The sequence below is a fragment of the Lycorma delicatula genome, chromosome 3 (assembly GCF_047948215.1).
Source record: "Lycorma delicatula isolate Av1 chromosome 3, ASM4794821v1, whole genome shotgun sequence".
NCBI classification, from domain to species: Eukaryota; Metazoa; Arthropoda; class Insecta; order Hemiptera; family Fulgoridae; genus Lycorma; species Lycorma delicatula.
The window spans coordinates 174,084,584-174,200,790 of record NC_134457.1 but is presented as its reverse complement, the minus strand read 5'-3'; the positions used below and the strand labels follow the sequence as shown (position 1 = coordinate 174,200,790).

The following is a 116,207-nucleotide window of genomic DNA, read 5'->3' as shown; positions in this document are numbered from 1 at the left end:
TCACTTAATTTAAAAAAATGTTAGTAGCAGTAGAAAGGGAATTTTATGTAATATTGCAAATACCCCTGGCTTATTAGCTAACTAGGAATAGTTTATGAATAAAAAGACTGGCATTTGTTTATTGACTTGAACAAAAGTAGTCAGTCTAAAAGATATTCTTCTTCACAACGGAAACTGATTTATATAAGTACAAAAATCAATACTAAACAGTAGCAAAAAAGCTTTAATTACACAGATCTGTGTTTTGAAGATGACTGTAGAAAATTATTTCTCTTTTCCCTTGCATGTTTTGCTTCTACTAGCCTTCAACATAAGAAGAACATTCTGCAGGAGGTCAAATAATACTTTCATTTCCATTCTTTCTATCAAATCTTTTTTATACTAAGTGCAATAGTCACTCCACAATACTTTTTGTTTTAATTATGATTACAATATACAAAAAAGGTAATACAGTAGTCATCAAGACTCATAGTAAAAAAAAAATAAAGATTTCAATATTACTGCAAATGAGTAACATTATCTGATTAATATAGTAAATTTTCATTTACATTATCTTCTTCTCTACTTCAAAATTAAGATAATACAATTTATTAAAGTAAAAGATGTCGAAATAAATACTATGAAATTATCCTAATAATTTTTGTTATTGAATTTTAAGGTATTTATAATTTAATATAAAGCACACTACATAATGCATAACAAAAGTTTACTTATTTATAGATACTATATCCACAGTCATATTACAACGCATAGCACATTACATTAGTTTTAAAAAACAAACACAAATAAAAAAACAACCTTAGAGATTAAACTAACAGAATTAGTAATTATACAGTTTGTAATAATAGTTCACTATACAAAATACTTTGTCTTATTTTTTTATACATAAACTTTCCTTACATCCACAAACATATTCAACGTAATCTGAAAAATAGTTACACATCTTGGATACATAAATATCAGAACACGTTTTCACCCTATAAATGAACTGTCGGAACACCACCTTACATCTCCACATCTAAATTGAATAGACTGATTTTTATTTAACTTAAAAATTCTATTTCTTCAATGCTTTACTTTGTGAAAAAATCACTTTCTCCAAAATAAATGACATCTATTTCTACCTCATAAAAAACAAAAATTATTTTTATACAGCAGAAGATAACATTCAACCTCCAAGAAAGAGCCTTATGATTCTGTTGCTATTTTTTAATAAACTTCTGCATCATTTAAAGGATCTTTCCACCAATTTTTGTAAATGGTATTATTTTTTAAATGATACTGAAAGACTCTACTTTTAAAAAATATAATTACTCAAATCACTTAAGCACACGCTTTAAAATGGGATAAACTATTATAAAGATAAAATAGGATATTCCTGCTCGATTCAGAAGAAACAAAGAATTTATCTTTAATTTAGATTAAAGGATGCTATTACAAAACTAAATTACTCTTCTGAAGAGATTTTATATAATACTAATTAAATAGACCTGAATTTTTCACATCCTTGCTAACAAATATAACTGAAATGCCCTAAATAATTTTAATTAATGCCTTCAAAATCTTATTTTACTTTGTTTATTATCTTGCATCTCCATATTTCATTATACTTGCATCTTTGTATTATTTCTTATAGCGACTACTTCTATTTATTAAAATGGACTTCAAAATCACTTATCTTTTCTATTTATCAATTTTCTACATTGCTCTAATTAAGATTTTTCAATTGTTTTCTCTGTTCCTTCTAGGCAAATGTTGAAGGCAGTTCTTTCTTTATCCATAAAATAGAAACCTAAACATTCTGACAAAATCTACATAATGTTTCACTACGTATTTATCTGTTAATTACAATACACTTTCCCTGTGATTCTACTACTTTCCAGCATAACATATAAACTGACCAGTAATAAAAAGAGAAAAAACAATCATCAAAGTAAATGAACACAAGAATATATACAAGTATAGGTACAAAAAACTTAAACAAGACTAAAACCATTATATCCTAAATTGTCACTTTTACTTCAACCACTAACACATTTTATCAACCAACAATGTAAAATACCATTATCCGTTTGTATAATAATTTCTGTACTATATTGTCTATAATATTAAATTATTTACTGTTGCTTATTTTAATTGTACAAATACTTTACACTAATTCATATTGTCTACATACAAAACTAAAGTAACAGTTATTGATGAAAAAAATAATTCAAACCTGAATGAAAAACTATTTGTACCAATTAATTCAATGTATTTTATTTTTCTTTGATGAAACAAAAAATGGCATCGCTGAATAAAGTGACGGAAAATTCTAAAAAAAAAAAATATATATATAATAAGCTGTATGTTATATTCAGACAAAAAGTTATTATAACAATAGTAATTAAAATTAAATAAATTTATACTTATATAAATATTAAACATTTTACTAAAGCCAGCAAAGAAAGTAATAAGAATTGCCAATTCTGTACCATATTATTCAAGTTGTATGAAATTCATATACTTTAACTAAAATAGCAATTCACAACCTGACAAAAATCACTCCTGAAAGCAGTACAGCTATTCTTACGAGTGACAAGCATTCCATGACATGTTTATAAAGGAAATTGAGGAATTAACTGGTTTCTCATTGTCTTCTTCACAGAGTTTAATATATTGCTATACTTCAGTTAAAAATAGCCAACAAAGTAGAACTAATAATCAAGTTTTTGTAAACCTGATTATTAGTAAAGTGACACCTTTACTCTGATTAGCTATGAGCTGAATATCACAAATCTCAGGAAAATCAACGGTAACCAATGCCTATCGTACCTCAAGTGCTACGTATGTCTTACACATCACACTAAGAAAAAAGACAGTGAAAAATAGTATAAAGCAACAAACTGATACAAATGCTTGCTTTAAACAATATATTAAATAAAATGCCTCAGCAGTGAAGAAAACCATTGTATGAAATAGAATAATTTTTAAAACAAACTTGGTAATAAAGTTTTTATACTGAAACCAAATAAATTAATTTATATACAATACAACTAATAAATAGTTTCTAAAATAAAAAATAAATAAAAACTTCATAATAAATAAATGTATTAGAAATGGAATTCTATAGCAGTCTACAACATAAGAAAACTTCTATTCCTGCTGTCAATTTTCACAATTCATCTTCTTGAATGGAAATTCAACAATAAATATGGTATCTAATTGATGGAGTAATGATATGGATCTAATGATGGAGTTTTAAGAAAAAACCAGAGATATGAAGAGTTGTTGGGATTTTAATTAAAGAGATACGAAGCATATATCTTAAAATCAGATAAGAGAAAACAGGAACTATAATGTTGACAAGTAATAAAGAAATGCAAGGTGAGTCAGTAAAAAACAAGACTTAACATTGATAAAGGAGAGTTATTTAAAGTGAGTTCCTGGGAAGAATTGTTAATACGAAATAACAAAGAAAAAGAAATATTGGCACAAACAAAAACATTATGACATGCTTCTTAGACCTTAAGTGAAATATTATTACCAAAATTCTATTAAAAAAATAACATAAATGAACAAAACATTTATAACCAACTAAACAGTAAAGAAACATGGAGTTAAGTGATGATACAATGGGCAAAAGCTGAATGTTTTCAAAAATGTCTGAAGCTGAACATGAGAATAGATAGTTTAGAAAAAGAAGCAATGTGGAATTTCAACAACTTTCAAAGAAGCAGATAAAGTAGTAAAAACTAAGAACACAGGAAATAAGAAAATAATATATGTCCTAGTGGGAACATGTCATGGGAACATCTATGAGAACATGGTGGACGATAGGAAGATATAGAAGAGACTGAAGAGTGAAGCAGTAAGTAAGCCTTGGATTTGAATGACTCGCTGGAAATCAGACTTGTGTTTGGTAAAGAACTCATTTATACAGTAAATAATACATCAAAAATGACAGAGAAGAACCTTGTTTTTATTCTGATGCAAAAAGTCTTTTAGATTTCCTACATTTATATTATCCGTTTCTTTACTTATTCTTTCCTTGATCCAATGCATCCAAAAACAAACGCTACATGCAGCAAACATTTATCCATTACTTTCCCTGAATAAGTGAAATTCTTTTCATATTTTTTTATTTAAAGTCATTGGGTATTGCTTTCTTGTTATTTTCTGTGTTTCAATGAATTCATTTACTGAAGTCAAATTAGAAGATTAAATACTCAAAATAATATGATGAAACTACCTATGTTCAAACACAACATGTGTTGTGTTTGCATACTGAATGCAAAGACATTAAAATAACTGAAAAAAAGGATTAGAATAAAATGATTAATATTTATGCAATTATCTCATTAGGCTTTGGTATTTAATTATATAATAGGTTAACATCTACAAATTATAAACGTACAACTCTCTCCAAACTCATCAGATATTAAATATGCATACATCAGGTAAATAGTATGCATTCATACGTATCTACACACATTTTCATATGTACCTGTCATCAAGACATACTTTTATTGGTGAACCCCAATACGCTGTTTGAGTATACTCATACATCTACTTCATGGAAATGCTTGTCAGCATTGGAGAGTGAAGCAGGTCATTTGGTTGTAATTTACCTCTAACATAAAATATAGTTATAAATTATTAGATGTAAAATCAGATCAGGTATGACAAATCAGATTGGTATACATCTCTTCACAATCGGAACATTATTACTAATACAATACTAAAATATCAGTTAAAACTGAACATAAAAACTGTAAATTGATGTTAAATAAATGAAATAAATAACAGATGTTAAATTTATAATGCTACAATAAAAGTAATTTAAATATAATTAAGGTACTTTACCTGAACAAATAAGTATACAAGACCCAAATATAATGCAATGGCAAATGTTAAAAAGAGATCAAACACGGCTGGCTTCACACTAAAAAATTAAAAAAATTACTTAATTTTACACATTATAGAGAATCAAGACAATTGAAACATGTTGTGAAAAGTATACAAAATAAATGAATAAAAACACTTCACAAATTCTTCATATTAAATCCAGCCCACTAGTTCTAGCGGTTCTAGTTCACAGGTCTAGCGGTTAACTCATTGCAAATCAGTACTTTTAACAGCTGATTTTCAAAGTCGAAGGTTCTGAGATTCAAATTCTTGTAAAAGTTAGTTGTTTTTATACGGATTTGAATACTAAGCAGTGAATAACAGTGTACTTTGGTAGTTGGGGTTTAATTAACTACAGGTCACAGGGATGGTTTGACTAGACTCTGAACAAGACTATATCTCAATTACAGGTCATACATATCATCCTTACCTCATTGGGCATGGGGGGAGGGGATTGCTTACTGTTCACTAGTTGAACAGAGATTACAATGTACATATTAGGAAAAAAAAATGAAATCCTTAATGCATTCCCAAAGGCAATTTCTTGAAAATGAGGTGGAAAGTGGACAGGAGATGCATATCATACTACACTGACTGTTGGACTAACATGTAATAAGTTAGCTAAAAAAAATTTACTATTTTAATGTTCCCCACAACTTATTGAACTGCCTGTTTTTTTTTAACATCCAAAGTAATGTCCAACAAAATTTTCTTTAAAATTCTATTCAAAAATTTCCAATATATATTCTCTTTAACTGTGATCATATTTGACAGCTCTGAGAGCACAAATAAAAACCTAATCAATATTAAAAAAAAAAATAATTCATGTAAAAACATGTGATAACTTATTAAACTAGTATCAATGGAAGTTCAAAAAAATGAAGGAAGAAAGATGCAAAATGTAATTTCTCTGTATTAGAATACCTTCATTAAGGAAATTCTTAAATCAGCAGAAGCAAACTTAGGCGGAATAAAGAGAACTGGTAGAAAACCTTGGGTTTCAGACGATATATTGCAGCTGATGGATGAACGTAGAAAATATAAGAATTCTAGTGATGAAGAAAGTATGTAGTATGTAGTGATGAAGAACTATCGGCAATTAAGAAATGCTATAAACAGGAAGTGCAAACTGGCGAAAGAAGAGTGGATTAAAGAAAAGTGTTCAGAAGTGGAAAGAGAAATGAACATTGGTAAAATAGACGGAGCATACAGGAAAATTAAGGAAAATTTTAGGGTACATAAATTAAAATCTAATAAAGTGTTAAACAAAGATGGTACACCAATATATAATACGAAAGGTAAAGTCGATAGATGGGTGGAATATATTGAAGAGTTATACGGAGGAAATGAATTAGAAAATGGTGTTATAGAGGAAGTTGAGGAGGATGAAATGGGAGAAACAATAGTGAGATCTGAATTTAAGAGATCATAAATATTACACACCAGTTTGGTGTGTAATATTAGAAAAGGGGGAATTTCCGTCAGACTTCAAAAAAAGTGTTATAGTAATGATACCAAAGAAAGCAGGGGCAGATAAATGTGAAGAATACAGAACAATTAGTTTAACTAGTCATGCATCAAAAATCTTAACTAGAATTCTATACAGAAGAATTGGGAGGAGAGTGAAAGAAGTGTTAGGAGAAGACCAATTTGGTTTCAGGAAAGGTATAGGGACAAGGGAAGCAATTGCAGGCCTCAGATTAATAGTAGAAGGAAGATTAAAGAAAAACAAACCAACATACTTGGCGTTTACAGACCTAGAAAAGGCATTCGATAACGTAGACTGGAATAAAATGTTCAGCATTTAAAAAAAATTAGGGTTCAAATACAGAGATAGAAGAACAATTGCTAACATGTACAGGAACCAAACAGCAACAGTAACAATTGAAGAACATAAGAAAGAAGCCGTAATAAGAAAGGGAGTCCGACAAGGATGTTCCCTATCTCCGTTACTTTTTAATCTTTACATGGAACTAGCAGTTAATGATGTTAAAGAACAATTTAGATTCGGAGTAACAGTACAAGGTGAAAAGATAAAGATGCTACGATTTGCTGATGATATAGTAATTCTAGCCGAGAGTAAACAATTTATTATATAAATAGTATAATTAGTATATAAATTTAGAAGAAACAATGAACGGCATAGATGAAGTCCTATGCAAGAACTATCGCATGAAAATAAACAAGAACAAAACAAAAGTAATGAAATGTAGTAGAAATAACAATGATGGACCACTGAATGTGAAAATAGGAGCAGAAAAGATTATGGAGGTAGAAGAATTTTGTTATTTGGGAAGTAGAATTAATAAAGATGGACGAAGCAGGAGCGATATAAAATGCCGAATAGCACAAGCTAAACGAGCCTTCAGTAAGAAATATAATTTGTTTACATTAAAAATTAATTTAAATGTCAGGAAAAGATTTTTGAAAGTGTATGTTTGGAGTGTCGCTTTATATGGAACTGAAACTTGGACAATCGGAGTATCTGAGAAGAAAAGATTAGAAGCTTTTGAAATGTGGTGCTATAGGAGAATGTTAAAAATCAGATGGGTGGATAAAGTGACAAATGAAGAGGTATTGCGGCAAATAGATGAAGAAAGAAGCATTTGGAAAAATATAGTTAAAAGAAGAGACAGACTTATAGGCCACATAATTTAATTTTTAATTTTGAAATGTCACTTAATAAAAATATTGAACTGACATCTAAATATTTCTCATGTTGATAGGGTTTCTAGGCCTCTCTCTCAGATCACTTTTGTCCATATCGCACTACATACTACAAGTCCTTACACTTACAGAATCTTGTAAGGACTATAGAGTCCTTACACTTTGCCTATAACTGTGCATAATAAAACCACATCTAATAAAACAAATTCTTAAAATGTGTCATTAATGATACAACTGAGATAAAATACATATGGCAGTGGTTTAAATTACTTGCGACACAGAGTTTTGATATTTGTAGCTTTTAATGATGTTTAAAAATTTCAATTCACAAAATTTACTTTAAATTGTACTATACCTTCAAACAATATATCATATTTGTATATTAATTTATATATATTTAGTTCATAAATATTAGATTACATGTTAATGATTTTCAAACAACTGTTAATAAAAAATTTCACTACAAAAGAATATTTGGATTTTAATTTGTCCTAATTATTGCTCATTTTTAATAGAATTAGAAATATTCAGGATTATATTTAAACTCTCATTTATGGACCATTCATATAAAAGAATAATATATAACATTCAAATAAGGAAACAATAATAAGTAAAATAAAACATATCAGAGTACACGCACATTAACTGTGTTTACGCTGTATGTATGAGATCTACAAAGATGTATAAAAATCAATGAATTACTGAATGTATTTCTAGTAAGAAAAGGAAACTATTATAACTTATAAACTATTAATTTTTTTTTAATAGTTATACAATGACGTAACTAAAAAGTAAGAATGTTGGTTTCAAATTGGCAATAGCGTGTAGAAATTTATCACAAGATAAAATTTTATGATTAATGCAAAGAAAAAAGTTAAAAATCAAACAGAATCTCTTATCAGATTGATCAAATATTATACATTTTAAAACAAAATTAGGTATACACAGACAATCATACATGCACACACACACACACACACATATATATATATATATATATATATATATATATATATATACATATATATTATAAATGTTAATTTTTCAAAGTCTTAAATCTCCAAAAGATCTTCACCGATTGCTTTGAAATTTTGACACAACATTGCATTCGAATATGCGTGTTTTTTTATACCAACTATTTATATACCTAATATGTCACACCAATGACAGGTAAAACCATGATTTTTTAAAAACAGCGCTATCTGTTGGACGTAAAAGCAACACACGCTATACTAAATATTTTACGATTACATTTCAGTGTTTCTGATGTGTGTGTCGCAATAGACTAAAAAACTACTGGACTGATTTACACGCGGGGAAAAAGGGAGAAAGGAAAAGAGGGAAAAATCAAAAAAGGTAAAAGGGATAAAGGAAAGAAAGGAAAATGGAAAAAGAAAAAAGGAGAAAACAGGAAAAGGAAATGGAAAGGGAAAGGGATAACAGGAAGAGGAAAGGGAAATAAGAAAAAAGAAGTGGAAGAAGGAAAGGGAAAGGGAAAGGGGGATGGAAGATAAAGGGGAAGGAAAATGGGGAAATGACAAAGGAGGAAGGGAAAGGGGATGTAGGGGAAATGGGAACGGGGGAAAGGAAATAGAGAAAAGGGTGAAAGTAAATGGAGTAAGGGGAAAAGGAAATGGGGAAATTAAAGTGAAAAGGTTAAAATTTGTGAAGTTCCGTAATGTTCATTTTGTTAATGTTTTATCAAAATTTCAATTGTGTTCATTTAATCTATATACATACTCATATATAGCAATAGCGAAGCATTGCCGGGTCTGCTAGTGTATGTGTGTATATATATATTTCACTGAAAAATGGTGCATACAATGTAAGAAAATGCGTTAATGCATGCATTGAAAATCATGGTGGACATCCAGCACTTACTATTAACTTCTAAGTAATACTTTTGTAAATGTTAAAATTATTTTGTAAATTAATAAAAAGACTTTCTAAAACAATTTGTTGTCATTTGGATTGCACGACTTTACGATCACTCGTATATATAGGTGTTCCCCACATTGAAAAAAAATAAGGACATTATATTAACAAATGTCCAGAAATGCTTAGTTTACCGGCTATCTGCAATTTTGTATTTTTAACGTACAAATTCATTTCTCAGAAATGGTTAGTCGTATCGAGCTGAAATTTTGTATGCAGCTAGGGTACCTAGAGTTTTACTTATATGAAACTATATGTTTTACTTATACTGATCACTCAATCCATTTCAAAATGGCAGCCATGTAAACTGTTTAATTGTTAATATCTTTACAACCACTGATTTACTCATGTTATGTTATTACGAAAATGTTAAGCGTTTTATGACAAAGAAAAATAGATGACACCTTATTTATTTAAATCCGTCCATAAAGTACACAAAGTTATTTAAAAAATTCTTCAGCTGAGTTACTCAGATTAAAAAACCAGTTTTCATTTCCTTCCAAATAAAATTAAATAAATCAACACAATCTCAACTGTAATAGTATTAATGTTATCATGTAGTAAATCAAAATAATTTATTAATACTGAAAATATTACAATAAAATACTACTGAAATCATAAGAATATTATAATAATAAATAATATTAGTATTGAAAAATAATTTACATTACAAGTTTTTCATTTAATAAACAGACACTGATTAAACAAACCATTTTATTTATTTTTTTCAGATAAAATAAATTATCACTATCAGATAATAAAACATTAATAAAAGAAACTACAGTAGCAGTTAAGAATGGCAGCCCTCATTCAAAATACATGCATCCAGGCATTTTTTCATTGGCTGCCAGACTCTTTCAAAGATGCCAGGTGCCTGACGAATCCTCTCATTCCCAATTAGACATTCTGTTCACAATTCTTCTACTACACCCATCCATGGTGTATTGAATACAAATGTCTTTAAATGGTCCCGTAAAAACAAGTCAAGAGGACCGAGATCAGGAGACCTTGTAGGCCATGTTACTTGGCCTCCTTGGCCAATCCATCTGTTTGGATATGATTCATTTAGCTGTTCTCGAACTTGTAATCCGCAATGAGCCAAAGCCCCAACCAGCATGAACACCATTTTATTGTTGTGTTTAGTAAAAAGATGAAGATCTTCAAGTAAAACATGAAAATCAGCCATCAAGAAGTGTAAATATCTTTCACCATTGAGCGTTTCAGATAAAAAAATAGACAAGTGGTCACCCAGAATACAAACCTATACATATACAGAGAACTGATATGAGGGTTTATTTTTAACTGAACACATGTGCATGTTGGTGTTACGAATGGCTGATCCTGTAAATTTGGTTTCATCGGTAAAGAAAATATCATTCAGCATGAAGTTGCTGCTCATGCAAAATCTTCCAAACTGTTGCATTACTAATACTGAACTCAAAGGCCAGCTCTCTAGTACTTTTGTTTGAATAGTTACATATTTCATCTAACACACCCTCTTGAATGCAGATGTACACATTGAACGTGGTTGTCCAGATTTACCACTTTTTTCAGGTTTTAAGTTTCCTGTGTCTCTGAGCCATCTATGAATGGATGAAAATATTGTGTGAGGAGGTAACACTCAATTGGGAAAATGTTCCTGTTACAGCCGTCTCACCTAAACCAATTAATATGCATTTTCATACTAGAACAACTTGACACAGGGAGAAATATCTGGAATTTTTAAACAATGAATTTCTTACAGTGCTTGAAAATTTCTCATTGATGAAACAAATTGAAATGTACTATCAACTAGATGGAGCACCAACACACTTCACAAATGAAGTAAGACAATTGTTTAATGAAAACTTTACTGGTAAATGGATTGGGCACACAGGGCCAGTAAATTGGCCATCTAGATCATCAGAATCTTAACCCCTTAAATTACTATTAATTGGGATGGATGAAATGTAAGCTACACAAGCAAAAAGAAAACATACCAGATAAACTGATTGCTTGCATTCTTAATGCTGCTGACCTCATTATTAGGTTGGAGACAGAAAATTGAAGGAAACAAGTTAAGTGCATCAATGTCAATAATGAAATTTTTAAATATTTATTGTAAATTAATACAGTGTAAATCAGAGGGAGTATTTTTTGAAAGTAAATTAAAAGTATATTATTTTTTCAAAGGTTTAAATTTATTGTACTAAAAACAGCTGTTTTTAATTTTTATAAATTCATAACATTTCTCTGTTAAGATTTTTTCTGTTTGTTTTTTTTTAATAATAAAAGTTGATTTTTTTGTTTTTCTTAGCATTTATTACATCACTTTTCTCAGAATTAAATTCTCTGCAAGTTTTAAAAATAAAATTTATCAGTTATTGGTCATTTAACAAAGTTATTGTACTTTAAACCTAAAAAAATATGTTTTTCATCACCAAACTTTTGTTTTAAATTGGATATCATGAAAACTATAGAAGATACAGTTCTGGGAACTGTTTTATTTGATTTTTCAGCTCAAAAAAACATACGAAACCATCAATTTTACCCCTTATATAATGTTTTAAAAATTTCAGAATAACCTCATTTCACTGAAGGAACTGAATCCGGGCAAAAGTTTTCACTAGCCGTAACACGACAACAAAACATTTCTAACATATGCTTGTATGATATTTTTCCTTACTTCATGCTCTAGAATCAGTTTCCAAATTATTTTCCTTCCTCCTGAATCATCCAGAATATATACATGGTGTGTTTTTTAAGTAGGGTCCATTTTGAAGTACAAAAAAACTGAAAAATACTGTATGTACAAAATTTAGTATTTCTTAATTTAAAAACTATATTTAAAACTTCCATTTTTCAATTTGTTGTCATTGTTAAACCTTTGTGAAGCAAGCCACTGTTTAAGGTGAAGAAAAAGAGAATATTGCTGGGAGCTAAATTAGGGCTATAGAGTGGATGAGTGATGATTTTCCCACAAAATTTTTCCATTTGCCTCACTGACTGATTCCCAGTGTGTGGAAGGGCATTGTCATACAAAAACAAAATCCTGCAAGATACTATCCCATGCCATTTATTTTTTATAACTCTTCTAAGATTTTTAAACATCAGGATTACAATATTTCTCCAGTCACTAAGTTTTACAAGCAAGGCACACTTCGTCCCAAAAAAAAAACTTAACGTTCTTATATGAACATCTTTGGTCTACGAGATGATGAATGCCACTCTATTGCACTGACTGCTGATTTGTCTCAATGTTCGAATAAGAAATTCAGGTTTCACCTCCAGTAACACTATTTATCACCTTCATATTTGTAAAGCCACAAAAATTCATGCACTATAGCAAGACATTTTCCTTGTGTATTTCAGTCACAAACAATTTATTTTCAGTACCCATCTGGCATACATTTTTTTACATTGTAGAGCACCAGTTTTCTTGAATTTTTTCATCACTTTTTCAATCAAATCATTTGTATCACTGACTGCTGCTGACCACTAAATTATTATCATGAATGTTTGTTCATCCTTCTCAAAATAAACACCATCACCACATCTTAATTTAGTATCACACATAATATTCAGTCCAAAAATGTCACAGATTTTCCTGTGAATTTCAACTGCAAAACTGTTCTTTGCCATCAAAATCTTATTACTCGACTTCACACATGGTGAGATTACAAACTGTAATACTCATAAATGGATGAATATACAACTACTGCAACAAAATGACTTAACTATTGTTGCTTTGCTAACAGCTAAGTATTGATAGAAATAACTGAGCTACACAAGTGCAAGTTTACATCAAGCATATAGATGCAAATTCAAAATGGACCTTACTTTAAAAATACATCTAATTTATATATATGTATATATATATATATATCTACTACAAAAATAGTACTATCTAATCTTTTCTAGTAAGTTAACCCTTGTTTTATTTCATATCTAAATTATCTTGAATAGCACTTAAAAAAAATTTTTACTTTGTTGTTCATACACATTTAAAAAAAAGCAAAGCTTTTAATTGTAAAAACGTATTATTCCTAATCATCAGAGGGAAAATGCAAGAAGCAACAAAGGGTTGAAGAAAGAAAGTAGCTAATTAGCTGTTTTTTTTATTTTATCTCAGTATTTTATTTATTTTGTAACAAGCACACTTGAAAAGTTTGTTTTGAACAAATGTTGTTTTAATCATAATTTTAAAACCAAAAACAAGTGGAAATAAGGCAAGATAAACACATGTAAGTTATTGGGATCAATGCATAAACAACTACAACAAAAATTAACTACATCTACAACAATGGGTTATCCAAGCCAGTTCCCAATAAGTTATTAACTGAATAGCATTATTTTTATTTAAACATTATTACTTGTAATTTTAATAATTAAGTACCCACAAATTATTTTTTTCTTTTAAATGGCATTTATATAGTTACATACAACACATAATAAAAAATGTGTAATACAAGGGTTATTTTTTTTTCAAGGTCTGATAGGTCGCAAAATAAAAACCCGGGCAAAAATCAGATGAACCTTTGCGCATATGTGTTGCACAGCGTTTCTAGTATGACCTTCAATCACACCGCATCACTTTGTTTAGTTCTGAACACGCAGCTAGCACATAAACATGTCTACAACAATAGCATCTTCCGCCAAGTGTGAAGTGCGTGCAGTAATTCGATTTCTTCAGGCTGAGGGGTATATTGCAGCTGAAATTCATCAATGAATAAGTAATGTGTATGGTGAAACTTCAATGAGTGACAGCAAAATGCGACAATGGTGCAGGAACTTTAAAGCAGGACGTACAGATGTTCATGATGCAGGCGATCAGGGAAGGAAGTGAGTGTCAACCGATGATCTCGTTGAGCGAGTGGATGAGGCAATTCAAGAAAATCGTCGGTTCACAATTTCTGTATTGAGTGATTAGTTTCCTGAAATTTCAAGGTCATCTCTCTATACCATTGTGAGTGAGAGACTTCAGTACCACAAACTGTGTGCGAGATGGGTTCCCAAGATGCTGTCCGACCATCACAAAACAATGAGAATGGACACCTCCCTAACGTTTCTCCAGCGCTACCAAAATGAAGGAGAAGATTTTTTGAACAAAATTGTCACAGGGGAGGAGACATGGGTCCATTTCGAAACTGAAGAAACAAAAGAACAATCCAAACAGTGGATGCATTCTCATTCTCCCAGTAAACCAAAGAAGTTCAAGCAAACCTTCTCCAACAGAAAGTGTATGGCTACTGTGTTTTGGGACCAGAATGGAGTCCTCTTGGTGGAATTCATGGAACGTGGCACGACCATCATACTGCGTGACTCTTCAATATCTACGAAGGCCAATTCAGAATAAGCGGAGAGGAATGTTGTCATCAGGCACTGTCTTTCTCCATGACAATGCTCGGCCGCACACTGCAGCTTTAACATAGAAGCTCCTGCAGCGTTTTCGTTGGGAAGTGTTTGATCACCCACCATACAGCCCGGATTGGCTCCATCCGATTTTCACCTCTTTGCTCACATGAAACACTGGCTAGGAGGACAACATTTTGGCACAGACATCAAGCTGCAGACCAGCATAGAAACATGGCTGATAACACAGACGGTTCCGTTCTATGACGAGGGTATTGGAAAGTTGGTACCACGCTATGACAAATGTCTAAATCGGAGTGGCGACTATGTAGAGAAATAGCGTAACTATGTAGGTACTTGTTACAAATAAAAAAATATTTTATTTTCACTGTGGTTTTAATTTCATGACTGATCGGACCTTGAAAAAAATATAATCCTCGTAACTTTATTACATATTTTTTATTACAGGTACTCACCAGGTTTACTCACCTGTACACATTTACGGTCGCTTTGGTAACATCATAAAATACAAATTCAGGATCTCTTTTATCTGGAGACTGGTAAAGCACTTTAACATCCTTCAAATACCTGAAAAATTAATAAATTTATGAAATATATAACAGAAAATAACAATAACATAAAATATACTTAATAAATACTAAATACAATGGTTAACAATTTTGTTACGTGGTTAATATTGACTGAATCTTATATATTTTTGGACACTGATTCTGAATAAGAAACCAAGATTTCCATATTGGCCTCAGAGTTTTTGTAATTACCCTTCCTATCTTCCAGTAAGTACATGTGAATGAACAATACAAATACAATAATATTTATTATATTATTTATTATAATATTTATTATATTTACTGCAGCAGTTAAGTGGCTAAATTAACAATAATTTATTTGAGCTTATAATTAAATATTATTACTATTTACACAGCAATTAAAACATTACAAATGATACATAAATGATTCATGTCATATTTTTTTCTAAATGTAATTATATCATCCATTAGTTACACACTGCACAGCTTATATGACTATGGTAGTAGTGATTCAGTGCTGGATGTTAATACTGTAAACAATAATCATACCATTGGCTATAAAAAATCTCAAAACATCAGTCAAGTACGAGCTCTTGTGCACATAACATTAGTGGTAAAGCTACTTACTGTACCAACTGGTGATTTTATTTTATTTTTTAAGTTTTGTAATACATGTTTGTGAATACATTGCAGTGAAATTTTTACTAAAAATGCCATGCAATTGCGTTAACCATCCAGACAGTTTCCACAACATTTATGGTGATGTAACATTAAAATCTCAGAGGAGAAATACTGATACAAATATTACATGAATTATATTCTGGGGGTAAAGTAGGTAATCTGGATAGGTCCTGGGCTTCTCATATTTTCTGTAATTCAAGTGTAACATTGTTGACTGCTTGATTGAGCAGATCTCATCACATGAGATTTGCAATTCCAATGCTTTGTATAGAACTGAAACCACTGAAAAACCATGATTATTTTTTATAATGAAAATATTAGGGGTTACAGCTAAAATGTTAAATATCCTGAAATTCCTTCAACTGTAAGACTACTGCCTTCCAGCCTAAAGTTTCCAATTCCAGTAATACCACAGACATGGGAATTAAACGAAGATGAAGCTGTTGATATTGAAGGTTGTGCAGATTTATCAGATGATGAACAAAAGACCCAGATTTTTTTAGAAAATCAGCAAAATGAAATCAATCAATAAATCATCAGCAAAATGTTCAGCAGCAGTTTAAAGATCTGTGAATAGAAAGAGTAGAACCTCATTCCTGTTTATATCACATCCAAACAACTTCATCAATATCAGATGTTTTGACACCAGTATTTTTCTTTCATTTAATATCATTTTTAACAACATTCACAGTTTAAATATTTGATATTGGCAATTAGCCTTTTTATTATCGCAGTAGGTTGGTTTACTAATTCCAAATTCATTTAAAACATGCTAAAACTTATATCATCTGTACCATGGTAGGTCATCATGTACCATGGAGTTAGTAATGAATAAATTTTAATGTATTTCTAAATAAATGACCTACTTAATAGAGAAAAGTAATAAAAAAACATATACAAAATGTATATATATTTATTTATGAATACAAACCTTGATAAAATATCATTTAAAGTCTGAACTAAAGGATTATTTTTCTCAGCTAGAAGTTGAGCTGCACGGGGTTGACCTGCTAAGAAATCTAACCAGACTTTTAGTGAATCCTCTTCTACACCCTAAGGAAATCATTAAATAAAAAAATACATGGCATTAAACAGACGTTTCAAATAGTCACAACATTAAAGCATGATAAAATTTTTTGTGTTCAACTATTAACTCATCAGGATATGTAATAAGCAAAAATTATGAATTAACTTTTTTTTTTAGCAATCTCAGTTAAATTATTACTATCAAGGAAAAACCATGACAATTTTTCATAAGTTTTAGAAATCGCTGAACTTAAATAAGTTAATAACATTCAGTAGCAGTTTACAGTTACATGAATAAAAATAACAGCACCCCCATTGCTGTTTATATTACATCCAAACAATTTCATCAATTCAGATGCTTTGACACCAGAATTTTTCTTTTCTTACAAAGTTTACTGTTTAAATATTTGATATTAAGACAGAACTTGATATAAATACAATGTTTTCTCAGATCTGTCATTGCAAAATTGCAGTCACAAGCAAACATGACAATGGAAAATAAACTGCTCAACAACAAACAGATCCATTTAAATTGAAATTGCCAGGCATATTGACTCATGAAGGCTGCATGAGTCAATGTGACATAAGCCGAACATTAATAACTTATAAGATAAAGATTATTTATTATTAGTGTCAATTGAAATTCTTTTGCAGACTCATAGATTTTTATTTAAATTTTATGATTTTTTAGACATTTCATTACAAGAACAGAGAGGATTTTATACAATAATACCACCAATTTTAATTTCTAATGAATATAAACAAAGCAATTTTTAAAAACAATAATTCCCAAATACTCTATAAATAATATTTATAATATTTCAATTAAAGTGGCTTGCATTTTAAAGGTAAGTAATGTATAGAATAAAAACTTTATTCAAAATACAGCAGTATTACAAATTACATAGATCACATCAAAACTGTATGTTTGCTATTCGATAGGTAACAAAAAAGAATAGCCCAATCATTTACTTGGAAGGATCAAGGTAATCCATGACACAAAATTGGTCAGAGCAGCATTCATTAAAAAGTAAAAAATTATAGACAATATTTTGATTATAATCAATATTAAAAAAATAAATATCACTTAATAAGCTAATACTAATAATGAGATTCAACTACATGAAAATGGCTAATATTTGAGTACTTAAACACACATTAAGAAAAATATTAAAGTTTATCTAATTTATATTATTTAAAGATTCATAAATACAGCAATACTGCTTCGTATAATTATTATATATATATATAATGTATATGAGATGCTACTCAAAAGTTTAACATACGCAAATGACCACTAGTACAACCAAATGCTGTAACGCAGCATAACACACACACTGGCTCACGCAGCCTTCATGAGTCAATATGCATGATGGTTCAATCTAAATGGATCTGTCTGTTGGTGAGGAGTTTTCCATTGTCACGTTAACTTGCGACTGTAATTTTTCATTGACTAAGAAAACAGTGTATTTGTACCAAGTTTTGTTTTAAACGTGGTTGACAATCTCAGAAATGCACAAAATGAAAGATCAAGCATTTAATAACAACTCTTTTTAAAATATATGACTGGTTTACACATTTCAAAAATGGCTGAACAATTGCTGATGATGATGAAAGTTTGATTCAATCATTTACTGACTTGCATTATAAAATGTCATTGCTATTTCCATTATGATTGTGAAAAGTCATAGACAGACCATCAACAAAAGTTATAACATAATGAAATTAATGTATTACAATGCTAGTGGAATTTGTCACAAAAATTAAATATGAGGATTGCTGCAAAGTTGTGACACAATTTGTAAGTAATTAACAGAATCAGCACGCATAATCTAAATGTTTACAGTGAACTGAAAGAGATGCTATTGGAAGAACTAAAGAGCTATTGGAAAGGAAAATAGGGAAATGGAAAAGGATAAGGGGAACAAATAAAAAATTAAAAGGGAGAAATGTGGGAAAAACAGGGAAAAGGGAATAAGGGAAAAAATGAAAGGTTAAATTTTGTGAAGTTCCATAATGTTTTATTAAACTTTCAATTGTGTTCATTTAATCTATATATATATACTCAAATCTAGGTCTGCTAGTAAGTTATAAAAATGGATTGCACAATTTAAAAATTAATTAATATTGCATCTACTATTCTTATTTTATAGATGATTAAAGCTGACATCTTCTAAAAATTACTAAAAAAAAAAATCTTTTTACAAAGAAAAAAAATTATAATCACTACAATTGCCCACTACAGAACTGTAAAAAAACAACCATATAAATCAATCAATTAATAACAAGCTTGCCTGAGTTGAATATACATCATGGTGATGGGATAAGTAATAAATGAGTTACACTAATTCACACCACAATATTATATAATTTATCTAAAGATACAATAGTTCAATCTCCTACTCTCTCTTTCTAATTTTATAACATCACAAATAATAGAAATGTTTTAGCTCACAATTCATTTTAACATGAAAAAAATAAATTTTTCTGCGATTTACACTTGTACAAGGTAAGGCTGAAATGTAATGCAAAGTCGCTCGTAATTTACAAATGAAAAGAGATAATGAAATTAAACAAATAAGGCATAAATGTACATTTATTTGCTAGAAAACTTACGTTTATTTTTCCATGTAGTCAACATTTACAACTACTTATTTCTCCCAATGATGAAGCAGTTTTCTCATTCTGTTAATGAAGAATGTTAGCTGTCTTTTTTTGATCTTACAGCATTCTTTCAGCTCATGATCTTAGTGAAATGAAAAACGTTAATATTCCTTTTTAATCACAGAAAGAAGAGAAAATAATAGGACATTAAATCTGTTGAGTTAGAGGGTGTGGAATAGGTTCAAATTTCAACTTCACATGAGCAACTGTGAACAGATTTTATAGTAGCCCAGTTGGGCAATAATGTTTCCTACTTGTTCTTTCAATATGCCTATCTAGATGGCGACCTATTGTATGATGCGATGATTATTTTGAATCAATTCATTCATCTCTTTTCAGTGCTTCTCATCAGTCACAGAAACTGGTTGACTACTTCAAGATTCATCCTTAATATTCTCTTTACAGCTTCTAATGCACCAAATTTTATTGTACACTAACTTACAGTACTTCGATCAAACCAAAAATGCCTTTTTTGACAATGTTGAATATCATTAGCATTCAATTTTTCTGCTGTTAAAAATTCAATTGCTTCACAGACACATAACATAAAGGCATACTTGACTCCATAACAATGACAACCGACAGAAGATGAAAGGATGTGGGTCGACAAGTTTTGAAATGTTAGTAGTATGGGAATGAAACTAGAAGGCAATACCTGTCACTTTGTGTAACTTTCTGTTATCCTGCTACATTCCAATGTACATTATATTTCAGCTGCCCCTCATACTTTTCATATTTGTAAGGATAGTTTTGTGGATAAATAAGAGGAATTAATAAATAAATATAGGTAAAATAAATACGTATAATTTAAATATTTTGTATAAGGCTATAAGTGCAAACTTACCACATCATCTGAAAAAGGTGATGCAGGATAAGATATATTATAAATATGACTAGCAAGAGCTTGAGCAACAATTTCTGTGTTTCGTGTTAATTTATCCACTTGAACTGACTGACGGACATCAAGGATTGTTCCCCTTTTTGGGTCTTTGTGACTCTGTAATATATACAAAACATGAGGTAAAAGACATAAAAGCATGAAAAATTAAATATAAACATCATTTTTTAAATTCAATTTTATATGTGCAACTTAAAATATAACATAATTAATCGAAAAATTATTAATATAAACACAAAAATGTAAAAACACAAACAAAATTTAGTAGTATTTAAATATCTGATAACCAAATGACAAGTAAAAAAAAAATGAAAGAATTGGAATCGGTTTCAGTGACTGACCAAAAATGTTTATGTCAGCATAGTGAGAAAATAGCTGAACTCATCAAAAACGTTATAAGATTATTTTTTCAACAATAAAAAAGTATTAGCTAATAATTTCACCTCCACTGCATTGTAGAACATGGATGCTAGTAAAGTAACATTAACAACTTTTAAAAAGCTATCTAATTTTCAATCTTAGTATAAAACTGATTTTAGCAATAAATTTAATAATTTCAAATTTTTAAATAAAAGTATTTTTACTTGGTATTTAGCTAAATAACAAAATCAATTTCAATCCCTCCTAGTTCCAATTACCTTTTTTATTTTTTAATAACAAGAGAATCAAATTAAATACGTAATAGATATTTCATGACATTTCTTTCTGCAAAAAAAAAATGAATACAGTGTTTTCTTGAATTTTTATATTATTTTTGAAAAAAGTAATGTCTATGACTATACTATCTGTGATAATACCACAACACACATCACAACAATGCTATATATTTGAATATTCATAATTTTATTTTAATTTAAAATTTTCATTCTTGCTTGCCAAAAAATGTTTAAACATTATTCTATTCCAACAATTACTGTAAAAATTTGATTTGTATGAAAAAGTCTTTCAGTTCATATCAATTTTTGAGTATCTGATTAAATTGCATTCTTAAGACAGCTTGTACCTTTTTCAATAGCGCCGAATGAAAGAGCAAAAAATGTCATGTTGACATACTTGAATTTAGTCATGACATTTTATAATTGTTTTATTTTTTACAGCTTCTTGATCATGATTTGGAATTAATCACACACATACAGTATCTGATTAACACAATTTGATGAATTTTGAAGACAGTACCAGATAGCAATCATCTTCTCACAACTTACAAACCAGTGATTTAAATATCTGCAAAAAGAATCCAGCACCTGTATAACACTATTTATAATGATTAACTTTATGACCTCAAAAAAAAATTTTAAGGTCGTATTTGTGACCACATATTCTAATGTAACATTTTCAACTCTTTTCATTGGTGGGTCAAAAATAGGTCATTCCATTTTTTTAAAATCGTGTTAACTTTGAAATAATAGTACAGGTCAAATCCAAGGTCGCCACAAGGTGTCCTCCTTCAGTCCTAGTAACTTTTATTTAATCCATTTTTTTTTTTTTATTGTGTATAGTTTACGAGAAAATCATCTCGGAGGATTAAAATTAAACACCTGATATATATGCAGTCAAACTACTATTTATCAAAGTTGGAATTTCCTGGAAAAAAATTTATATATAGAAATATACACTGCAAATTTTTCATCATTTTCTTACTAGAAACAATACTGGCAATTAGTTTTTTAGGGTTAAAGAAGACTTAAAAAAAATGAAACTAGCAAAGAAATTTATTTTTAAAAATGTACAAATATGTATTTTAATTTGCAAATCTGCTTACAATGTACTAAAAAAATATATGTCGTAAACAAAAAACAAAACATTTAATTATTGATCTATTTTTTGACAAAGTGGTCCCTAATATCATTTTGAATATAATCTTATGCCGAAGCTGTTTAAAAATAATGTTCAGTTTTAATCACAATTAAAAATTTCTTCAGGAAGGTTAGAAATAAATCTCACTCCATGTCGAACAGTTTGGAATGCTTCCATTACTTGTTTTCTAGATGCTTTTTCAATTGATTCATCTTTAATGTCATAATCATCGTCTTTGGGTTCATCTTGATCAATGCAGTCATTCAATATGTCCTGATTTGTGGGGTCATCAGCCACAATTAGGTTGTCATCCACAGGTAAAAACTGCTCAAATTCAATACCTAATTGAATAATTGTCCTAATGAAATGAGCAGTTTTCATACTTCTTTTGTATTTTCAGTATCTGTTTGCACTTCTTCTTCTTTTTCTTGATTTTCTTCAGAAAGTTCTTATACAAAACCAGCTTCAGCAAACAGTTTTTTATCGACTGACAAAGACATCATTTTCCCATGCTTTAGCTAGTGTGCTTTTACGTAATCAAAGATTTACTAATTTTTCTATAGCTTCATCATTTTTAAATACTTCTTGGTCCATGGGTTGTAAGTTAATAGTTGTATTAGGCGTAAAGGAAATGAGCTACATGTTAGTCAATTTTCATTCAACTAAACTATGATGAGCTGGGCAACTGTCCACTAAAATAAGCACATTCCTTCTTGTTTGATTCTCTGTTTATAAAAATTAGTTAACCACTTCTCAAACATTTCTCAAGTCATCCATGACTTTATGTTAAAATTGTAGTCGACTTTAAGTAATTTCACACCTTTGAAACAAGAGGTGTGAAATTTACTTAACACAAAGAGTTTAACACTTTGCTTTTTCCTAACACAAAGCGTTTTAATTTCCATTATGGATAATGTTCGCACAAATAACAACCATGATTCGGTCCTTACAGTGCTTTCCTCCAAAAATTTAAATCGTCTTTGAAAGTAAGAGTTTTAATGGGAAAACATTTGAAAAAATACCAATTTCATCTATGTTAAAATATTATTGGGCTCATATTCTTTTAAACTGTATTTTTAAAAATGTGTTAATTAGCGAGTGGAAACTAAATTTATCAAGACCAGATGATTTTTTTTTAAGGTTTCATATATTTAATAACACTTTCAATTTCCTGAGAATTATTTTCGTTTCCAAAATAATTACTCCAAACATTGCATTCATGTATTTGATCATATAACTCAGCCTTATATCAAGACGTATTTGAACAAATAACTCAGGTACTTCATCAAGAGCTGATTTCAACTACTGTTGCAATGTCTAAAAAGTAATTATCAAATAATCATCTTTTTTTTATCACCACTAACTGGTGGGCGGGAATCAAAAAACTTATACTACTAATATCTAAAGTTTGTGCCCATCACATCACTTGATCAATTATCCCACACTGCTCTGAACACTACTATCATTAATCGTACAGATATTATTAAAATATGATTCCTTGTTTCCTAATGACATAAATGAGCCACTCTAAACCTATTTAATACTTCTTTAAGTCAAAATTACACAATTTTTTTATTTTACTCCTATTTAATAAATTATGTGCAATACACAATTCAAACTTAAAATTATTTTTCTTCTTTACTCTGAATTCATTTACTTTCAACACAAGAAATTAATAAATCATAAAAAGCATTAAATGTATACAACTACATCTTTTACATTACAAAATTAATTCCTATCTATATTTTTAATTTCCTTTTGGAACCAAACTAAATCAATGAAACTATGCTAAATTAATTTAATTTACAACTAATTTATGAACGTAACCAAATTAATTACTTTTTAGCTCTTTCCTCTTCTCTAAAAGTTACTATGATTCCAAACCAATATTAAAGAATGATAAAAGTTTTCCCAATATGAATTATCTCAGCATAAAAATTAAAACAAGAAACACGAGGTCTTTTTTTAAATCGTTCTGAATTTAACCAAAATAAATTATTGATTAAAGATCCACACCACATGACTGAAGCAAGAATTTATATTATTTACAATTGAACAAACTTTGAGTAAATTATAATTCATATCATTAACAAACAGCATTACAAATCTAAGATTTGAGCTTTCAAAGAAATTACATAATTCACTAATAAATATTTATCTTGGAAATCCATGTAGTCTATAAAACAAAAAAACACTAAATATATTTTTAACCACAATGTGATTTTTCTTAACCAGGAATGTGATTTTTTTTATACAATCACCTATTCCCTTGTCCCTAGAAGACTGATTGCAACATACAGAATTGTTTAACCTTCAATTTGCTAATTACCGAATTTCATTTCATAAATCTATGTACCCCAGAACAATAATATTTGGACTCAATTTTAAATTAGTAATATCATTTACAAACGAATCGTAATTTGATTCCTAATAGTTTAATGAGCTAAAGCAAAAACTTATCTTCCATACTAGAAATATATATATATATATATATATATATACACATATATATATGAAACAAAACAACACAAATAAGTTAACTAAATAAATACACTCATATAATTTACTTCATTCTTGAATTTCGTACAATTCAATTTTTTTAATATTTTCCATATTATTACGAACAATTACAGAAACGTAATCTATTTTACAAAGATCATTTTCTCCACCACTTTACAGCTATATTTGTTCTCAATTACTTTTACACTTATCTTGCCAAAGTATGTATTTTCTACCACTCAACTGAAAGATATTCATTAAGATGCTTCAATTAGCAGCCCCAATTTCATTTTGGAAAGATTTCTTTTAACATGTCTACTCTATGAATCAAGATTTAGCATCTTTGAATAAAATAAACTAGGATCACTGCAGACCACACAACTTATTTGATATTTGGTAACAAATATTTATTTCATTTTAAGTTGTTGGAAAGTTCAATGTGTTTTCCTGTTTTGAAGAATTAATACAAGGTCTTCATTACTTTATTCAGTTATTCCATCTATTTTTACATCGTTTAATCTCAAGTATTTGATCCATTTCACTCATTCTTCTCTTAAAATTCATGTTCTTTATTTTTTCAGCCTTTAACTCACTACTTACAACCTCTAACATTAAATAAATCTAGATGCGTTAAATAAAAATATAATGCAACTTACAATTACAAACCTCCGTTTTTTGCATTATTTCAATTTGACAATGACACATTTTTACTCAATTTCCCAGATTACTTTTCATTTCTTTATTCTTCCTTCTCATTTCATTTAATATTTCTATATATACTTGAAGGAAATCAGGCCTTCCTCCCAAATTCCAAGACAGTGCTTTTCCTTCAACATACTCACTACACCTTCATTCTTTATTTTTATCTTTTACAAAGATTACTGTTTGACTGTTTTATAGAAACTGATAATTTCAATATACTCTTAAAAGAGCTTAGCACATATATCATGAAAATTTTAATTACAAATATGGCAAGTAATACTTCCTATAGTTCTTCATACTATTTATAAACACATTATGCAAGACATATTATATATTAATTCATTATCTAAACAGAAAAACAAATTTAATTTAGAAGAAAAAATACACGATAATTTAAAATTAACTTTAAGTTATATATGTAATAAGCTACCACTGTCCAAATACAGAACTTGCATCCAAAAGCAGTAATCCACAGATGTAAGGTAAATAAAATATACCAGTCACCATTATGCTATCTATAATTTCTAACTAAACAAATTTCGTTACTCCAACACAGGGTTAGATACACAAAAATAGTCAATATAAGAGCTGTAAATGAATCTTTGACTAATAACTCTCATCATGCATAAATATTTCCATAACAACCTAAATACATTACTAATGAGTACCTACCCTCATTGATGAAAAAGTAAATGCAGGTAAACGCCTTATTGAAAAACGTTCATGTTCCCATGCTAATACCTCTTCAGCTAAATTAATTTTTTTATGAACGAGTTCAACCTGAACTTTTCCAGCACTTGCCGTTCTTAATTCCTAAGATAGAAATGACAAATCTATATGTTAATAAATGTAACATCCAAGCAAAATAATACATTTATGAATAAATAGGCATTTTAAATACAAAATTTAGTTCATTCTTTTTTCAGTGAATGAAAGAGTAAATTTTCTTCAAAGAGATAAGTTTAGCTATTACACAATGAAAATTCTTTTGCTTCAGTTGCTATTAGTTTTAATTCTACACCAATATATTAAAATTAACATAAACATTTATATTTATAGAAAATCAAGAAAATTATAAAAAGTAAAACAATCTGCAGTACTAGAATTACTAATTCTCAGTTGAACTGGTCAGCCAGCTTTAAAGCCCTTAAAAATTTAAAGGTCGCTAATTGTAGTACTAGTTACTTCATTCTACATAATATAATATATTCTAAAAAATGATAACATAAAAAAATTATTTATTTACTTTATGAAATTGAGCTAGAGCACTTCCTTCTCTTGGTGGTTTTGATACATGTAAATACAATGAATTACCAGAAGTTACAGTATCTAAACATATCACAAATGAAGCTTCCTGAAACAACAATAAAAATCTTTAAAAAATGTATTCCTACACTAGTTAATAAGATTTATACTATTTCTTTTTACTTCAGATAAGAATATTAATTTTAGATATCGAGATAAGAGTAAAACACATTTAAAAAACATCAAACTAAATATGTAGAACAGAGATAAATAAATAAATAATCTTTTTGTTGCATAAACAATACAAAGTTGCATCTCAATCATCAACAATCAATAACTAGGAAAATATAGTTAAAAGTCAACAGAAATGATTAAAATTTTAAAGTCCCTATCCATTCAGACGCTCCATTTAAACATACAAAACGTACCATTCATGCACAATTTACATCTTTATGACATCAGGCTCTGTCCTTATAAAATTTTGATTAATTATCCCAGCAGCCATCCATGAACTCAATAGAATAGCCTTAGACACCAAAAGGCAATTTAGTCGAGATTTAAATTGACTCAGAATGGAAATTTATTTGAAATCCTCTGGCAGCCTATTAATTAATCTGACATAATTAGCTCATAGTAGGCCTGTGTTTATCCCAGGTCAGCCCTCGATCAAGGTGCATACCCACGAATCTGGCAGTTCAGGTTCCCCCAAGAAATCATCATCAACCATCATGGAAAGTTTCCTGTCATGCTCATGCTTTCGGAAACATAATTTAATAATGTTCAACTTTGATTTATTGGTCCTTAAGTTTATTTCTGAACATTAGGTAAATTGGTGCGAGGCCAAGGCCCATTGAATGTCAAATCACCTGAAGTGACTGAGGCAAAATAATTGTTAATCTCGTTTGCAACTTCCTGTGGGTCTGCAATCATTTTATCTTCTCCTTAAATGGAAACTGGTTTCTGACTTTTTGATTTGTTTATCCCTTTTTGTTATGATGAATAATTTGAAATGCAGTTTTTGAAAAATCTTTTGCTGTTGTTAGCGATTTATTAATATCGTAGATTTAGCCGTGTGAATAACCATTTTTAAGATCTTCTGTAATTTCTGAAAAAATGTTTCAATCTTTCATTTTGGATGTTTATATAAATAGAATAATAAAACTTAAGCTTTTCTCTTGACACAAGAATACCTGGAATCATCCAGGAATTCTGCTCTACTTTAATTCATTTTTGAATTTTGTAAAAGGACAACTGATTTCTAAATAATAGTAAAAAACAACTGTAGAATTTATCAAATTTCTCATTTGGGCACTTATATTTTTATAAGAAATCCGAATTTCATTTTTGAGTTTGGAGTTCAGCTGTTTAATATTTTCTTTATTTATTAATATTTTTATTGTGAAGATTGCGCTTTCTATTTCTGGCTTTCTATTAAACTCAACCTCCTGGGCAAAATGGTCCAAAATGGCCATTTTCACCACTGAAACCGAGGAATTTGGAATGCTCATTATGGAATTGTTGAGAGCTGTTCTCAATGTGGGCGTCACTCTAATTGGCTCATTCACAGACCAACCTAAATCAAAAGAGTTCAGAATATCGTTTCTGCTTAAACAAAATTTATTTTGCTTGGTCTCGGAGTAGCTCTTCAGCGTAATATTAATTTAAGGTTTATTATGTTGGCTTTCTAAATGCGCAAGAAAGATGAGCAGTGATTATGGCATTTCAATTACATGAAGAAGAAGACTGAAAGAAAAAACAAAGCAGTCTAATCATGAGCTTTACGAGCTAAACTATGGTACAGAATGAACTTAAAATAAGTTTACAATCACCAGTCGCAGGGCAAGGGGGTCAGCATAGCTTAATACATCTACATTGAAATCACCTATTAAAATGAATTTATTTCTTTTCGAAGTGAGAAAATTAAGAAGAAATTTGAGTTTATCAAAAACAGAATTTGTATTTGATTTGGTTTAGAGATCTATACAAACCAACTATCATCACTTTTCAATGCACCTTCATTTGGATTTTAACTGCACAGAACTTGAAATAAAGGTCAACAGAATAGAAGATTTTCAATGGTTTGGATTTTAATGAGTGTTTTAGAAAATTTGCCACACCTCCCCCTTGGTGATTTTGTTGGCAAAAAAATTCTGTTACATTGTAATTTGGAATTTTAAAGAATTGAATGGTTTCTGAAGTAAAGCTGTGATCTGAAATTACAAATATATATGGCTGAAGCTCTTGGCACACTACTGTCAACTTAGCCTTCTTATTAATGGTCACTTGAGCATTCTGATGTAAAGTTTTGAATTTTGAAAAGAAAATAATTTTGAAGTATAATTTTAGGGAACAAATCCGATGTCGTGTGGCCTAACTTAGTTTTATACTGTTTAGTACATTTCCATTGTTTTGGTACACAGAATGATAACACCTCAGACAGCTATCCTTGATGCTGGCCGTTAAGTGGTCCTGAGGAGTTGAGCGTTGAAGAGGGAGATTATTTACTACAGCACTTGTGTAAGAATCAAAGAGTAGAGTATGGAGGTCTGGCACTAGCAGTCTTGTTTGAGTCCTGGAGGAAGCAGCCACAGAAACAGAGGTAGGCCAATCACTGGTGTGGGACAGATCAGAATCCGAGAATGACTAAGCCAGTTTCTCCAAAATTAGTTTTGAGAACAGTTTTTTCCCACTAGCTCGAAGATTTAGTCTGTGCGCTGTGTATAATGGTGTCCGATACTCCCAATATTGAGGAATTCCACATCTTTACAGTGCTGGCAGAGATCCTCAATGTAATTATTAACCAGAATGATGGTCTCACGGACGGGACTGTCAGGGACCAGGTCAAATCGTGTTGACAGAGATGAAATTAGGACTTTGGAGTTATTACTACACTTTTTCATAAGGTCTTCCATATGCCTAAAGATGACATTTTGCCTCCCAGCAGGGACATCATTGGTCCCAATCACTATTACACAACAATGGTCCATTGGAGGAGTGGATTTTGGTTTGATGTCCAGTAGACCATCACCAGGCTTGCACACATTCCACTAACTCCCACTTCTGGAGAGAGGAACTGTTTCATTATTGTTGGTATGTATCTCACATGACTGTCCCCCAACACAGTCACATTTTTGATAGAAATGCTGTTTTTTTTTTTGTTATTTTGTATGTTGCGAATGTCTTAATTTCACTAGTTTTCTGAATCTTTTTACATTAACCTTTTTTATTCACATTGCCTTTTTTAATTACATTGGTGGTTTTATTTTTCCTTTTTTTATTTACTAGTTGAGTAAATTCAATTTGGCCGCATGGGAGTTGTGGTAGACGAAGAATGGCTCAGGGCGGCTGGTGATGCAGGAGACAATAATTGACAACTGTAAGGTAATGCTGTATGCATATGTTTGATGTAGCAGGCGAAATAGCAGGTGACAGCAACTTGAGGGCGGCAGGATGAGAGCCTGTATTTTTTTACAATTATTTGCTAACACTGTTGTTGAATTTGCGTCTGTTTTGATTGAGGCATCACAGTTCCTTCCTAAACAGCGCCATGAGATGTCACCAGTTTTTAGTATTCTATAATGACTGTATTTGTGGTCACTAAATATAACACAAGACTTGCCTGTTTTAGTTTTCTCAACTTTAAAAATCATTTTTACAAAGTATAGAATATTAAATTTTATTGGACTAAAATTTAAAATAAATATGAACTGTGGGTTACGCAGCCAACTGATATAAGATAAATATTAGGCCTTATACGGTTCACGAACAAAAATAGTATAAATATATCAGTTTAACAACTTGGAATAGACCTAATAGATAAGGAATGTTTGTTACCACTCAGTTCATTCATTGCATGTCTATTATCAGCAAAACAACTGTTCTGTTATCAGCCACTCCCAACAGTTCCTTATGCTGCTCGCAGGTAGCGTTTGATTGGTCTCGGAGTAGCTCTTCAGCGTAATATTAATTTAAGGTTTATTATGTTTGCTTTCTAAATGTGCAAGAAAGATGAGCAGTGATTATGGCATTTCAATTACACGGAGAAGAAGACTGAAAGAAAAAACAAAGCAGTCTAATCATGAGCTTTACCAGCTAAACTATGGTACAGAATGAACTTAAAATAAGTTTACAATCACCAAAACCTCAGTCATGTGAAAGCCAACAAATGTAGAATGAGCACTGTATTTCAAAGGTAATATTTAAACATGACAAAAGACCAAAAAATACATACTGAACTTAATTATTTATATTATTTTAAGAGAGCAGAAAATTCATGTTGTCATTGAGGCCAGTCAGACTTAACAACCCTGAAAAAGATTATACTGAATTTTAGAAAAATCTCTTTTTAGTTGTAAACCACTACAGTAACTATTATTATATAAACCACTAACAGTTATTTATTACCTTGGCAATAAATAATTATCATTATTACAATTACTCAAAAAATGTCATTTTCCACTCATTCACACAAAATTCTTTCAATAATCTACCCATACCACCATACTATTAGCATAACCACCAGTTAGCAATGAAAAGGAAAGAACAATTCTAAATAACAAAAACTATTAAGAAATAATTCTTAATTATCGTACGAAAAATAATAACGAAATGACAATGATAAAAAATGGTACAAAAAGCAAAATGTCATTGTTTACAAAGCTTTCTCAACATAACAAGAAATTTATGTCTATAGCAGTTCAACAGTTGACCTAATCAAGTCTAAGACCAATCAGTGCTGAAATGATGCTACAAATTAAATCTCAGTAAAAAAAATACAGTGGTGATGCAGTAATTTAAATAAAAGACCTAAGCCTTTAATTATATTTGAACTTAGGTCTTAAAGTATTACACAACAAGAAATGTCAGTAGAGACTCTTACCATACAGTTTACAATCTCATTGTTTTTTTTCTAGATTTAACTTTACTTCATTTAAAGTACAGAAAAAATATAACAAATATTAAAAGTAATACCTGTAGAATAGAACCATCAGCTGAATCTAAACTATCTTCCAACCATTTTTTGCTTCCTTGGTAATTTAATTTACCTCCACCAGACAAAAAGAACAATAAGTTTGCTCTAGCATGTGTCTGACTTGTTGAATATAAATTTGAAAACAATCGTACAAGTTCTAAAAGCATAGCTACTCCAGATCCATTACTCTCAGCTCCAAATGATAAATCCTAAAAGTAAAAATATATAATATAGATTATATTTATAAATTAGACATATAAAATAAAAATGTAATTATTAAGAAATATAATAATTTTAAGTAAAAGAAAAGTAAAGAAAATGTTTCAAACTTCAATGTTTTAGCTTCATAAATGGATCCTAACATTAATGAACTTAATGTTAGACTTCTACATGGCTGTTATCAGTTAATTGACTTTTCATCAATTTTATTTAAAAATTTTATCTAATAAATAGTCGATACTATCATTCACTAACTGTTAACTGTATAAAAATTTACAATGGCATGATTCATCAACCTTTTTCAGTATTTTGACATTTGTAATACCATAAAAAATTCTATTATTTTTATACCTAGTAGGATAATAAATTATAAAACTAATAATTAAATTCAGCGGTAATTTTCTAAAATTTCAGATGTTGCAACACACATTTTCCTTTGGCCAAAGGCAAACTTATCTTTGAGTCATCAAATTTACAACCTAATTACACAAATAATATTACAAGTGCTGTTCAAAAAAAAAACCAAACTTTTTGTATTACATGCCAACGGAGATATTTAATGACTTGCAGTTGGCAGTATTGTGTTTCGCATAACCTTCTCTGTAACCACATGTTCTTAGATTGTTGATATCTCATTTATTTTTCATGTTATTGTTATTTGATTGCAACTTGTTTAAGTGTTAGTAGCGATTTTTGTAATGTGCGTTTTTCAGAAGCAACGATACAACATAAAATTTTGCATGAAACTGGGGAAAAACTTTCTCAGAAACTTTTCAAGTTTTTAAACAAACTTATGGAGATGACACTCTGGGTTTTACACAGTACTGTGAATGGTTTTCACAATTTAAAAGTGGTCATAAGACAATTGAAGATGACCGACCCTACACCAAGAAGGCCTTAGACTTTAACTGATGACACACAGTTCAGAAAATCAATGATCTGGTGCATGCAAATCTCCGATTGACTGTCAAGAGAACTTGTAGAAAGGGAAAGAACTTGTAAGAAATCTTGACTGGATCATGCCATGATATCTGGACTGAAAAATCCAACATGCATCAAGTTACAGCAAAGTTTGTTCCTCGTTCGATGACAAACAGCAGAAAGAACATATCAAGTGGACAATTGCCAGAAACTCCTTGAACAAGCCGATGGTGATGAAACATCCATGCAAAGGATCATAAAGGAAGACAAAAGCTGGGTTTATGGCTACGACAGTGAGACAAAAGTTCAATCATAAAAAAAAAAATCACACAATACAAAAATTCCTAATAACATTTAAACATGTACTCAAACAACAATAACACAAAAACTAAATAAGATATCAACAATCCAAGAACATGAGGTTACAGAGGAGGTTATTTGGAACACAATACTGCCAACCGCATGTCACTAAATATCTCAGTTGGCGTGTAATTTAAAGTTTGGTTATTTTTTGAACAGACCTTGTATGGTTATAAATATCATATTAATTAACAAAAAAAGAACAAATAAGAAACTTTCAGAGCAAAAAAGATAATTACATTAATTAGATTTAGAAATAAAAAAATATTGCCACTATTTGAAAAAAAAAATAAAATCGCTTTCTGTAGAAGGAAACAATATCTTTGTTGTTATATCAAGGTTTGGAACAAAAATTGACAATTCTACTCCTTGATTTTACACTACCAATGTTCACATAAGCTATATATATTTATTTTCCCAAGGATATGCATTTTATGTAAATTATTTATTGGTAAATTCACCATTATTAGTTTAATACTGTCTAGAGTGACCGATCGAGTAAAATATTTAGTTCTAATTTTATAACTAGTTAATTTGTTTTATAAATTTATGAAAATTACTCTCACAGAACTGTGACACATCAAAATATAGTATTGGTGTGCATTCCAATACTATCAGAAATTAAATACCAATTATATTTATTGAAACAAATTATTATATACATAAAATATATTACAATAAACAGAATATTTAAAAAACTGACATTACATAACCTTACAAAATAACATCAATAAATGAATTTTTTTGATTGCTTAGAAAAAGTAAAATTAGACAATGCTTATTACAGCACTGTTCAATAGTCATAAACAGTCTTTACCACTCTTTTTTTTTTAATTTCTTTGTTTCTGTCATTGGAGTTGTATAACATTTGCATACCTGTCAATTATATTTTTATTACTGCTATAAATTAATTTAACATATGACAGTAGTTCTTAAACAGAAAAAAAAAATTTAATTAATAGTTTTTATGAAATTAGATTTTCATAATCTTATAAATTATTTTCTTCAATGGCACTGAAACAGTTTTTTGAAAACAAAAATCAGAATCAATGGATATATATATATATATAAATCATAACTTTATTTAATTACTTTGTCCATAAAAAGAATTTAGTCACAGGATAAAAACCTCACAAAACTCATGATGATAAATCTAATTAGATTCTTCATTGGAACCCAAAAGAAATCACATTAAGAATAATTCTCAAGGTACGAAAAACATAACAATCAATAAAAAAATTTCAAATTAAGACTTAACAATCTGTAATTAACTGTGGATAAGATTATAATAACTTCATTAAAATTATAAAATTAAAACTTACTGGTGCTACTCCAAAGCTGTCATAATGGGCAACAATAGCAATAGTGGGGAGTTTATCTTCAACACCATATCCAGATAATTTACCCTTAACAAAAGAAACATTTAATTACACTACTTATCTAATTGGATTTCAAATTAGATTAAAATAATATCCAATAACATAAAATAATTTACACTTACTACATTCAAAGCAAAGAAATATTATTATCTGATAAAATATTAAAATAAAGAATTCTTCCTAATAAAGATTGAAGACTAAGTTTGAAAAAGTTATTACAGATTCTTCAAAGTCACATAATAGCTTAGTTTTATTTAGTTCAGTTATTGTTACAATACTTAATTCTAAGCAGAGGCAGGTTGAACATTCATAAGTAATTTAAAGAATAACTAGATTTGATTAACTCAGTTCATAGAAGCAGTCAGTCTTATAAAATATCAATCTAAATTATGCTGCCTGTGATTTCCCTCTACTGTTGATTTAACTAATACACAAATAATTACATAATCACAATCACGGTCAATAATTTTTTCTAAATATATTATACAATTGTAGGTTTCCTTTATATTAAAATATAATGCAGTGCTATAAAGCTATCCTATTACTAAAAAAATAGTAACAATAACAAAAATCAGACTTTTTTACCTGTATACAAAGATTACAGTTTACAATACGAGATAACAAACTTAAACCAAACTACACTTTCCAACCATTATTCATATAAAAGCTGATAAGTTTGGAAATTTCATCTCAGATTCTCAGCAACATTAGAGATACTCATTACAATTTTTAACAGACTTCAAAAAAGGAGGAGATTATCAATTTGATTGTATTTTTTTTTTAATGTATGTTACAGAATATCTCCAACATTGACCAATTCAAAAAAAAATTGAAACTTACTCACTTGTTTCCTATATGTCTCAGGACCTTTTTTTTATTTTTTTAGAATTTTTTTTTTAATTTAAGCAGTATACCTGTAGCAGCCATTTTTGTTACGGTGCACACCACTTTTTTGTGATTACAAGGGTTTATGGAAAAAATCATAAGTAAAAAACTATTGTTCCTGGAAGGATGAAGCAAAAAACAATTTAATCATATTTTCTCAAGGTAAAAGATGGTCCAGTGGTTAAATTACCTATACCTCTTCTATGAGAAAATTACCAATAAACTTGAACATGAAAAACTTAACAGTGTTTTTGTAGATGTTTGTCGCAAATAAAAAAGTTCCTTGTGTATTGCAGTAATAAAAAAGTTATAACCTCACAAAAATCATAAAAAACTTGTTAAAAGTGATACCAATTTGACTCGCTAAATAAGTGCTCCAAGGGGATTTCTTGTCTTCCTAGCAGTTTAATATTTTTATACTTATTACTATAGTTGAAATGACTTGTTATGAACCATTCAACTGCAGTGTTCATGTTATAACAAGCGTTTGAAGTCATTTCCAGTTGTCAGGAAAATGTTGCAACATGCTCATTTATTGCTCGTTGCATCATTTAGCTTTGCAGATACAGACTGGTCAGTCTGACATTAGTTGACCTGTTCACATCTTTACAGAGTGTCTCAAATTTCATTCTGTTAGGAAATGTTTATTAAATAAATAAGTTTTACTTCATAAAATTATATTTATAAATTTTAAAATCAGTTAAATTTTTACATTATTTTCAAGTAATTTTACATGAAACAATGGAAGAACAATGGTCTATAGAATTTATTTGAATGAAGAGTGTCATAAAACAGTGCCAAAGAACACATTAAAATTTGTGAATTTAGCGATGAAAACCAATAACTTTTTTTTGTGTTAATTCAGATGTCACTAGTGTTCATAAATATCATGAAAAAACGTTTTTGTCAAAATTCAGTCACCTGTATGGTCAGTTCTGTTGTGACCCTTTGAGATCTCACAAAAAATAGTTAAGAAAAACTTAAGAAAAATAATATTAGAGCAGTTCTTAATGAACACATTTTTCCAAATTTAAATTTAGTTCCTGGAAAGTCTCTTTGTGTTAACTGTTTCAAAAGTATTTTTTCTCAGCAGAACAAAGAATTATATGAATTTGAAGACCAAGAGCAACACTGCCCAACATCACAATATTGAACAACTGAACAAATCACTTGAACTAACTACAGGGACTCACACAATTTCAAGAAAATTATCAAAAGAGTTATTACAGCTGTTGGTTAACCACAATAAATAATAAACTTTCACTACTACAAAAACAGGCTATTTCATTGAATAATTAAAATTCTGCTACAATTTATTTTTTCTTCGACAGTGTTTTAAAAAATAAACCATACAAAAATAAAAATTGAATTCTTAAAAAAATAGGTAGGCTACTCACTGAAATCTCAGTTTGGGAAGTTTTCAAGCATTTTTGAATTAAAATTGTATTAGGTTACTGGTATTGGTCAAGTTATCATTAAAATTACGACCTATCATTAATAATAAAAAAAAAACTATTTTAAAAATATTGAAATGTCAACTTCAACAACATAGGGGCTAAGTATAAAAAATGTAAAGGGCAAAGAAGACAAGAAACTCCGTTAGAGCACTTATTTAGCAAGTCAAAATGGTATCACTTTTAACAGGTTTTTTATGATTTTTGAGAGGTTATAACTTTTTTATTACTACAGTACACAAGGAACTTTTTTATTTGCGACAAATATCTACAAAAACACTGTTAAGTTGTACAAATTTGAGCTTTTTACCACTCGCTCCATCAAAGTGTTATTTGAATTTTAAAAAAAAATAAGTTTTCAAAAATTCGTAAAAATTTAGGGGTAAGTATATCACCATTAATACTATTATAGTAAAACTACCAACATATGCCTACATTTATAAAAATAATTAAAGCTATGTATGCCATCCCTGACTGTTGAAAAAAATTACCATAAGTGAAATTTCACCATTTTTCATTTTCAATTTTATTCATAATTTTCTCATAGAAAGAAGAGATATAGGTAATTAAATCACTGGACCAATATTTTACCTTGAGAAAATATGATTAAATTGTTTTTGTTTCCTCCTTCCAGGACCAATAGTTTTTTTAGTTATGATTGTTTTCCATAAACCCTTACAATCACAAAAACAGGCGTGCGCATCAAAACAAAAACGGCCGCCACAGGTAAACTGCTTAAATAAAAAATTTTTTTAAATAGTTTTAAGGGCCTGAAACATGTAGAAAACAAGTGGGTAAGTTTCAATTTTTTTTTTGACTTGGTCAAGCAACCAGCTTATGTTTTTTTGGAGCACTTCAAACTGACCCTAAACCAATTTTGATAACTTTTTTTTAATCAAATGAGTATACTTTCAGAATAGTCCCATATAAATTTTAAACAAATCCGATGATAATCTTAGGAAACACACAAAAACCAAACAGCTCAACACCCTTAGCTGCTAATCACTTGCCCCAGTACTGTGTTGCTCTGTTCCCTGAATGACTAGGATATATATCTGTATAGGATAATAAGTCTGTATTATCATTGTTTAGTCTCTGTGGAAATATTCATGGAATTTCTTACTATATCTTTTTTCATTAAACAATCATTCCCTTTTTTTCCCCTAGACTTCATATAAATATTAATCTACATTTAATTTACACAAAATGTTAAAAAAGTGTATTATCCTTAATTGCAAAATTATAATACAAATATTTATATTTGTATTATGTAATAATATATTCTAATTTTGCAATATTATTAAATAAATAGTTATAAAACAAGCTCCCAACTGACATCACCCTATATGAAGTGAGGTAAATATTATAATTTTGTAATAAGTAATATTCTGTAATATAAGTAATATTATAAACTTTCTTTTAACCGGGTACTCACAAACCTTGTCCAAATGTCTACTAGCAACAATGAAATCTATAAATTGGATAAATTTTGCAACTCATTTCTGTCACAGCTTACTCATCATGTGGTCTATTTAATAACTTACGTAGGTCCAAATCAGACAACGCGAAACCCTCTAAAGATTCAACTTGACTAAGAGCGACATAAATCTGCCCATTAGCAAAATGTTTCTTGCCACGGTCTATCACTGCCCTGTCAAGAGTTGTACCCTGCAGTTTGTGAACAGTTACAGCCCAACTTAATATTAGAGGTGCAATTGACATCTTCGTATCCCTTTGTCACTTGGAATGTTGCACAAACTGGTGAAATGGCTTCCCAACCATCAATATTTTCCAACCTAAGACCAACAGTCTCATCATAAAATTTTATGAGTACAGTTTCCAGTAATTCTCCTTCCTTGTCTATCAGGCCAAGCCAGTGAGAACGTTGCTCTTGCGTTTCATTTCAAAAACGTTTATGTATTAAACTGATATAATGAGCATCACTCTCTAGACTTTTATTCCATCAGAATCGACTGTTGTACACTCTCATTTGTGAGGAGTCTACATTCTCGTAGTGGAGAAGTCTCTGCAGAAATATTCATGACAATTCTTTCTCTATTTTTCCTTAAACAATCGTTCCTTTCGTAACTTTCCTTTAAATACTGATGTCGTCATCTGAGCAGCACGTTTAGTAGGCCTACCCATATTTTAATTGTATTTTATATATATATATATGTATATGTACGTATATATGTATACTAAATACTACTAAAAATTGTGAAATAAAATAACTTATAAAAAATAGAAATAAAAACAAACTTCAAAAAATAATAGTACTAAAAAGTTACAAATAACTTAATAATTATATAACTAAATAATTATATTAACTAAAGTAAAAAGTATTTACAACAAATAAATATTTTTTAAGTCTGTGTCACCCAACACAAGTTAAACAAAAAAAAAAACCTATGATTCCTATTTCAAACAATGCAAAATTGGAAATAGAAGTTTTACTACAATAAAATAAGATCTACAAAAATATAATACAACAATAAAATGTGACTTTACAAAAATAAGATACAAGAACAATACTTCATAGATGCTTAGATAAATATATTATCACCAAATATAATATGCCTTATTGAACTCAACATGAGATATAATCATGAGACGCTCTTCTTTTATATGCTCTTGAGATCCCATTTTACATGTGGGAATCCTGTTTAGCCACCTAGCATTCAGTTGAGGTACTAACTTTATGTTTAATTTGTGTTGGCTGGCACCGACTTCAAAAATAGTTATTTGTTGAAAATACTTTTATTTTAGTTAATAAATAAAAATATAGTTATTTGTAACTTTTTAGTACTATTATTTTTTGAAGTCTGTTTTTATTTTTATTTTTTATAGATTATTTTATGTTGTAGTACATTTTTCTTTTTTTTCCAAAACATATTGAGTCATGTGACAATTGACTGGTCTTGTACAACAGAAAATGCAATTATAAGGGCTATTTATAAATTAACCTCTGATGAGTAATAATAAAAATTAAAAAAATAAATTTACTACAAATAAAAGTTACACACATACTTATTTATATTAATTCTCAACTTAATCCTCATTCAAATTCAAGTAGTTGTCATATTATGATAGCAGATTATCTATTACCTCTTCAAAGAATGGCGCCGCCAAAGTGCCCTTCCATTTACTCACTTCATCCAAGAGTTAAACACTGCTTTTGAAGTGCTCAACAGCCAGCCAATTCTACAATCTTGTGAATAGATGAAAATCCCCTTCATTAACATCCCTTGCCATTTATTCTATATTGCTCTCTTACGCTTTACAAACATTTCACAATAAATGTCTCTGGTTATTGCCATACCTGGCTATTCTGCCAACAAATCCCTTTATGGTCCCAAAACATAGCAGCCATCATTTCTTTGTTCAAATTGGTTGTTTGAATTTTTGGTCTTATTTCAGCAATTGTGTATGCATTTATTATTTAGACCGTTCTTTTGCCTCAATGCTGATGAACCAAATCCACTAGTAATAATATGGTGAAGAAATTCACTTCGTTTATTCTAGTATATCTGAAGTAAAGTTAATGCTGATCCCATTCTTTTTGTCTTACGGATAACTGCAATTCATATTGGTATGCTTCATGCAAAGTACCTATAAAAACCAAACTGTATGTAAATATTCCATAAAGAACAAACCTTGGAATTTAAGGAAAATTTTCACTAAGTTCAGTAATTATAAAGTGGCGTTTATCACAAACAGCATATTCAATTTTTCAACTTCAAATATTGACTTCTTCCTTCTTTATAATGCACATTAGTTCACTGTTTCCTGAATTTCGTGCAGAATCATCACTCATTACATTATTCCTGTAAACTACACACAGCCAACGGTGGAGCTCGGCTGCAGATGATCCTTCTGTTCACAAAAAATGAATGACATTATGCATTTCACAAATGATGACAGCCACAACAGTTACCTCTACATATCACCTTGCAGTATTCAAGCAGTACAAAACAAAATGGCAACTAACTGCATGTGGGTCGATAATAATTATTATTTTATTATCAAAAATAAACTCTATTTCAATAAAATCAAAAACTTATGGTAATAAAATTTTTCAACCTAGCTCCCTTACTTTTCAACACATTTCTTCCATCAAGCTTCTTTATCCTTAGAAAAAAAAACTGTTTCTGGCTGAGCAGCAGGCCAGCCATTTCTTGCAGCTCTTAATAAGAGGTGAATCAACAGCCTCTTTTGTCTCTGAGTGGTCCAAGCAAGTGATAGTCTAAAGGAGTGATATCAGATTAAATGAAGAGTGAGCTAAGTATCAGACCAGATTTTCTGACGGGCGTGGATCTTTAAACTGTGTGGGCAGCAATCTGCAGACGGGCAATGTAATTAAAAGAAAAAATATGTTTCAACAGTTTTCTGTAGAGTTTAGGCAGGCTTCAGTTTCTCAGTAACAATTTTACTACAACAAGGACTATCTGTTTTTGAGTTTCTATTCTAATAATGTTCTAGCAATGGGCCTTGTTAAGTCGTAAAAAATTATTGATATCAATCTTCCTGCTGAGTTGGTATTTTTAATTTTTCCTTGTAAGTGATTGTAGATGTCTCCATTCCAAACTCTGTAATTTATTCTTTGGCTCGAAATGGGAGAGCGATGTTTCATTACCAATGGTGATTGGATTCAAGAAACTGTCACCTTGATCATCAAAGCAGACCAAATTTTGTTGATAAATGTTTATGCACTGTTGCAAGTTGTTTTGGGTTCTACCTGATACAAACTTAATGAAAGTTAGTCTACTATGGATGACTTTGTAGACAAAACCATTAAATCTTTTAGCTTTTCATAATTTTCTCAGAGCCATGTTAAGTACATGCTCAATGTTGTCATCAACTGTAATCATAGAAGAGTACCTGACTTTCTTAATAGGTAAAATTGTGCAGCAACCATTTTAAAATTTTTCAATCCACTTATAGGCATTAAATTGCAATAAAACACTATTCTTGAATTCTAATAAAAGTCTTAACAGATTTCAGTCCCTGATATATCTTCTAAAGATAAAAAACAAATTACTGTAAACTGGTTTTCTTTGATGCAAATGGGAAAGAGAGCAACCATGATTAACACTACGGTTGTGACAATAGGGCCAACTTATCAACTTCAAATAAATGCAGAAGTATTAAGTCAAAAACAACATATAAAATCTGCATACAAAAACAATAGTGTTGGCAATAGAAATACATATTCGAAAACATTGCGGACAACTTTTGACTTATCCTCATAATAGTATCTGGTTTACTGAATTATTGCTTGTGTACAAAATGAATGTTACCATTCACAAATCAGGCTTCAAGCTTCTTTAGAAAAAGCAAAGATAAATCTTGCTTAGTTTGGTATTGTCATATAAAATTAATGAATATTGATTGTTATCAATAATAAAAATCATACTTACTGTTTTTTTGTTTCTTGTAAAATATGAGCACTTTCATAGTGATCACTACTTCATCAGATACTACAAAAAAAACTTTTTGTTAAAAAATTAAAATAGAAATGAAGTTATAGTTTCATCTTCTAGGTCAGTTAATTAAATAGCAATTATACTGCTATAATGCTCAAATGCAAGTTCATTACTTATTATTTGTGTACAAAATGAGTGTTGTCCTTCCATAAGTCAGTCAGGTGCAAGCTTCTTTAGGCAAAGCAAAGATAAACTTTACTTGGTTTACTACAGTCACGTAAAATGTGCATTCCGCTTTATCTTTTCCATTGCAGTAACAAGGTTTTAACAAAATTTGTAATTTACATTATTTTTTTGGGAGTATTTATAGCAGCCCAAGGGTTATCAAGGCCCAAATTATAACAATCTATGAACATATAGTTAAAAAGCTATATACCTGAATCGATGCAATGTTAATATCAACCTTTGGAGAAGCTTTATTCGTATTTATAACAATCTGGTAACCATTAGCAGACACTGAATGTAGTAATGCTGCAAAAGAGATTCATTTTAGAAATTAATAAAAAGAATAAATAAAATATAAAAAGAATAAAAATTAATAAAAAGAATAAAAGAAATATAATGTATAGCCTATTATAAATCCATTTTAACTTAGTTAAAGAAATAACAAAAATCTTAATTACATAATCACAATATAGAAATTTGGTAAACTTTTTGCAAATAATATTTTAATAATACAATTATGAAAAAAAAACAAAAATACGATTAAATTAACTGTAAAATTTGACAGGAAAAGACATTCATAAAAGAAAGTTTATTATTTACACGCTTACATTTTAAGCTCAGAAGCACCATAACTTGTTTCACAATTCTTATTTCATCATACTAATGCATAATAAATAAAACCACTGTGCATGCGTGTGTGTTAGCTTATCATACATATTTCAATGATGAACTAAAGTAAAACATTATACAGTAATTGAAATTATTTGACAAGCTATTACAGCATTTATAATGTAAACTTTACTCAGGAATATAGAATTATAATTATAATATACAGTATTGTAATCTACCTATAAGATGGTGTACTTCCAATTTTTGTAACATCTGTTAAACAACATCACCTAATGTTACAGCATATTTTAAGCTCTAAATGATCATATTTCAATACAATTAAGTAATCTAATTATTACAGTCCTTTAATACTGTTCTTGCATGTCAGCGTATAAATTGTTACTCCTCATTAATATGAATATTCAGATCTAATGATGTAATGTAAATAGTTTGCACTACTTAACTATTTTAAAAATGACTATACTTTTATGGTTGAGGAGTCTAATCCGATTGGTTCCCCACTACTGTATTATGTGAAACAAAAAAAAAAAATACAAAATATTTGTAACCAATTATTACATTTACTCATAAAAAATCAAAAAGATCATACAAACAGAATGTGGCTTCAGCCAGTCTGACAACGCATGACCTTGTACCATCCACTATTATAAAATATCTTTAATTATAAAGATAAAATTATGAGTTTTATGAGCAAAAATATAATTTGCAATATTAAGGAAACTTACAAACAGGAAAAAACAAATCACAAACCTTGTGCTGCAGTAGCAGCTTTTTCATCGGTTAATCTACTATGTGTAACATCATCTAATATTTCTTGAAGAGCTGGAGACCATACTGCAAAATAAACAGGAATAAATACTTCCTGAAATAACATCCCTCTTTCTAGTTCTATCAGAGCCTATAAACAAAAAGATTTTTAAAAACATTTATCAGAAGAAATAATATAGTAAGTAGAGCATTAAAGTATTCAGACAGGCTTTATTTAAGCTTATTATCTTCAAAACAACAAGATACAATATGAAAAATTTAAGGAAACCTTACTAATGCACTTCCACACTAAAATACACAATAAAGTACTTACTAGCTTTGAAAATAACACAATATACATTTACATTTATGACTTCTGTTAATATTTCCATTGGCAAAACAAAAAATCTACATATGAATTCATAAAAAATTATTTCTAAATTATACTTTTAATTAATTAGCTCAAAACAATGCCCTAAATTTATATTAGTTAAAATACATAATTTTTTCAACTGTAATCTTACTCTATATCTGTTGAAACAAATACAATTTAGTTAACAATGCAAATTAATTACTTCAATGAAAATCATTAATTAAGAAAAATTATCTTAAATATCACCAAATTATTATACTGATATGACAGTCAAAATATATTTTTTAAAAACTATAGTCGTCACTCTTCTAAAAGTATAATTCATAGATCTAACAAAGAAACCATAATATAAACCAAGTATGCATTACACGGCAAAATTCATGTTATATAAGAAGATCAAACTACTTATAACATCTATTGTATCAGTAGCAACTGATAAATCATAAAATGAATATGCTGACTACTCATGTGCTTATGAAAAGAATAATTTTGATTGCTTCTGAGAAATTCAACAAATGTGAAACTTTTGGATTTGGAAGAAGCAATAGCAAATATTAATGAGAAAAACACATTTAACTAGTCATCTCATAATATTTATATATTATCAAATTTTAATGTATAAATTATAATATAACTGTCATGAATCTCAGGAGAAAAATGCCTAATATCCAACATTCAAATAGTAAATGAATGAAGGTAAAAACTTATAATAGAACAATGAAAAAACTTTAAAATTTATCTTCTTTATAAGTGTTTAAAGCTTTATTTCACTCTGAGAGACGTCGCAGATACGCCGCAATGCAGTTAAACCACTCACAGATAATCAATAGTTGTAATTAATATGATGTGTAAATCACCAGACTCCATTTATTTTAATATCACTAACTAGTATTGTTGAAAAGAATGGTCTAAACTCCTGTTTGTAAAAAAAATTACAGACACAAAATTTGCCATTATAGCACGTGACCTAAAGCTATTATATACATTTGCCTCCTTAATCATTTAATCTTATAAACTGCAATGAAAGAAAAAACTATGATTAAATAGCTATATATTTGCATGAATATGTATTTGACTTTTTATATATTTCATTAATGTGTCAGACTGAACATTTATAAGTATCACCATACCTCTCATCAGTTGGGTACGTAAAGCTCAGTTAGTAATTGTAGAAAAGTTCTAAGACAAAAGATCTATTCACAGATTCCTCAGAAGCAAACCTTTTCATTACATAAAATAAGCATAGGGCATCATACATAAAGAGGATTTTCTTTCATGTACAAACACAACATGGGTCTTACTTAATACAACACAAATCAAGATAACAAATAAAATTTTATGCAATGCATCAATTAATTTTATTATTAAATATTTATTGGGTATTTTCTGCAGTAAGTACGCTATTTCTCAAAAATGTAATAGCAAGGTTGAAACTACAATTTGTGTACTTATATTTTTGGCAACATCATAATAAAACACTATAACAGTACTTTTATACAGTTTGGATAAAATTATTAAAATCAATACTAGTTTTGGACGAGTAAGTACAGAAGATAGACAATGTTTCCTGTACACTGTTCCAAACCGAACAGAAGATTATATCATGACATCTGTACCACCAGGAGAAACAATGTCAGGTTGCTGGAAATCATATTCCAATGTCACTTGAACTGTGTAAGTGAGATATTCACTATTCTGTCAACTATACTGAAAATTTTGTGGATCCTGTTTCTGAGGCCCATAAGCAAACAGTATCACAGTAGGCACAAAAGCAAACAAAGTGTATGGGTGTCAGTTATAGCGCAGTTAACCACAGAAAAAAGCATAAATGTGAAACATGCAGAGAGAAACCTTCTCGACTCATCTCTGAATTATTTCTGAGAAGTCATCATCAGGAGAACGACTTGTTCAACCAGATACTGGAAAACATTCAAACTTTCTGGCCATTGGAATAACAACATACACATTTTATTATGGTTAAGTTACATTAAATTAGGGTTTTTTTTATGAAACGTCTACTGCAGAAGATCCAGTTTTTTATATTATAACAGTTAGTAATTACCAATTTAGTTCAGGTAAATCCAGACTATTTGCCCTACAGTTTTTGAGACCAGATTTAGGTACTCCATAAAAAATTAGGGGCAATGTATTTTAGGAAGTTTCAATTGAAGCATCAGGGGGCCCCTCCAGAGGAAGTCAAAGTTAGAAAATAGCATACGTTTTAATTTTTTGGACAACTATCGTACAAAATGACTCATTTTGTAAGGTAGTTATCCAAAAAGAGCTGAAGAACACAAAAAGGGGAAGGACAGAAGAAGAAAACAATTAATACATAGAGAAAGTGAATTAGTGAGGCAGTATACTGCCTTGCCTAGATTACAGAAGAAAGTAAGCACAAGGTTAATACAAATACAAAATAGATATTGCATATTTTACCATCAGATTCAAGCTAACATAATTTAAACTGTTCATTTTTTGACTTAATAATTTCAGAGATACTAACCAAGAAGTAAATAGGAAAAGAAAAAAATAATCTTTAAGAGAATCTTACCTGTTTATTATCTTCTGACAAAGCCGAAAGGTCTTCTGGTAGTACTACCAGAAGTGCCCCAGCTTTTGCTCTTATTTCTCGAAACTGATCTGCTGTTATATCCTGCATTCTAGCTACAACACAATGTCGAGATGTACTCCACCCAGTCAAAGCTCTAGCTTCTAAGTTAACAGGAGCACTTCGACAACCTAAATCAATTATAAACAAATGTTATGTAATACAAATTATTTCAATAACACAGCTGGGGCAAATCCAAATTAGGCTTTTGTTCTCATAACTTGTGAATGCACAACCAGAATGTTTTTGCCACTGTAATCACTTCCATGAATATTGTAATTCATATCAATTCTGAAAATAACATTAGCTATATAACAATTTGAATATTAAGATATTTTCTGATTTTTTTCTTTCTCTTCTTTCACAATAAATATTTTCATTTATTATTCCTTTTATTAGATTTATTTCCTTTTATAAAGATGCAGTGACATAATTTAATAAAAATAAGCTGCAATAGTAGTTTCCATACAGTCATGTGTTTTGTTAATTTTTAGCATGCTACTAGCTCAATACTGCATTCATCCATAAAAATTGTCAAATAATATTACGTAACGCAATAAAAATAAAAAATTGCATTATTTATATCAGGAAGGAGATTTATTAGATGAAAAATTTAATGTAGAAACCAAATTAAAATTTAAAGCATTTTATTTATTTGCAAACAAAAATGACTTTCATGCAATATTTAGAATTTTGAGAAATGAAAAAATTTCATTGTAATATATATAAAAAGTTTAACCGTGACTAAAATTCAAAGAATTTTCTGCACTCATTTACTCTTCTGTAACAGTTAGTTATTCTCATTGTCAAGAGATATAAAAAAAAAAAGAAAGAGAAAACTGAACTTTTTTTTTCAGGATGTATCAATCATCAAGAAGTTAGGTTTATAATTACTGAACATGCTGCTGCCCCTTTTTGGACCTATTCTTCTCTGGCGTCTCCACACAGCTGGTCACAGATTACGAGAGTATACATATCAACATAACCTAACCAAACAATCTAACACTCGCTTCACTCGTTAACCTCATCTAATTAACCTTAATATTAATGCTGGGAGAATACTGAAGAATATTTTTATTTTAAACACAATATTAGGAAAATAAACTCTATTATAAGCCCAGCAAACACTTTATGCCGGTTACAGTCGGTTTATGTAAAGTATTAACTACCTAGCAAGTCCTGAGGAACTTGTACTTCGTCAACAATATCTATATAGTAGTATCTGTAATATTAGAATATCTATAATAGTAGAATGTCTGCTGGGCATATAATGGGGTTTAATCAAATTTAGTTTAAAAGAGCTCTTCTGTACGATAATGACAAAACTGCAAAATTTGTTTTTAAAGATGTATTATACAATGTTAATATACGATTAATAATTTATTTCCGTTATCAATAACACAAAATGAAAAAATAATCTTACTTTTATTTGAATAAATATGACATCAATATCCTGCACACATCAGTATACATTAAGTCTATATCAGATAATTCATCCTGCTTATCTTGTTTAAAATGATAACTGTAAGGTTATTCTAGCTTGTTTAAGTGCTGAGAAAAGTAATGATGGGTTAAACTATTTATGTTTGGGTTTACTATTTTTCAAAATCAAAATCTCTTAAGCACATTTAAACTGATACTTCAGAAACTAAATTTTTCACTTCTTCAAAATAATTTATACCAGTAAAAGAACACCACACCTTTCAACTTTTAAACATGACCTACTAAAAGTAGTCAGTGAAAAAAATTTGTATTTATCAGAATTTTACACCTTTCATTCCAGTAAAAAATCATTTCATCCAATTGACATTTTAATAGAATGAACAGGACTGAATGTAAAGTAAATAGCTGTAAGTATAACTAACCCTGACTTTACAAATTTAGAAGTCCATACTTTCAATTAAAATTAATACCTTAAATTTTTTTCACAAAAATGTAAGCAAATATTTAGAAAAATTGAACAATCAGAAATAATAATTATCCAGAAGAATGGGAGTAAATAGTAAATATAATTAACTAAAGAACTCTCAAACATGATTTGATTATTTCATAATTCAACGCTACAAAACACCAGGATATTAATATTTTATTTTACTGAGAATCTTCATTTAATTGAAACTTTTCTTATACAATACCCAAATTATATTTCCATCAATGAAACAGCATTTGGGATTACTAATACACACATACAAATAATAAATAAGAAACTCTTTAGTGGTACAAGACTACTACAATCAAATCATATATTTGTCAACTAGAACTAATGCCTTACAAATAACAAATAGTGTTGAATAGATCATAATAAATCATAAAAAGAAATATATTATACAGAAAATACTACAAATAAATTATAACCTGTACTTTCAATAGGAACAACACATTCTTAGAAGGTTTACAAATGTTATCAAAAACAATTTACTCTTTTGAGGTTATACCATGCAATCTCAATCTCATAAATACATAATAATGCAACAATAAAATTGTATTTTATACCAATTAAATATCTAGTATAACTACTCCAGTTTTTTTTTCAAATTTGTTTCTTTAATCTAATACTTAACACTACAAACTAATCAACTGAGAACAGCATTAAAAATGCATTTCTAGGTTACAGTATTTCAAGAAAAAATAATTTCGTTAATAACTGGTATAATCAGAATTAAAATTGCTTAGATAATACTTTGGCGTAAAAAAATAATTATATATATATATATATATTTTTTTTTTTTTAATTTAACTAAAACTGAAAATAAAAAATAATAAAAACAAAAATTAAGTGATTAAAGTTTCAAGGTGTTATTCGGCGAAGTGCAGCTGTAACCAAGTAAAACAAAAAATAATCGGGCGTTTTTAAATTATTTAAATACACAATTTACCATGTGGGACACCGTGCAAGTCATACTGTTGCATTCTATATACAGGAAATTCGTGAGATGCTCCAACGGGACAAACCGGCGATATAATAATAAATATTGGCAAAGCTATTAAAAGGTAAAATGGAAAATATCCTTTAAATAATTCAGCTAATTCATCTGCTTCGCTGAAAATCATTTTTGAAATAAGGCAAACTATAAAATGTTCTAAATACACCTCTTTCACCAAACTCACCCAACCCCACCGATTGCTATCAAGTAACGAACTGATTAGATCAGCTGTTTTGTATAAAACAGATGTTCCAATTATAATTACAGTTTCACCAACAGCATTACCGAAATAATGTCCAAATTTTAATTGTACTTAAACTGTAATTTTAATTATTTTGCACAAAGAAAATACAGATTTTTTTAAAGAAGAAATCCTTACAGAATTAAATTTTGTAATTAAAAAGCATGTAAGTAGTAAGCTTTCATTTTGTTCACTGAAAAGTTTTTTTATTCACTGCTCTCTACCAACAGTTACAAAATAAAAATATTAATAGATACAGAAAGAGGTATGCTAAATTTTTGCAGGAAAGGCTGTAGATAACGAATTTTTTTACATTTCTTGCTACTACCCAAATCATCCTCGTTGAACGTTTATGATCACTTAAGGATTGATAGCGTTTATTTTTCGCTTACTTATGTTTTTAAATGTTCATCGTTAATGATAGTTGTGTAATGTAATACCTCGATAATGTCAGTACACATTAAAAACTTACTGTGTATATATTAAAATAACTCTATCAGTCTCTAAGAAGTTTTGCAATGGAAAGTGAAGACGGTAGCTTGGAAGACGGTGAAGTAAGTTTTTTATCGCTTAAAAAAACTAGATTTAACTTCTATTTTATAGAAATAGTATCTCGATTTATGAAACGTTTCGTACAGTAATAGAATGTCCAGGTAAGTTCACTTATTTTAGCTGCTTTGCTAGAGAATTTAACCTATCGATGATTTTTCTGTACGAATGTTTTGTGTGGTTTATTTATATCCAGACTTAAAATATTTACGAAACCATTACTTTTGTCATGGTAAATACATGTTTTTGTTTATATACCTTCTTGATAATGGGTATGTAGTTTTTCAGTACACAGCTTACTAACTGATCAAATTTGTGTTCAAATGCTGTGTCTGGTTTTCACCCGAAGACTTCATGTTTCAATTCTCATTTTCACTTTGATTCATATTAATTGAGGTATTGCTCACGCTCGTTTATCAGTCCAGAATTCTGAGTTCTGCATTATTCCAGAACTAGTTGATCACCAAAATATTTTATTGCAATTGCTATTTTAAAAATGGAGATGTTGTGTATTTATGATTAAAGGAAATTCTTAAATTTCTCTTCTATTATAACCAAACAGAATGTTTGATTTCTATTTTAAAATATTGTAGATAGGTCTGAATGATATGTGTTAATGTCTGGATGTTTACCATTTTTATTATTTCATACAGTTTTTACTATTTTAAGGCATCAAGAGTTTTAATTGATGTTTTAACTAGCCTAGCTGAACTACATTCAGTAAAAATAAAACTGAAGGTAGTTGGTTATTGCATGTAACTTTGTATAAGAAAAAATGAGTAACACCATATACAAAGAATAAAAAATAATAATTTACATATTCACCAAAATTTGTTACATTCAAAAACAATCCTGTCACCTTAAGTTACTCAACTATACAGAAAATTTTATATAACTTAATGTTTTGGCTACCATATTAGTAACTTATTAAAAAGTTTGTTATTAAAGAAAATATTGATTATGCCCTACAGTAGGATGAAATTAAATTAGTATTTTATCTTTATCAAACAACCACAAATGCTGTATAAGTAAGTTTTAATTGTTTTTTTTTTTTTATAACTTCAATTTACTCCAAGAATAAACTGAATTTCATTTTCTCTTTTTCACTTCACTTCCTTCACTTTAAAATTTGTTCTGTTTTTGTTATTATGCTCTCGCAAAGAACTTATGTCTTATTTTGATCGCAAAATGTAATGTTTAACATTTTTCTCTAGAAAGAATGCAAAACTTTGTAATGAAGTTTCCATCAAATTTTTTTAACAAAAATTATCTCACGATTGCTTTATAATTTGTGATATTATTAATAGATTTACAAAAAAAAATGTTTACATGTCATAAAAGAAAAACGTTTCTTTAACAATTTTTTGTCATTAATATAATAAATGTTTGTGTACTTAAATTAAAATACATTGATTACTGTTCATAATAAATTAACAACTGTTTTTCAGTAGGTAAACTAATGAGCTGAACTTTGAAGTAATTCAAAGGTTTGTAAAATATTTCTTGGTTATTTGTTATTTTGAAATAATTGTTTTGATTTTCCTTTGTTAATTATATGTTAGCTATCATTTCTTGCTTCGTATATTTGTGTCAGTTATATAATTCTTTTTAAGGATTATGATTAATTTTTTCCTTTTTTATAATTGTCTTTGTATTTAACTCCATATATATTCAATTTTCTAATGACTATAAAAACTGTTTTCTCTTAACTACATAAAAGTATGGATTTTTAAGATTATAAATCAATTAAAATTTCACAAGTAAAACATTTTTAACAACTTATTTCAAATGTTTTTCAGTTGCTCCTGTTATTATTTTCAGTTATTACACAGAAAAAATTAATAATTATTAATATTTGGAGTGTTTGTGAAAAACGTTATTGGCTTTTATTTTAATTCTGTCCATATTTTTGTTATTTGATTATAATTATTTTTTATTAATTTGTAGAAGAATGGCTACAGGATCATTGAAAATTATTTTTATCTTTCTTTACAAGTTATTGGCAAAGAGATGAGCTTTTATGATTTTCTTTCTGTCTTAATCTATAGTGTTTCAAAAACTTTTGGGAAATTTTATGATTCGTTTTGTAGATGATTATTAATTGACATACCCAACAAGCAGTTTTTTGAAAGTTTAAAGAAACATGAATTATTGAAAATACAAAGGCATGGCTTACATTCAACTATTAACTAACCACATCATTGCCTTTAATTTGTGAATTTGTTTAACTGCTTCAATATAGTCATTACTCTAAGTGAAAAGCCTATCTTTCACTTTTCATCATAAAGAAATCCTATCTTTTTTTTAAGGGATCAATCAATCCATCCATTCATAGATCTTGCCTTCTCATAAACAATTTTCTCCATAATGCTGCTGCATTCTTCAAATAACCTCAGTTTGTTTCATCCCTTTTGAATTGAGAAAATCCATCATTGCTTGAATTTCTTCCTTTGTGCTCAATTAAAATTGAAATTAAACACAATCAAAACAGCTAATGATGAAGCATTACTTCCATTGAACAGACGATTAAAGATGTTACAAGACTTGCATTTTGGAAGGAAATAAAAATTTCTGTTTATTTTTTGACTTTACCCATGTAGATTATTTAAAATTAAATGGGTAGGTAAAATTTTAAATTGAAATATCTTAGACTAATCATAAAATAAAGAATCTTGTGGTAGAATAGGTTGTAATAAGTATGAAATATACTGCAGAAGGAAGTGTAAAAACAAAGAAATCTAAATAGATCGAAGTAAGTAGCATATAGGTTGTAACTATTTGGAAATTAAGATAATGATGACTAAAAGAAAAAAAGTAACTTTAAATCAGAGTAAAGTTCATACACATGATGAACAATAATTAATTTTCCAAACAAATTTGGAATGCTTAATTCCTTTCCATTGAGAAACATTAGATGTCTTTACAACTCCTATGGGAAGATGGAGACACCAAAACACATACAAGGTGTGGCTATTAAGTAATGAGACTAATGCTATAAAATATTTTATTTTAAATTTATACATATTTAGTTATCCCCTTCAATATATACACCCTCCTCTATCCCTGCAACACTCCATGCGAATTTTCTATCGTTCAAAATAGTGCTGGAGTCTTCTTCTGCGAGCTCTTTCATGACGTGTGCCGCTTTTTCTTTCACAGCCTCAGCAGTCTGAAATCTTGTTCCTTTTAATGCAGATTTGTCCTAAGGGAACAAATAAATAAGGTGGATGGTCTAACACTGGTATGTTATACCTTTTCTTTCTTTCTTTTCTGTTTAGCCTCCAGTAACTACCGTTTAGATAATACTTCAGAGGATGAATGAGGATGATATGTATGAGTGTAAATGAAGTGTAGTTTTGTACATTCTCAGTTCAACCATACCTGAGATGTGTGGTTAATTGAAACCCAACCACCAAAGAATCACCGGTATCCACGATCTAATATTCAAATCCATGTAAAAATAACTGGCTTTACTAGGACTTGAACGCTGTAACTCTCGACTTCCAAATCAACTGATTTGGGAAGACGCGTTAACCAGTAGACCAACTCGGTGGGTTGGTATGTTATACCTGACAAGAAACATCTTGACAGACAATGCAGTGCAATCCGGTCCATTGCCCTGATGAAGAACCCATCCTTGTTCTTCCACAATTTGGGTCATTTTTTCTTATTTTTTCACAGAATTGAGCAAGGACCTCAAGATAGTAATGATGATTAATAGTTTTACCTTCAGGAACCCAGTGAAAGTACACAATCCTATGAATATCAAAAAACAATCATCATCGCTTTTTTTAAAAATGTACTGCTGTAAAAATTTCAAATTTTTCCCACCTATCCCACATGTGGTTTTTGGGCCCCAAAAATGAGACATTTTTAAAATCTTTTGATTGGTGGTCATTTTTTTTTTTATTGAAGGACACCCAGTAACAGTCCAATTTTTTTTATAAGTACTACTAGTACCTAAGAGTTAAAAGGTAAAAAACAGGCCTGTTACCCTATGCCCCACATTATTTATTTTGGGTCTAAAATTTTAAAAAACAACAATTTGTAAATGTAACTTCAGTAAACATTATTTGGTTATTAACAAAATGAATTTGAGTACACTAAGATGAATTTCCATCTTTATTCTTTCCAAAAAGCCCTTTCTGATTTCTGCATGATGTAAAATAAGAATGTTACAGCTCTTGGAAAAAGTGATAAAAATGGTTGTTTTTACGTGTTGGCAAGTTAGAAAATAGTCTATTACTCAAGAAAAAAATAGAAAAAAAATATATATAGTTTTTTTGGCCACTACAAGGCGAGTACTTATTATATACCAAATATCATCAAAATCAATAATGGTGATGCATTAAATTTTTTGAAAATTTGTGAATTAAAATGGAATACTCCTAAGATATATTTTAAACATGCACCACTTGATTTTCTTATTCTGCCCAAGATACTCTCTATCTGGGGTTAAATAGTTGTCAAAACCAATATTTCTATATTTGTGATTTAATCACAAATCTTTTAGTTGGCATATAAAAATTAGATAAGTAAATTCAAGTTACATTTTATCTTAATTTCAATTTAATGTTTGCTTTTTCAGTCTTTCATTTCATTAATTTTATTTGTCTTATCATTGCTATTGATTATTGTAATTTCTAATTGTAAATATATTATCAATATTTATGTTGTTATAGTACACGAAAAATAAATTTAAGCCATTCTTTTAATTAGTCATTTTTTACTCCCTTCAAATTTTTTAATTTATTCTCACATTCTGGTCTTAATAGGCCTTCATAAGTATTATGGTTAAAAGAAAGGACAAACAAATAAAATGTTTAGCAAGAAGAAAATGAAAACAAAATATATTTTTTTATTTTCATTTTCTTTTTATGATGGATTTTCATCAAATAAATGCTTCATCCATCGATTATTAAAATGTTTAGCCCAATAGAAGCAATAAATGCTTGTAGTGAATATTAGTGACACCTTATACTAGAATTAAAAGCATGAGTATGGAAATTTAAATATTTTAATTCTATATAAACCTATGGATTTAATAACCAGAGTTTGTCAAAGTAATTCATATATATCCACATTGATTGTGAGCAGTTTTTTTAATAATCAAACAGCCACTTAAAGTAAATAGTTTTAATGTCCTTAGTCATTTTGTTATCTGAACAGGTAGGTTTTGTGTGTATAAGCATGACCTGGGGCAAGTATTTGTTTATTAGATTACAGTGAATACAATCATCTGTTGATATCTGCTGTCAATTTAATTTTTTAATAATTAGGTAAGTTTAGGAAATAGTCTTTTTAAGATAATAGCTTTCATGGTTTTCAATTATCATTACTATCATTTGATTACTTACAATTTTTCTCTTTACTAATGTAATTTTTCTATAGTAATACAAATATTATTATTTATTTTCACTATAGTTTTCTTATGATATAATTACAAATACTTAATTTACTTCTTTAAATATAGAAATTGTTTGAGTATTATTTTAGGAGAATTTATGGAACAAATTAGTTTAATGTATATCTGTGTGTATTCATTGTAACCAGTCCTCTGCTTTCTCAATAGATGTCTTGCTATAAGTCAGTTATTCACAAGAGAAGATAATAAAAATGAAGAAAGGTCAGATTGTTAAAAATTTATATTAAAAAAAATTTAATACATTCCTAAATCGTTAAATTTTTTAGCATGTTTAATTTTTGAAATGGTGTAATTGTTATCAAATTTTTAAAGCAATAAATAATTATGAGTTGATTTATATATATTTCAATTTATTCAGAAAAAAAATGTTTATCACTTTTGTATTAATCAGTGAATAGTTTGTCCATGTTATAATTACCATCTTTAATTTAATCTGGATAATCTAAAAACTTTTTTTTATGGTTTTAATCAAATTTGCTAATAAAATATAGAATCCAGATTTATTTCAAATACTACATCAATTTTTTTCTCCCCTTTAATTGCTTTGTAGATGAGAATAGTGTTGCTGTTTAGTCTTAGGATAGCAATCCAAGTAACATACCCAGTGATTCCTGTAAATTTTATTTTATATCTTCAAAAAAAAAGAACTGGTGCTACTTCAACATTTACTTTACCTTTTTACATTTCATAGCTAGAAGATTGTGTGTGCATGAAAAACTATAGGCTATACTAACCTGTAGTTGCTTGCTGTATATCATCTTTCTTCAAGCCAGATGACTTTTAGATCTCAGTTGGTTTACTGTCTTACATGCAGATAATTTTTTTTTACTATCTTCTGTTCAACCTAAGTTATTTTTAACTGAGAATCTGCTAATTTATGTTTCATATGATTTGAATAAATTTTGTTTTTGTAAAATGTGAGTATATTTGTAATATTTAATTTCATCAAGAATAAAATTGTATTAAAAATGAATTGTATGTATGGCTTTTTCATCTCTATCAGTCAGATTCATTATTTTATATCAAGCAAAACTTGAGTTAATATAAAGTAACTATTTAAATTAACTGTAAGATTTAGTCTTAGAAATTATTTTTTTAAGTTTATAAAAGTTTTATCCCTATAGTACCATCTAAGGGTGGTGGTAAGCTACCTCAGTTTTCAGCATATAATATTTAAGGCATTATGTGTTAAAATTGCTGCTATTTTATGTCATTCAGAAGTGATACATTTTCTCTGTAAATATGCAATGCTACTTTTTTTTAACTTTTCTATGTAATTTTGATGTGGTCTTAGTTTATTTTTTCCATTCTCATACTGATTTTATGAGTTAGTGGTTTATTTAACTTGTGATATCATTCAAATCAAGATAAACATTATTGTTGCTGTGATTCCAGCCTGAATCCCATAGCTTTGCAGAACAGCTTGTAATTATGTGATATATCCAGTTAAGCTTATCATTCAGTCAACCAGTGGTCTAGTATAAGTAAATTTTTAAATATATTTATAGTTAGTTACAACTTACTTTTTTGTATTTAATCAGACAGTTGTTAAATATGAATGAAAATATTGGAATGCACAAACCAAACTTGTCGTTTACATAATTTAGTATGCAAGTTGTGAGCTAATTTTGTTACCTCATTTAAAGTTAGCAGTTATTTCTGTTAGTATGTGAAGTGTAATATTTTTCATCTATTAATTATTAAATAATGAATAAAGCATTATGAAAACACTAAGATAATTTTAAAGAACATGTAAAACTTTCAGTATATTATTTTTATTTGCATTTTTCTTGCATTAATTACAAAATTAATGTAAATATTGTATTTGTAATTCTTTTATTCGTGTACATTTATTATAATTTTTATTATAAGATATTCTTAATTTTAATTACATGCTATTAATACAGACCTTTAATATGAAGATAACAATTACACCAGGTAAAGTATGATTTAAAACATTATATAGTTGATATTGTTGTCTGATGATAACTTATTTAATTTCAGTTCTTTTCTATTATTTATTATGTATAATAAAAAAATATATAATTAATTTATTAACAAAAATTATTGCTTTTATTAATTCTTCTGGGTAGTTATGGATAACATTAACTTAAAAACTCAAACCATAACAGAGCTAAAGAAATCTTATGGTATGTTTTTTAATAGATTGAGGAAGTGGGCGGTAATTCTCTGTTGTCGGGAGATTTAATTCCTCACCGTGTCACCTGAGATCTAGCCTATATGTAGCGACCGACACTTGTTCACAACTTCCGCAAGCTAATCAGTGGCTTATATAACATTTTTCCAGTCAGTACTGCTTTGAAATCACATTGAGAAAGTGATAAAATTTTTAAAAAATAAATTTTTTTTATTTTTTTATTCGCTTGTTTGCTGTGATTTTTGTAGTCTTAATAGTAAATAATCATATCTGTGCGGTTTTAACATTTCTAAATTCTTAATTTTTAATTAGTAGAGTAATTGCATTAATGCTGGTCACAGATGATAGGTTTGTTATTTTTTTCATTTCCATAGAAAAATAACAATATTTCATAAATTTAAAAAAAAAATTAATTTGTGCTTTTAATTTAATTTTTTTGAACTTTTTTATATTAACTTTGCTGTCTTATTTCATATAATTTATGATTTTTATTAAGGAATGCGTGGTCCATCTGCGATCAGTATTTTTTGTAATTTCTTGTGTTTTCCTTATATATAATATTACTGTACCATGTAAAATAAGGATAAAATCTATTTTTGTTCTTAAACATATGTTTGTTAATGTATATACTGAACATTAATTGAATGAAGTAATTACATATTTTATGAAAAAAATTTATTTTTATGGATCAAGGATGAATACTGAAGTTAGCATTTACTACAATTATTTTTGTAGAAATTTTTACTTCCTTGTATGAAGTAAAGAGGTATTGTGATCATGAAAAATTTTGGTTTTCAGATTTCTACAGAAATATCCATTTTTTTCATCCCTGAATCTGTTTTTGACTAGTTTCAGCATGACATCTATATGTACATATGTATCTCACATAATCAAAAACAATTAGCCATAGCCATTTTGGATGTAGGACTGTTGTAATATTTAGTTGTGTACGTTCCCTTTTGACTGCAGTAATAAGCCCTCATTGAGAGCTTTTCAATGATATATCATAAGTGGTTCTTATTTCTATTGTTCCAGAGTTGTAGCCAAATAAAATTTTAATTAATGATATATTGGTATCTTACAAGGGGAAGGCACATCAGTTCAGATCCAACTTTATCTCCCTTTTTTTAAATTTAAATTTATTAATAATTATAAACTTCTATTGTAAAAAAAAATTCCAATAAATAATAATATAACAACAACAATTAAAAAAAATATATATATGAAAAAATATTAGAAGTTGTTAATGAAATAAAATTTTATGTATTTTTCATTTTAAAAAATGTGTATATGTAATTTAATAAGCATACAAGGAAGTCATGGGGTGTCCATCAGATTTTGTTATTAAAGGATAATTTAAAAATATATATTCAAAAGAATATATAAATAATAAATTGTAGATTGTTTGCTAAAACAGATTTCTATTTAATAGTGTAGCAGTATTTGTTCTTACTATTTGAAGGAGGATATTTAATATAATGAATCAATTTAAATGATTTAATAAGGCAATGAAAACTTTTGAAATAGTAAGAAGAATTTAATTATTATCACTACCATCTGGTAAATTGTGAGAATTTAACCACATCAGTTACATCAGCTAAATTAATGCATGACCCGCTTCAAATCAGAGTAAGTTGTAACTATCTCGTACAAGACTACTAACAACAAATATGTTTTTAATACGTAATAGAACGTAGTTACATTGTTCATTTATCATAAAAATTTGGTTGTGTGCAGATATATGTACTATATAACATAGTACAGTCAGAACTGCTGTATTATTGAATATCGATCTAGATATAAATTTTTAAAACAATTTATCATTTGATTTTATGGTTAAATTAAAGAAGTTTGATTAATTTGATAAAAAGAAAAGTGATTTTATATTCCTAAAATTACTTTCTTCAGCATGCTCTCAGATATGTTATATCCTTGTCAACACTGGAGATGTGCATTAGCCAAAGATGTATGTTTGTTAGGTTCTTTACATCTTGTACATTCAAGAGTATATTGTGTACAATGGAAGAGAAACTCTTGAGTTTAAAACGAAAGCACCTAATCAGATTCATAATTTTATTGGAGGCTTGTTTTGAGACTTATCCTTTTCAGAGTTTAATAATCTGCAATACATTGTATTTGAGTTATTTGGAAACTTAAAACTAATGTAGTTTTCTCTCGTACATCTGTGTAACCTTTAAAAAATAATATGCATTTTCAAAACAAAGATTACCTTTTACAGAAAATATTTTTATGTATTTATTTTATCATTATACTCTAACACAATAATTCTAGGAGTTTCAGCAGATTAAAAAATAGTTCATTACTTTCTTTTCTGTGACTTAGTAAAGTAGTTAAATTATTGTTGTCTTTCTTTAATAGTTATGTAAAGAAAATCTGGAAGAAATATAAATACATGAAAGATTTTTTTTTTTCATATATGGCAAATGTTAAAAGAAAAATAATAATACATATTCTCTAATAATTTTTATAAGTGGTAGTGAGTACAGAACTTCCTGTGAGCTGATCTTTTCCCATTTTGGTCTTTCTCAAGCTTCCTTCTCAGGTAATATTATATCTCCATCTGTTGATTGTTTTTCTCTCATTTCTTCTTTCTGTCAGCTTGTTGCTGCTATTTTAATGATTTGATGTAGATTCGAAACTCTGGCTCACACTCTGCTGTATCTAAAGTTACTCTGCCGTAATGACTACATTCAATGTAGTGAAAATACCTATTAAGTACTTGAAGTACCTATCACTCTTTCTTCTCAATCTTAATTTGCGAGAGTACCTCACCAATTCCAATGTCGCTTGCATCTGTATTGACGATAAATCTCCATCATCTAACTGAGGATTGGTGCTGAACATAAATTCTTCAAGACTTCAAAAGATTCGGCTTCTTCTTGAGCCCATCTGAATTTGTTATCTTCCATTAATTTTGTCAGTAGCTTAGCATTACTTGAGAAACCTTTTATAAAATACAATAATTCAAGCATATTCCAAGAAAACTTCTTTCTTCATGTTTATTCTTTGGCAGCGGCCAGTTGCATACAGCTTTTAATTTTTCTTAGTCTGCAGCACTCCTTTCACTGAGATGATATGACCCAAGTATTAGACTTCTTCACGTAAGAGATTGCATTTCTTCGGATTCAGCTGCAGATTTCCATTTTGCAACCTATTTAAGACTTTTCTTAAGTTTTAGCCTCTACTTCCTTTTCCTGTTTAGCCTCCGGTAATTACCATTCAGATAATACTTGAATTACATTCAGAGGATGAATGAGGATGATATGTATGAGTGTAAATGAAGTGTAGTCTTGTACAGTCTCAGTTCGACCATTCCTGAGATGTGTGGTTAATTGAAACCCAACCATCAAAGAACACCAGTATTCATGATAGAACTTGAAGATGTTCTACTGAATGACTGATGAGAATAGCATCACGCATCGTAGACTAGGTAGGATTCTTAGGTAAAATTATGCAAGACTGACTTCATTAGTCATTTGAATGTTTGTGCATTCCTTAGTCCAAAAGTCATCATTGTGAATTGCCCTAACCTTCGACCAGTAAAAAATGCTGTCTTCTCCTTGTCTTCAGGGTGCACAGCAACTTGACAGTATACACTCTTGAGACCTTGCATAGAGAACCATTTTGCATCTTGAAACATGTCTAGAGTGTCATCGATTTGCGGTAGAAGAAAGTAGTCCTCCATAATGTCATTCAGTCTTCTGTAATCCTTAGAGAAAGATAGTTCACCGTTCTTCTTCTTGACTTGAACAACAGGAAAGGATCAAGGACTGCCCCAATCTGCAATAACTCTGGTCATTGTCTCTGATCTAGTGGTGGATATCGATGCTGCTGTGTTCACTATTATTTAACATGGATGCTCTTCTACTAGACTGTCAGGTTTTTTTTTATCATTGCGACATTTAGTAAGACTTGACGAGGTGAGGACAAGTGCCAGTATTCTCTTCCATTAATTAACACTTCTTGTCAACATCTTGTAGCCAATTTTCAAGTGGCCTGTTCCACCGCAGTCCCAGGCAGACTGGTCAACCTTTGATCTTTAGTTGTATAACAGGCATCTTTTGTTCTATAGTTTTAATCGTTTTATTAATCAGAATCTTCACAGAAATCTTGTTTGCTGACTGCTCAGCGATGGCAGCCCAATTAAATCACATTGTGTTGGATGGTAGTGGCAAACTCCTATAGCATCTTGTTGGTCTTCTGGACTCTTCCCCATAGCTCATACTTGTAGAATACTTGCCAAATTGTGCTGTTCATAGAAACTCTAGTGCTGCAATGACATCGTCATGGTTAGTTGTAAATGAGTACACCATGAAGTGTAGTGATCAGAAATGTGGTTTTTCTCTGGTGCTGTTCAATCTTTATGACTGGCTGCTACCTTTAATTGCCACTAGAAGACAGCCCACAATGTACTTCCGTCAAACTTGGATGGCTTCATCTCCGTAAGACGTTCCATCAATGTGCTTAATTCTTGGTTTTGTGAACTGTTAAAAACACAATTCCCCTGCACTACGGATATCTTCCATTGCCCATGTAATGTCCTTATGGCTAACCTCTAACATTTTATTTCATTAGTTCCTGGGTTATACTATTAACTAATTGTTTGACCGTAATTAACCTTTCCTGTAAGTTATTAAAGTCTATCTTGCATCTTTATAAGTCAGACTTAAACACATTTTATTTCATCTCCTAAGTTTTGTACCTTATTTATTTTCAATATGAGACATGTGGTAATCCATTTTTTCATTCATTTCATTAATTTCATCCATATTGTCTTTCATTTTACTCATATTTTCATTTATTTAACTCACATTTTCCTTATATTTTCTTTGATACTTTCATATATTTGAGTTAGCAACACAATAATGTTGTTATTGGTAACCGCCGTTTTACTAAAGTTGCAATTATAGAAACAAAGAAAAGTAGAAAAACTGTATTACTAACTAAGGAACTACGGCTATTAAAATTTAACAACAAATTTATGAAATAAATGAAACCAAAGTAAATGAAATAGTAAGCAAGCAGATAAAACTACCAATAACAAATTAAAAATAAATTTAACCAATATGACTAACCATAGTATTCAATATCTCACTTCTGACACCATTGTCGCATTTTCACAGCTCAACAAGTATATTGAGAGATAGCACAAGTAAAAATTCTTAGATATACAGTTTATTACTTTAAAATAATTTATAATTTACAAAATAAAAATTAAATTATAAATAAAACTCCAATTTACCAAAAAAAATTATAACTAATATTGAATTAGCAGTAAGATGACAATCGAAAAATCAACAATCCACTTTACGCAACTATTATTCACTTTTACTGTTTACAAATGAACTACCTTACACTTTATTAATGAATAGAATAATGTCACTTTCACTCCTGTTCACAAATAAGTAGCTACTTGTTTTCAAGCACTGTCCAAAATTGAATACTCATGACATACTCTTCACATGCTTGTTATCAACATTTATTCCTGCATATTGTACTACACACGGTGTACCACACACTGTGATCACGTTTATCATACACTGATCTGAACTTGAATTTGCCTTCTGCTGGTCCTCTGCAGTATTTATATCCCTGACTTGCAGTACCAATAACCAACCCATCCTTTTGATTGTTAAAGCATAATAATTTCCATTGTCTGCACCTTCTATGTTTTTTCTAAACTCCTTTTCTAGAAAGAATTCCTTTATTTTTTCCTCGATTTTTCTTTCTGAAGCTTCTTTACCCTGTTACAATTTAGTCTTAATTAAAAATTTTGTCCCAGTTGAACCCCTTGACCAGATTGGATTTTATAATCAAAATTTTAGTGTATTTAGAATATAATCTTTTTAAAAAAAATTTGGGTCTTTTTTGACTCTTTTGCCCAGCAGCTCTCTTTTTTAATAAAAGCCACAACTTAAAACCAAATAAGGTATCAGAAACTCACATTTTCTGTGAGTCTTCTTGAATAACTCGGGTTATTCAAAAAATGTTTTTAATTCTTTAGTCAGCACCCGTAAGACCTTCTTTAAAAAAAAAACTGTGCTACTCTTTCCACTTTTGTCAAAAATTTAATGACGTCAAATCCTTCACATAGACATATTTTGAACCATTTTTGAAGAATTTATGTTGTGGCAGTCCAAGGATATTAATCAAGGTACAGGCCAACATACATTTATACAAACATGCAACTTCCAGAAATTTATATAACTTTGTATTTTTTGGACTAAGGCATTTTGAGTACATAAAATTTTGCAAAAACCCTACTCAAAATCTTGGTTGATTCTCTACTTTCCCTTTATACCTATGTTGCTGCATCAGTAATAACAGTTATAGCTAGGTAAGTAAAAATTAAGAAAGTGAATTTAATAATGAAACTAATTTTATCAGTTATTCTTAATGAAAATGCAGTGCTCAGGAAAGCAGAGTTTTATTTGAGTATTACAGTATTATATGGTATCTTTCTGTCATAAGCTCTTCAGACAATGCTGAATAATAATTATACTGAATAATATTTTTTTGTTAATAGTTATTTTAACAATAATGTAGAATTTAAGTTTTTACAATAATAATTTTTTTATTAATACAACAGATAATATGTTAAAGATATCTGTTATGATGTAACAGATATTATACATTTTTGTCAGTTTATAATGTCCTGTTATCTGATTACATAAAACTATTACTCTGCAAGTGTCCAGACAAGATAGAGGGATTTCGCTAATAATGAAAAAAAATAATACCTACAATCACAATAGTCATTTATATTTTATTGGAAAAATGGAATTTAATACATGGATAAAATCCTCATATACTTATTTAAATAATATAGGCAGCAAAGTTTGAAATTGATTTTTCAAATTAATACACTATTTATTTTAGATTAGAATAATCTATATAGAAGCTGATTAATTTATCAAATATTTTTTTATTGATTTGCTTTGATTCAATATGCGATTGAAAAATCCAGGCTACATCTTTCATTAAACATAGTATTGTTACTTCTCTCAAAGTACTGTAAATTATTAGAGCTAAGAGTATTCTGTAACTAATAAAATGTCCAGGATATGCCAAGAAAAGTTATTCATCAGTCCTCTACAAGTGTTTTTGCTCAGTTTGTTACAGTGTAAGGGAATGATTATGCATGCAAGTATTCTATCCTTGATCCATTATAGGTATGTTAATGTGTGTAGTTTATACATAGATGCCTAGCAAGAAATGAAATTTAATAGAGATTAAATTTACACAAATATCAATAAAGTGTTAAAAAATAAATTTTTTGTTTATGCCGATTTAAAAGATGTTTCACTTAAATGAAAACATATTTAAAAATATATACTGCTGTTAAATACAATATATTAAATTGGAAAATTTAAGTTTATGGTGCTGTAATTTTCTATTTTAATTTAATTGCCTCTTATAAACAGTGCTACATTAAGCAAATTAGCTTTTTAAATCTAAGATTCTGCTGATTACATTTTAAAAAATTTGTAATCCATTTCTTGAATAGTTTTACACTCTTCAGTTTAACTTCTTAATTTTGTCACATCAAAGATAATCTACAGTCTTGTGCTTTATATACTCTCATTATCTTCCCCAACTCTTATCTGTAACAAGTTAAAGATGTTATAATGCCTTAGAAATCATTAGTGCAAGATAGTCTATAAAAAAAATCAGCATGTTAAAATTTGAGACTCGGCAGTGTAATGCATGAATTTCTCATTTTGTCTGCTGATGCTTCAAAATAATTATGTTATGGTTCATCATATTCTAACCAGCTGTGCTGCATTTGAAATTGTGAAAAATATTAATACCATTTAGGATAGGATTGATATGGTTTTTTTATGATGCCAAAAACAAAATTTTGAATTTTTTTCTGTTACATTTAACATTTGGAATTTAATCAATTTTTAATTTAAGTTTGAGCCTTTACACTCCCATCTGTCTGTTGATATTTGATTTATTTATTATAAATATTTCTTTTGTTTTCAACATAATGATTGTTAAATAACTATTTATTTGGTAGTTTGGGTTTATTGTTTTCAAGATTTGAGAGTTGCTTACTTGTGCTGATCTGCTTTTGATATTTTCTTGTTTCATCCATCTCTTTTCTGAATAAGAAATTCTTTCTCTCTTTACTACGTTGAGTTTTTCTATTTAATTATGAATATTTTCTGCTAGAAAGAAAGCTACAAAGGCCATAGATATATACTTTTAATATATTTTATTTTTGATGTCAAGTATCTAAATAATTAATTACAGACTATATAAATCCCTTTGATATGCAGAAGGTTTTTTATTATCGTTCTATTGAAACATGATAAACATTTATTTTCTCTATCCTGTATCTCTTTGTTACCTAGTTTTCATCAGCACAAGAGCATGTTGTTCTGGCAAAAATAGTTTATTTACTAAAAACCTTATTTATTCTCTTTAAAATAGCAGTACAACTTTAATCAACTGACAACTAATAATACTTAAGAACTACCTTATAACTGTGATCTAATTTGTGAATGAATTAAGAAAAATTATCCTAATAGAAGAATAATGTAAAAATTAATTTTTTAAAGGAGAACACCTCAAGCAACTGAAAGGATAACCTTAAGGTTTCATTCTTTACAATGATAAAAGTCCTGTTAATATATTAGGTACCTAATAAGCCCTGTAAAGAAACTCCCAACTGTTTTATATTATAATGCTGTCAGTATCATAAGTGTAAAGAATCAAATGATTTACTCCTTATTGCAATAAGAAGGAATATAAAAGGATGGCAAAGAGTTATATTTTCATTAACAAACACTCACAGTACCCTTTGTAAGATTGTCTGTAAGACACCTTTTGCGAACCTCTGCTGCGTTATAAGAGTAGGGGAAATCAGAAGGGTATGTGGATTGATTTTAGGAAGCATTTTAAAATCTGAAATATTTGATGGTTATTTTTTATTGCAGTTTGATTGAAACAATGTATCTTACTTTCATTAACCATCTAAACAACCAAAGCTTTTTGGATTATTCAGAGGTATGCAAATGTACTTAAGAAATCTATTCTAAAATCTTAAATCTTTTCAAACCTCTACAAATACCAAATGTAAAAGTGAATATTTTACTGTTAAAGCAAATTCAATGCTTTCACCAGTAAAAAAAAATTAAACAGCACAATGTAGCCATCTAATGCCATAAATATTTTCCCAAGAGCCTAAGAAATGCATCCTTCCTTTCAAACACATTATAATTTTTTCTTCTTTAACTTTCTTTATTCATATTTCATTACTATTGTTTTACCCTGTTATAAAGATTTAATTTCTTTCCTGTTAATGATTTTTGCATCTTAATCTTATGAATTATACAGTTAAGCACAATTTTAAACACCGTTAGAAATATGATGTAGTAAAAATCTCTTTTGTTTCTGTCCAACGGTGTTGTTATATTAATGATATTGTTTGAAAATTAGAAGCTGTTAAATTGATTATATTCATTATTAGATTTGAGTGGTTTGTGGAATTTTTTTGTAAAATTCCTTCGACTACTCAGAAAATAATACTACTACTGAAAATAATAACCACGTATTTCATTTACTGTTTGTGTTTCTTAATCAGAACATTAAAATCATGTGGGAAGTCGTTAGTCAATATTCACCACTGTAACTGGCTTCTAATTAGTTTTCTCCTAGGTTTGGTTTCCTGCCACAAGTTGATTTTTTTTAATAATTTTACCTCACCATAGAAAAATAAACCACTCAGTTTGTTATCAGCTGCAGAAGATTATATTATTAAATTATCGGTACTTACGTATTAACGCCACCGCAGCTGCAGCTTTATTTAAAAACAAAGTAATCAATCGGATTTCGGTGGAAAATGGGCCGATACATAGTTTAACATAGATTCAAAAGTCTTTTTATTAATTTTAATAAATGGTTATTTATTTTATAAATATAATTTAACCAAACTTAACCTACGCTCGCTTCGCTCGCTAACCTTGACTAATTAACAGGAGTGTTTTGATTATTTAAATAATAAATAATTGCAATAATTACTGAATTTATTAAATAAATACTCAAAAAATTATGGTGTTAATTATGGTGTCAAGGTTAGCGAGCGTAGGTTAAGTTTGGTTAAATTATGTTAATAAAATAAATAAATATAAATAACATTTATTAAAATTAATAGATAGACTGTTCATTTTCCGCCGAAATCCGATTGACTATTTTGTTTTTAAATAAAGCTGTAGCTGCGGTGGTGTTAATACGTAAGTACCAAATTATCTATCTTCTAACTGAAATTAGACATTAACTATTAAATCAAAGGTGATAAAATATTTGATCTTGGTGAAATGTAAATTTAGGGCTTTGTTATCATTGTTTAAAAACCATTTAAAATAGTTCATTCATTCACTGTAGACCTGATTTTAAAAAGAAAGTCTAATGTGAAATTTGTTTTTAGAAAAATTATCTGAAATTACAATATATTCAGTTTAATGACATTAAAAAAAATATTTAATCCCAAATCCAAATACATTTCTGATAACTAATATCATAAATGTATTTGCATTTGAGATTGTAAATGTTTTTAAATTTATTTTTATTTTTAAACTTTAAAAATTTAATAATTTTAATCTGTAACTGTAATAACTTGCTAAATTAATTTATTTTGGTCCAATTCTTGTTGAAAAAAAACTTTTTTAATTTCTGCTAATATTATATTATTAGTCTGCAGAATAAGTTAAGACTTAAAAAAATTAGTATAAATTAAAAAACAAAATATAAAATTTTATAATCTAGAACATTTAGGTATATGTTTGATTTAAAATCATATTAACAGATTCTGGACGATAACATGAAAGCATTTTACACCCTGAAAAAGAAAAAAAAAAAAAATTTTACCAAAGAAATAAAAAAAAATTTCTGATTTTATTATGCATGCAATGTTTTGTTGCTATATGAAAAATCAATTTTTAAAAATAAATAACGTTTATTGTTAAAGAAACATTTGATGTGTCATTAATAAGCAGTAAAAATTAATATTAAGCTTGAATAATTAATCCCATACCAAATAATTTGGGAAAGTTAAGTTCGTATGCCTTTTAGTCCATGGTATCTTTTTTTTTAAAGCTAACAGTAGTGCTCTACAGTGAAACACCAACTAGTAGACACGTGTAGCATTCCAAATGATATTTTAGCTGCTTGTCAGGGTATCATTAGCTAATGAGATCTGTTTCATAGCAGATATTTTAAAAAGAAAAAACATTCAAAGCAGGTATTTAGAGGAGACCTTATGTAATTTCAGGAAAATGTACTTGTACTAGGTTTCCCTGTTCTGGGTTTTTAAACCATCATTCTATGTTATACAGTAGCTGCAAATAATCTGGTTTAATAGGTTATATATAGCAAGTGATTCAATTATTATGCCCTCATCCTTGACCAATAAGAAGTAGAACTGCACAGCTGAATGAAATTGTATTTTTTCTCACTTTTGTTTATTTTCTATAAAGAGTTAATTTTTTACAGGACAAACCTGTAAAACTAGTTATTTCAAATTTCAACCTTTTATTTGATCTTTCCCTAAAGAATTGTAAAGCAAGCCATTACTAAAATGATAAATTTTTTAAACTAAATGAATTCTTAGTGAAAATTTGTGAACTCCTTCATAATTTTATTTGATTCATAAAAATTATAATTTTTTGTTTTACGTGTTGGATAAGCTTAATCCCCCTAACTTTTTTTCATTTTTTAATATAATGTGAAAAGTGCTAGAAAACTTACAAATTTATTGGATCAGTTTATATTAATTTCTACAAGAAATTATGCTAGCTGAGATGTAGTCTGGTTCAAAATAATTATACTGAGATATACTATTTTAATCTGACAATGATTTTTTTCTTTTTAGTTTGATTACATCTTATATATTTTGGAAGGCTACTTCACTTAAACCTACCGGGTTGGTCTAGTGATGACTCATCATCTCAAATCAGCTGATTTTGAAGTCGAAAGTTCTAAGGTTCAAATCCTAGTAAAGGAACTTTAAAAAATAACTTTTAAAATAAGGTTATTTTTAAATAACTTTAAAAATAAGTAACTTTTAAGAAATTTGAATACTAGATTCGTTTCAATTAACCACACATCTTAGGAATGGTTGACTTGAGACTGTGCAAGACTACACTTCATTTACATTCATACATCTCATCTCATTCATCCTCTGAAGTAATACCTTATGGTGGTTCTGGAGGCTTAACAGAAAAAGAAAGGATGCTTCACTGTTACATTCTGACATTAACAGTTATTACATACTAAGATGATGTTTTATAGTATAAAGAAATTTTGAATTAGCACTAATCTTCCTCAAAATATCTGAAAATTAAATTATGAAATTTTCAGAATTGTGTTTTTACCTGCAAATTAACATATTTTTTTTTCTTTTTCATTTCCTCACATCAAGCATATTTTTCATTTACTGTTCTCTAAAAGCTACATCATCCGCCATTGGCTCAATCAGAATACAACAGCTTCATATCCAAATTGCTCATTTAATGTAGCTACTTCTAACAAAACTATACCTTTCAACATAAATAAATATTTGATGTATATACAAATAAGCAAACTACTATATAATTTTTTCTCTTTAAAATACATTTTTTAAATTTATCTTAAGTGTGTTTAGCGTACCTGTAGTTTATTGGTAATTAAAATGTTATTGAAGTGTGATAGAATTATGTTCCATTATTAATGAATTATTTATATATTATGGAAGTATACTGTAATAATCATAATTGAAAGATAGATAAAAGATCTAATAAAAAACCTAATTCGTATCAATTTTTTTTATAGCACCTGAAATTAGTCAGTTTTTTGTTTGTCAGTAGGTATATGATTGCTGTGTCTTGTATCTTAATTATGGAACTGAATTTATTTTGCTTTAAAATACTCTCTCATTTAATAAAAAAAATTGAAAAATATTCCATTTTCATAAACCTTTAACTGACATTTAAATGTAGATTATCCATCTTTTATGTGTTATTTTGCGTGTTTTTTTGTTGTTTTTTTTTAAAGTTATACACTTTATTGATGTTTTAATTTCATTTACTTTATAATTAATAATTTTATGTTAGTCTTGTTTTTTGTTTGCAATGAATTTTTGGGTTTATCTCTTATAAATTATCTAATAATTAATTTTGTTTACAGGTAGTTGATTATACACCATTAGAAAGGCCTTCATTACCCACAGATATTAACTATGTAAATGGTACATCTTCAGTAAGTAGTGATGAAGTAAGCCTTTCTAGTAGTGATACTGAGGAAGATAGTGATATTGAGCCATATTTAAGACCAAAAAAACAGAAGCTTACAAAACATAATAAATTCAAATACTTAAGTAGTAAATCTACAAATAAGTATAATGTTTGGAGTATAGGTCTTCAAGAAGAAACATTATCAGAGAATCTTGTTAATTGTGGTGTTGAAAAAATTGATAGAAGCAGAAATGTGGAATCATATGATTACCAAATGAAATATCGTCTTGAGGATGATCATGAACAAATAACTGAGTTAGACCATGAAGATGAAAAACTCAGGTATATGTGATATATTGTTGGTTATTATGTATTTATTAATTGCTATCTGACCTGGCAATGCTTCACCGTTGCTAGATTTGAATATGAATATATATATATATATATGTATAGATTAAATGAATACAGATGAATGTATGATAAAACCCCAGTGCCATCTAGCAGGTCAGTTTTTTTGCAGAGGTATTTATTTCAATGTAACATATTCTGAATATGAGCCAAATCAAACCACCTAGCTGGTTCAAACTAATTCAGAAATCTTCACAGCCGTGCGCACAACTCACCAAAGTGTCATCACAGTCTGATGAATGGTATAGAAATGCATGCAGGACAAACAAACAAACATTCATTTATATATATATATATATATATATATATATATATATATATACACTTGCAGACCCAGCAATGTTTTGCTGTTGCTAGATTTGAGTATATACATATATAGATTAAATGAATACAATTGAAAGTTTGAACATTACAGAATTCACAAAATTTAACCTTTCCCTTTTCACCCTTTACCTTTTTCTCATTTTATCCATTTCCCTTTTTTATTTTTTCCATTTTTCCTTTCTCCCTTTTTCCTTGCAAGTCGGTCACACATGAACATTGTCTTATATATGTACAAGAACATATATTTGTTTGTTTCATAAATATCTCGACATTGACACCACCTAGCAGGTTTAGTTTTTGCAAAAGTTCTTCTTTTCACGTAACAAATTTATATTTTGAACATGAGCCACATCGGTCCATAAATGAAATTTTTCTAAATATCTGTACCTCAGTACCATCTAGCGGCTCCATTTTTTGCAAAAATATTTCTTTTCACGTAACTAATTCATATATTCTGAATATGAGGCAAATCTGACTATAAATACAAATTTTTGAAATATCTCAATCCCCAGCACCACTTAGTGGGTCAAAACTAACTCATAAACCTTCACAGGCGTGTGCACAATAACTAACCAAAGTTTCATCACAATCAGATGAGTGGTATAGGAACAGGGCAAACAAATAAACATCCACATATATATACACAAGATATTATTAATTAATTTTGAGGCTTAAGGTAATATGCATTATAGCTTAATATGGAAATTTATAAGTTCAGATCTTTTAACGGATTGTCCAGTTTTATCTCTCTGTTATTTCTGGATTAGTTGTAAGTTGTTTCACTGTGTGAAACTTTGTGGAGAAAAAATTATCTAACTTTTGAAGTATGCATGTTTTATTTTAATTTTGATTAAGGCATCTGCTTACAAAAAATACATAACTTACAAAAAAACAAACATATCTATTTCTTCATATTAAGTTTGTTATGTAATAAATATTTACTGCTGTGCTACTTCAAAATAATAAATTTTTACTACTTGGTTGATTATTGATGAATGAACTGTAGTACATTATTCTGTTGATTACATTTTCCTTTGCAGTACATCATTTGTTACACCAGTACAGCTTTACCATCTAAAGTTTCTGAGATTAGAATTTAGAATGTTATATCATCAGATTGTTTCTGTCAAAAAATTTTCATTCTGATTGGTTTAGAAACTTATTAATTTCATTTACCTGTCAGAAATATAAACTTTGTGAAAATTAGTAGGCCTGTTTCGTACTGCCTTTTAACAATTAATAATTAGGAAGGAAGATGATCTTTGTAATAACACTCATATTATCATTTAATTAACGTGTTTATGACAGATGAAGTAAAAGAGTTATGTATTTGATTTACTCTTTTTAAATTATATATATATTACTGAAATTAATTTTTTTAAATTCATATTATTCCTCTGTACTGTTAAAATTATATTTTAAATTCTATACATATAGACGTCTTATTACAATTAAATAATTCAATCATGACTGATAATGTGGGATCCCACAAAAGTACTTTCTTGATAAAATTCAGGTAAGTACTTCTTATAACAATATTCTATATAGGTGGTTTGTATTAACCCATTGATAACGAAACATGTCCAAAACGGATATGGCCCATCATGATTTTTCATGGTATAATTATGAAAGACTGTAAGCTTCCATTATCTTATACCAAACAGTAAACCTTTTGAAAACATCAAATTTAATAACACAAAAAATTTTAATTTATAATTTAAATTTTTCTTTTTTTTTAACAAAAAAATGTACATAAAATAGTAGGGATTTGCAAAATAATGTTCTAGGACTATGCTGCATATGTTCTCACAAATTTTACAAGAAAATTACAAAAAATTTATTACATGAAATAATATTACTAACAGCGATGAATGATACATATTACTTATAAAAATAAAGAAAATGATGATTAACACATTTGACTCAAAAGCCCTGTAACTTGTCTACTTGTTTTGTTCGTAGAACTGCTATTGCATAACTACTTGCACAAATCAAACATTAACAAAATATTTTACTAATACATATCTTCTAAAGAATTGGCCAATCCAAGATTAGTTTTAATTATAATTTTACACATAGTTCTGCCATTTTAACAAGTTACAATTTTAATAATATTTTTAAAGTTATTTTCTTTAAAAAAATTAATCGACGAGTAAGAAATCTTCTAGTAGATCCAAGAATGTTTCTTATGGAGTGACTTTTTATTTAAAATTCTCATACCTGTGTTCCTTATAATCCATAGTTTGTATAATTTCATTATCAGTTGTTTTTTTTTATACTCACTACACACAACTTGCAAAGACGAAATCACGCATATAACTGACGCTTTCTCATGGTGTCACAGGTCTAACCCCACCACTATTTCGTCGAATTGTCCAAGTCTGTGTGAGTGTGTGTATTCACAAAAAAACTCTCTTTGTATAGAAAACGTTAGTAAATTTTTCCAGCATGATGTCATGTTTCTTAAAATTTTATTTTAAGAAGGAATTTAATAACAATGAATCGTGCTGCTATTAATTTAACTTTTACGTTAGGTCAGAATTTGTAATGTACAACGGACCCTGTCCATCACTATATTTAAGCATGTATATTAACATTCTACTGCAAGATAGAGTTATGGGTTTCATTTTATAAGGAAGTACAATGTTTTATATCAATTGCAATCGTTTGCTCTCATTTCTGTTATAATTTAAAAATTTATAATGGAAAGGACAGTTCTGGTTATTAGTTATGGTAGTGATTTTCTGGCTACTGAAAAATTGTTCTGGATATGTTTAGTAATCTGAATGAATGAATGGAGAATATTGTACATTGGCAATTGGTGCAGTGCAGCTCGTCTATTTCATGAGCTTCTAAAAAAAAAATACCTACTGTATTGGAACAGTTAGAAGTTGTAGGTAAAATATCCCTCCACAAGTAAAAAAATAAATTTATACAAATAAAAAAAGGAGAACGGTGAGCCAGTGAGAAATTAGAAACCACAATCCCAAAAAATCCTGAAACCTAATGCAATTCTTGATTACAACAAATATAAGGGAGGGGTAGATAAACAAGACCAAAGGTTGGCGTCATTCCCAGTAATGAGGAGTATAAAAAATTATTTTTTTACCTTTTTGATGATGCCTTGTATAATGCAAGCATTATTCATAGAAATATAACAGGAAAAGCCATAAAATTAACTGATTTTCGGTTAAATTTAAGCGAGCAGATAATAAATTCAATTCAACTCCAAGATAAGACCACCAGTGGTCAACCTCAACTTCAGGGATATCTCTGCTTCAGCAGCAGAGAAAATTTTGGGCTCGTTTTATAGAAAAAATTCCCCCAACTAGTAAGGCTAAACCTACAAAGAGGGTAAAGTATGTTCCAGCTAAAGATTAATTAAAGAAGCAATATATTAGTGTAAAAAATGTAAAATACCGTTACAGTTAAAAAACTGTTTTGAAATTTACCACACGAGAACAAATAGGTAAAATGTAGCATTATCCCACTCTGTCGTTCAGGTTGATACCCTCAACCAAAAACCAATAAAAAAACAAGAATTAATCTACATTCAAAAACAAAAAAATTAAAGAAATCAACAACAATAAAATCCAAAATTAAAAAAATAATAAAAAATTAAAACAGAAAATATAAAACTTACAACAATACAAATTCATCTTCTTAGATAACAAAATACATAAGATGGCTTATCAATTACAAAAAAAAAAGAAATAAACCCAAAAAAAGGAGAGAAAAATAAACTATGTACAAAAAATGAATTGTTTAAAAAGCAAAGAAGGAACAAAGAAAAATAAATAAATAAACCTTAACATAAAGATAAACTACCCAAATAATCTCTTCTAGACCTATGAATTAAAAAACCAATAATGTTAAACCCAGAACACCATCTCAAATACCAAAAACTAAAAAATAATAATCATAACAAAAAAAAACCTATAAAAACAGTAACAGAAAAAAAACAAATATTCAAAAACCAAAAGACAATAAAAAAATTGTTTGAATAAATAAAAGCATATTTTTTTTTGCTGCATCAAACCAGTCAAGATGCAGCTCTCCAAGATTCCTTATCTAGTGCCCCCCCCCCATCCATCTAGTGTACCCCCTACAACCCTAACAATTTGTTTTACATATTCCAAACGTTGCCTGCCTACACAATTTTTTCCTTCTACCTGTCCCTCAAGTTTAAATATTAAAGCGACTATTCCAGGATGCCTTAATATGTGGCCTATAAGTCTATCTCTTTTAGTTATATTTTTCCAAATGCTTCTTTCTTCATCTATTTGCCGCAATACCTCTTCATTTGTCACTTTATCCATCCATTTGATTTTTAACATTCTCCTACAGCACCACATTTCAAAAGCTTCTAATCTTTTCAAGCTTCTTGTCAAGTTTCACTTCCATATAAAGCGACACTGAACGTATACTTTCAAAAATCTTTTCCTGAAATTTAAATTAATTTTTTATATAAACAAGTTATATTTCTGACTGAAAGCTTGTTTTGCCTGTGCTATTCAGCATTTTATGTCGCTCCTGCTTCATCCATCTTCAGTAATTCTACTTCCCAAATAACAAAATTCTTCTACCTCCATAATCTTTTCTCCTCTTATTTTTACATTCAGTGGTTCATCTTCATTATTTCTACTACATTTCAATACTTTTGTTTTGTTCTTGTTTATTTTCATGCAGTAGTTCTTGCGTAGGACTTCATCCATGCCATTCATTGTTTCTTCTAAACGCTTTTTACTCTCAGCTAGAATTACTATATCATCAGCAAATTGTAGCATCTTTATCTTTTCACCTTGTACTGTTACTCCGAATCTAAATTGTTCTTTAACATCATTAACTGCTAGTACTATGTAAAGATTAAAAAGTAACGGGGATAGGGAACATCCTTGTTGGACTCCCTTTCTTATTATGACTTCTTTCTTATGTTCTTCAGTTATTACTGTTGCTGTTTGGTTCCTGTAAATGTTAGCAATTGTTCTTCTATCTCTGTATTTGAACCCTAATTTTTTTAAAGTACTGAACATTTTATTCGTCTACGTTATCGAATGCCTTTTCTAGATCTATAAATGCCTAGTACATTGGTTTGTTTTTCTTTAATCTTCCTTCTACTATTAATCTGAGGCCTAAAATTGCTTCCCTTGTCCCTATACTTTTCCTGAAACCAAATTTGTCTTCTCCTAACACTTCTTCCATTCTCCTCTCTTCTGTACAGAATTCTAGTTAAGATTTTTGATACATGACTAGTTAAGCTAATTGTTCTGTATTCTTCACATTTATCTGCTCCTGCTTTCTTTGGTATCATGACTATAATACTTTTTTTGAAGTCTAACGGAACTTCCCCTTTTCCATAAATATTACACACCAGTGTGTATAATCTATCAATCGCATCTTCACCTGCACTGTGCAGTAATTCTACAGGTATTCCGTCCATTCCAGGAGCCTTTCTGCCATTCAAATCTTTTAATGCTCTCTTAAATTCAGATCTCAGTATTGTTTCTCAGATTTCATCCTCTTCAGCTTCCTCTTCTTCCTCTAACACCATTTTCTAATTCATTTTCTCCATATAACTTCAATTTATTCCACCCACCTATCGACTTTACGTTTCATATTATAAATTGGTGTACCATCTTTGTTTAACACATTATTGGATTTTAATGTGTTCCCCGAAATTTTCCTTTACTTTCCTGTATGCTCCGTCTATTTTACCAATGTTCATTTCTCTTTCCACTTCTGAAGACTTTTCTTTAATCCACTCTTCTTTTGCTAGTTTGCACTTCCTGTTTATAGTATTTTTTAATTGTCGATAGTTGTTTTTACTTTCTTCATCACTAGCATTCTGATATTTTCTACATTCATCAATCAGCTGCAATATATCATTTGAAACGCAAGGTTTTCTATCTGTTCTCTTTGTTCTACCTAAGTTCGCTTCTGCTGATTAAGAATTTCCTTTTTAACATTTTCCCATCCTTCTACATTTTCTACCTTATCTTTTTTACTTAGACCTCTTTCAATGTCCTTCTCAAAAATCTTCTTTACCTCCTTTTCCGCAGGCTTCTCTAAATTCCACCAATTCATCTGACACCTTTTCTTCAGGTTTTTAAACCCCAATCTACATTTCATTATCACTAAATTATGGTCGCTATCAATGTCTGCTCCAGGGTAAGTTTTGCAGTCAACGAATTGATTTCTAAATCTTTAACAATGATGTAATCTATCTGATACCTTGCAGTATTGCCTGGCTTTTTCCATGTGTATATTCTTCTATTATGATAACTGGGTGTTGGCAATTACTAAAATATACTTCGTGCAAAACTGTATAAGTCTGTTCCCTCTTTCATTCCTTTTGCCCAGCCCGTATTCACCCACCATATTTCCTTCCTTGCCGTTTCCAATGCTTGCATTCCAATCCCCAACTATTATTAAATTTTCATCTCCTTTTATGTGTTTAATTGCTTAGTCAATTTCTTCGTATACACACTCTACCTCATCATCATCATCATGAGCTCTTGTAGGCATATAGACGTTAACAATCGTTGTCGGTTTACATTTTGATTTTATCCTTATTACAATGATTCTATCGCTATGCATTTTGAAATACTCTTCTCTCTCTCTTTCTCTTTCTCTCTTTTCTATCTTCTTGTTCATTACGAAACCTACTCCTGCCTGCCCATTATTTGAAGCTGAGTTAATTATTCTAAAATCACCTGACCAAAAGTTGTTTTCCTCTTGCCACCAAACCTCACTAATTCCTACTGCATCTAAATTTATCCTATCCATTTCCCTCTTTAAATTTTCTAACCTACCAACCTCTTTTTAAATTTCTAACATACCATGCTCCGACTCGTAGAATGTTATTTTTTAATTTTCTGGTGACCCCCTTCCTTTAGTCCCCACCCGGAGATCCAAACAGGGGACTAGTTTACCTCTGGAAAATTTTACCAAGGAAGGCGATCATTGATTGCTATATGAAAATGAAGAGAGCTGCATTTTCTTGGAAAAAAGCAGCTGTAGTTTTCCGTTGCTTTCAGCTGCGCAGTACTCAGAGGACTGAGTGATGTTGATATGGCCGTTTAAGTCTTCCTGACCTACGCTCTTAACAACTACTGAAAGAGCTGCTGCCCTCTTTCAGGAATCATTCCTTAGTCTGGCTCTCAACAGATACCTCTTCGATATGGTTGCACCTTCGGTTCAGCTACTCTGAATCACTGAGCACTCAAGCCCCCTCACCAATGGCAAGGTCTCACGATTCATAGAGGGAGAAATAAAAGCATAATCAATCTAAAAAAATAACCAAAAATTAAACATCATAAGTAAAACATAAATAAAATTAATGTTTAAGATAGTTAAAAAAAAAACAATGGTCTTATAAACAATTATTTAAATAAATTTTATCTAAACAAATTAAAATCGGTAAAGTAAAAAATCATGTTTAGTATCCAAAACCAGTATTTTATTTATTAAAATACTTAATGAATTTCAAATAATAAGACAAATGAAAATCAGTGTGAGGATGATATAAAATCAAATTGTAAAGGTAAGTTCATGAAATTAAAAATAAGACAAAAAGTCAGTAATAAGAACCAGTGGTCTGAGATAAATATTCAATAATGAATGGGTTAATAAAATTTAAAATATATAAAATTCAGTACATAATATCCTTAGTATAATAGCATACTTATATATAATTAAAAATTTTAAAATGAATTTTTAATTAAAAGATTTATTTATTGTTTAATTAATGTTAAATTATAATTACTTTTAATTTTGATGAAGTATGTTTAATTATTTATGGAAGTGTAATTTTTTTGGTTAAGTAACATAATTTAAAAAATTTGGTGGTTGTTCCATGTGTTTTACATATTGTTATTATTCTGTTATAAATTGGTATTATGTTGCATCTCTTTTTTTCTACATTATAAGATTTTAATTTGGTGTAGAAGATGGCATTCATCATGGCATTTTTTTTTTTTCATTTTATGCAAAAAAGCTTTAATATCAATTTAATCACATGTGATAACTGTATATTATTTTGCTCTATATAATAGAAAATTGGTACAATCAGTTTAACTTCTCAATGCATCAAAATAGTAAGTTGACTGCATCAAGGCAGTCTCAACTTACTATGGAGTTTATAGATGCACTTTTGCAGGGTTCTATGAGTGGTGGTTTCTGCTTTAAATCAGAAGTAGCAGCTACCAATTAGCTCCCATTTCCAAATAAACTTGTTTTAAAGATTTCCAAGTAGCTTACTTGTATAGCTGCAGTTACAGCATGGCAGCAGCCAATTGCTGAGTGTTCCAGTCTCATAATCGAGATGCATCAGGTTCATGTCATGTTATTTTATACTTTTTTCTTTACATACATTAATATTATTATTATAGGAACCTAACAAACTACGAACTTTATGTTACCTGTATATTTTTTTAAAATTAACAATTATTGACCTAAAAATCTTATGAATGTGTGGGAGTAGGGGCCCAAATAGGGAATGGATGAACAAGTAGACAACAGATAGGTTTCACAAAACGAAAAAAAAATTAAATAAATTTATTTTAATGTTTAGTGTGTCTGTAGGATATTAAAAACAAAAAAACAAAATTTCTTGATTGTAGCAGGCAAACTGAAAATTAAAATTAGCGTAGTTACATTTATCAAAGTCTATTTATTAGGATATAGTATTTGTAAAATCTAAAGGCAGGTCCTCCTTACAAACTCCCTCTACCCTACTATAACCTGACGTGCGGAACACGTGCTACTGGTTAACACAAAAGTAAGACCTCCAATGATACAGACTTACTTTTATTACTTTTTCTATTTATGTAAATCTGTCATTTAATTATCAAATATGTATTTCATCTGTTTATTTATTTATTTCAGCTATTATATAAATTATTTTGTATGAAATCATTTTACGTTTATTAGTACAAATTAACATTTTAATTAATTAAATTAATTTTATGTTTATTACAACAAACTTTTTTATAATAAATTTAGTAATGATTATAATTATTACTTTTACTCATATTTCTGTAATACTTTATTTATGATTTTTTTTTATACAATCTAATATTATGCCTATAATAAATAAACAACTCATTTCATATACTCTTGTATTACATCATTGTTACTGTTTATTTATAGCAAACCCTAGTTTAACATACTTGAAAAAATACATATACTTTCAAGAAATAAATAAAGTACTTCATATACATCTTGAACAAAATGTTAGGCATGAATAATTTTATTTGTAATAACAAATTACCAGAACATATTTTGTTAATATAATAGTGAAGTCATAATTAGATCGGTGCAAGTAATTGCAAAGTGATTGATGTGACTTTTGGAATACATTACTTTTGCTAGTGGTGTAAGTACAAGTACAGTGGAGGGGATGCCGTAGCGTAATATGGGCCCACTTTCAGATATTACATACACTATAATAATTGTTACATTCAAAGAGAATAATAATTTGCAAACACAAGATTTGTTTATTTTTTTTTTGGTTCTTATAAATATTACTATAAATACTACATAAAAAATTATTTCTGTTAATGTATCTATAAAGAAAAAAATACATTAAAAACCTGATATGGAGACTTGGACCCAATTCATTTCAATTACAAGATGGAAATGCTCACTACTCAGCTGTATTGCTGCAGATACACAAATAAGCTACTTTAAACTCTCAAAAATCTTAAATAAGTTCACTCAGAAATAAAACTTAAGTTGAAGCAGATTTTAAATTTAAAAAAGGGACTACCACTCTGCGAAAGGGCATCAATAAACTTTGTTATAAGCTGACTACCTACCCTTGTTAGAAGCATAGTTTCCAGAAAAATCAAATGTGTGGCAGAAATGTATCAGATAAAAGATCAATTTTGTTTCTAACTACAGAGGACATTTTATCCTATAAATTAATATTAGACAGATAAGAATAAAACTATCTAGATGGCATTTGTAAATCTGTAAAAAGAGTTTATAGTATACAAGTGAAATTTATGCAGAATCTTGTGTAAGGCACTAGAATGGTAGGCTTTATATTAAAGACATAGGTTTAATTTATGACAGTAATAGAGGGATTTCTAGAAGATAAAGTTTATTGTACATATTTAGAATATACACTCAGTTAATATGTTAGGGTTAAAAGATTGATGCAAAAGAGAATGAAATTGAGAATGACATAAAACCAATGAACTGACCAGAACTCAAAAACAAAATTTCCTTATTGTATGTATCTTGTGTTGAAGTAATTCTGTTAAGTTGTTATTTTGTGCAGCAGATTAAATTATTCAAGGGGTTACAAGAGGCGTCGTGGAGAGTGTGGAAAACAAAGGCACATACGACAGAGAAGTAAAGATAGAGATTGGCAAGAGCATAGACAAGGTGCCAATGCTATTAAACGTACTATATCTGAATTATCTGTTACGGATTCAGATTCTCCTGAAGATGTTGCGAAAGATATTGCCTCTAAATTATTGGAAACAAAGGAAGATCTGATTTGTGAGTATTTTCAGATTTTATTTCAAAATTAGTTATCAATTTTTTTTTTTTTTAAATTATATATAGTAATTTTATAGTAGTGAAAACAGAATCAAATATATTTTCAGTATTTTTTTTCACCATGTGTAGTGAAAGTCTATGGCAGCAGACAGTTGAAGCCTTAGATAAGAAATATTCATTATATTATTGAATTTCACTTGCAGTTAACTGTTCCACAATACTAAACTGCTTTATTAGTCATCCAGTCCAGTAATTCCTGAAACCCTAGTCTTATTTAAAAAATATGACTAATATTTTCAGAATTATTTCCTTCACTTCTTTCAGATTGATCTCTGTGTTTACTAATATTGGTTGTACCCTGATAGAAATTAATTTCATTTTTAAAAGTACATTACTATAATTTTTTAAAGAAATTCTATATGCTGTACACATTATTGTATTCCTACCTCCATAACCCAAAGCAATTTTTTGACAACTATCCATCTTTAATCACAATTTATTTTAAAAATAATATTGAAAAAATAAAATACTATATACCATTAATTAACAAATATTACAAAGATCATTCAAATATAACCCAGAATCTGTTAACATAGCTTTATTGATATTAGATAAAATTACAAATAGATTATTTTCTTCAGTTTCCTTAAATAAAAATACATTTTCTCCACCATATACATTTTTCCTGTTCCCTCACCAAAAAAACAAGTTGGCTACCCTAACAACCAATTGCACATATAATGCTCGACTACAGCATTGCTTTTGAATTTTTCCCCTCCTAAACATATGGAACTCACATGGTGACAAGTCTGGACAGTACAGTGGTTGTTCAAGAGATGTCCAATGAATTTTAGCAAGTTTTATCACAAGTCTTAAGTTGCTATATGTGGCTGTACATTTTCATGGTGAAGGAGGACGTTGCAAATCATTTGCTGCATCATTTGTTGCACTAAGCAGCCCATCAAATAATAAGCAGTAGTATGGCCCACTGTCCTTTGCCCTTGCAGAAAATAATCAGCAGCACACCCTAAGTCCCAAAACACAGTTTGCAGAACTTTTCAGTGTGGCAAGCAGTTCTTGGCCTTGATCAGTGCCCAATCCCCATTTTTCCTCCACTCTATACTTGTTCTCTTGCTTTCTGGGTTATAATGGTTTACCCACATTTTTTTGCAATTCACAGTATGATCCAAAAATGCCTCTCCTTCCTCAAAGCAATTCAGAAGCTGCAGACAGATTATCTTTCTAGAAATTTCTCTGTGCATCATTGAGAAAATGTGGAACTCACCTCGCCGACACTGTTTTATCCAACAGTGTCTGACAACATTGTATGCACAGTCCAATTTCAGTAACAGTTATACAGCAATCACTTTTCACAAGGTCACAAACAGCCTGAATGTTGTCAGCATTGATGCTGGTCCACAGATGATGACTTGTGACATTTGTTCTCTACTGCAACATGACCGCTTAGAAAATTTTGCCCTTATCAAACACTCAAGTTTTAAGACAGGATAGCATCTCCAATGAAGTTGTTAAAATTTCAGAGGATTTGATTATACCTTCATTGGCAAGAAATCAGATTATAATTTATTGCACAACTGATGATTGTTCCTCCTGCTCAGATATTCTGTTACTGATATGGGAACTTGACCTATGGGCATGGCTGACTGGCTGCTTCTCTGCACACATATCCAACTAACTACCTGCAGCACCGTATCACATACACTGTTCCTCAGGCAGCAAAATTCCAATTTATATTTGAATGACCCTTGTAAAATTTGTGTAAGTAGACAAATTAATTTAACAGGGAAATAAGTTTAAAATGTCATATATATTATTTGCACATATATAACCTGTTTAACGCACACTTTAGCTTAATTATTACTATAAATATCATAGTTTAAATACTCCATTCACTACAAACAAGGTCTAAAGAGTTATAGGGTGCAGTTAATGTTTGTTGGACTTGCTGATTTGTTTTGGTTTGGTTTGCGAAAGTACCAAATAATTATGTTGTGAATGAGATACTTTTATTTATTAGTAATATTGTTTTTAGATAAAAGTAGATGAAGCAAATTCTTTTTAACAGAAACAAATGAACCTTCATGAAGAACAAAAAATTACAGTCCACAAATTAAGTTTATATTTTAAGTTATGAAAATATTATGCTTTCAAGCACTTTTTTGTCTTAATAATACTTTTAATCTTTACTGGCCTGTAACACTAACAATAAAATTAATACAGGAAAAAGTATTCGTAGTATGAAAAAGTATTTCATAGTTTGATGAATATTTCACTAATTCTTTGGTTTGTATTTATGTTACATTATACAATAAAAAAATATGAAATATTCATATTTTAAAAGAGTTAAATTGAAAAAAATCCTTTTTTGTTAAAATTAACAGAATTTTTACCAAAATTAACTTCAAAACTACATTTTTAAAAGCCAACAATTTTACGTAACCTATTTGTATGTATTTTCTGGGGATACACATAAAACTTTCCCAAGATCAGTAAACAATAGCATAAAAAAAATTACAAAGAAGGCATTCTCATTAATTCATTCTTTATTTTTCAATAAACAGTTTTGAAAATACTTTCATCATTAGTTCTTTCATATACATTGAATTTTTAAAAATGACCACATGTCATGAGATTAAAAATTGAATTTATGTGTTGTTAAATAATACTGTATAATATATATAGGTAATCCATACTTTATAAATATTGAATTTAAAAGAAAAATTGATGTTCAAGAAGCAATTTTTTATTACATTAACATAAGTATATTATTGGTATATCATTTATTGAATGTCTTATGTAATTATCCACATCCAGTCAGATAAACATAAGTTATGTTTGCTAAATAATGTTTGTTATAAAATATGTATGTTATATGATAGCTATGCCGAAAAATATATCACAAAAATCTGAAAATTCTTATTTTTATACCTTGACTTCTTCTTTAAAAAATAAAATGATCTCCCTTCCACTTGCTGATCCATGCTGATATTCATATTATCTTACCCTTGGAAGTAAAAAATCCCTTAGTAGAATTCTTTCATTTAGTGTTGCTCATCTTCTCATTCAGAAAAGAAATTTTAGATGTAGATTACATTGAGAACTGCCTCCTTTAGCACTTGGAAATTCTTTGATGAATTAAACATTCTGTTTTCTTTTAATAAATTTAAGTATACTTGAAAAAATCTCACATTTTCCCAGGAATGATAACATTAAATTAAGTATGTTATTTCACCTCATGAAATTAAAACAACTTTTAGACATACATAATATCTTTTGCTTCCAAATCTCATGTTCTTGCTCTGAAAATCTGATCATCTCACTCACTATTAATGCATCAACCTTCTTAACCAGCATTCTTTGTAAATTGATTGAGAGAATTATGAACTACATATTGGTTTGGTACTTTGAGGAAAACTTTCTTGCCCTCAAAACAGTATGGTTTTAAACAAGGTAGGTTTTCTGTCGATAACCTCGATGGCTGTAGGAGTTGTAATAAGTGTTTTTCTTTTAGGTCAGTATGTCCCACTGTTTTTTTTTTTTTTTTTGAGTTAGCAAAAGTATTTTGGTAAAGTCTGTCAGGTATTTTAAATATACTTGTATTTAAGTGGGGTGTTCATAGAAATATGTTGGCCTATTAAGTAATTGTGTTTTTGTGTACATATTTCAAGCATCTGATAGTTTTGCTCTAGATAATAATGGAGTACCTTAGGGAAATGTATAGAGTGTAAAATTTTTTGTTGTGACAATAAATAAGTATTTTAAATTTAATCCATTACGTATTCTCTGTTGGTTTGATTGTTATATGATATTTGTTACAAAGTGTTAAGTCATTGCAGAAAGACTGCTATAAAATACAATAACAAATTTAGAAATGTACTTTTAAGCAGCAGTTTAGTTAGGTTTTTTCTCCTTTGAGAAAATGAACTTGTTTTACTTTCATCTGAATGACAGTTAACTATCCCAATAAACTAATGGATATCGATCCAATTGATCTGTTCTCATATTTTAAATTTTACTTCAGTTAAATTTTACATTTAACTGGGTTCGTTAGGTAATAGTGATCATATAAAAGAGTTAAAAGCTTTGTATTTTAAAATGTTAGATAAGTTTAGAATCTTATCCAAAATATGATGTTGGGGCACTGACATATTTTTGCATGATAGTTAACCATATGATGGTCTGGGCACATATGGACTATGATTAGATTATTTACTTCTCAACATAGTCTACTACTTTGAAGGTGCTCGACAGCTCACAACTTTTTCAACTTGCTACAGGTACCTTTACGTCCTAATCCTATTGCAAGTTTGTTGGTGGATGTGATGAATCTTCTCTCTGTGGTATCAATGTGATCAGCTGATATCTTATGTTGCTTTCTGAAAGGACAACCTTAACCTTCTAAATTAAAATGTTGGTTTTATCAAAACCATATTTTTATCAATTTTAAGTGCATCATTACTTGCCAGCTCTAACGGGTGGTTGAGCCAAGTGTCCGTTCTATTCCTTGAATGTTAATTTTAAAAGTATTTTCCAGGCTTACCAATGTTCTTATCTACCAACTCCATGAATGCCCTACAAGCATTAAATACTCGTTATACATTCAAGTCATACATTTGGCAATCACTTTATTGTCTCATCAAAGTACCTGTGTAAGTTCAGCTAGATTCTCAGTCATGTGAGGATTTAAAGGAATGAGTGCACAGGCATTACTGCTAAAGAAGCTTACAAACAGCCAGCTCTTCCAAATTCCGTTACTGCTGCATATTTTTGTAAGTTGTGTGAAGAAATTGCTATGTGATGATTGGCAGTGCAAGTAGAATAGAACTGGCTTCACCACTTAAAGAATATTGTACAGATGTGGTCTTTCTCCAGTATAAACAACCAACTAGAGGAAATAGAAGTTTGTCATTTACTCTTTGTATATATGAAAATTACTCATGGCCATCTTATGTAACCTGAAGACATTCTGTTATGTGTAAGGTACACTTTCCATTTAATCGAACATCATATTATAAGTTGTATTTGCTATCTAGTATTGCAGCATAAATTTAAATTATTTATGAATATCTTTAGCTGTTGTTGGGAAGTAATAAGGCAAACTTAGTGTAATTTTGTTGAAGAAAGTGCATTTACAGTCAAACTTTAATGCATCTGTTACTAGTTGTAGTTATTTTTTAATCTTATTTTATTGTTGATAATTTGAAGTTTATATTTATTTTGAGAGGAGGGAACTCTTTACACTCCTGTTATTCTTAGTTTCAGTTGTCCATGGAGTAACCCTTCACACTGCTTGTACAGTTTTAATTAAATGTTTTGTGTTGTTTTAATACACATAAATGTTTTATGTGTATTACCACATAAAAATTATGTGGTAATTTTTAGAATTTTTTGAATTTTTTTCAGTTACATATGATGAAGTGATTTATACTCAAAACTGTTTTAATCCCAAAGTTTGAATGTTGTTGTATTATCATTGCTCCATTGTTATTAAGTAATTTGCTTGTTTTTTAGTTTGACCCAAAAGTAAAACATTATTTGGGAATTGATTACAGTTTTTTTTTTACTTCCCAAAAAAAAAAATATATGTAAAACTTAGAATATTATAAAAGAGTAATACCAATTGTCAAAGCCACATTTAAAAAATTAGTCTATATGTCGTTTTTGCATATCTGTCTCGTACAATGAACAAAAATCATTTTACCATGGTTGAGTAAAATTAAGTAATGTCGAATGTGTCTTTATATGTTTTTTGGTATTTATTATTGTTTAATAATTATTAAATGTCATTTTAAAAGATTCAAGGTAACACAATGTGATTTAAACAGTTTATTATTTTGATTAACTTTTAAATTTGATTTCAGTGCGTGTAGTAACTGTCCTTGGAAATAAAAAGGCAATAGACTTATATAATGAGACTAAACGGATCGAAGAAGATGGAGGAATGATGGTTATGGTAAGATCAGAGTTTAATTATTTAGGGTGTTCTTTAATTGCTAGGTGAATGTTTTCTCTGTGTCTTTAAAATTTGTCATTAAAAATACTACAATCAGATTATGGAATCATTATTTTCTATTCTAACAGAATAAGGATAATTTTTAATACTCTTGAGAATTTAAAATCATTATAGCTAATATATTGAAATTTATCCTAATATTCTACCCCTGTAAATAAATTGTCTTGTTACAATTGGTGTTTAATAGTTAACTTTATAAATTTGTAAATTAACTTTTCTTAATTATTGTAATCCAGTAATCAATATTATGTTATTCTAATATTATCCAATATTATTTTATTTTATTTGTTAACAGTGCCAAGTATTTCTTAAGTATTATTAAGTTATCAATTTTTTGCTTGTCAGTAATTTTAAGTGATTTTGCGTTTTAAGTAATTTTTAATTTGTTTTGTGGAAGTTCAAAGAAGCATTTCTAGAATGATAATTTAGAACATTTTATTATTTGCATTTCATATATGTGTTCAAGGAGAGAAAGAAAAAAACACACATTTTTTGACTTGTGAATCCTTTTGACTACCGAATATTTTCAAATTTAATCTATATTAAATTAATGTGAATCTCTTCAAGCATCTGTTGATAAAAATCAATAATGGTGTAATATTTTATTTAATGCAAAAGTTGTATGCAGTATAGGTTTAGAATTCATTTATTTATTATTAATCATATTTCTAAAAAAAATTAATTTTAAAAAATTTTTTACATTGAGAAAAATAAATTATAATTATATATCAGGCAATAGGGAGGTAACCTCTCTTTGCTTAGTCTGTTAGATTAAAAATAAAGAATCATTAATTTTGTAAGACGTGAAAGTGTAAATACAAGGTTGTCAACTTATTGTGTTCAATTTTTCAAGTATATTATTTTTACTATTCACTGTGTGAAATAAATTTGTTATTTTCTCTAAAAATAATCAAAAAGTTTTATAGTAATAAATGTTCTTTACACAAGTAAAAAGGCAGCTATTAAATTACTAACAGTGCCTACTACCATCAGTACATTCTAAAACTCATATTAACATTTTTTTTTTTTTTTTTTTTTTTTTACAAGAATGAAAAATAACGCTATAAGCCATTAATTATTGTATGTGTGAAATTTAAAAAGCAGGTGTTTCATGATTCCATTAAAGACCGGAGTCTAATTTTGCCATTCTTTACACTTTTCTAACTTTACAGATGTCAAAATCTGAAAATAAAATCATTCAAATTGTGTGAATCAGGACTATATAATCTTCACCACTCCTTTGAAATCTTTGCGATTTATGGAATACTGTTTCCTGTGATGAGCCAAAAGATCTCATATTTGAAGCCAAGGTGCTCGTCATAGAACTAGTTCATTCTACACAAACCAAGGAAAGAAAAAAATCATGAAGTATTAAACTTATAAATCCTTTGGGCTACCAAAAATTTGTAAATTTAATTTACATTGTCATTTTTCAAGTAGTTATTATAAAAAAACTATTAAACTCTTTATTTGTATTTGTAGTTAATTTATTTAATCTTATGATAATTTTTATTTCCACATTTATGTCAAGGACATCAGCAGAGTTGTTCATTTATCATCACTCAAGCAACACATACAACTTGAGGAAGGTCATGGACATGAGCAACTTACATTTTTAAGTAGAAGAAGGCACATTTATGAATGAAAAGATGTTAACATAAAAGGGGCTAATCATATTTTAAGTATTCCTAGATCAAAAATGGACCAAAGTCAAATACAATGAATTCTTCATTTATTATAAACAGATAGAGATGGGTCTATTCCCAAGGAACAGTGATGAGTACTACACTCAGTATTCAGCAGAAATCTCCCTAGTATTATAAAAGATAACAATATCAAAATTAGATTGTTTGCCAGATGACAGTTACATGGATTTTAGCTAGAAAATATGCCAAAAAACATTGAACTTTAGAATAAAAGAAATTAACAATGTCATGATTTATCTTAGCAAATAGGGTTATCAACACAGTATGGAAATTAATGCCTCCAAAACTGTTAAATCTATTCTTAGTACATGAAGAAAAAAAAATAGTTTCAACATAAAAAATAATCTTAGTCTATATAAAAGTGAGTGCACAAAGCATTATGCAAAAACAAAGTAATAAATAAAGTTTACCGAGGATTAAAACTTATAAAATATCTAAAGCTACTAAGAATAGCAACAGCCAGCAACTCCACCCTTTTCACACTAGGAACACAAAACACTCTTCAGTGGTTAATTAGTAGATGTGAAAATAAATACTAGTGGAATCAACTAATTAAATGAAGACGATTACCCTTAATTAACTCCACTCTTCTATAATACTTCATAATTAACTCCTCTTCAATTGTATAGAGGTCTCTTACTTATTGATCAGATATTACAAGCTACTATCTCTTCATAATAAAATAGTACTACCATAGATTGAATGAGCAAGACAATTCTGATCAGTTTTATTGACTCACATTACCAACAAATCCTGTTGAAAAATTTCTAATAAAGGTAACATCCCAAATTAGATGGAATCACTTGTGCAGAAATCAAACCTACTGAATGCCTATCAATCATTGAAAATCCCTCCTTTATATCTGAAATAAAAAACCATGATATAACTTCTACAGCTATACAACAAAGAGCAACCTTCTGTTAAAAATACTTTTAACCCTTTCAGGACTTTTTTTCCTGTTTAGCCTCTGGTAATTACCTTTCAGATAATACTTCAGAGAATGATGTATGAGTGTAAATGAAGTGTAGTCTTGTACAGTCTCAGTTCAACCATTCTTGAGATGTGTGGTTAATTGAAACCCAATCACCAAAGAACACCAGTATCCATGATCTAGTATTCATTCCTTGTAAAAATAACTGACTTTAAACTCTTTCAGGACTGGCATCACGCTTACATGACTGCAGTAAATTGTCCGTACAGACTATAGTTGTGTAAATTCATTTTAGAAATTTAATTATCATTGTGTTAATGTGACTAATATAATTCTTTCACTGATATGTGCTGCACTTACTGGCTTTAAAATAAATTATTTCCACTATCAATCGGTTGCAGCTAACAGCTGGAAATAGAATAATATCATGTTACCAGCCATTCTATAACTAGGTTCAGTATTTTTTGTTGAAATCTGTTTGTAAACATGATAAATTTGTAAAAGCTTGACAATATTGAGCATACAGTGAATGAAACAAACACAAATTATACCCAAGCCTCTGAACAAACCAATCTTGCTGGTTCAAATTTGCGACGCTGGAAACCAACCAACATAAATGAACTGTGTACATTTTTGAGTTTGATTATGCTTATGCCAAGAAATAAGAAAAATTGTGTAAAAGAGTACTGATCAGTATACAGACTATTACATTCCCTAATATTTTCCAAAACGATGGCTAGAGACAGATATTTTAACATTCTTAATATGCTTTATTTTGCAAATAATAATAAAGATCAATCACCCGGCTTGCATCTTTTCAAAATTTAGTAATTGATGAATGTTTAGTTTCCTTAGTTTTGTTCAAAGGAAGGCTTAATTTTACGTTAAGTTTTATGTTTTAAGGAAGGCTTATGTTAATAATAAAAATTGGGTTTACAAAAAAAAAGTAGTTTTAAACTAGAAATAAAATAAAATAGTATTCATTCCTAGAGAATGTGAAGTGATAAATCATACAGAGAATGACTATATAAAGTTGAGTTACTTTAATATAAGTCTGAGCATGATCTAACATTTACAGTATGTTAGTCCAGAAAGATTAAATAACTGTATGTGAATTTACACAGACTATATGTACGAGGTGTGATTAAAAAATACGGTGAATAATTTTTTGTTAAAAAAGTAATAAGGTTACATAGAATTAGATTTAATCTCCTTCAAAGTACTGTCCTCGGCTAGCAATGCACTTATCCCAACGTTGACTCCATGACTGGAGGCATTTCTGGAAGGGCTTTCAGCTGCTCGGTCGTGGCCCTCTCAATGTCAGCAATGGTGTCAAAACGTTTTCCTTTAAGCACAGTTTAATTTTTGGGAAGAGCCAAAAGTCGCATGGTGCTAAATCCGGTGAGTATGGTGGATATGGACAGACAGGAACACTTTTTTCGCCCAAAAACTCACGAATGAGAAGCGAGGTGTGACACGGCGCATTTTCGTGCTGAAGAAGGAAGCCATTGGTCCATTTTTCTGGTCGCTTTCTTCGTACGTTGTTTTGCAAACGTTGCAGTACACCCTTATAAAATTCAGAGTTTACAGTTGTTCCCCTTGGAACGAACTCTGATCGCACTATGCCCTCACTATCAAAAAAAACAACGAGCATGACCTTGATGTTGGATTTTGACTGACGTGCCTTTTTAGGACGAGGAGATGAACTGGTTTTCCATTGGAAACTCTGCATTTTGGTCTCAGGCTCATAGCCATACACCCAACTTTCATCTCCAGTTTCAATTTTGGCCATGAAGTCCAGATCTGCATAAAGACCTTTCAACTCTGTGTAAATTGACACACGATTTTCCTTCTGTTCATCACTCAAAAGTCTGGGTACAGATTTTGCACTCACTCGTATCATTTGCAATTCATTAGTTAAAATGCTTTGAACGGATCCGTACAAGATGTTAAGGTCTTCCGATAGCTCTCGAATAGTCATTTGCCTGTTTGAACGAACCATTGTTTCCACTTTTTGCACATTTTCAACTGTTTTGAGGTTACTGGACGCCCCGCACGGTGCTCGTCTTCAACACACTCATTTCTGTTTTTAAATCGGTCATACCACTTGTACACAGTCTTCAAAGTTACCACATTATCGCTGTACATCGATTCTAACATGTTCTGAGCTTCTTTGGCACTCTTTTGCAACTTAAAACAAAACTTAATATTAATGCGTTGTTCAAAATCCATGTTGGGCAACAGTCACGATAAACACAACCTCACTCTAGCGGCTCTGGCAACCTCGAACGTGTTACAACTTGTCCCTGCCTGTCTCAGTTGATCACGTGATTGAACAAATTACAGCATTTGGATGTAGCGTCGGCAGTTGCCGCTATAAAAATTCATTCACCGTATTTTTTGATCACACCTCGTATATATATTGTTTTTTTCAGTGTCAAATAAATTGGAAAGAGCTATTTTCCCACATATCTCAGTTGGAGAAAATAAGATTTTCAAAGAAAAAATGAAAATATATCAGTTCTTCTATAGTAACTGCTACCTATACCAGTAAATTTAAAAAATATATTTTACATTCCAAATCTATATAAGAAACAATAAAAATAAAAAAATTGCCCGTAAAATGCACAATGAAGGATGTAGAAGTCCAATAAATTCCTCTGTATACAAAGGAAAAGAGTGAATTTTTATTCAATCCCTTCATATATATATATATATATAAAGAACAGAAGGATACATTACACAAATGAAAGGGAAATGAAGGGTATACATTACAAATGAAAGAATAATATTTATTATTGCAGTATTTTCAACATTATTTATGAATTTTGTTCACTGCTTCTGTTGTTATGAGCCTAAATACTTTCATTTTGATTAATTGTAAGCTATATTTGAAATTGTTTACTGTATTATACTTTTTAAAAAAGAATTGCTTACATTCAGTGTAACATAGCTATATATGTAAGGCACCACTGTTTTGTGAATTATCCAGTATAGTGGAGTGCCTTATAATCAAACCAAAGGTTTTATAACTTTTTTGTTACATGATCAAGACTGAAACAAATTAAAAGGAAATGGTAGCACATGATTTTTACAAGTACATATTATATAAGTACACTGATAAAGCCTTTAACTACAGTCAGTCCCTAAATTTGGAAATTAAAGTAAATTAGTAGATAAACGGATCAAAGTATGTAATGCAAGATGACCTGACTACAGTTACACACTTGTAAGGAGCCCAGTACTAATTAATTTGATTCTCAAATTAGAAAAATTGCTGTGCACTACTTACTACTGCTCAAGACTGCATCTTGTTTTGGCGAAAACAAGATGTATTTTTTATTTCTGATTAAACAATATTTCTGTAAATTTTTATTTTTTATTTTCACTCCAAATAACATAATAGTGCATGTTTAATTAAATTTTATTTTTAAAGAAGATCTTTTAAATAAGCAAACATCTTTATATTAAGAAATATTTGGAAAAAGAACTACAAAATCTGACTGTTTTTCAAAGCCATAAGTGACGTCAATTTTTTTTTTTTACTTAAAATTGCAGGCAATTTTTTTTTTTAGTTTGTACTGAAAACTTGGATGCTTCACATATTTTTGACTTAATTGAAAAACTATTGTAAAATATTCAAATTTACTTAAATATGAGGTCAAACTATTGATGTAAGCAATAAAGGATTATTTAAATAATTATAATGCAGCAAATAATGTTTTTATTATACTTAAAACAAACACAATTTAAATTCTTTTTGTTTGACATTTTAAAAAACTCAGTATTGTGTTCTTTATAGGTTTCGTAACATATCTCAAAAGGTTTTTGGAAGTTTACTGATTATTTTGCACTGTAATACCTTATCATAAGTTTCAACTTTTCAGAATGGATCTCGACGGAGAACTCCTGGCGGTGTGTACCTACTTCTAGTCAAGAGAGACACTAATATTCCACATGAGAAAATTAAACAAATTTTTAATGTTGAAAAAGAAATGACACAACAGTTCAGGAGAAAAAGGAAAAAAAATTTTAAAACAAATGAAATGAAAAAATCTATATTAGGAGGTAATTTCATTTTATTTATTTTAAATATTATAATTTTTAAAAAAAATATAGACCTAGAATAAGTTATGTGCATTGGTGATATAATTATAATAATCATACATGACCTGATAAACATTTTGTAACTCCTGAAACTTGTATGATCATTTCAAAGAAATAACAAAACTAGTGTAAAGCAGCAAATGAATATATGCATTTCTGAGGAAAATTTTCATTTAATTGAATGAAAAGTTGTAGAATGCCATGAAAATAATGCAATTTTTTTTCTATTCTTAACTACTCTTTATTTTGTTTTATTTTTATTTGCTGAATTTTTTGTTGTTTTCCTCTAGATTAGGATATTAAATAATTGTTTTCAGATTGTCATATGCTCTTATACCATTATAATATTCTTCTATCTTTAACTAGATGTTTAATTTTTTTCAGTTATCTAGTAAAAGTGATAATTTATATCTTATAATGAATATATTTTACTTTTTTCTTTAAGGTAAAAATATGGATTTTTTCAAGCTTTAGCATAACATTTTTGTAATGTGCGTGTACATAGTTTAAATATGTGACTATGAAATTTTGTTCATTCAGTATATACATTGTGTTTTAGTGCATTTAATTCATTTTACTTGGTTTTAGATAGTAATCTGTGAATATGTAATATTAATTTCTTGAATTATATTGATTGTTTATATTAATACCAGTCTCCTAATCCTTCTTAAAATTACCCTTATTTTATGTTTTCTATTTTCTTTACATGCTTTTAATATATTTTGTCATTTTTCGTGCATAATGTAATGTTTAGTATTTTTCACTCTCGTGGTGGTGTTAAAATACCTCATCTGTTTTTGTTTTGTTTTTTTTTCAAATATTAAAGATGCTTCACCACATTTTCTAATAATTTTACGTAAGAGATAGATCTCTTTTTACTTATTTCTCTTTCATCGTAATAATATTACAAATTTTTCTTGTTTTTAAATGTATTTATAATTATACAGCTGTTTAAATGTACTAAACATACTATTATAAATGTTTGATTCATATATCAATACATATTTTCTAATTGAAATTATTTTTATGTAAGGTTTGATGTTTTTTTTTTTTGTCTTCAGTCATTTGACTGGTTTGATGCAGCTCTCCAAGATTCACTATCTAGCGCTAGTCGTTTCATTTCAGTATACCCTCTACATCCTACATCCATAACAATTTGTTATACATATTCCAAATGTGGCCTGCCTACACAATTTTTTCCTTCTACCTTTCCTTCCAATATTAAAGCGACTATTCCAGGATGCCTTAGTATATGGCCTATAAGTCTGTCTCTTCTTTTAACTATATTTTTCCAAATGCTTCTTTCTTCATCTATTTGCCGCAATACCTCTTCATTTGTCACTTTATCCACCCATCTGATTTTTAACATTCTCCTATAGCACCACATTTCAAAAGCTTCTAATCTTTTCTTCTCAGATACTCCGATTGTCCAAGTTTCACTTCCATATAAAGCAACACTCCAAACATACACTTCCAAAAAAATTTTCCTGACATTTAAATTAATTTTTGATGTAAAAAAATTATATTTCTTACTGAAGGCTCGTTTAGCTTGTGCTATTCGGCATTTTATATCGCTCCTGCTTCGTCCATCTTTAGTAATTCTACTTCCCAAATAACAAAATTCTTCTACCTCCATAATCTTTTCTCCTCTTATTTTTACATTCAGTGGTTCATCTTCATTATTTCTACTACATTTCAATACTTTTGTTTTGTTCTTGTTTATTTTCATGCAGTAGTTCTTGCGTAGGACTTCATCCATGCCATTCATTGTTTCTTCTAAACGCTTTTTACTCTCAGCTAGAATTACTATATCATCAGCAAATTGTAGCATCTTTATCTTTTCACCTTGTACTGTTACTCCGAATCTAAATTGTTCTTTAACATCATTAACTGCTAGTTCCATGTAAAGATTAAAAAGTAACGGAGATAGGGAACATCCTTGTCGGACTCCCTTTCTTATTACGGCTTCTTTCTTATGTTCATCAATTGTTACTGTTGCTGTTTGGTTCCTGTACATGTTAGCAATTGTTCTTCTATCTCTGTATTTGAACCCTAATTATTTTAAAATGCTGAACATTTTATTCCAGTCTACGTTATCGAATGCCTTTTCTAGGTCTATAAACGCCAAGTATGTTGGTTTGTTTTTCTTTAATCTTCCTTCTACTATTAATCTGAGGCCTACAATTGCTTCCCTTGTCCCTATACCTTTCCTGAAACCAAATTGGTCTTCTCCCTAACACTTCTTCCACTCTCCTCTCAATTCTTCTGTATAGAATTCTAGTTAAGATTTTTGATGCATGACTAGTTAAACTAATTGTTCTGTATTCTTCACATTTATCTGTCCCTGCTTTCTTTGATATCATGACTAACACTTTTTTTGAAGTCTGACGGAAATTCCCCTTTTTCATAAATATTACACACTAGTTTGTATAATCTATCAATCGCTTCTCACCTGCACTGCACAGGAATTCCGTCTATTCCAGGAGCCTTTCTGCCATTTAAATCTTTTAATGCTCTCTTAAATTCAGATCTCAGTATTGTTTCTCCCATTTCATCCTCCTCAACTTCCTCTTCTTCCTCTATAACACCATTTTCTAATTCATTTCCTCCGTATAACTCAATATATTCCACCCATCTATCGACTTTACCTTTCGTATTATATATTGGTGTACCATCTTTGTTTAACACATTATTAGATTTTAATTTATGTACCCCAAAATTTTCCTTAACTTTCCTGTATGCTCCGTCTATTTTAACAATATTCATTTCTCTTTTCACTTCTGAACACTTTTCTTTAATCCACTCTTCTTTCGCCAGTTTGCACTTCCTGTTTATAGCATTTCTTAATTGCCGATAGTTCCTTTTACTTTCTTCATCACTAGCATTCTTATATTTTCTATGTTCATCCATAAGCTGCAATATATCGTCTGAAACTCAAGTTTTTCTACCAGTTCTCTTTATTCCGCCTAAGTGTTCTTCTGCTCATTTAAGAATGTCCTTTTTAACATTCTCCCATTCTTCTTCTACATTTTCTACCTTATCTTTTTTACTCAGACCTCTTGCGATGTCCTCAAAAATCTTCTTTACCTCCTCTTCCTCAAGCTTCTCTAAATTCCACTGATTCATCTGACACCTTTTCTTCAGGTTTTTAAACCCCAATCTACATTTCATTATCACCAAATTATGGTCGCTATCAATGTCTACTCCAGGGTAAGTTTTGCAGTAAACTAGTTGATTTCTAAATCTTTGCTTAACCATGATATAATCTATCTGATACCTTGCAGTATTACCTGGCTTTTTCCAAGTGTATATTCTTCAATTATGATTTATAAATTGGGTGTTGGCAATTACTAAATTATACTTTGTGCAAAACTCTATAAGTCGGTCCCCTCTTTCATTCCTTTTGCCCAGCTCGTATTCACCCACTATATTTCCTTCCTTGCCTTTTCCAATGCTTGCATTCCAATCTCCAACTAATTTTCATCTCCTTTTACGTGTTTAATTGCTTCATCAATCTCTTCGTATACACAGTCTATCTCATCATCATCATGGGTGCTTGTAGGCATATAGACGTTAACAATCGTTGTCGGTTTAGGTTTTGATTTTATCCTTATTACAATGATTCTATCGCTATGCATTTTGAAATACTCTACTCTCTTCCCTATCTTCTTGTTCATTATGAAACCTACTCCTGCCTGCCCATAAGGTTTGATGATTTTATTTATATTTTGAATGTAATAAATCAAAAAAAATTTGAAATACATTAATCATTTACATTCAACATGAATTACATGATTACCATATTGATCCAATTGTAAGCTACACCCATAAATTTGTAAGGTCAAAAATGGGGAAAAGAACATTATTATTGAAATGTTGGTTACTGGGATCAATCACTTCATTGACTAAAATAGTTAAACTTTTTCTACCGCTGTATTATAACATTTGAATTAAACAACTGGTACCTATATTTCTATATTACACTGTTTATCCTTTTGTTAAATTATATCACATTCTGAGGAAGAAATGTCTTTAACACTGATTGATATTAAAGAAAAGGCAGAACTTATGACTAATAACCTATTGCCACAAATTGAGTTGTTTAATGTTTTTTTTTTTTTTTTTTTTTTTTTTTTTTTTTTTTTTTAATATTCTGTAAACAATGTATTCTGTCATTGATGTAAATCAATAATCCCAATATTTTCTCAGGCATCGAGAAAATACCGTATGCCATAATACATCAGGGCTCTTGTAACTTATTTCACACTTATGCATAATGGCTATCATTATAAACTCATTGCATAATGTACATACTCATCTTAATGTAGAAATTAATTTTACTGCATGATTACTTTATTGTAATTTGAAACTAAAAATCTGTGTCCTTGTGTTTGAAAAATTACACCGTATGATAAATTTAAATTAAGTTTAAGTTGATGATTGTTCATAATTGGGGAAAAAAATTTGATATATTCATAAAGCACATACATAACTTGTATCCACCCCATTCGTGTAGCCTATGCATCCTGATACATTTATTTAATTACTATAAAAGTTAAATTCAAAAATATTACTTTTTTTTAACAAACAAAAAAATATATAATAAATATCCAAAACTCCCTTTGATTTAATGATTTTATTTTGACTTATCTTTTAACTTAAGTTAGCTGCTTAAAACTAAAAAATAGGCTTTCATTATCAACTTGAGTTATGTGGAAACGAGCTACATACTGAAGCTCCAAAAGAACATTGTAAATTTCAAACCAGTGATGTTAAAGTGAACTCTGATAAACGAACACAATACATTATGTAAAGAAATGGCAGATACCTCTTGGAAAATAACAATATAGTGGCTCTGTGTATCATTTCCAAGTTTCTATAATAGTATTGATATAGTTATTACATATAGCTAAAAAAAATTCCAACAAATATTAGAGTTTGAGAAAAATAATACTTTGATATATAATATTAATTTTTTTCATGATTATTTTCAGAAGTCTTTCACATAACCCATACCCTTAATTTTTGAAAGTTGAGTTTTGTGTATGTGTGACACTTAGATGGATTGGTATGGAGAGAGTAAAATTAATAGCAGAAACAAACTAAATTAAAGTATATAATCAAAAGAAATATGTGTGATTTGTGTATTTATTATTTTTTAACGTATAATTTTAAAGATTTGTTGAAAATTGGAATAGTTTTCTTTTCTAAATAATAAACCTTGTAAAGATTTTATATAAGTTAAGTAATTAGCTTTTTCCTTGTGTAACCATTTTGTTGTGGTGGCCACCAAGGGAAAGCTTACATTGGGTGTTTTCTGCAAAAAAAATCACTGGAAAAAATATTAATTGCCAGTCTAAAAAATATTAATCCAGTGGTCTTGGGTTCGAATCTCTGTCAGATATGGCATTTGTCTTATTATTTCCATTTTTCATATTCCCACGTACAAGCTTCTTTTTGTAAGCTTCTGTAGTGAATTAATTCATCAGTAAAAAAAATTAATAATTATTTTAATTAAATATTAGAAAAGGAAATTACCATGTTAATGTCAACTAATTACACTCAGGATAAAAATGTAAGATACTTATAAATGTAACTTGTATCAAGAATGTTTATTTAATGTAAACTATAATGTCAAAATGTTTAGTATAATTGTAAAAACTAATTATGTTAATTTTTGGTTTTGTTTTTCCTTGTTACTTGTAGATGAGTTATTGCCGAATTTATTAACAAGAAGTGAACTAGAATTAAGAAATACAACTCCTGAAGTACTAGAAGGTGAGCATGCTGTCAGTAATCCTCCACCATCACCTGCTACGGATTGCGATGGTACAGAGCCACTTAATGTACAGCCACAACAGATTGTTACATATGATGATGATTTTCTACAGCTGAATTATGATGATAATATGGAATTATTTTAGTTGTTCTTTTTTAATACATATTATGTAGATGACTGGAAAAAACTATATTTCTTATGTTTGTAACTATGAATTACCATAATATAGTGATGAAAAACAAAATTTATTTGAAAGGTCCATAAAGGGGTTGAAAAAGCAAGTTGTATGGTTATTAATAAGGTATTTATATTATGTTTAGGCAGATTATTCTTATAATCTCAAACAATAATCACCCATTTTATTCCCTTAGAATTTGAATGTCAATAGCATAGTTTTGCTTTTTTAATAAATCATCAGGATCAGTAAAAGATTTATGAAATTGAATCTATTATATACTTTTATGCATTTGTTTTCAATAGTCTTTGCAATATTATAATTTCATGAATTAATAATAATTTTGGGAAAACTTTATAAACTTCATGTTTGAATGAATTTTTTATTTTTAACTCTTCATTAACATCCACAATCATTGTTTGTCATTAAATGTTTGCTGCTCTTTTGTTTATGTAGATTCTAAAAGTAATTGAATTGATATTAGGCTCCATTACACTAGTAAAAGAATTAATGGGATTCCCATTATTTTTAGAAATTGTTTTTTTTTTTATTAGAATCATTTTAAAAGTTGTTGCATGAATATATGTATATTCACACACTATATATATATATATATATATATATATAGTTATATATATATATATATATATATAGTTGTATAGAATGTGAGCTATTTTCATCGATGGTAATTTAAAATTTCATAAATTCATGAAATGCTCATTTTTTCTTGATGTAACTATTTTGCATTTATTATATCATACATAAGACATGTTTCATTATATGTTTGGAAACCAATCTTAAAATCTCTAAAATTATAATAATTTTATTACAACTATAATATAGCAGAACATATAGTTTTGTCAAAACTACAGTTGACAGAGGGGTACCATAACAGAGTAATTGTTTGTTTTTGAAGTTTCTATACTGTGTTTCTGTGTAATTTTTCTATAATTGTTTAATAGTCCTTATTGTTTTGTTTGTTTGTTTGTTTGTTTGTTTGTTTTTTAAATGAATTAAAAATGTTTAGTAATTGCTGTGAAAATTGTATTTCACTGTTAAGTACTGATATTGTTAATTTTTCCAATCTTGCTGAATCTTTACAAAAGAGTATAAATAATGCTATCAGTATGAAACAGAAATGTATTAGGAAAAAGATGGCAGCAATGGGTTTACATTTTATATTGTATAATTAAGTTATAAACGATAAGAGTATGTTATTTTTGTATAGTTTTTTATGCATTGTTTATAAATATAACATTAACAGTAATTAAGATAAATCAACATTAATTAATAGAGTAATGTTAATGATTTATGATCCTGTAAGTTAGTTTTTAAGTCCTTATATCTTCGATCTAATTAAATTTGTGTTTTTGTCATCTCTTGTTCAAGTCTCATTTAGATATATGATTAAATGTATTATATGCAATAAATGGATAAATGAAAATTTATCACTTTTTTGTTTTATCAGGGTTTTATTCTGTAGCTTATCATACTTTTACATATTTTTGTAGTGTTTGAATGAAATTTTTTATTTTTCAATTTTACAGTACAATGAAATGTAATAATTTTATAATATTTAAAAATATAAACTAAACTTTTTTAAATGTTTCAGAATGTGCATGTTTTTGAAAAATAATTAAGTAGTTGTGTTTTAACCATGAACAATTTTTGTATTAGATGAATGTTCTTTGTAAATTGCATAAATATCATTTGCAATATTATAAATACTCTTAATATTTATTTTTATATTTTTTATTATTTATATATTCACTTCCTTCCTATAGCACAAAGGAATATATCACATGTGGCACTGTTCTTCTATCCATAGGTGATAAAAAAGATAAGAGTTTTTATAATCTTTTAAATATGAAGATCAGATTAGAATTAATGAATGTCACTTGAATACTATAATTTTAAAAATTGTTATTTTTGTTATCATTAGTAACAGACTTTTTTTTTTATTTAACTTTCAGTTTAAATTACTACTTTGGATGGAATTTTTTTTGAAAAATATTCCTAAAGAAATGTTTAACATTGGCTTTGGTGTTAAGGACACTGTGGTGTTTATTTTTGAATTTTCTAAGTTTGACCAAATCTCTTGTTATGATCATTAAAAATCACAGTCCATCAATTGGTATAGTTATCAATATGATATTGGCTTTCATTAAACTAGGTCCTTACTTTATCAAGGGTTTAACTCTTTTCATTTAATCTGATCTTCATTTTCCATCTCTGTAATTGTATGTTCAGTTCACTTGTTTAAAGGCATCAGCTGTTAAGGTTATTATCCTAAAAGTGGTAAAATTAAAAATTTTTAAAACTATGAAGCCATTTTTAGAGAAACACATATACTGCAGCACCCCCTGGAGGCGTGTAACCGTAAAATATGTCTAAGAACCTGCTCAGAAGTGATACCTATGTAATGAAAATCAGTCCAATAGTCTTTGAGGAAAATGGTAACTGACACACACACACAAAACCTCTTACCCCAATATATATATATATATATATATATATATATATATATATATATATATATATATATATAGTCTCCATTTTGTGGTGGGTAAAAATATTAGTAATATACAATACCAACTAAGTATGCCAAATAGTAGTATCCAGTCAAACTGATGTCACACCTAATATTATTTAATAACAGCAGTTCCAAACCTGATGTATGCATATCCAGGGCTGTATTTCAAAATGTACATGAGTATAGAACAAGTTGTACAACAAGAGTTTTCAGTTTAAAAGAGGTCCTAGTGAGTTAGTCTGTAAATAATAAGTGTTGAAAATGTCCATCCACTTCTATGCACTTATCAAAGTGTGTGGATTGCTCCCATAAACAATTTCTTTCTAATAACCTCACAGAAAGAAATCTGTACTAGTCAGATCAGGAGATCTTTGTAGCCATAATCCTTTAGAAATGATTCTCCCACCAAAAAAATCTTGTATTATCTCTATAATAGAGCAAACTGTATGGCAGATGGCTTAGTCCAGTTGCAACCAGTAGTCATGCTCATCCTCTTGCAGTGATGCTATGAACTATATGCTAATGTTGCACTTTAATGCCAATGTTGCCTCTAATGAAGTTCTTGAATCATTGACAGTAGTGGACCCTTTTAGCATAATCAGGATTAGTTAGCGAATGCAAAACCTTCAGTCAATAATGGATAACATTTCAGCATTCTCCTAACTGAAGTGTGGGCTGAACCTAGGAAAATGTTATTTTCCAGGTTAAGTCTTAAAAGTTTTAAAAATCTTTTATTTATTACTGAATAATACATTCAGTGGTGCTTCCTTTTCAAAATTTTCCCGAAAATTTCACTGACAACTTGAGATTTTGTTTTTAAATAAGTTTCCATCACAAATACAAGTTCAACAGTTAACCACTTTTAACAAACATCAACTTTGTCCAAAAGCCAATGTTTGATACAACTGAAAATACTCAATGACAAACCTTCAAAAAACAGTGACATATGCATTCACAACATACCAAGATGGATAAAATAAAAATTAAATTGGAGTTTTTATCTGAAATTTTCAAGTAACGGATGTTATTTCTTTCCTTCTATTCTAGATAATAGTTTAGATGACATCAAAAAGCCACATTGTTAAAAAGTTTTTTAGCCATAAATTATTTTTTGCATTATTTTTCTGACATTTCGGGAAAAAGATTTGGGTTATAAATTATATGTGATTTTATTTTATTAAAATGGGATTTAATGAGAAGCTTTCATTTTAAAAATTAATTTAAGATGAGATAATTGAAATCATGGTTTCAATTTCCAAGAAAGCACAAATCTTTGATTGAAAAAAATATTATTAGCAACACAACTAAAAACTACTGAAAAAGCTGTATAAAATGTTTGATATTACTGCTATTACAAAATGTGAATGAAGAGTGGCAGATTATTGCAGTTAATAGAAATACACAATAGCTTTAAGGAAAAAGAAATTAACAGTTTTGTAGCATCAGTATCAAAAAGAATCTTTCCAAACAGATAAAAAATTATAATAATAAAGCTATACCTCAAAATATTGTTAATTAAACCTGAAAAATATTAAATTCAGAGAAATAAGATTGGCACTTAGGATGGTTTTAGAAAACCAACTTTATTTTGTTCATAAGCCTATAAACCTATGTGTCATTTTTGGAGGATGGTTTTAGAAAAACAACTTTATTTTGTTCATAAGCCTATAAACCTATGTGTCATTGTTAATAGTTTAAAAACCAGTTCGTCTAAGAGGTTTTTACTAAATCTTAAAATTCTATTCTGATTAAAATAATGAAAAATTTATACAACATTGGTTCAGAAATACTGCTTTCTAGTCTGGCTTCAAAAGTAAAACATTATTGCACTATATAATATTGACTGCACTTGCATGAATACAGTTTATAAGGCTAAATTTATTGCATCAAACATAATTCTAAATGAAATACAACTAACATTTGGTTTTAATGTACCCATTGGTAAAATGAGTACATTTTCTGAAATCATGTGAAATATAAAAATAGCCAGAATTGTAACTTTTTGTAAAACAAAATTGCACAAAAGTAACTTTGCTACAAATCTTTAAAATTAGTAAAACAATTTTTTAACATTTTAACGCACCACAAGAGAGCATAAAAAAAAGTTACATCGCATATTTGTCTTTCTACAATAATTGATTTATTACTGATTTGCTAATGCATTATTTTACTAATAGGACTGCTGTAATGCTCTTTGTTGTTAGTAGTATATGTTCTACAATATCTCACAATGAGATCTTTTTTTATTATTTTTTATGATAGCGACTGATAAATTGAAATTCATTATAAAGTTGAATGTAAATATGAAATAATTTTATGACTGAGTACAGATCCTAAAGAAATTTACAGTGGAGATGGCAAAGTGCTTTTCAAAGAGGAAGAAATATTTAAACATATGGGAAGTTATTCTAGTCAGTTGTATATTTTACAATCATTTGGTCTGGGAAAGATCATGAAGTAGTAGCAACTATCCTAAAATGGAAATTTTACCTGCTTTAAAAGATAGAATGGAAAAATTGCGTAGTATAGGTGAACTGTGAGTAGAAGTGATTGTCTTAACAAAGAAGGATTAAAGGAATTTGAAATTATGTAATCTGATTTGCAGTAGTGTAATGTGGCCAGAGGATTTTCTTCAAACACCATATTAAAAGAATATATAACACCATATCCACCATATATGGTGGATATTCACCATATCCACCATATTCTAAAAGAATCACTTCCAGTAAAGTGTCAAGATCACAGGACAATTAGTTTAATTTCACATTCAACATTGATTCTTCTGAGATTCTGAACAGAAGGTTAAGTAAAATAGAGGAAATGGTTACAAAAGAATGATATCTTAGAAAGCAAAGTGATAAAAAAAATGGAATTGTGCTAATAAGAGAGAGGTATAACCAGTTTTACAAAAAAGATATCGGGGTTTTAATTTGTTATAATATCTCGTATGAGGTACAGTATTTGCTTAAGGCTAGAATCAAAGAGCAACAAGGATATTCTTAGTTGCACACATGACCATGATTCCCTATCTTACTGCTTGACAAGTACCATTAGCAAAGATGGAGACTCCTGAACAGAAACTGCATAACACAAAGGTTAAGCAGTTTGCTAAATCAGAATATGTAGCTATTATTCAGCATGCATTTCATAGAAAGTTTAATTTTGATCCTCCAAGTGACAACAATTATCATTTCAAAGGAAGAGTACAGGACAACCAAAGGGACTGAAGAAAATCTTGAACATGTTGGGGAGTCTCTCTTGTATAGTCCTAAAAAAATTTGTTAGGAAGGCCAGCCACAATCTAGCAAGGCCACTGATGACAGTGTAGAATGTTTTAAGGAAACTTACATATGGGTCCATACCATTTACATCTGTTACAGGTTCTGAAGCATGATGACAGCTATCAGAATGTTGCAACATGAAAATGACTACTTTCTTGACTATATTGTGTTTAGTGAGTAAAAATTTCATCTTTGTGAAAAGTTGGCTTACAATATCTGTATGTGAGGTCAGAAAATCCCCATGAACTCTAAAAGCAAATTTATGGGTCATTCTTTTTCTCTGAAATAAACATGAAGTAGTTGCTTTTATGGATAAGTTGTTTTCATAGAGTTTATTTGTGGTGGGCTTTGCTACCTACTGATCTACTCAATTTGAAGCATAGAATTGAACCAGTTATCACTTCCATTACTCTAGTTATGTGGTTAAAGTGTGGGATGAACTCTCCTATTGATTAGATATATGCAATGTGATGAAAGGTGCTTGCATTGGTCACTTTTAAGGAAAACCTGTAAGATTTACTCTTACATTTTATTTGTAATACATTACTGCAAGTCAAAGTTAGGATACATTAAACAGCTTTAAAATCCCAATATTCATTTATTTACACCAATAGGAAGAGGTAAAAGAATAAATATACGGAAAAATATATAAAGGAATAAAGTATGAAAAAAAATTAGGCTGTCAAAGTAGATAAACTGATGAAATATTAAAAAGTCAGAGTAAATTTGAAAGACTGGTGATTAATTAGAGATATCAAAATCAGAAATAGTAAATTGAATAACATTTTAACATAGAACTGAGTGGTTTTAACATCATAGGAAGAGTAAGGCAATGGTATTGCTTATCTTTAACCTTGTTTAATATGCATTTTAAAGTTATGATCAAAAATGCTCCAGAAAAGAAGGAAATTAATAAATGTATTAGCTTCACTGTTCCAATAGTGTTATGGAAGATGAAGTGCAAGATAATAGTGTTTATTATAGAAGATGAAGAATATTTGGAAGACATTTCAAAACTAGAAACACTGTAAAAATATAGAATGAAAATAAACATTTAAAAACTGCAAAAATAATGATGGTAGAAAACAATAAATTAATGAATGGCTGCAGAAAGGAGAGAAGAATTTAACTAGTAAAACAATATAGGTACCTAAATTGTACAGTGTTAGCTGAACAGTGAAAATGAATTAATGATTAAGGAAGCATCTTGTGAAGTGTACATCTGGATGGATGTGAAATATAAGTCGCTAGAAAAAAAGAAGCTGTGCAGGTATCTAAAATATGGGCATGAACTGATAACAGTGAAAAATAAAGTAATGAGAATAGGAAATGAACTTTTACTAAGAATTAATGTTTGCTACCAAAGAAATCGAGAATGTTGGAGAATACAATCTCAACTGTAAGCTGAAGTATGATTCGGATTGTTTTTTAAGTAATTAATTTGTTTATAAAATAATAATGTTCTTTATTTCATTAATATATTTTGGTCAAAATACCTACATTCAGTATAATTTTTCTATACCGTTTTTGTTGAAAACACAACTTATTATCCCTGGTGGTGTGTTACTGTTAAATACAGAACTACAAAATTTTACCTTTGAAGGCATAAAAACAAATTTTTTTGATTAGTATCAAAAAAAAAGTGGATGTTTTCACTTATCAGTGCTTCATGCACTGTTGTGTTTGAAACATGTTATATAAGAAGAAAAGAAAATGTGGAACTTAGTATTTTCCCGATGTTATGGTTGATGAACTAATAATTAATGTTAGAGATGGTTTGTCATCAACGCCAACTTCTGGGAGTGATTGGAGGGAATCCTGTGATTGTCAGACACTGACAGAGAATAAAGTAAGCACTTTTCTTAACTTTTCGAAGTGGTAAGATTTTGTTCAAGTTATTTCTTTTACCTATTAAACTATTTTTAATAATATAGTAGTTATTGTTTGGGATATTATTGTTTTTGTAGGTTTTATATTAAAAATATTGTACGGAATTAAAAAGTTATATATTTAGTATAATATTAGATATAAATTAAATACATAATTAAAAAAATTAAGTGTAAAGAGAGTATAAAATTTTGCGAGGAATTACAAAAAATTGTGAGTTTAGTATGTAATATTTTTTAGGCATACTGTTCCACAGTGCTCGTCGTCTGCAGTGTGTTTGTGCAATATCTCCTTAGAATGAATAGAGTAGTTCTGTATTGTTCAGACTAAACATGTGCTATGATAATGCATAACTAATTAATTTACAACAATGTCACATATATGAAGTATAAGTCGAAGATTATAATAAAAAGAATTTGGACTATAAACTAAATGACTTTTTATTTCGGTGAACCAGTGAATAACTAAATATTTAGAATAATTAATCAAAACCAAGGCAAACATTATTCAAATATAGTTTTTTGGTCCTCCGACCACGGATATATGATCTGAAATTTGAAGAATCTTCATATCCAACAACCTTCATACGATCAGAGATCGCAACAATTATATCTACGTTATTATCATAATAACTTTTTAATTTATTTTACATTACTTTAAGTTTTTAATATTATTATGGAAAAGGAAAAATAATTAGGCCAAGAGAATCAGTAAAGGCCTCAACTAGGATTAGCACAATTATGATCCTTCACAAAGTTATATTCCCACTTGAAAAATTAAAATAAGGAATCTTCTTTAGTTGCGAAGCAAATATGACATCATACAATCAAAAACTGAAATGGAATTTGATGTTTTATCATCAGATTGTATATAAGTCGAGGAAAACTTGTGTACGATAGACTTCAAATTGCAACATTTAAACAAATAGAACTACAACCCATTAATATACCTTTATTTAGAGATAATGTATTACAGTGGCAGCATGCACTATTTTAATATTTTTATTGATTTGGTACTTAATAGAGATGATTTAAGTAATATTCAAAAATTACATTCTTCTTTGAAGGATGAAGCCTTAGTTATCATTAAAAATTACCATTTACAAATTAAATTTACTGCACTAGAATTGTTACAAAAAACGATTTAACAACAAATATATAATTGCATTTCATAATGCTGATTGCATTTTAAGGTTAGATTCCATAAAAAGAGAATCAAATCATTAGATGATCTAAATTTATTAATGAAATTTCATCACATGTGAATTTTCTTGGAAGTAATGCAACTTCCTGTTAATATATATGAATCTATTGTTGTCCAATTTCTAACATCAAAATTGGACTACAACACCTCAAGATTATAGAAGGAGAAATTGTCAAATCAAAGGTTTCCCATCTTTAAAGATTTCATAGAATTTCTTAATTCAAGACCACAACTTCTCGAAAATACTGATGCATTCAATTCAAACACGCAAGTGAAAACTGAAAGCAATGCTAAAGGACAGCATTATAGTAATTTAACCAGATGCTTTATCTTAAATTCTAATAAACAATATAAAGGAAATAATGTTAATTATTATTCAAAATTTAATTCTAGTCAATGTTTGTTTTGTAATTCAAACCATCATTTACCATACTGTTGAAATTTATGCAAACTTTTCATTCGAATTGCAATGTGCTGTTTTACCAGACATAACTGACAGCCTTCCTTCGTACACATTTGATATTTCAATCTACCTCATAATATATTTCTTGCAAATCCGAATTTCAATGTAGCAAATAGCGTTGATTGGAGCTCAATTCTATTTGAATCTTATCTTGCCTGGAAAATTTATTTAAAATTCCATATACCCTATTATTCAAGAAAAGTTAGGATATATACTTAGTGGTTGCTTTCCTAATAACATCAAGGGAAATAATACTGTTGCATATTTTCTTGCTCGTAACAATCATAAAAATATTTTAACTATAATCGAGAAATTTTGGGAAGTTAAAGAAATTAAAAGTGATGTATCAGTTAATGAAAATTTAGCATGTGAAAAACATTTTATTCTAATACTACTTGAAATAATGAAGGCAGATTTGTCATATTTTACCACGCATAGCTAATAACATTCAACTAGGTGATTCCTTCATTAACGCTAAAAATAGATTCTTATCTTTGGAAAGAAAGCTAAGCAACAAGTCCAACCTTAAAAAAGACTATTCCACTTTTATACAGGAATATTTAGATTTAGGTTATATGTCACTACACAACTCCAATGATTTGTTAAGTCTTCTAGTCTGACAACTAAACTAATAGTGGTTTTTATGGCTCAGCTAAAACCACTAATGGCGTAAACTTCAATGATACTTTGTTAGTTGGATCTGTAATTAAACAAGATTTATTTTCCATAATGCTTAGATTCAGGATCCATAATTATGTCATTACTTAAGAAGTAACAAAGATGTATCACCAGGTATTAGTTAAACCTAGCAACTCCAATTTATAACGCATTCTTTGGTGTGATTCTCCCAATCAAGAGATAAAACACTACGCATTACGAACTGTAACGTATGGAACCACTTTTGCACCATACTTAGCCACTACATGTCTAATTCAAATAGCAAATGAAAATGATTTTCCATTAGTTTGTAAGGCCATTCAAAGTGATTTTTATGTTGACCTCATAACAGGTTCAGATAATTTAAATGAAGTTATTGAATTAAAAATTGATATTTCTAAATTATTAAAACAATATGGTTTTCACTCCACACATGGTTTTCACATAATTTCTTCTTCTGATCACAATTCTTCAAATCAACAGCAGAATTTAAGTACTTTTGAGTTCTACAGAATAATCTTTAAGATGCACTACGTATCCAAATTACTCATTCTAATGATTCTAAAAGAAATATTCTGTCCATCATAGCAGGTATGTTTGATTCTTTAGGACTCATTGATCCTATTGTTTTCTCACACAAACTTTTTATGTAATTGTTGTGGCAACTCAAAATTAATTGGAGCGAAATATTACCAAACACAATAATTGAGTTAATTAAATAAATCTGTCCACAAAACCTAACATTGATAGTAAAGTTAGGTCGATTCAAATACCGTACATGGATTTTCTGATGCATCCCAACCATACAATCTCATTTAATTTAATTTGTTCTAAATCAATATTAGCCCCCTTAAAACAAATAACACTACCAAAACTTGAACTCTGTGGTTGTCTACTTCTTAAGTTGTTTATTATTAAAGGTGATGCCTTAAACATTACTTTTATTATTAATGCCTTAAACATACATTTATACACAGATTCTACAATAGCATTACACAAGATTCATGGACAACCATCTAATTGTAAATTATTCATATGTAATAGAATTTCTGAAATTCATCAAAATACTTCAAATGCTAGTTGGCACTACATCAAATCTTCTGAAAGTCCAGCTGACTTATTGGCTAGTGGTTTTACTCCAAATAAATTACTTAATATGACACTTAGGTGGCATGATCCTTATTGTCTATTACAATCTTTATGCCATTGGTCAAATAACATTGATATTAGTTTCAACAACATGAATTCTGAATGCTTTATAGAAAAATGCAAAAGTATTTTAACACCATTTGTTTCTATTGTTGTATTTGATTACACAGAAAGATTTTCATCTTTACATATTTTAATTCACACATTATTTTCTGTTTTAGATTTCTTCACAATGCTAAATCAAATCAGTCTAAACAAATCATTGGTTACCTGACTGCAAAGGAATTAAATCATACACTTAATTTTTTTATACAACAATCACAATACATGCATTTCAGTAATGAAATTATAATTATAATAATCTGAAAAATAATCAAATTATTTCTAATCAAAGTAAACTTACATCACTGGATGCATTTGTGGTTGATTTAGGTTTACTTAGTGTAGGAAACAGACAGCAACACTCTGTATTACACTGTCATATTAAACATTCTCCTATTTTACACCCATATGCAAACATTACAAAACTAATTATTAATGCTGAGCATTTGCGTCTTTTGCATTCTGATATTCAGTTAATGCATCATTCCTTGTCAAAAATATTTGATAATAAATGGTAAGAGAATCATGTCATCGATCGTTTGTAAATGCTTAACATGATTTTGATTTAATGCAAAAACCCAGGTTCAACAGCTTGGTCAGCTACCATCTTCCAGAGTAATTCTTTCCCGACCATTCTCTACTTGTGCAGTAGACAGCGGTCCAATTTCAATTTTGATTCGTTATGGCGAGCAGAGGTCTAAAACTTTGATTAAATCTTATGCTTTTTATATATCACTACCAAAGCTATTCACTTAGAATTAGTTTCTGACCTGACTTCAGTGTCGTTCATTGGATCATTTAAAAGATTTGTATCACATTGGGAGTATCCCTACTCAAGTTTTTTCTGATAATGGTTACAACTTCGTTGCACCGAAAATATCCTTTATAATTTATTTCAACTTTTAAATTCAGTAAAACTTAAGTCAGACATTCAAGCATTCTCATCTATACAAGGTATAACTTGGTCATTTATTGCCCGATCTTCTCCCCATTTTGGTGGTTTATGGGAGAGACAATTAAGAGCATCAAATATAACATGCATCGCATAATAAGACAAACAATCCTTAATTTTGAGGAATTATATACAGTATTAACACAAATTGAAGCCTGTCTCAATTCCCATCCTATCTTCACTATTTCAACAGACCATAGAAATCCAAAACCTCTATCCCCGGGACACTTTCTTATTGGATGTCCACTCACCTCTTTGCCTGAACCCAATTACCAGAAGCTTGGAATTAATCGTTTAGAACACTGGCAACTACTCCAAAGGTTTGTGCAGTCTATTTGAAGATGTCAGTCTAAAGACTACCTACAATGTCTTCAACAACACAATAAATGGCGTTGTCTTTCCCGTAACCTTTGTGTCAGATACTTAGTATTAATCACAAACGAAAATTCTTCACCCAAGCATTGGAAACATGGAATTGTCATCCAGGTTCTGACAACTTAGTGAGATTGTTGATTTAAATACTGCTAACGGTAAACTAGAAGACCTATGCATAAATTATGTTTGTTATCAACTCTAATGTCTGATTTATATTTTTTATTGATTTAATGATTTGTATACTATTGTTCTTGTAATTTCATTTGATTTATATTTTCATAATATGACAGTATGTTCATAAATATCGTATTACTACTTATAACCTAATTGCATATTTAGATTAATTTTAATTATGATTTCATTATATATTGTTCTTACAGTCCTAAACAGTGTACAGACTATTTACTATACATACATTTTATGATTTATTATTTAATCTGTTTTTAAGATTAATCTGAATGTAATTTCAAACTATTATAGATTACAGTATTCAATTGTATTATTATTTATTTAACAATACGCATAATTGTTACTGTTGTGACATCGACGGGATGCCCTTGGTTAACAGCATTGCGGTATATTTTAGAGCGAGGGTGGACTGTATGTGTTTATAGGTGATGAATGAAGACAACACCTTGTTGATTACTGAAGGATTGTTTAACTATACGGCGTCTTGACGGTTTAAAATAATTGTGTAACATAACACTTGTAACTTATGACTTAATGTTAAAGATAGCAAACATAAACTAAATAAAACTTAAAATAATGTTCATCTGAACAAGAATTGAGAGAGTCCATCCAGACACGACCGCCTTGGGTCAGGTATGAGTGCAGACTGGCAGAAGACGCTACGTACAGTGCTCGAGGGAGCAGCTAGTGACATAGAGTGGCGTGATGGCCTGGTGACCATAGTTTGCTTTGGGCACCCTAGCCATCGCTAGGTTTCAGCACCTGATGGCAAGAGGGGGTGAAAACGTAACAGTTATTATTTGAGGTACTAATTACAGGTTATATTTATTATGAGTTTTTGAATTACTTAATTTTATTGTGCGAGTACTGTTAATATTATATCACAAATGAATGTAAACACCATTTCAACCAATTATAAATATTAAAAATTTAATTATATTATTGTTTATTTATTCAATATACACTATTAAATTTGTTTTTTGCTTTTCTGTTAAGATGCAAAATTATGGATTATATTATGTTTTCATTATGATTCTGTTATTTATAGTCATGTATATAATTTATTGTAATTGCAAATCAATGTTTATTCATGTTATTGTTTGTAATAGTTCATTTACAATATTATAAAAAGGAAAAATCATCTGTTTTTTTGATGGGCAGTTATGTTAAGATTCATGTTTCCTTTCCCCCCTTTTATTTGTAAAAATAAATAAAATTATAACTTTCTATTTCTTCTTACTGTAAGTAAGACAGTTACTGTAACTGTTAGTTCTTATTGTAAGTTAAATGAAGTTGTTTATATTCGGCTGGCCTTGTTAACAGCTGATATTTTATATTACTAATGTAACAATGTGTCTAGTTCTGCATCGTTCAGTCTAATTCCACTCTTCAGAGCCTCAACATGTTCATTTCATTAATGCATAATTAATTAATTTACAACATTGTCACATATGTGAAGTATAAGTGCAAACATTATAATAAAAATAATTTGGAATATAAACTAAATAAGTGCTTTTATTTATTTCAATGAACCAGTGAATAACTAAATATTTAAAATAATTGATTCAAACCAAGGTGGATGTTATTTGAATAATTTGCTTGTTAATATAGTTATCCAAATATTTAGCTAATAATTTCAGTGGATAAAATTTAAGCAGAATTATAAATTTTACTTTCATTAATTTTATTTATTTATTCACTAAATACTGTTTGACTTTTAATTGCAATTATTTTTACATTTAAACAAGTAATTAAATTCCTTTTTTTATTTTTAAGGAAACTTGTTAAAATTTTTAATGAGGCCTCTGGATACTTCTTTCTGAAAAAGC

The 116,207-nt window shown here is 29.0% G+C and overlaps 2 protein-coding genes across 3 annotated transcripts; one reads left to right on the top strand and one right to left on the bottom strand.

Annotated features, from left to right (window-relative positions):
• Positions 1-2,176: 2,176 nt before the first annotated feature.
• LOC142322232 (BOS complex subunit NCLN) lies at positions 2,177-50,209 on the bottom strand. Its single transcript, XM_075361069.1, has 13 exons — positions 49,956-50,209; positions 47,023-47,210; positions 44,102-44,249; positions 42,933-43,027; positions 34,678-34,761; positions 31,855-32,064; positions 26,885-26,992; positions 26,311-26,451; positions 20,587-20,739; positions 16,984-17,105; positions 15,310-15,408; positions 4,846-4,924; positions 2,177-2,314 (listed from the first exon to the last, which is right to left on the bottom strand). Exons 1-13 carry the CDS (start codon positions 50,128-50,130, stop codon positions 2,249-2,251), a joined length of 1,668 nt encoding a protein of 555 aa, XP_075217184.1. The 5' UTR covers positions 50,131-50,209; the 3' UTR covers positions 2,177-2,248.
• A 345-nt stretch (positions 50,210-50,554) lies between these two features.
• Phax (phosphorylated adaptor for RNA export) lies at positions 50,555-102,177 on the top strand. 2 transcript variants are annotated; one of them, XM_075361068.1, is made up of 6 exons: positions 50,555-50,798; positions 71,568-71,956; positions 82,635-82,855; positions 88,738-88,829; positions 95,414-95,594; positions 101,340-102,177. In XM_075361068.1, exons 1-6 carry the CDS (start codon positions 50,763-50,765, stop codon positions 101,555-101,557), a joined length of 1,137 nt encoding a protein of 378 aa, XP_075217183.1. In that variant the 5' UTR covers positions 50,555-50,762; the 3' UTR covers positions 101,558-102,177. The 2 variants fall into 2 exon arrangements, with proteins under 2 accessions (XP_075217183.1, XP_075217182.1); XM_075361067.1 differs by having other exon boundaries at positions 82,632-82,855.
• Positions 102,178-116,207: the final 14,030 nt, after the last annotated feature.

Bases quoted from the DNA above. Each gene is read 5' to 3' on its own strand.
- Phax (XM_075361067.1), top strand. From the start codon at position 50,763: ATGGAAAGTGAAGACGGTAGCTTGGAAGACGGTGAA. The intron at 71,957-82,631 runs GTATATGTGATA...TATTTTGTGCAG, and splicing joins CATGAAGATGAAAAACTCAG to CAGATTAAATTATTCAAGGG. The intron at 95,595-101,339 runs GTAATTTCATTT...TGTTACTTGTAG, and splicing joins GAAAAAATCTATATTAGGAG to ATGAGTTATTGCCGAATTTA.
- LOC142322232 (XM_075361069.1), bottom strand. From the start codon at position 50,130: ATGATTTTCAGCGAAGCAGATGAATTAGCTGAATTATTTAAAGGATAT. The intron at 47,211-49,955 runs GTAAATTGTGTA...TAATTGATTTAG, and splicing joins CTTGCACGGTGTCCCACATG to GTTGTCGAAGTGCTCCTGTT. The intron at 20,740-26,310 runs GTAGGTACTCAT...TATATATTACAG, and splicing joins TTACTTTTTCATCAATGAGG to AGTCACAAAGACCCAAAAAG.